The sequence below is a fragment of the Theropithecus gelada genome, chromosome 16 (genome assembly GCF_003255815.1).
Source record: "Theropithecus gelada isolate Dixy chromosome 16, Tgel_1.0, whole genome shotgun sequence".
Classification (NCBI taxonomy): Eukaryota; Metazoa; Chordata; class Mammalia; order Primates; family Cercopithecidae; genus Theropithecus; species Theropithecus gelada.
The window spans coordinates 62,668,427-62,802,546 of record NC_037684.1 but is presented as its reverse complement, the minus strand read 5'-3'; the positions used below and the strand labels follow the sequence as shown (position 1 = coordinate 62,802,546).

General features: G+C 52.1%; 3 protein-coding genes across 13 annotated transcripts; 2 read left to right on the top strand and 1 right to left on the bottom strand.

The window, feature by feature from the left end:
• Nucleotides 1-13,564: 13,564 nt before the first annotated feature.
• PITPNM3 (PITPNM family member 3) lies at nucleotides 13,565-98,523 on the top strand. The gene is made up of 19 exons (XM_025362595.1): nucleotides 13,565-13,657; nucleotides 26,701-26,808; nucleotides 47,637-47,684; nucleotides 67,928-68,004; nucleotides 68,502-68,737; nucleotides 73,604-73,793; nucleotides 74,240-74,362; nucleotides 75,120-75,304; nucleotides 78,296-78,468; nucleotides 80,081-80,251; nucleotides 81,548-81,742; nucleotides 82,492-82,640; nucleotides 84,553-84,669; nucleotides 88,122-88,238; nucleotides 88,576-88,724; nucleotides 89,302-89,451; nucleotides 91,612-91,795; nucleotides 95,453-95,581; nucleotides 97,733-98,523. Exons 2-19 carry the CDS (start codon nucleotides 26,706-26,708, stop codon nucleotides 98,036-98,038), a joined length of 2,802 nt encoding a protein of 933 aa, XP_025218380.1. The 5' UTR covers nucleotides 13,565-13,657; nucleotides 26,701-26,705; the 3' UTR covers nucleotides 98,039-98,523.
• Nucleotides 98,524-100,999: 2,476 nt separating this feature from the next.
• PIMREG (PICALM interacting mitotic regulator) lies at nucleotides 101,000-108,722 on the bottom strand. Of its 4 annotated transcripts, none has more exons than XM_025363591.1 (6): nucleotides 108,649-108,722; nucleotides 107,745-108,073; nucleotides 105,375-105,670; nucleotides 103,767-103,862; nucleotides 103,101-103,145; nucleotides 102,115-102,815 (listed from the first exon to the last, which is right to left on the bottom strand). In XM_025363591.1, exons 2-5 carry the CDS (start codon nucleotides 108,036-108,038, stop codon nucleotides 103,115-103,117), a joined length of 717 nt encoding a protein of 238 aa, XP_025219376.1. In that variant the 5' UTR covers nucleotides 108,039-108,073; nucleotides 108,649-108,722; the 3' UTR covers nucleotides 102,115-102,815; nucleotides 103,101-103,114. The 4 variants fall into 4 exon arrangements, with proteins under 4 accessions (XP_025219373.1, XP_025219376.1, XP_025219374.1 ...); XM_025363592.1 differs by lacking the exon at nucleotides 102,115-102,815 and adding an exon at nucleotides 103,396-103,470 and having other exon boundaries at nucleotides 103,097-103,145; XM_025363588.1 differs by lacking the exon at nucleotides 103,101-103,145 and having other exon boundaries at nucleotides 101,000-102,815.
• An 8,568-nt stretch (nucleotides 108,723-117,290) lies between these two features.
• On the top strand, nucleotides 117,291-128,929 carry AIPL1 (aryl hydrocarbon receptor interacting protein like 1). 8 transcript variants are annotated; one of them, XM_025361767.1, is made up of 6 exons: nucleotides 117,291-117,539; nucleotides 118,540-118,653; nucleotides 123,785-123,973; nucleotides 125,564-125,740; nucleotides 125,865-126,006; nucleotides 126,786-128,929. In XM_025361767.1, exons 1-6 carry the CDS (start codon nucleotides 117,444-117,446, stop codon nucleotides 127,178-127,180), a joined length of 1,113 nt encoding a protein of 370 aa, XP_025217552.1. In that variant the 5' UTR covers nucleotides 117,291-117,443; the 3' UTR covers nucleotides 127,181-128,929. The 8 variants fall into 8 exon arrangements, with proteins under 8 accessions (XP_025217552.1, XP_025217551.1, XP_025217553.1 ...); XM_025361766.1 differs by having other exon boundaries at nucleotides 118,510-118,653; XM_025361768.1 differs by having other exon boundaries at nucleotides 118,474-118,653; nucleotides 125,937-126,006.
• The last annotated feature ends 5,191 nt before the right edge of the window (nucleotides 128,930-134,120 follow it).

Here is a 134,120-nt window from a genome sequence, read left to right as displayed (position 1 = left end):
GCGCCCGCCACCTCGCCTGGCTAGTTTTTTTGTATTTAATAGAGACGGGGTTTCACCGTGTTAGCCAGGATGGTCTCGATCTCCTGACCTCGTGATCCGCCCGTCTCGGCCTCCCAAAGTGCTGGGATTACAGGCTTGAGCCACCGCGCCCGGCCTTAAACAGTTTTTAATCCTTTTTTTTTTTTTTTCGTAGAAACGGGGGTCTCATCATGTTGCCCAGGCTGGTCTCAAACTCTGGGCCTCAAGTAATCCTTCCTGCTTTGACTTCCCAAAATGCTGGGATTACAGGCATGAGCCATCACAACTGGACAACGCTGGGATTCTTAAATCTTTGGGAAGGTGCCAGGGGATTTGAGGCATGACTCTGAGAAACTCCCAGGCCTAAGGCAGTGATTGCTTTACTGTGTATCTTGGGACGGGCATTGCATTCTACAAGGAGATGGTAAACTCACTTTCTCTGGTCCCCAGTGGGAAGGCTATGGTCAAACCATACGCCACTGTCCAGACTCCAGGCTTTTCAAAAGCTTTCTTTTGCAGTCTGGTGTGTACTAGAGCTTCGACGTGCCTCATGTTCCTGTGCAAATACGCCGGCCTCTGTGAAGTCACCTGTCACAGCAGCAGACCCGGCAGGTCCTAGCCTGAGATGTTTGTTGCCTCAGTTCTGGCTGTGGTGTCCTTGTTTGAGCCAAGAATGGTGCAGCTCAAACGGAGAGGTTCCACCTCAAGCCTGTGACCCTGGGCCTGGAACCCCTTATCTCCCATTTGAGGCCTCTATGACTTGACCTGTGTTTGGAAGTCCAGTGTGGCAGGACACAGGATATGAGGACATGGCTGGACGGTGTCCCTGCCCCCGCCACTTGCCTGGGCCATGTCTGGGTCAGACTGGCCAGAAGCTCTGATGTTTTCTCACGTACATCTTCATAGGAGACTTCATGGCTGGAGGTGGCCTGGTGATCTCTCCGTTCTACCTGTTAAGCAGGTTGGGAGACAGAGACCAGACCCTTTTGTTCAAGGGTCCTTCTCTGAGGTCTGACATCCTTTCCCCTTCAAGGACAGAGAGAGTGAACTTTCAGAGACCACGGAGGCTTTAGGGATTGGGGACTTCCTGGTAGGACCCAGCTGCCTTCCAGGAATTCTGAGATCCTAGGATCGGGAGCTTGCATCCTGGGACCGATGTGGCTCAGATCTTATAGCAGCTCTCAGCATGCTTTTCTGTCCAATGGCTCAACAGCATCTCTGAGGTAGAGCCAATGTTATTCTCATTTTATGAATGAGAAACTGAGGCCCAGAAGGGTTCACTGTCTAGTTCTGGAATCACACATAAAGTGAGAGGCAAAGCTGGAATTAGAGCTTGTGTCTCTTCTACTGTTGGAGTCAGTACTCCTGGGAGCTAACTTGTCTAACAAAGCAGAGCCCTGGCTCTGGCACTGGTTGACCTTGAACTGCCCTCTTTGGGCCTCAGTTTCCTTATCTGTAAAAGTGAAAGGGAAGAGTTTGGGGGTCAGGATGAGCTTCAGGCTGTTTCCAGCTCCATCCCTGCTCTCTCCTTTTTGGTGGCCTCCCTGGCTGTGGGTTTTACTGTGCCCTGAAGAGGCCTTGCCCCTTCTCAACTCTGACCTTGCATTGATCCTCCCAGACTTGAGGGTCAGTGAATCAATGGGGAGCTGAGGACGTGGACGTGGAGAGCACGTGCCTCCTGGCAGGCCATCACCAGGTCTGCAGCCAGGAGCCTGGAAGGGGGTGGCCAGGGTCCCCAGGGGAAGGACTTGGTGTGGGAGGGGGGAGGAGAGAATGCATAACAAATGAGTTTGGAAATCAAATGAGATCTGAGCTCCCCACCCACTCCCTCAAATCTCTCTCTACTCTCTCTCTCTTTTAAAATTCCTGTTTTCTAAAGAGAAAGAAAATGCTAAATTGCACCCCCTTTTGCAAACGGAATAGAGGCTTAGTGAGTCACTCCGGAGGTAAATACCACCTCCAGGGTCCCACGTGTGCCTGTGGAGGCCTGCACAGCTGTGTGGCCACCAGCCCCCACCGGGTACGTGTGTGGCGAGGGTACACAGGGGGCAGGAGCCTCTTGTCTGTCCACGACTCTGGAGTGGGAGCTGGGTCCCAGCACTGGGGCCCCACCCAGCCAACCTGCTTCCTCCAGGCTCTCCCAGGGCTGGATTTGTGAGGCTCACACGTTCATGGGGCCACAGCTCAGACTGGGCCAGGCTGGAAGCCTCTGTGGTCACTGTCAGTGCTCGATTTGAGGCTAGAGATGGGGTGCAGGGTGTGGCATGTTGGGGTTCAGTCTGTGGCTGGAGTTGGCACAGTGTGAGTGAATTTGGGGCTCCATGGGGTGTAGTCTGTGTGGCCAGGGCTGCGGGGGTTCGCATCTGCCTCTGGAAAGCAGGCGTCTCGGGTTTTGTGAAGCTGCTCTCTCTAGGTGTCTTGGTGAAACTCTTCTCCAGGGCTGGTGAGCAAGACAGCTTGGAGTGAACCACCTACCAGGGGAAGGTTCCTGGGGGCGTTGGGAGCCTCGTCTCTCTCTGGGAGGGTCAGCCTGTTTGTCAGAAGACCTGGGACATGGGAGGCGAGCGAGGAGGTGTTCCTCTTCGCAGATGACCCATTCTTCTGGAAGGAGGGGAAGTAGCCGTCTGTTAGCTGGTAGCAGGGATGCCAAACAAGGGTTGAAAGCAAAAATAGAAACGCGTTGGGCTCTGTCTGGGAGGGGCGTTGAGTTCTGGTGGATCCGAGAGGCCTCTTCTGAGCTGTCTGCTGCTGACACCGTGTTTGCTTGGCTCTGGGTGTTTGCAGAGCACGTCACGTCCTGCACTCCTGCCCTCCTCGGGGAGAGACCTAGGTGTGCAGGATGTGGGACTGTGAGCTCTCGGGGCTGGCAGCTGGAAGGCTTTTACTTGTTCTAGAGTCTGTCTTTCAGAGATTCTGAGTGTCTGTGGCCGCACCTCACTCATGCGCCACTGACCTTTTCTGATTGTTCTGGGTCGGTCCAGATGACCACCCTCCACAGAACTCCTTTTGGCCCTGATGTCACCCCTGTGGGTTCCTTCTCTTCCCCTTGCTCCTACTTCCTGCCCCCCATGAGGCTAGTCCCAGCCGAGCAACTCTGGAATCATCCCTTGTGGTAAAAAGAGCTATTTTCAGCTTTCCCATTACTGCCCAGTTCGAGTGTGTGTGTGTGTTTATCCCTCGCAGCCTCTGTGTTTCCTTCTTGCATAGTATAATCTGGAGCAGCGATGAGAGCTCCGCCTCTGGGGCTCTGGCTGGCAATTCCTGGCACTGTGCTTTGGCACCAAATGGAGGGGCCTGGGGGCAGAGGCAACCTTGGGCTCCATCTTTGCTCAGTTGCAGTTCAGGAGTGGCAGGTGGTATGAGTCGAATCACCTGCAGGGGGGTCACGTTGGCTCTTACTGGCATGGGTGGGGAGCTGCTACCTTCCTACTGTTTGCTCCAGGCTAATGGCAGCCTCTGATGTGCTTCTCAAAAAGCTGGCCATTTCATTGAGGTGGTGGTCTTTGAAAGAGACCCCAGACGGGCGCGGTGGCTCACGCCTGTAATCCCAGCACTTTGGGAGGCCGAGGCGCGCACATCTCCTGAGGTCGGGAGTTTGAGACCAATCTGACCAACATGGAGAAACCCTGTCTCTACTAAAAATACAAAATTAGCCGAGCGTGGTGGCGGGCACCTGTAATCCCAGCTACTCAGGAGGCTGAGGCAGGAGAATTGCTTGAACCCGGGAGGCGGAGGTTGCGGTGAGCCAAGATCACGCCATTGCACTCCTGGGCAACAGGAGTGAAACTCAGTTAAAAAGAAAAAAAAAACAAAGAGACCCCAGCATCCTTTGAGGAGTCTGATTCCAACCTGGCCTCCCGTTGCCTGGGTAGGTGCCTGGACCTTGAGTCCCTGTTCTCAGCTCTCTGCATGGGGGTCCTGGGATGAGCAGAAGGAATGCCTCCCGCTGTCCTGTCTTTCGGGCTGCCTTCCTGGGGAGCCTGCAGGTGGCAGAGCCTGTCGTGGCACAGTGGCAGGTGCTATGGGGAACTCGTTTTAGAGGGAGGAGAGAGCCTCCTCCTTATGGAACAAGAGTCTGGCGGGACATAGGGGGGACAGCTGGGCCTTGAGAGAATTGTTCCAAATAATTCAGAACTGTTGGGAGCCTAATTGGCAGAGCAAATGAAAGTACAATAGATAGCCAAAGCTATTAATCACTAATTATCTCCTAAATAAGGTAATTAATGGGTATTTAAGTGGCATATTTATGACATACCAGCAGGTCTTCAAAAAGCACATTTTCCCCAGAGCAACTGGTTTGGCCAACTGTGCCCTGCTTGGAGACCCCCCCTTACCCCTAGAAACAGGCGGCGTGACAGGAGGCACATCAGTTTTCTTCTCTGAGCTTCAGTTTTCTCATCTGTCCACAAGAATCCTGAGTCCTTTCTTACTGACCTCCCTGGGCTATCATGATGACAACAGGCAGCGGAGGCTGTGGAAATCCCAGGCAACCGTTTGCAATGCCGTACAGAATTATTCTTTTTTTTTATTTTTTGAGACGGAGTCTTGCTCTGTCACCCAGGCTGGAGTGCAATGGCGCGATCTCAGCTCACTGCAACCTCCACCTCCCTGGTTCAAGCAATTCTCCCTGACTCAGCCTCCCGAATAGCTAGGATTATAGGCATGCGCCACCATGCCTGGCTAATTTTGGTATTTTTTTAGTAGAGACGGGGTTTCGCCCTGTTGGCCAGGTTGGTCTCCAACTCCTGACTTAAGGTGATCCACCTGCCTCTGCCTCCCAAAGTGCTGGGATTACAGGCATGAGCCGCCGCGGCCGCCCTGTACAGACTTTAGAGTGAACATATCTTTCACGTTATTTGATACAAGTCCGTGATTGTGCTGGGGGCTGTTCTGTGGCCGGGGTCAGGGCTTGGTCTGTGGCTAGTAGTGTTGTTGGTCTGTGACTGAGTCAAGCTGGGTCTGTGGTCAGGTTCGTGGTGTGGTTTGAGACAGGAGTTGTGGCACGGCCTGTGGCCATGGTCTATGGCCGAACCGAAAGTCGAGGCTGTGGTTGAGGTTGAGGTTTGGGCCACGGCTAGTCTCAGACCTGAGCTGCCCTCAGGACAATTCTACAACCTGAAGTCAGCCTCAGTCTTTAAGCGCGTTCCTGGTGGATGGCTGGACCCGCCAGGTTGCCCTGGAAGCTGGATTTCTTCCTGGCTCCTCCAGGATGTTGGCTCCAGATGCTGCGTACTCGGGCGGATAGGCCCTTCCAGGGCTCCTGGCGTGTCCCCTGAAACAGACGAGCACATGAGCTCATCAGTGGCACATATAGCAGTTTGGGAGATAGTTAGGACATGTTTCTATAGCAACCAACCCCCAACCAGCACTGGTTTCCTTCAATAATGCCTTTTTCTGGAAGCAGCTTCTCCTGGCCTCTCATCTCTCCCTGGACAGCCCTACTTCAAGGCTGAGGATGGGCTGGCTGGCCCTGGACTGGTCTGGTCTCCAAATTCACCCTGATCCAGAGAGGAAGCCTGAGGACATTCCCTCAGGGATGCTCCCCTGAGAGGGGGCCTTGCTAAGATCTCCCCTGTGCCGGGCCACACTGAGCTTGACCAGAGCCTTCCCCGTGCCCAGCCCTGACCTGGCGGAGGATAGGAGCCTAGAGAGGATTCCTACCAGGTGTCTGCCCAGGGGAAACCCACAGCCCAGTGGAGCAGGCAGGCCTGGACCCAGTCTGTAAATAGGGACTCTGAGGGACACAGATGCTGGACATGAAGGACACACAAGGAGACAGGCGCCCGGGCTGGCCTCAGGAGCCAAGAAGGACTTCCAGCTGATGCTTCAAGCATCAATAGGAATTCGGGGTGGGATGGGGAGATAGAAGACGTTTCAGGCTTCAGGACCTGCAGGAGGAAAGGCCTGGGGACGAAGAGGAGCATGGCGTGAAGGCCCTCCTGGTGGCAATGTGCTGCTGAAGCCCAGGATGCTGGAAGGAGAGGCTGGGAGGGGAGAGCAAGTCCTGGCCAGCAGTAGTTCAAGTTTAGGGGGCAGACAAGGCAAGCCCCAGGGAGCTGCGATGGGAGGGAGGAGAGAGGGACTGGCCCCATGAGTGTGGGCAGGGGCAAGCATTTCCAGCCTTTGGGGAGTGGAGAGGCTCCCATTCCAGGGGCCTGAGAAGAAGGAGGGGGGCCTGTCCTTGGAAGCTACCGCGGATGAAAGAACCAAAGAAAAGCTCTTGGAGAATCACGATTTATTATTTTGTTTAACACACCCTTTTCTAGCACTGATGGAGTCTCAGGCACTCTGCTGAACCTTTTAAAGTGTTTGTTCATGTAATCCTCACTGCGACACTATGTAAGCATGATTATCCTCCCCATTTTACAGAGCAGGAAACTGAGGCACAGAAGGTTTCCTGTCATTTAGTAAGATCACGAATTGGTAAGTGGCAGAACTGGGGCTGGAAGCAGTCAGGTGGCAGCGGGACAGTGGTTCCCTCGAGGGAGGAGGAGGCAGACGGGAGGTGGGGCTTGACAGTCACCTGCCTGTCCGCGGGAGCCTCGGCCAGGCTGTAGGAAGCACTGCACTCCACGTTCTGCGTTTGGACCCCAGGGACCCCAGGGCAGAGCTGAGAGCACTGAAGTGTGATTCTAAGTGCGTGTGTGTGTGTCTGTGTGTGTGTGTCTGTGTGTGTGTCTGTGTGTCTGTGTGTGTGTCTGTGTGTGTCTGTGTGTGTGTCTGTGTGTGTGTGTCTGTGTGTGTCTGTGTGTGTGCGTGTGTCTGTGTGTGTCTGTGTGTGTGTGCCTGTGTGCGTGTGTGTATGTGCCTGTGTGTGTGTGTGTCTGTGTGTGTATCTGTGTGTGTATCTGTGTGTGTGTGTGTCCGTGTCTCTGTGTGTGTCTGTGTGTGCACGCACGCGTGTGTGTGTCTGTGTGTGTGTCCGTGTGTGTGTGTCCGTGTGTGTGTGTGTGTGTGTGTGTGTGAGAGAGAGAGAGACCATTCAAATGAGCCTCAGCCCTGCCACCAGGCACTGCTGTCACTCTTGGCTCCTCTCCTTTTCTGTTTTTTATTTTATTTTTATTTTTTTGAAACAGAGGCTCATTCTGTGCCCCAGCCTGGAGGGCAGTGGCATGATGATGGCTCAATGCAGCCTCCACCTCCTGGGCTCAAGTGATCCTCCCACGTCAGCCTCCTGAGTACCTGGGACTATAGGCACATGCCACCCTGCCAGGCTTATTTTTTTATTTTGATTTTTTTGTACAGATGGGGTCTCACTTTGTTGACCTGGCTGGTCTCAAACTCCTGGGCTCAAGCAATCCTCTTGCCTTGGCCTCCCAAAGTGCTGGGATTACAAGTGTGTGGCACCATGCCTGGCCTCCCTCTCCTCTTCTGAGGCACAGATTGCTTCAGTCCATCCAGCATTGGCAGGCTGCAGCTTCTGATATAGCCATAGGCAGGGCTGGGCCTGGAAGCTGTGGCCACAGGCCAATAGGTACAGGTGCCGGCCCAGTGCTGTGCACCCACCAGGGCCTCGCTCAGGGGCACCTGTTCCTCCCTGGAGGTCTGGAAATTGCACGTGTTATCTGAATGTCCCTGGAGTCACAACTGCCAGCAGACACCCGTGTGCCCTCCTTTGCCCTGATGCTCCTTACCCTTGAGGAGAAAGTTCTAGATCCAGCTTTACCTGGAAAGGGCTCAGTTGTTTTGGCCTATGTCTCTCCCTTCCTCCCACCTGCCCCAGCCTGGCCAACCCTGCCAACCCCTTCCCTGGAGGCTCGTCTTGTCTTCCCCTCCCCCAGAAACCCTCTGGCCACCCTAGCCGGTCCCTGCTTCGGGGAGGTGCAGTTCCCACTTGCCACGGGACAGACACTGCGGGTGTGGAATTTCGCACGGGCCAGGCCGCCTGCTCCTCTGTTCCTCCTGTGCTCTGTGCAGGGAGCAGTATAGGTCTGTGCCCCCAGGGCTGGCACTTCTGAGGGCAGGGACTGTTCCAGTTCAGCTCTGTCCCCTACTCCTTCCTCCTGGGCACCATCTGGCCCAAGGTCTGGCCCAGGAAGCATCGGCCAATACCTTTGTTCTGCATCTTACGGTCAGGGCGTTCCTCACTGTGAACCGTCTTCCCCTCAGACAGAGTTCCTGAGTACGGGGGTGGCATCTTCTTTCACCTGAGGACTCTGCCCCTGGGCTGGGGCTGCCTTGGGGTCCCTGATATAGAGGAGAACACACATAGGAGATGCCTGTCCGTCTGTCTGCCTGTATGTCTCTCTGTCTGCCTATTCCTACGTCCCTGTGTGGGAAAGATGGTCAGGAGGAGCTGTCGACCTGAGCGGGGTCTTTGGCTGCACCCATGCTAGGGAGATCCAGACCCATGACAAGCTCCCGGAGACCACTCTGGACCTGAGTTGGGGGGTATCGGGGCCAGGAGAGGGAGTGGGGGTGGCTTCTAGCAGCCCCTCCCACTGAGCGGCCCAGCTCGGAGCTGTGCTGGCATTGCTGGGGTGAAGGGTCATTTGTTTCTCTCTAAATTGCTAGAGGAAGAGTTGGGATATTCCCCTTCTCTTTAATCCTGACTTCACATTTTAAATAAATGTGGGGCTGGGTGCAGTGGCTCACACCTGTAACCCCAGCACTTTGGGAGACCGAGGTGAGCAGATCGCTTGAGCTCGGGAGTCCAAGACCAACCTGGGCAACGTGGCAAGACCCTGTCTCAATTAAAAAACAAAAAGTAAAAATAAATCAATGTGGTCGTGAAGGTGGATGGAAGGAGGGTCTTCAGGAGGAGGTGGGCTGGGCCTTGGAGGACACAGATAGAGCTCTGAGGCCTTGGGGAGGGCCCCTGGCAGCTGCCTGGAAGCCCCTCAGGTGGACTTACCTTGCCTCAATCCTTGGTCCTGTAGCTGTTAAGGCCACCATTTCCAAATGACATCTGGGGGCTGATGTCATTTAAATCTCCTAACAGTGGGGTGAGGATTATGATGCTCGTTTTCCAGATGAGAAAAGCGAGGCTCAGTGAAGTTAACTTACTTCAGGTCCTAGATTAGCAAGTGGTAACACTGCACCAGATTTGTGTCGTTCCAAAGCCCGTGTTCTAACCTCTACTAAATTTTCACCCGTGGCTGGAGCTGGTGTACTTTGTGTGTGAGGGAGAGAGGGAGAGAATTCTGGGACTGGGCATGCATGCATGATTCTTAGGAACAGTATTAGGAACGGGGGTGGCAGGTAGGTAGGCTCACACTCTCCAAGGAATGCAGGCAGACACACACACAACAGCCACGCAGACACAGGGACAGATGCTCGTGTAACACTAGACACCTCTACGTAGGAATGTAGACATCCATTTAGATTTTCCCACAGACACAAGGATACCCAGATACTGATTTGTAGAGCTGATGTGCAGATGGTTCTAGAACTGGGACAGCTGAGTCCCCCAGGACTGGGGCCCCCATGAGGAGCCAAGGGCAGGCCTCTGGCCTCTTGCCCAGCTGGCCAGCAGCAGGTAGAAGGGTTGCTATTTCCAAGAGAGCAGGCAATGGAGAGAGGAGGAGACTGAGGTCCCCCACCCTGAGCTTTTCCGCAGAGGAAACGCCTTCCTGAAACATCGCTGAGGCTCCGTTTCCTTAGCCGTAAGGTGGGGATTCATTATATCTACTTTGCTAGGCTTGGTTAGGATGACTTTAGCTAATGTCTGAAAAGCAGCTAGCAGACTGCCTGGCACGCTGTACTCACCAAGCAAATCATTTTTATTCATTTACTTGTTTGTCAAACACTTCCTGGCCCTCTTCTGTGTGGGAGCTTTGTGCTGGACCCAGAAAATGCAGAGAAGCGTAGGGCAAGGACCTGCCTCAAGGACGCTGCTTCTGAGCCTTTCCCTGTTCCGGGGTCATCATGCCCATCTGCTCTGACTCTCAGGAACCTGCGTGGCCTCTAGCACATCTGACTTGTGGTCCTCTCCCCCAGGAGACTTTGTGACCGTCTTTGGCAACTATATTCCCTTCCTCTTGAAGTTTGCAGGTGATAGAGATTGGGCAGTGGGAGGAGCCTTAAAACTCACCGGTTCCAAGCTTCCATCCATGACAGGTCCTACCCTACCTGGTCAGGCTCCATTTCCCCTATTCCCATCCCCCTTCAATCATTGGCCCCAGCCACATGGATTTCTTTCTGCTCCTTGGACACACCAAGCTCATGTAGGAATTTCTTTACCCTTGCAGTTCTTTCATCCAAGAAGGCTCTTATCCATGGATTCTGCACGGTCCATCCCACACATGTGTGTGCATGAGCAGATGTGCATACACACAGACACACAGACACACACAGACATACACATGCTTAGCATGTCTGGGTTTTCTCATTATTCAGGCCTCTGCTTGCCTGACACCTTTCCACAAAGGTCTTTCCCTCTAACCCCTCCTGAGACACTGCCCATTGCTCTTCTCCTTGTTGGAAATATGACCTTTGTTGTTTGCCAAAAAATCTGCATGCTGGAGGAAGAGATGCAGGGAACAGTTCCCATGTTCCATCTTAACATATCTGTTTTTACAGGTTCTTTTTATACAAGTGTGTATAACTGAGGTTCCCCGCACCCCATCACCTTTCCAGGAGTTTGTGGGGCAGCCCCTGCTGGTGGGGGAAGATTTGTATCCAGTATACATTTAAAAACCAAGGCGGGGCGGGGCACAGGGGCTCACACCTGTAATCCCAGCACTTTGGGAAGCCAAGGTGGGTGGATCACGTGAGGTCAGGAGTTCGAGACCAGCCTGACCAACATGGTGAAACCCTGTCTCTACTAAAAATACAAAAATTAGCCGGGCATGGTGGCAGGCACCTGTAATCCCAGCTACTTGGGAGGCTGAGGCAGAAGAATCTCTTGAACCTGGGAAGTGGAGGGTGCAGTAAGCCGAGATCGCACCATTGCATTCCAGCCTGGGCGAAAAGAGCAAAACTCTGTTTCAAAAACAAAATAAAACAAAACACCAAGGCAGGTATGCGTTTTGAAAGCAAGTAGAATAATAGTAAACAAGATAAAATATGCATTTGAAAAGAAATCTAAATGTATATTTTAACCACAAAAGAGAGTCACAATAATAAACGGGAGACATCGCGTTAGTTCAGCATTTATAACTACAATAGGTGACAAAGTTCTTTTGATGTCCGAGGCTGAGTTTCCCCACTATTTTCTCTGCGTGGATGTAGAGATCCACACGCTCAAGCCTGTCTATTCTTTAGGCTGTAATTACCACATAAGAGACACTTGAGGAAGGAGGACGTAGTGTAGGAAGGGAGAGGTTTTAGGTTGAAATTATCTGGGTTGTTTATTTGACCCAGGCTAGCTTTTCCTTCCCCGCCTGCAGAATGTAAACTTTGTGAGCGTCCAATCCTGTCCTTTCATTCCCCACAGTGTTCCCGTACCCAACACAGTGTCTGTGGAATGAGAGGCCCCCTTTGATGCCCACCAGCCCCTTCCTTCTCTGCTCACCTGCAGCTGGGAGAACTTTCTCCCTCAAATGGAGTTAACTGGCCTCCCTGTAGCTTTTCCCTCTGCCCCAGACCTCCCCCTGGGACCCCTGCACATGTCGTCAGAGAGAATGCCTCTGTCTCTGTTCTCAGATGGGTCCAAATCGTGCATGTATAAGGCCACGGCATACAGGAGCCTCTCACTGGGCTCTTGCTGTTCAAACTCAGGAACCAAATGGATCCAGATAAATCCTCAGTTGACTCCGTTGCTACTTAAACTCTTGCTTCTTACTATCTAAAACTCAGGAGCTGAACAGATGAGGATAATAGGACTTTCCTGACTATCCAAATTCTTTCTTCTTAGGAACGGAAAAGATTTGGATAGCAAGGGAGATTTGTATATTAATATAGCATGTTCACATAGTATGCAAATATAGTAGATATGATAGATTTTATACCTTTAGTATCTGTTGATTGAGAAAATATACCGTTAATATAATTCAGGAATAATTTTAAGTGATTGTAGTTTTTGAATCACAGAAATTTTTACATACATTTGCTTTATACCTAAGTATTTTGTGTGTGCTATTTTAAATGGCATTATCATTTTCAAATTTCAGTTCATTTCTTGTATCTAGGAATGCAATTGGCGTTTGCATGTCGATCTTGTATCCTACAATCCTGCTATACTCAGTTGTTGGTTCTGGTGGTTTTTATTAACATAGATTTTGTAGGCTTTTTGTTTTCTGCGTAGACAACAATCATGTCATCTGCAAATAAAGACAATTTTATTTCTTCCTTTCCAATCTATATCCCTTTTGTATCTTTTTTCTTGTCTTATTGCAATAGCTAGAATGTCCTCCACATGCATTTGGAAAATAGTCCCGGATCCATGTTAGGAACACACAGTTGTGGTACATCTGGACTCTTGCAGTAAATCCAGGGCCCGAGGGTGGGACATCGGCTCACACTGGTGGAGGCAGAGGATCAGAAGCTTAGGGAATCAGCCTTGTACCTAGAGGTGACCACTGAGTTGGTGCTCACTATAACCTCTGTCCTTTTGATGTCTCAGAATGTGCTTCTCACTGGGCTCCAAGCCATGAAGCACAAACTGGGTGTGTGTTTGGAAGTTTGTGGTGGGCCAGGCAGGAATGACAGGCAGGAGGGCTGTGTCCCTGGACGGCCTGGGCTGGCCCTCTCCCTTCAGGAACAGTTTATGCTCTGGAGTCTGGACTCAGGGCAAGGAGCAGTGCCAGCATCCTGCAGGGTAGGGGGTGTGGTGAACTGGGACTGTAGCAGGTATCTGTAAGGACTGCACCATCAGGCTCACCTGGCAGTGGCTGGGGAGGATGTCTACCCCCTGCTTGTTTATTGACAGCTACTGCTGGCTGGGTGGACTCCTCCAATATCAGTCAGAGTAGAAGAGTTTCAAAGGACAGTCTCTGCCAGGATTTTCACTGTACAGATGGAAAAACTGAGGCAGGGGCATTGCTGATACAAGAACGCAGGTCTCTGAGGGACAGGATGTGTGTGCCTGGTAGCCAGGGCCAGTGAAATGTGAGCAGAAGTGTGTGATTTCTGGGCAGAAGCATTTAAGACTGGTGAGATTTTCTGAGCCCTTCTGCCCTGCTTGGCTAGAACCTGATGTCTCCTTTTGGGCTGGTGACATTACAAAGTGGTGGCACCTTTGAGTGACCACGACGAGCAGAGCTCCCTTCCAGCCTGTGTGTGAGTGAGAAATGAACCACTGCTGTTTAAACGTCTGAGCTCATTTGTTAATGCAGCAGAGCTTCCCCTGTGCTGACTGAGACACTGCTTGGCAAAGTCACCTTGGCAAAGGCTCTTAATTACCACCAGCCTCGGTGTTAGGACTTGCAAAATGGGCACACTCATTCCTGCTCTGCTGTGCTTACTCAGAGAAGCTTTTGAGCTTCAATGACAGCACAGGAGAGGGAGGTCTCTATGAGGCCTGAGGCCTCGGAAGGAGAGGGCACAGATGTGCAGGATGCTAACTGGCCTTTAGTCCGGTTGGGGTGGGGGGTCCTGGGTCACCTCCCTCGTACTGGGGCACCATCTCAGGCTTAGTTAACAGATGTGTTCCCTTTAACAGGTGGCCCTCCCCCGGGCGGCGGTGCCCCCTGGCACCTTCGAAATGTCCTCAGCGACTCCGTGGAGAGCTCAGATGATGAATTCTTTGATGCCAGAGGTGAGTGAACCCCAATCTCACATCACTGGCTGAGTGACCTTCCTAGAAGCCTCAAGAAGAGGATCCCGTTTAGGGGTTCGCATCCCTCCCCACTCAGACATGGTGTCTGCAGCTCCACACTCCATACTTACCCATCTTGTGCGTGTGCCGAGAGCAGGGGCTCAGCCTTCACCTGTTCGCTGTTTGAAATATTTGCTGAACCTCTACCATGTGCCGGGAACTCTGCTAGGTGCCAGGGATCCTGTGGCAATCAGTTGCCATGTTGCTGCTCTCATCAAACTTATAGCCTCGCAGGAGAGGCAGACATCCAAGAACAGGACAGGAAAATACAATGACGAATGGGGAGCATCGCCACTAAGTAGAAGTGCCACCGCTAAGTAGAAGTGCCAGCTGTTGTAAGAGAGAACAGTCAGGCCAGGCGCAGTGGCTCATGCCTGTAATCGCAGCGCTTTGGGAGGCCAAGGCAGGTGGATCACCTGAGGTCAGGAGTTCAAGACCAGCCTGGCCAACATGTGTGTTCCCTTAACAGGTGGCCCTGTGAAACCCCGTCTCTACTAAACACATTTTAAAAATTAGCTGGGTGTAGTGGTGGGCACCTGTAGCCCCAGCTACTTGGGAGACTGAGGCAGGACAATTGCTTGAACCCAGGAGACAGAGGTTGTAGTGAGCCAACACGGTGCCACTGAACTCCAGCCTGGGTGACAGAGTAAGACTCTGTCTCAAAAAAAAAAAGAGAAGAGAAAAGAGACGTCAGAGAGGCACCTAATTTAACATGGTGAGAAGGTTGTTAACACTCTCTCTGCAGAGCTAAGGAGGAAGACATTGACAAGGTGAAGAGAGGAAGAAAGAACCTTCCAGACAAAGGGCACAGCAGATGTGATGGCCCTGAAGTAGGAGAGACAGGAACATTCCAGGAACTGGAGGAAGGCCGAGTGTCTAGGAGGTGGCAGGCAGTGGGGAGGGGTCTGAGAGGAGATGCTGCATGCACCTGTGAGCTGGTGCAACTTAAGATCAGCCTCGGCTGGGGGTCGGTGGCTCACGCCTATAATCCTAACACTTTGGGAGGCTGAGGCAGGCGGATCACTTGAAGTCAGGAGTTCAAAACCAGCCTGGCCAACATGGTGAAACCCCATCTCTACTAAAAATACAAAACATTAGCCAGGTGTGGTGGTAGGTTCCTGTAATCCCAGCTAGTGGGGAGGCTGAGGGGGGAGAATCGCTTGAACCCAAGACGCAGGGGTTGCAGTGAGCTGAGATCGCGCCACTCTACTCCAGTCTAGGGGACAGAGCAAGACTCTGTCTCAGAAAAAAAAAATGAGCCTCATATATGCAGGGAGGGTCAGAGTGTTCGAAAGACTGTTGCCAGTGTTCAGGTGAGAGACAAGGAAGGTGGGGAAATGACCTCTGCATCTCATCATGGCCAATCCACGACATAGCAAGGGGCATTGTTGACACTGGGATTGAAAAAAAGGGGCATCCGATGGGGTGGGCATTTCAGGCAGAGATCAGCCTGAGCGAAGGCTCAGAGGCATGAGCACCCAGGCAGGTGCACGGGCACGGGAAGGTGGACTCGGTCTGGAATTGAGCAGAGAAGACCCTCCCTAGCCATGCTTGGCTGGGCTGTGTAGGAGTCTAGGAGAAGCACCAGGGTCCTGCTCCACAGCCCAGGAAGGTCTCTTGCTTGGCCTGCGTGGCCCCACTCTGGGAAGTCACTGTCTTTAGGGTGTTGACTTACTCCTGAGATGGGTCCGGCTTTGAAATGCCTGGCAAACGGGGTCTTGGAAGAGAAGCAGACTACGTGCTGGGAAGACATCTATAACCAGAGCAGGCACTTGGGATGTGGTCTCAGCCATGCTGTTGACTAGTTCTGTGACCTTGGCGGGTCTTTCACCTTCTCTGGGCCTCAGTTTCCCTATCAGCTCTGTGCCTCCAACAATGGAGAAGACTCAGTTTGGGTGACTTTTAGGAAGCGTGGCTGGGAGGTGGGGAGCTGTTCTGACTTGAGCCCCCACGATTCTTGGCTCTGGGCGGGGAACCCCTTCCCTGATGCCAGCCCTAAACCAGCCCATTTGGGCCCTGTCTCCCATGGGCGTCTGATTAGAGTGGCTGCCGGGGCTGAATTTCTCCATAGCAACTAACCCACAGTGAGACAACAACGGCTTCAATATTTTGATGCTTGGAAGACTTTCATTTAAAACATTTCTGCAGTTCATCAGGGCTCTGCGTTCCCAGCTGACGACAGAGGCATCTGTGGGTGGCGCAAGGGTCAGCTCCATCCCTTCGGGCCCTGCTCACCTGCCGTCCATCCGTGAGAGCAGCTGCAGTGCTTCTCACGCTGACGGCTGTCTCCCTGGCCCCTCAGTTGTCTCCGTCCTCTCCCTCCCATCTCACAGCTCATTCTGCTGTGACACTGGCCCCACTTCTCACTCCTCCCGTGTTGGTGGCCCTGCGTTTTCTTTCTCATCATCGCCTTTGTGTGTGTGTGTGTGTGTTTCTTTTGTTTTTTTGTTTTTTTTGAGATGGAGTCTTGCTTTGTAGCCCAGGCGGGAGTGCAATGGAGCGATCTTGGCTCACTACAACCTCCGCCTCCCGGGTTCCAGCCTGCCTCAGCCTCCCAAGTAGCTGGATTACAGGCGTGTGCCACCACGTCCAGCTAATTTTTTTTTTTTTTTTTTGTATTTTCAGTAGAGACGGGGTTTCACTACGTTGGCCAGGCTGGTCTCAAACTCCTGACCTCAAGTGATCTGCCCGCCTCAGCCTCCCAAAGTGCTGGGATTACAGGCATGTGCCACCACGCCTGGCTAATTTTTTTTTTTTTTTTTAGTAGAGATTGGGTTTCACCATGTTGGCCAGGCTGGTCTCGAATTCCTGACCTCAAGTGATCTGCCTGCCTTGGTCTCCCAAAGTGCTGGGATTACAGGTGTGAGCCACTGCGCCCGGCCACTTCCTTCTTTTCTTCTCCCTTTCTTTCAGGATATCAGACTCTCCCCTGTCTTTCCCATCTTCTGCCTCTCCACACACCCTACAGGACCTCGTGTATCTCTGCAGCCTCCCTCCCATCTGCCCTCTTCCAGAGCATCTGCATTCCTAAGCCACAGGATCCGCCCCACAGGCTGCTGGGATCCTCTTTAGTTCTGATTTGCCGACTCCTGACCTCCTTTCCATTCTTCCCTGGACCAACGCCTTTGTGTGTTTCCTTGGCACAAGGCAGTGAGAGGTGAAGCCATCCTTTCTCTCTCTCCCAGGGGTCTGGTCCAGCACAGCCCAGCTCAGCCAGTGCTCTGTGTCTGGGGCCAGGTCATGGGCTTCTGAGCATCCCTTGAGGGGCTGCTTCCCTGCCCTCTGCTCTCCAGCCCAGGCTGCACTCTGACCCTGACCCTGGGTGTGGTCTCTGTCTTCCACATGAGCAGGGCCTGGCACCCTGTGGCCTCAACATTTCCAACTCTATAGTTGTGGTGAGGCCAACACCATTAAACCCAGCCCGACTCAGTCATCCTGCACCAAAGCCTTCAAAGCTCTCTGGGTTTCCCCCATGAATCCCTCAGATGACTCCTTGGCTGCCATGGATGTCTAGTCCAGTGGTTCCTGCATGCGTGGAGGTCTTCACAGGTGACCTTCTCTGTGCCTCCCTGCAGAGACCAGCTGGGCAGTGGGTGTCACAGTCTCATTGCTGCCTGGGCAGCCTTCTGTCCCTGAGAGCTCCTGCATTTGTACTCCCTCCTCTGCCCATAACCCCCGTCATGATCCCCCACCCCAGCCCACCTCACCTGATACAAAAATGACCAGCGGAATGAGAAACCCAACGGCGTCTACACTGGAAGAAACTGCATTGCTAGGTACCAGCACTGACCGGGCCTGGGAACATTGTATCTCCCTCCTCAGTGCACTAATGGGGAAACTGAGGCCACAGCACAGAAGGGCCTCCCCCCCTCAGATCACACATCAAGGTGGGAGTGCAGGGGCTGGAACCAGGGGTTTAGTGTCCAGGTCAGCCCTTTCCCTTTGACGTGTTACGGATATTGGGACCATCCTACTTCCCTTGTGGCCATCAGCCCAACCCATTGGCCCAGCACTGGGGTTCACTTGGAGAGGTCCTTGGAGCTCATGGTCCGGGAGCAGAGGGGAGTTCTGGGTTCTGGGGGTCTCTGGTTGTGTATGGAAGGCGTGGGAGGGATTAGGGAACAGTCAGGCAGGAGTATTGAGCTCTCTGGATCCATAACAACTCCTCGGCAGGGTGCCAGCTCCTCTGGCTAAGGTGGCAGGTCTGGGGCTCAGGAGTGATTAGGTGCTGCAGGGTGGGCTATGGCGTCCAGGCTCCCAGATTCAAAAGAAGTGTCACTCCCTCTGCTGCCAAGACAGGATATCTGGGGGACCATGGCCCAGCGGTGCCGAGGTTGGAAGATGTAGAGTAAGGGAAAACCCGGAGCGGCCAGAAGGGGATGTGGCCCCCAACCCATTACAAGCCAGAGCTGGGAGGCTCCTCAAGGTTTCTGAATCCAACACCTCTGACTCACTTTACAAGCTGGGAAATGGAGACTGGGGAACCTTGTTCAGGGCCACACAAGGAGGCAGAGCGGGAGCTAGAATTCAGCCTCATTCATTTACTCTTCCAACAGTATTCATGGCGCGTCTGTCCATCAAGTGCCAGGTGCTCTTTTGGGTGTGGGGGATACAGGAGCAACCTAGTCCTGCCCCAGTCAGTGGAGCTTATAGCCCAGTAGTGGTGGTAGGTGACAAATAGAAGACAATACACAAGCAAATACATTCTATTAAGAATTACCATAGGCTGGACACAATGGCTCAGGCCTGTAATCCCAGCACTTTGGGAGGCCAAGGCAGGTGGATCACGAGTTCAGGAGTTCGAGACCAGCCTGGCCAACATGGTGAAAGACCCCCTCTACTAAAGATACAAAAAAGTAGCTGGGCGTGGTGGCACACACCTATAATCCCAGTTACTCGGGAGACTGAGGCAGGAGAATCGCTTGAACCCAGGAGGCAGAGGTTGCAGTGAGCCAAGATCATGACATTGCACTCCAGCCTGGGTGACAGGGCAAGACTCCGTCTGGAAAAAAAAAAGAATTACCATAAATAAAATAACACAAAGGAATAAATGCTGCACCATATCAGATATATACATGGCAAGTAAGCGCGTGAAAAGATGCTCCATGTCATTCATCATTAGGGAATGATGTCATTATTGTAAATCACAACTGCAATGAGATACCACTACCTACTTATTAGAATGACTGATTAAAATAACTTACAAGGGGCCAGCTCATGCCTGTAATCCCAGAACTTTGGGAGGCTGAGGCGGGAGGATCACCTGAGGTCAGGAGTTCGAGACCAGCTCGATCAACATGGAGAAACCCTGTCTCTACTGAAAATACAAAATGAACTGGGCATGGTGGAGCATGCCTGTAATCCCAGCTACTCGGGAGGCTGAGGCAGGAGAATCACTTGAACCTGGGAGGCAGAGGTTGTGATGAGCTGAGATAGTGCCATTGTACTCCAGCCTGGGCAACAAGAGCGAAACTCCATCTCAAAATAATAATAATAATAACTTACCAAGATGCGGAGGCACTGGGACTTTCAAACTCGGCTGGTGGGAATGTACGATGATACAATCATTTGGGAAAATCTATTGCAGCTGCTTAAGAAGCGAATCATACTTCGCTACCATGTGACCCAAACCTTCTGCTCCTTGGCATTTCCCCAAGAAAAAGAAAGCATTTTTCCACCTGAGGACTTGCTCATGAATGTTCCCAGCAGCTTGATGGATTATAGCCCCACACTGAAAATGCCCAAATGGGCATCAGTGAGTGAACAAATTGTGGTACAGTTGAGAAGGAATGGACCACGGATATATGCAACAATATGGATAAATCTCAGAATAATCATGCCAAGTGAAAGAAGTCAGAGTGAAGCAGAGTACATCCTGTATGGTTCCATTTATACACCAGTCTAGGACATGAAAACCAATCTGTGGTGCCAGGAGCAGATCAGTGGTCGCCTGGGGATGGGGAGTTGGGGGAGGAGGGATAAACAGGGGCAGGAGAGAACTTCTAGAGGGGATGGGTCCTTGTTCCCTAGCTTGGTTGGGGTGACGGTTTGACAGGTATGTACATAGGTCAAAACTTACCCAGCCTTGTGCTTTAAAGGTGTGTAGTTGATGGAATGTCAATTATGCCTCGGTAATGCTGTTTAAAAAATGGAGACTGTCCCCACCATATAACATAAAAGGACGCAATAGAGTGGCTGGCTGCTGGAGGCTCCCTGGGGTGTGGCCCTGAGATGAGAGCTGAGTAATGAGAAATGCAGCACCTGTGAGTCTCGGGGAAAGACTGTTCTGGACAGTGGGAACAGCCAGCGCAAAGTGATGGGAGGAATGAGCGTGGCATCTTTTTTTTTTTGAGACGGAGTTTCATTCTTGTCGCCCAGGTTGGACTGCAGTGGCTCAGTCTCGGCTCACTGCAATCTCCACCTCTCAGGTTCAAGCAATTCTCCTGCCTCAGCCTCCCAAGTAGCTGGGATTACAGGCATGTACAACCAGGCCCGGCTAATTTTTAAAAAAATATTTTTAGTAGAGATGGGGTTTCACCGTGCTGGCCCGGCTGGTCTTGAACTCCTGACCTCAGGTGATCTGCCCGCCTCAGCCTCCCAGCGTGCTGGGATGACAGGCATGAGCCACTGCGCTCAAGCTTGGTGTCTTTGAGCAACAGCAGGAAGGCTGGTGTGGCCGGAGTGAGCCAGGGAGGCACTGGCTCAGTGTTCACTGTGGGTTCACAGCCCCAGCAAGGAGAGAGAGGGCAGACTAGACCCAGTAACCCGTATTGTGGAAGGCAGTGGGTGTCCTGTGGACATGCTTTCCTGGCCAGGCTCAGGGTTGGCCCTGGGTACCTCTGTCCCATTCCCAGAGAAAGCCAGAGATGCAGAACTCAAAATCTGTAGTGCAGGATGGATCCTCAAAATGGAACCATGCCTGGACTTTGACTGGGCTCCTTATTGTGAGGGATGAAGATTGCTGGGTGACAGGTAGTCCGGCCAGAAGCCATGGGTAAGAAAAGCTTCGTGGACCAAGGAGGATGGGTTGACCTGTTAGAGCAGCTCAGGTTTGCCAGGGTTCCTGGCTATGAAACGCTAAGTTCTAGAGAGAAAATGAAACTGTCTTTTGAGGTCTTCATCCCTGAAGGGACGCAAGGTTGGGGCTAGAGCAGTCACTGTGGCATTGGGTGAGTTTATTTGGGATTTGGCTGGATATACCAAGCCCAGTTCACTTTATGTTCTGTTTTTATAGCAAAATGTATGTCTTCATTTAGAAAATATCAGCTGCATCCTTCACTTTAACCTTCTGCTTAGATGGAAAGAACGCTCCAATTAGAGCCAGCAAACATCTAGGTACAAACAGAGGTGTCTTCATGAAATTAACTGCCAGGAGATAGTGTTACTGGAAGTCCCTTTAATTGGCAGGATGTGGATTCTTAGCCCAGCCCTTCCTCTGAGGTTCTGCATGGCCGTGGGCCAGTGGCACAGCTCTGCACCTGTGAAATGAGGATGCTGGGCTTCACCTCGAAGGATCTGTCAGTGAGGCTCCCCATGGCCTTGCAAGACTCTGTTGGCTATGGTGTCCAGGTCCGTTCCCTCACTTGAATGGGAAATACTTCTTTTCTTTTGGTTTCCCCACCCCCTCCAGCATCTAAATAGCCCTCCCTCCATGACTACGCATAAGCAGGCCAGGCCCTGACAGTTGCAGAGACAAAAGTGCCATCAGGGCCAGGAATGGGGTGGGTATGGTGGTGGTGGTGGTGGTGGTGCTGGTGGAGCTAGGGTTTACTGTCAGTGCACATCTGGCACTGGGTAGCTGGATCAAGAGCAAAGCACAAGACTGTCTCCCTCGGCAGGGCTAAGGGAACTGTCTGAGCTAGAAGCTGGAGGAGTCCTCCTTTCTGCATTTACCCCCCTGTCCGTTGTGTCCTTGGTTTCTTGCGGGGCACTGAGGTGCCCAGCCTGGCTGGTCCTCCCCTCCCCCACTCCCCAAAGTGGGAGGCTGGGGGCCTGAGAAGCTGGGCTTTGTGTTGCGGAATCTGCTTGTGCCTCCAACTCCTGGTTTCCCATAGCAACTGGCAGAGGAAGGTAATGCAGGGCTAAATCATCCCATTTTACAGACAAAGTCTCCAAGTCAGGGTCAGGTCTCACAGAGAATGGGGGGCACATGCCAAGCCTTTGATCTGAGCTTTCCCTGTGATCACTTAGCCTCCCGGGGGTTTCCAACCCCAAGGGTGAGAGAGGGGGGAGTGGAAGAAAATGCTATGCGTCCTCTGGGCGTAGAGGACCAGACTTCCGTGATGCTTGTGTCACTGACTGGCTGCCGTCTGATCTCAGGCAAGTCTTGGGTCTCTGAGCCTCAGGTTCCTCATCTACAGAAAGGCAGAGGTAGAAGTGTTGTCTCCTGGAGGGAGTGGAAGGATGTCACTGTGGGAAGCTGCATGATTATTCCTGGGCCGAGGAGCCACCACAGAAGCAAACCACAGGTGTGCCGTGGGCCCCCACTCTCCCCCTACCTTTCCCCCAATTAGGGGAGGGGAAGTGGGAATCAAAACGCCATGGAACCAGGCCCAACGCGTCTGGGGATGAGCTGTGCGGGGACTGCCCCTCACAAGGAAGAGGGAGTTATGGTATTGACTATGGGGGGCTATGGCGGCACGTGATGGGCAGTGCAAGGTGAATGTGAGCAATCTTGTGGCCCAGAGCTCCAAGCAATGCGTATCTAGGTCCTTGGAAATATCCATGTTGTGGGCCTGATGATGGGCGATACTGGATGGGCCATCTGCAGAATGTGACCAAGCCCTCGGCTCCATGAGCTGGAGGTGAAGCCTTCCTGACATGAGAAAAGGAGATTTTTTTTTTTTTTTGAGATGGGGTCTCACTCTGTCACCAGGCTGGAATGCAGTGGCGCGATCTCAGCTCACGGCAACCTCTGCCACCCGGGTTCAAGTGATTCTTCCACCTCAGCTTCCCGAGTTGCTGGGATTATAAGCGCCCACCACTATGCCCAGCTAATTTTTTGTATTTTTAGTAGAGATGGGGTTTTACCATGTTGGTCAGGCTGGTCTCGAACTCCTGACCTCGTGATTCGCCTGCCTCGGCCTCACAAGTCCTGGGATTACAGGTGTGAGTCACTGCACCCGGCGAAGACAAGGAGATTTTTTACTCTGGAGTCCTGTCAACAGCAGAAACAGAAGCTCCGGGGTAAGAAGAAAGGCTTTCCTTATAGCATTGGAGGTTGTGCTTACAGGAGTATAACCAGGTTTTGGCCAGGGTCAGAGTCAATCTGTGGTCAAGGCCAGGGCTATGGTAACAGTGGATGAGGCTCAGCCTGGAGCTTAGTCAGAGCTGGGTCAGGTCTCAGCAGGGTGAAGTACATGTTAAAACCATGTCCGCAGCAGAGATCACCAGGACAAGAATTAGCATGCAAGAGACAGTCACCAGAAGGTGAGAAGCAAAATCAACCAGGGCGTTTATACAAATGAGCACGGCGTGGCTCCACAGGTCCTGTTGGAGGCTTGTCCTACAATGTGGGAAGCAGAGCAAAGCCTTCAAGCTGAGCCCTGCAACTCCCCTCTTTGCCTGAATGGCTCCAAAAGGAGATGTTGCTGCTGCTGCTTCCGTGTGTGTGTGTGTGTGTGTGTGCGTGTGTGTGTTCTTATTGCTTCTCAGGGGACAAGCCCATTGTTGCCGGAGTGAAGACGTAAAGGTTGAGTGTGGGAGAGAAAGCATGTTGGGGAGTTGGGAGGGTGCACAGAGCAGCAGAGAGACAGGGATGGGCGGAGGGGCAGGGAGTGTGAGAATGCCAGAGAAGGTACGAGAAAGCAGAGAGTGAGAGGGAGCAGGAGGGAGAGAGGGCCACACACACATGCATACACATGCATATATGCACACATTCACACATGCATGTACACAGTCACACATGCATGTACACACATGCACACAGTGTACATATGCACTCACACATGCACACACATGCACACATGCATGTGCTCACACATGCACATATGCACACACTCACACATGCACATGCACACATGCACACACACATAGCAAGAGAGAACAGGGAGGGGAGGGAGAATACCCTTAGGGAGCAGGGGGCTGGAGAGATCCTGAGGACAGGGACCCAGGGAGACAAAAGAGAAATCCATAGAGAATGAGAGAGATCAAGAAAGAAACATACCCAGTCCAATAAAGTGAGACCCAGAGAAAGGAAAGAGAGAAAGGTGCTGGGGTGAGAAGAGAGCAAGGCTATGCATTCGTGTTCCACCCAGAGAGAGATACAGATGTGGCAGGCAGCACGGGAGAGCTTGGGAGAGGCCAAGAGAACTACAAGGACCAAGAGAGACACAGACCCATAGAAAGGGGTCCAGAGAGCTCAGATCTGAGTGAGTCAGGGCCAGATGTAAAGCATGAGAGAAGCATGCTGAGACTCTGGGAGAGAAAGACATATTTGATCAGAAACAGACAAAAGCCCAAGAGCCAAGGATGGAGCAGGGTTATACTGGTGATTAGGAAAAAAGGGGAAAGAGGCTCAGGCCGTGCAGGAGTAGGCATGCTCAGACCTCAGAGCCCTGGGAGACCCCACAGGGTTCCACTAGCCTTGCATGCACCACTGGGACAGGACTTACGGCACCGTAGAAGAAATGGGAGCTAGGATATGCTGAGCGCCTGCTGCATACCTGCCGCTCCCAGCTCATGTCGGAGGTATTTCTATCATGTTTTTCACAAAACTGGATTCCAGCAGGGGGGAGGTCGTGTCTCACCCTGCACACAGTAGGTGCTCAGAAATCTATTCACCATAGATTGAATGCTAGAATGAACAAACGGATAGCTCCATGTGTGAGTAACTGAACCAGGAGACAAAGAACTCAAGGTGGTCATCAGGCTGATCCTGATTACCTGACTGTGGAGCTGGGCTAGCATGTCACAGGGGCTGACAACAGCAGGAGTGGAACCAAGAGTGAGCGTAGGGCATGACACCCATGCTCCTGCTGCTGCTGGTGGTGATGGTGGCGATGACACCATCGTGCAATAGCATCTCAGCCTGTGCTTTTATGGTGTGGGGGGCACTCTTATAAACACCTTACCTGCATCATCTCACTTAATCCTCACCACAATCCGATGACATAGGGACTACGATGATATCATTTTTTAGATGAGGAAACTGTAGTTGTATTGCTAGCAGATGGTGGGTCCAGGATTGACAGCAATCTGTCTACCACCAGAATTGAGCTCTTAACCTCTTCATAATTCTGCTTCCCGAAGAATAATATGACCTTATATTTGTTTACAGCACCTCAAATTGTGTTGTGTTTTCAAATTTGTTGTATTATTTGTCCTCACAGCAGCTTGCTAGACAGAGCTATAGAGCCAGAGGCGTTATTGTTATTGTTGTTTAAAAGATAGGAAAACAGACACAGTGGTGGAGGGTGTGGAAAAGCACAAAGCTCACATGCAGCAGGATCTGCACTGGAACCTGGTCAGGGCTCTGCCCAGTACGGAATAAACCATTTCCCAGATGGAACACGCCAGGCTCAGGAAATTGTCCGAATGTGTGTGGTGCCTGGCTGGAGTGTGGGCAGCCAATACAGGATGTCCAGGGCAGGCTATCAGGATGGCAGGATTTCAGGACTCTTGAAACAGTATACCTGGTTTTGAATCCTGACTCTAGCCAGTGACCTTGGGCAAGAATTCCTCAGCTACTCTGTTCCTCAGTTTCCTTGCCTATAAAATGGGGATAACAATAATTGTACCTTTTTTGTATTGTTATGAGAATTGAGTTAATATTTGTAAAGCACTTATACTAATCTCAGTGTGTGGTAACGGTTAGATAATTGTTGTTAAGTCAATCAAATAGATACATAAAATAAGACAGGAGGAGATGTCCTAACAAGAACTGGGGGTCTGGTCAACTGAGCTCTAGAGTGAATCAGAACTCTGGACAGCTCCCAAAGCTTCAGATCCACCATATTGATTCCTTCTGTTAGTAAAGTTCTTTGGCAGTGAAATGGATCTCAACCCTTTGTTCTTAGTTATCATAAGGTTGGAGATTGTCCTCAACACCCTTTGATGTCTGTTCTGTGAGGGAGGGCACAAAGCTCTTCACCAGAACGGCACATCTGTTTTTGGGCAAAGTGTGGGGAGGACAGCACATGTGCCTAAGGGATTGTCTTTGAAGAAATGTCCCTTTGTAGGACGAGGGATGGTACTAGATGTGTGTATGCGATGTGTGGGACCCAGGGCCTTCTTTTCAGTGTGGTTATGGAATCTTGCCCCACTGGTTTCTCCCAGAGGAATCACTATGCTCAGACAAGGAAAGAACGAGGATAGAGACAGGGTTGAGGGGAGGAGTGCGAGAGAACGGAGGCTTTAAGAGGGTCATAAAGTTCAGATGGGGGCTAAAGGTTCCATACAGCTCAAAGCTTCCTTAGAACCAGAAGGTTTCTTCTCCTCCAGTTACTCATCCACTCAACTCCTGGTGGTGAGTTACTTCTCATGTGATGACATCACCATCATGGCTGTCATCTGTGAGCACCTGCTCTGCACCAAGACCTTTACATCCATTATCTCATTTAATCCTCACAACACCTCTGTGGCCAGATCCATTTTACTGGCGGGAAAATCGAGGGTCAGAGAAGTCAGTAATTTAAGGAAAAACTGCTTGCAAATGACAAGGTTTTGCTCTTTCTTCCCAAACACACTGACTTTCAAGAGATACTGCCCTCAGTGCTAGGAATGGTACTTTTTATGGGGTTTCAGGCTTTTTGTTACTTTCTTTTGCTGTAGCACGTGGAGGTCCAGTAGGGTACAACAGTACCTTCTTGCAATGACAAATCTCTGAAAGTCTTGTAACTGTCTAGCTACAGTACCTAGTCGAGGTACACCTCAACTCAAGGAAGAAAGAGCATAAGAGAAAATGTCTCTCAGACGTAAGCTCCTGATCAGGCTACCTGTCCCTAGCTGCACCTGCTCATGCTCACCACTGCTTCTTCCCACAGAGGAGATGGCTGAAGGGAAGAATGCCATCCTCATTGGGATGAGCCAGTGGAACTCCAATGACCTTGTGGAGCAGATCGAGACCATGGGGAAACTGGACGAGCATCAAGGTGAGATTCTGCTTCTCTCATGACCAGGATGTGCACATAGGTGTGTTGCAGGGTGGGGTGTAGGGCTGGCAACTGGGGCTGGGACTTGGGTCTTCTTTGAAGAGTCCATCTGCCTTGGTTCCTCCTTCATAGCATCCCTGATATTCTGACACCTACAGGAACTCTCATGGGGACTTCTGTAGGGTTTTCTGTGGCAGAACAGCTCCAGAGTACTTCAAAAGATCTTCCTTTGTCCATAGAATGACCACACCAGTGGCACGGGTGATAAATGGCAGGTGCCTGGGTCCAAGCTCCTTGGACTGCCAGGTCTTTGGTACTGGAATCTGAATAAGGAGGGTGACAGTTGGAGAAGCCTTTGAGCAGGACAGGAGCTGAGGTCTAAGGGGAAAGAGAAGGACAGCAGTGAGAATCAGGATTTCCTTGGGCTGAGCTGTTGAAGAAGGAGTATATGGCTGGGGATTAATCCAGGAGGCTTTCTTTGGAGAAGAGTTTTGACCAGGAGTTTGATCAGCCTACAAAGCAGGCTGATTCTTTTTGGCATCCATCTATCCATCTGCTTGGCTATTGTTCATCACTAACAGGCTCGTTGAGCACCTACTGTGTATAAGTGCTTGGCAGGAGCAACCAAAGGTGATTCATCTGAGACCTCTGTCTTGTGATGTGTGACACTGTATAAATCAAGATATATGCATCAGGCTTAAGCTGAGGGCTGTTAGCTCAGAAGGGAGAGGCATGACTTTCAGGAGGCAGGAGAGGGGATCCAGGAAGGGCTCCTGACAGTGAAGCAATGGGGCAAGGCTTTAAAATGCAAATGGACAGCGTGGCTGAAGAAGTCATAAAATCTGAGCTAATATATGGAAAACTGAACCTCAGAGATCTTCAGCTGAGGGCTGTATTTGATTAACGTTACAATGGAGTGAGAAGCAGAGCCAGGGCTAGAACCACATCTGGGATGCAGTGTGCTAACCTCTGTACCTGTTACCCTCAGGTTGGTTTCTTCCATCCCTCGTTCCCCACCCCACATACCACTCCTCCTACTTTATTTCTTCCTCATCGTCTCTTCTCCTTCCTCTCTGGCTCCTGTCATTCGCAGTTGTGCTCTGGCCCAGAGTTGCCAAGTGGGCAAGGCCATGCTCTTAGGAGGTGTTCAGTGAGATGGTCCTGGCCCAGCTCACAAGAACGGCTGCCTTGGTGGCAGCTGTCTTGGTGGTGACCATCTTGTCCTGTCTCTGTTCCTTTTCTCATCCCCATCCCTGCCCCCTTGGTTCAGAGCTCTCCTCATGCCAAAGCACCCATCCTGAGAAATGGGCAGGCTTGGTGTGGTCATCATCCCATCTAACCAACAAAGAACCCAGGCTCAGAGGAGCCACGTCTTGTCCGAGGTCCCCCAAATTGGTGGCAACTTTAGGCTCAGATTCCTGGTCTTCTGATTCCCAGTCCAGGGCTTCACCTCCCTGACTGGACTAAGGCTTGGCACAGTTCTGGGCCCTAACAAAGTCAGGCTCAAGGAACCATGAGTCTGAAAGGAAAGGTGCCCTGTACCACTGTCCCATCCATGAGAAGGGGTGGGGGGCTCTGAGTCTGGCCCCCAAGGGCAATCCAGAGACAACGTACCAGTCTTCATAGCCATGTATCTGCCAGTGGGTCCTTTGCTGCTCTTTCCTTCATCCCGAGAACCCAGCGGGGGCCTAGAAGGGGTCATGGATTCTAGGTCCTGCCCCACAACAGTGCTTGTAGCCTCTAAAAGACAAATCTGGATTGGTACCACCCATTTGGCCATCCCCTTCCCATCCCCCACCCCCACTTGTCTGCTAAAGAGTATATGACTCAGACCCAGTGTGAACTAAGGGCTTTCGGGTGAGCAAGAGGCAGAGTGAGTTGGGAGCGCACGGGAGGGCAGGGGATGAGGAAGCATAGTGGGAAGTCCAGGAGAGAGGCAGAAGCTGCAGTGTTGGAGTTAGAGAAGCCTGGGTTTGAACTTCAGCCATGCCACTCCATGACTTTGTGGTCAGGAAAAGTCACATCACCTCTCTGGGCTTCTGTTTCTTCATCTGCAGAGTGGAGGACTAGTAAAAAAGCTGCGATGATTAAATGAGATGATATTTGCAAAGTGCTTTCGATAGCAGGTCATTCTTATAATGATGGAAGGGGGAGAAGCATGGCCAGTCTTGCACAAGTGGCAGCCCTCACAGATGCTTCCTGGTGCTCAGGCACGATTGAATGAAGGGCAGTGCTTGCCTGAGTCCGAGGGTTGGTGGTGTTTCTTCCCAGTACAGAATGGGGAGCAGGAAGAAGAGAGGAAAGACGGTAAGCGGAAGAGGAAGCCAGCTGGATTTCCAGCTCCTTCCGAGTCCCGTTCTCATGTGGATTCATAACGTGAAGTCCCACAACACGACAGAACACACACATTCATTTCAATAGTCATTTATGGAGCCATCACAGGGGCTCGACCCTGTGCCCAGTGTAGGGGGAACAGAGACAAGCAGGATGGCCTTGTCACTCCTTAGAAGCTTACAGCAGAGTGGAAGCGACAGATCAGAGCCAGGGGTTACTATACAGTAAGACAGGCTGGGTCCAGGCTCTGAGAGGCTCTGGGAAGTGTCTTGGGGAAATGAAGATCCATGAACGCTTCCTGGAAAGGAATGCAATCGAAATTGGTGGCATAGACAGAGCGGATCCTCCTGTCTTCTTCAAGTTTCCTGCCCTTAGACACAGGGCTCATTCCAGGCACCCCCCGCCCTCATGCTGGACACTCTGGTCAGTCACACTGCCTCCATGGTGCTCCAGCCACCTCGATGGCAACTCCCTGCTGTATCTCCAGCCAGGACCTTTCTTCTGGGCCCCACCCTCACATTTTCGGTAACCTCCTGCTAACCTCTACCCGGATCTCCTAAAGACTCCTTATGCTCCACACATTCCAAAGGGAGCCGACCTTCTTCCGTTTAAGCCTGAATTCTGTTTTGTATTTCACCTTCTCTCTCCCTCACCATTTAAGTCATATATTTCATCAGCACTTTCAGACTGCTCTCATCCCTCCAGTTCTCAAGGGTGCTAATTCTGCTGTGTGTGTGTGTGTGCGCGCGCGCACGCGTGTGCGTGTACACTAATGTACCTCATGGGTTTTGTTTCTCGTTTGTGATTGTGAACTCATCTTGGTCACACTTACCTCTCTCTTGTTTTTAGGGGGAGTCTTGTGTGCCCTAGGTTGGGAAAATGTCCTCATAAAGACCGGCCTTATTTTCTTTCCTGCTGGGCCTGAGTGTTTCACTAATCTGGAATATTTTATAGGCTAAATTTATAGTTTAGAGTTTCCATTCTACATGGGTGGTGTAAATTTAGACCCTACACCCAGAAGTGGCACAGGCTTAGGGTTTTAATTACTCATGTGTGAATTTTCTCTCTCACTGTCTGTGAATGGTTTCTTTGCCGCTTCCGCTAGGAAGGTTCTTTTTTTAAGTTCCTGTAAGGATGCAATGGCCCTTCAAGGGTCCCTGCTGTAAAGTGGGTGCCACATCAGCTCCTTGCCATCCATAGGCTGAGGTCAGGTTGGTGAGGTTCACAGTGTGGTTTTTAGGCTCTGATCCCGGAGCCTCTTTCTTTATTTGTCTGACTCATGGGATTCACGGATCTCCTCTATCTCAGCTTCTGCTTTCGTCTCTGGATTCCTTTTTTTGTTTCTGGCACTGTGTATCATACATTTTTTATTTTAAGCTTGGTTATATATTTATCTTTTTGGCAATATATGGCCCAGTATATATGTATATATGTATGTGTGTGTGTATATATATATATATATTTTTTTTTTTTATGGAAAGGGATCCTTTAGCATGAGCTGAACACCCAGAAGCATGTTGTTATTACTATTATTTTACAATTGTTCAAATATTATTATTATTATACTGTTATTATTTTTGCAATTGTTTGTCTTATTTTTGTGTAACATTTCTTATTGTAGTAAAATATGCATAACATAAAATTTACCATTTTAACAATTTTTTTTTTTTTTGAGATGGAGTCTTGCTTTGTTGCCCAGGCTAGAGTGCAATGGCACAATCTCGACTCACTGCAACCTCCACCTCCCGAGTTCAAGTGATTCTCCTGCCTCAGCCTCCTGAGTAGCTGGGATTACAGGCATGCACCACCACGCCCAGCTAATTTTTGTATTTTTAGTAGATACAGGGTTTTGCCATGTTGGCCAGGCTGGTCTTAAACTCCTCACCTCAAGTGATCCACCTGCCTCGGCCTCCCAAAGTGCTGGGATTACAGGCGTGAGCCACCACGCCCGGCCCATGTTAGCAATTCTTAAGTGTACAGGTCAGTGGCATTAAGTCCATTCACATTGCCCTGCAACCATCACCACCAACCATCGCCAGAACTTGGTCATCCTCCACAACTGAAACTCTGTGGGGGTCAAAGACCAACTCCCCATTCTCCTTTCCCCAGCCCTTGGTAAACACCATTCTACTTTCTGTCTCCATGAATTTGACTTCTCTAGGTACCCTACATATGTGGGATCATTCAGTATTTGTCCTTTTGTGTCTGGCCTATTTCACTTAGCATAATGCTGTCAAGGTTCATTCATGTTGCAACAGGAATCAGTACTTTATTCCATTTTGGGGCTGAGTAACTTTCCCTTGTATGGATATACCACATTTTGTTTATCCATTCATCTGATGATGGACGTTTAGGTTGCTTCCACGTTTTAGCTACCATGAATAATGCTTCTACAAACATAATAAATATCCATCTGATTTCTTAAATGTATCCTTACTGGAAAAAATCAAACGCAACAAATAAAACCAAAGTCTCTCCTTTAGTTATTCCTTCAATTACAGACCTCCTTGCAGAGTTGAACAATGTGGAGGGTATCTCTCTAGAGGTCGATGGTATTAGACATTAGTGCTGCAACTTACCTCTTCCCTCACATTTAACAGAAGATCTTGGGAGAGCTTTTCATATGAATATATATAGATTCACTTCATTATCTTTACCTATACTATAGTATTCTCTACCATAGTTGTACCATAATTTATTTAACCATTCTGCAGTGATAGACATTGGAGTCTTTCATTATTGTAAGAATGCTTTATGGGTTTAAAGTATAAGCATTCAAAATTGCAATAGGTACTGTCAAACGGTTTTCCAAAAAAGGGTGCAAATGTATATTTGCACACCAACCATGGATTAAGTTAGCCATTTCCCCACAATGTGTTACCAGATTTGATATTATCAAACTTCAACATTTTATCTAACGGCTGAGTGAAAATGTTTTCTTGTCTTGCTTTGTCTTTACCCGGTTTCCAGTGAGATTGAACATCTTTTCATAAATGTGTTGACCGATCCTATTTTCTTTTCTCTGAATTTCTTAAACACCATTTTTGCCCATATGCTATTGGATTGTTTATCCTTTTTACTGGATTTTAGGAGATCTTCATATATATTCTGGATGTAAATTACTAGTCTGCTATGTCTTTGAAATATTGCTACTTCGCTGGCATTTCTTGTTGGTTTTAATAGTTTGTCAGTTGATTCTCTTGGGTTTTTCCTAGTTAGAGCATCACATCATTTAGAAATCTTTTCTTTCTTTCTTTCTTTTTTTTGGAGACAGAGTCTTGCTCTGTCACCCAGGTTGGAGTGCAGTGGTGTGATCTTGGCTCACTGCAACCTCTGCCTCCTGGGTTCAAGCGATTCTCCTACCTCAGCCTCCCAAATAGCTGGGATTGCAGGCGCCCGCCACCATGCCCGGCTACTTTTTGTGTTTTTAGTAGAGATGGGGTTTCACCATGTTGGCCAGGCTGGTGTCAAACTCCTGACCTCAAGTGATCTGCCCGCCTCGGCCTCCCAAAATGCTAGGACGACAGGTGTGAGCCACTGCACCCAGCCTTGTTTACAAATCTTAACAGTTATATTTTTGCCAGCATTTACTCTCCCTTCTTATTTTTCCTTTTAAACTGCATTGCATGGGATCTCCAGGTCAATGTAGAATGACAGAAGTGGTCGCAGGCTTTCTGATTGGACTCAGTACTTCCTGACTGAAGTGCTGTGATGGAAACATCCCAGTGTTTCACCAGTAAGCATGACCCTCGCGCTAGGATTCCAGAAATACCCCTCATCAAGTTGAAAGCAATTAACTTCTGAAAGTTGTGACTTCTTTCTCATTCCCCTCATTGTTCCTTTGTACTTTGTGTTTTTCCCCTTCCCTCCATCCTTCTCTTTCTCTCTCTCTCTCTCTCTCATTCTTAGTAAGTTTTGCCAAAGGCTTACCTATTTCAAAGGTCTTTTCAAAGAAATAGCTCTTACTTTTATTAATCAGTTCTATTGTCTACCGTTTTCTCTAGTTTTGTAAATTAACATTGCTTTTATTTCATTAATTTTTTTCTCCAGATTTGTGTGATTTGTGCTTTTCTAATTCTAGAGATAGGAGCATTTTAATCCTGTTTTTAAAATGACACACGCACAGTTCCCTTCCAAGAGAGAGGGTCCTAGCAAGGTTACTTTTTTTTTTTTTTTTTTGCTTTTTTACCCATTACTTTTTTTTGGTAAAATTTACAAGAGTAAGCTTTTTCGGGGGGATAATCTTTTCCTTAAAAGGGGACCCCAAAATTGTATAACCTTCAGTCCCCAGAAAAGCTGCATCCAGCCATATTGGCCACATTCCACAGGGTTAGGATAAGTCGCCCTCTCACTGTCCGTCATGTCTACAGAGTTCAAAACCTCCATGTTTCTCCTCTTTACACAAAGAACTGTTGAGAGCCGTGTACAAGAATCCTGACAAATAGATTTTTTTTCTTGTTAATTAGCAATTTTATTCCACTATGATCAGACCATGTGACCCCAAAGTGATATCTTTTTGAAATTCTTTCTTGTCTAAACCACGGTCTTGCGTGTGTGTGTGTGAACATTCCTTATGAGTTAAAAAATAGATACATTATCTACACCATATATGTTGGGTTACAAATTCTCTGTAAAATTTAAGCTATTATCAATACAGTTTTCTCCTTCCCTTTTTCCTGTTTTTTATTGACACAATCAAATTTCTTATATATCTCCTTTTTCTGCAGTTCTAGAAACGTACAGTTTTAACACACATTTGAAAACTGGTATTTTTGGCCAGGCGCAGTGGCTCATGCCGGTAATCCCAATACTTTGGGAGGTCGAGGTGGGAGGATCGCTTGAGCCCAGGAGTTTGGGACCAGCCTGGGTAAGATAGTGACCCCCGCCTCTGCAAAGAATTAAACAATTAGCTGGGGGTGGTGGCATGCGCCTGTGTTCCTAGCTCTTCTGGAGGCTGAGGTGAGAGGGTCGCTTGAACCCAGGAGGTTGAGGCTGCAGTGAGCCATGCTTGCTCTACTGCAACACAGCCTGGGTGATAGAATGAGCCCCTGTCTCGGAAAAGAAAACAAAAATTAAAAATAAAAACTGTCATTTTCTACCAGAGTTTGGATTAAGTCAGTAGCTCTATCTATCCTATCCCCTGAACAGGGAAGGACGTTGGTACCTTTCTTCTTCCTTCTCTTCCTAACTCCCCAGCTCCCATGGCCCCTGTCCGTTTGGTTTCATGTTGTCAATTCTTATTTCAACTTAATGATAAGTTTTGCTGTTTTACTTTTGGGGAGGGTTTTGTTTTCTCATCATGGCGGCTTTGGCAGTGACAACTCCTCCCCCACCACCTCCTCCTTCTCCTTCTTTTTGGGTTAAGTATTTTGAGCTATGATTTATATTCAGTAAAATTCGCCCTTTATAGCATGTAGCTCTCACTGCTACTTCCTCAATTCCCTGACCTCCTCTTGGATTTACTTTCTTTTTTCACCAGCATGTCTCTGCTAGTAATTCTTTCAGGTAGGAACTGTGGATAGCAGTTTTCTAGGTCCTTGCATTGCTAAACGTGTCTTTATTTGGCTTGCTCATTTGAATGCAAGCTTATCTGCCTCCATAATCACATTCCCAACTATCTCCGCAGCTATTCCTCCATGGCCTTCTTGAATTTAGTGATGTTGCTGAGAAGTTTGAGATCAATTTGATTCTCATTCCTTTGTGAGTAATACAGTTTTTACTCTTCCTGAAGATTTAAGTTTTTAAAATTGTTTTCTTTCCTGCTTTTTAAATAGAGACAGGGTTTCACCATGTTGCCCAGGCTGGTCTCGAACTCCTGGCCTCAAGTGATCAGCCCACCTCAGCCTCCCAAAGTGCTGGGATTACTGGCGTTCGCCACCATGCCCAGCCTTTAGGTTTTTAAGTCTTTATTCCTTGTATTCTGAAATTTCAAGCCATGTTTCTGAGTAGGTGTTTGTTGTGGGGGTGTTTGTTGGTCATGTCGCACCTGGTTGTACGCTTTCCCTACTGTGAAGCCTTCTTTTCATTGTTTCTTTAAGTATCTCTTTCTCTGTTTTATCCTTCCAGAGACTTTTCTAACCACATGTCACCTTGTTCTTCTTATTCATATTTCTTGGTCCTTGGTGCATTCTGAGAATAGGCCTTGGCTCTAACCAACAACTCACCCATTTTCTCTTCATCAGTCTCCATTCTGCAGGTCAGCTCTTCTGTATTGCATTTCGTTTTTAGAGATTGGGTCTCATTCTCCTGCCTCAGCCTTCCGAGTAGTTGGGACCACAGGCTTGCACTACCACACCTGCCTAATTTTTTGTAGAGATAGGCTCTCGCTGTGTTGTCCTGGTTGGTCTTGCTCAAGCGATCCTCCCGCCTCAGCCTCTCAAAGTGCTAGGATTACAGGCGTATGTCACTGTGCCAGGCCTGGGGTTTGTTTGTTTATTTTTAAAAATCATCTTTTCATTTTCATGTGCTCTGATTGATTCTTTTGACTAGCAATCTGATCTTAATTCATGGAAGCATGGGCTGATGCTACATTTTTAAAAGTCTCGGTCTGCATGTTTTAGAACATTTCGGAGTTTTCTGGTCGGTTAGAGATGGGTGGGAATAACTGCACACTTACGACTGGATTAGTCAGCCAAAGATCATAGGTGAGATTCTAACACAGAGCAGGAGACATCTTCATTCGAAGGATCTAAGGAGGCACACCGCTGCCATTACCACGATTCAAGTGAAGCAGGTCTTGCCAAAATCTTCTTTAAAAATTGAGATATAAATCCCATACCATAAAACCCACCTTTTTGTAAAATGTACAATTCAGCGGTTTTAGTATATTCATGAAGGGATGCAACCATCACCATTATCTAGCTCAATAATATTTTTTCTTTTCTTTCTTTTTGTTTTTATGAGATGGAGTCTCGCTCTGTTGCTCAGGCTGGAGTGCAGTGGCACGACCTCGGCTCACTGCAACCTCTGCCAGCCGGATTCAAGCGATTCTCCGTCCTCAGCCTCCCAAGTAGCTGGGATTACAGGTGCCCGCCATCAGGTCTGGCTAATTTTTGTTATTTTTTTAGTAGAGACGGGGTTTCATTATGTTGGCCAGGCTGGTCTTGAACTCCTGACCTCAAGTGATCTGCCCACCTTGGTCTCACAAAGTGCTGGGATTACAGGCGTGAGACACCGTGCCCGACCCAAGAACATTTTCATTTCTGAAAAAAGAAGCCCCATACCCATTAGTGGTCACTCACCATTCCCCTTCCCCCAGCCCTTGGTATTTCATATAAATGGAATCAAACAATATGTAGCGTTTTGTGTGTGACTACTTTCCCTTAGCGTAATGTTTTTGAGATTCATCCATGTTGTAGCATCATGAGTCAGTGCTTCATTGCATTTTATGGCTGAGTATGACTCCATTGTATGGATAAGCCATGTCTCATTTATCCCAGTTGATGGACATGTGAGTTGTTTCTACTTTTTGGCTATTACGAATAATGCTGCTGTAAGTATTCATATGCAAGTTTTTGTGTGGATATGTTTTCGATTATCTTGCTGATATACATAGGAGTGGAATTGCCATATCATATGGCAATTCTGTTTAACTTTTTGAAGAACTGCCAAATTCGTTTCCAAAGTAGCTGCCCCACTTTACATTTCCACCAGTAATGTAAAAAGGTTCCAATTTCTCTGCATCCTTGCCAACCCTTGATACTGGCTGCCTTTTTGGATATGGCCATCCTAGTAGGTGTGAAGTGATGTCTCATTGTGGTTTTGATCTTCATTTCTCTAATGACTAATGATGTTGAGTATCTTTTCATGTGCTTATTCATCGTTTGTTTATCTCCTTTGGGGAAATGTCTGCTGAAATCTTTTGCCAATTTAAAATTTGGGTTATTTGTCTTTTTATTGTTGAGTTGTAAGGGTTCTTTAATGAATTCTGGACACCAGACCCTTTTCAGATATGCTTTCTCCCATTTTGTGGGTTATCTTTATACTTTTTTTTTTGATAATGTCTTTTGGAGTATAAAATCTTAAAATTTTGATGAAGTTCAGTTTATCTATTTTTTCTTTTATTGTCTGTGCTTTTGGTGCCATATCTAAGAAACCATTGCCCAATCCAAGGTCATGAAGATTTACCCCCATGTTTTCTTTGTAAAGTTTTATAGTTTTAACTCTTATATTTAGGTCTTTGATCCACTTTGGATTAATTTTTGTGTATGGTGTGAGGTAGGAGTTCTTTTGAGCATGATTAACTAGTTTTCCCAGCACCATTTATTGAAAAGACTATCTCTCATCCATTGAATTGTTTAGGCAGGTTTGTCAAAAGTTAATTGATCATAGACATATGGGTTTATTTCTGGACTCTGAGTGCTATTCCACTCATGTGTATATGTTAGTATGCCACACAGTCTTGATTACTGTACACCTGCGGTAAGTTTGAAATCAGGAAGTGGGGGTCCACTAGCTTTGTTCTTCTTTTGCAAGATTATTTAGCTATTCTGTGTTTCTTGCACTTCCATATGAATTTTAGGTCAATTTCTGCAAAAATGCCAGTGGGGATTTTGATAGGGATTGTGTTGACTCTGTAGATCAATTTGAGGAGTATTGTCATCTTAACAATATCAGTTCCAATCCATGAACATGAGAAGTCTTTACATTTATGTAAGTCTTCTTTAATTTCTTTCAATGATGTTTTAAAGTTTTCAGTGTACAAGTCTTGCACTTGTTTTGTTAAATTTATTCCTAAGTATTTTAGTCTTTTTGATGCTAATGTAACTGGAATTGTTTTCTTAATTTCATTTTCAGACCGTTTATTGCAAGTGTATGGAAATATAATTGAGTTTTGTATATTGATCCTCTATCTTGCAACCTTGCTGAACTCATTTATTAGTTTTATTTTGGAGGGGATTCTTTAGTATTTTCTATGCATAGGATTACATCATCTTTGAATAGGTAGTTGAACTTTTCCCTTTCCAATCTGGATAGCTTTTATTTCCTTTTCTTATCTAATTTCCCTAACTAGAGTCTCCAACATAATATTGAACAGAAGTAATGACAGCAGACATCTTGTTTTATTCCTGATCTTAGGGGGAAGGTTTTCAGTCTTTTACCGTTAAATATGATGTTAACTATGAATCTTTTGTTGTTGTCCTTCATCTAGTTGATGAAGTTCCCTCCTATTTCTAGTTTGTTGAATGTATTTTTTACCATAAAAAGGTGTTGGATTTTGCTGGATTTTCTTTTTTTTTTTTTTTTTTTGCAGACATGTATTGAGATGCTTATATGGTTTTTGTCTTTTAGTCTGTCAACATGGTATGTTACATTGATTGATTTTCAAATCCTGAATAACTTTGCATTCCTGTGATAAATTCCGCTCAGTCCTTGAGAAATCTTGTTATCTCACTATTCTTTTACACTTGGGGTTTATATATCTCTTCCAGGATAATGTATACTAACAATCTATGAGCTGTTATTTAAGGAATGATTTACAATCTAGGTTCTTCTTGTTCTTAAGACAACCTTAGTGTCAGCAAGGCCACGTTCTTGTTGACAGGAAGGAAGCAGTCACTGCCTGGGTATCCCTGATCAATTTCTCTGCCTCTAGCTTTCCAGAGAGCTATTTTTTCCTACCATTCACCCCCTGACTCTGGTTTATGACCTTGTATCTAGGTACATGCTTCTCAAAGAGTGGCCCCTGGACCAACAGCATTAACATCTCTTGGCAACTGGTTGGAAATGTGACTTTGGGGGTCACATTTCTAGACCCCTAGACCTACTGAATCAGTCAAATTCTAGGAACAGGGCTCAGAATCCACATTTTAACTAGTCCTGTGATTTTGATGCATACTAAAATTTGAGAGCCACTAATGACTGTGACACTAAGTGGGTTTAAGGACTCCACAGGTCCAATTCCCTCTTCCCTTCAGTCACTGAGTTGGATATCTTCCTTCCACGTTGTTGGTTTTTATCTAATATTTAGTAATATTTGTGCATAAGCCAGTTTGTGTTTGCAGTTCCCTGTCAGCCCATCTCTGAGTGATAGGAATATATGTGTTTAATGAAACCTGCTGTCGTCGAATTATTGGGGAAGGTAGAAAATGTCGCTGGTGTGAGTTGAACCAGTTGCTTCTGCTTTATTCCTCTTGGGTATTTTCAGCTTTCCATGGTGTCCTGTCCTTCAAACAGTCATCCTTTCTCACACTTGGGGACAGATGCTTTGCTTGGCATAAGCAGGGGTTGGGGGAGGACCAAGACACCTGGCTCCTCTACTATGGAAGCCCAGATGATCGATCACAAGAGGTTTCTTTGCTTCTGTATATTTCACCCATGAGCCTGCTGTTCCTTCTGTGCTGCCTCCATCACTGGCCACAGATCTTGCTTTTTTGAGATGGAGTCTTGCTCTGTTGCCCAGGCTGGAGTGCAGTGGTGTGATAATTCCTTGCAACCTCCGCCTCCTGGGTTCAAGTGATTCTCCTGCCTCCCATGGCTAATTTTTTAAATATTTTTATTAGAGACAGTGTTTCACTATGTTGGCCAGGCTGGTCTCAAACTCCTGACCTCATGATCCACCCACCTCGGCCTAAGTGCTGGGATTACAGGTGTGAGCCACCGCACCCCGCCAAGCCACAGCCCTTTCTTTGCAGGCTTGAGCTTATGGGTTTTCTTTCTCCTGGGCTAGCGTTATGGGCATTTGTCCTTTGCAGTCACACAGGGCTCCACACACTTGATTTTCTACTCTACTGTTGCCATCTTGAAATTTTTAATTAGGTTGAACAAAGGGACCCATATTGTCATTTTATACTGGACCCTGAAAATTATGTAACCAGTCCTGCCTCCTTCCTTAGATCTCTCTGCCTTTTAACTTTTGCGGATGCCACACAGTTTCTGGTCTGCTAAGGACACTTCTTATTTTACAGTGCTACTAAAGATTAATTCACATAAAAATGCTTGATGTCATTTTCTAGGGATCTGGAGGAGGAGAAAAAGACTAGATCATGTAGTCAGTTTACCATCTTTATCCAATCCTACCACGATGCTTCTAAAATAGAAATCCAGTCCTATCATTCTGCCACGAAATTGGCAAGTAGGTCTTTGTTGCCTGCAGTATGAAGTATAGATCCCCCAGCCTGGCACAGAAGGCCATCCACAATGTGGTTCCAGCCTTCCTTCTAACAATCATAAATTTCCAGAGTTAGTGAGTTTCCTATCACTACAGGAATCTAACAGCCCTGGAAGAGCTACCATGAGAGACATAAAGGGGCTGTCAAATTGTTGCTGAACCCAATAATTCCAAGGTTATCTCTGATTCTGATATTCATGGCTTCCTGGCCATCCCTCCCCTCCTCTTCTATCTCCTACTGTATCCTAGTCAAATGGCCGGGGGGCTGCTTGCAGAGAGATCCCTGAACTCACGTGGAGCTCGTCAGCTTCCTGCCTTTGCCCCAGCTCTTCCCCTGACTTCATCTCTAGCTCCCACAATCCCAGGCACTGCCTCTGGGAAGCCTCCTTGATACTCCAGCCTCTCCCAGACCACTGTCCTCATGCCTAGCAGAGCTGAGTTGATCTCTTATCTGTAGCACGGACCATTCTGCTGACAGCTGTGCTTTTCTGGTTGTGTCCCTTTCCTCCCTGTCTGAGCCCCAAGCGGTGAGGGGCTCATTGTGCACTCATACGTTCCCTCCCTCACTTATGCATGCAGTGCACAGGAATGGACACTTACTCTGTGTCAGACCCTGTGCTGGTCACCGCAGGGGACACACAGATGACTCAGAAGTAGACTCAGAATTGACTGGCTCCCAGACGGGGGTGGGTCAGTGACAGTCCAGTGAGCTAATTGCTCTAACAAGATGGGGAACAAGGCACAGAGGGCTCAAAGAGGAGGTAGCGCTGGAGCTGCTGCATAAGGAACTAAGGAGGCTTTGCTGGGGTTGGGACAGACCATTGAGGGCAGAGGGAGCTGCAGGGACAAAGGTGCAGAGGGAGGTGAGGGAAGCAGGGAGAGTTGGAGAATTTGTCCTGACTGAGGTTGGACAAACTATGAGGTTGTCATTCCTTAAATGACAGCTCATAGATTGTTAGTATAAATTGTCCTGGAAGAGATATAAAAACCCCAAGCATAAAAGAACAGTGAAATACAAGATCTGTCAAGGACTAAGTGGAATTTAGCCCAGGTATGCAAAGTTATTATGTGAAAATCAATCGATGCAACATAACATATTGATGAAATAAAAGACATGGAAAAGATGTAGAATAAAAGGTATGGGAAGCAGGGAGATTTAGGGGAGTTTGTCCTGACTGAGGTTGGGGTGTGAAGCATTGGGCTGGGGGTGAGGTGTGGAGCTAGGGGATGGTAAAAAGGGGTGGGAGGTCTTGGAGAAGAGACAGGGGTGGAAAAGCTGGAAATGAAGACCTCGAATGCCAGGCTGAGGAGTTGGGGGCCTTCTTGGGAGTGTCCCTGTGGATCGACTGAATGGTTTAAGCAGGGGGGAGCGAAGAGCCACTTTTTGGAAAGATTATTCCAGAAGCCAATGTGGAGGAGAACAGGAGGGGCCAGGGAATGAGTGTAAGGGCTTATGCTGGGCCAGGTGAGGGGTAATGAGCGTGAGTCTCAACCTGCAGCTCACGGGAGGCTCCATGCTGGGAGTGGTCTGAGCAGGGAGGAGCGTGCAGGTCTTCCCTCCTCAGCCAGCCTTCATGAGCAAAGTCACCAGTCTGGCCCGGAGCCTGGCCAGGGCTCCCAGTGCTGAGTAAGGGGAGAGCCCAGGGCAAATTGTGGCTTTAGCGGCTCCTGTCCCTGCTCCACAGGGGCTGTCCCTGACACTTTCTGGTTTATCAGGAGGAGAATTCCCAGTTCTTTATTCTCCAAGGCCCCATCTGTCTGAACCACTCCCCCCGCAGCCACCAACTCTCCAGTTTGATGCAGGAAGGCTCTCCTGTTTCAGAAGTTTGCCGAAAGGGCTTCTGTTCTTGGCCACACATTTTGCTTCTCTTGCTCTTGGGGAACTCACGATTTGTTGGAAGGGAATTGGAAGAAGAGATATAAAATTACTCAGGAAACCATTCGCGGGACTTGGGAGTCTCTTCTCAGAAGAGATGATGTGGCTCAGCCTTCCAGGGCTGTGTGAGTTCAAGACAGGCAAGATTCCTGGGGCCCAGAGCTTGGGGTGCGCGACAAAACCCCGGCCTTCCCGGCCCGTAGCCCTCTCCACGTAGCCCATCCTGTCTGCGGGAGTTTCTGGCAGCTCCTCCGCTGGAAACAAGCTCCAGCAGAGGCAAAGCTGTCGGGCCCATGAGCCCTGCAAAGCTCCAGGCTAAGTGGGGTCTCATTTAGGCGGCAGCTGAGCCAGCTGCACAGTTGGTTAATCACCCTCGTCCTGGGAGCCTGCTAAATCAGGAAGCCAGGTTCAAGCCGGCTCCTCCCTCGCTGGCGGTTTCCAGGGAAGATGGAGCCGGCTTGGACTGGGTAGGCAAGGCCGGCTTCCTGCTGTCCGGGCCCCACACTTACCTCGTCAAACAGCAGGGCTTGTTCCGGACCCCGTCGGTGTCTTCACCAGCCCTGGGATCCCCAGGATGCCTGGCTCAGGCTGCGCTGCAGGAAAGATGAAGCCCAAAGCAAACATCAGCCAGTCCCCAAGCCTCTGGACGCATCCTCTCTGCGCCCCTTGTAAATGTCCCCTTCTCTGCTCCCCACCTCCCCACCCCTCAGCCCCTGACTGTGGCAGCCTTCCCCTGTCCCATGCCTTCCTCCTCTAGGAAGCACTACCCAGGCTGCCTGAGCCGCCCTGGGAAGCCCCTGCTCTAGGAAGCCCCCCACCAATAGAGGGCACGGTGAAATTGTGGGAATAGCCCTTGCCAGTATTGGGGTGTCCGAGGGACCAGATCCCAACGTTGGGGAAGTGATTTTATCTTGCTGAGGCTCAGCAGCCTTACTGCACAGGCGTGGAATCCAACGATTTTGTGTGCGGGAAAGTACTAGGCAAGCCAGAAAGCACCTGCGTGTCCAGGCATAGCCTTCACGGCGGGCTTTGAGGAGACCCAGAGCTTGGCCCCGACCTCCTTTCTGACATTTTCCCTCTTCTTACCCACGTGCAGCCTGTGCACTGGCGATTCTAGGACACTCACCTCATGGCCTCTTCTCACCTGGGTCCTTGAGCTTCTTCCGGCCTCTGAACTCTGCATTCCCAGCAACCCCAGCTGCATCCTCAGTATCCCCAGCAACCCCAACTCTCATCCTTGCCCACCTCCCCAGCTTGCCCACCTCCCCACCTCTGGACATCCTGCCCAGGCTAAAGTCATATTTCCACCCTGGTAATGAAAGTATTGGATGGTCTGGAGAACTCGTAAATTGTTTCTGTGAGTACCAGCTCCGGGCCTGGCGTGAGAATGTGGAGGTAATGACTCAGGCCTGGCCCCTCCCTGCGCTGGAGTCCTCCCCTCCTCCAGGGCCTGACACATAGTAGATGCCCGAGAAATGCCAGAAGCATCTGTGTAACAGTCAGGGCTCAGGGCCAGCGCTCCAGAGGGCTGCAGGTATTGGATTTGCTGTTCTGAAGTCTGAATAGTGTTATCTTCAAGTTTGTTTGTTTGTTTGTTTGAAACGGAGTCTTGCTCTGTTGCCCAGGCTGGAGTGCAGTCGCACTATCTCGGCTCACTGCTACCTCTGCCTCCTGGGTTCAAGTGATTCTCCTGCCTCAGCCTCCCGAGTAGCTGAGATTACAGGCGTGCGCCACCACACTCAGCTAATTTTTGTATTTTTAGTAGAGACAGGGTTTCACCATGTTGGCTAGGCTGGTATCAAACTCCTGACCTCAGGTGATCCGCCCACCTTGGCCTCCCAAAGTGCTAGGATTACAGTCGTGAACCACCGTGCCTGGCCAAGTTTGTGTTTTGTAAGTGAAGTCTAATGGGACAGTGCATACGTGCGGGGGTACTTGGTGGGCAATTCTCACATGGTTCTGCCTCCTGCTGCCTTGAAGCCTCCTGGGATCTTGGCCTCCGACTCTTCTGACCTCTGGCTTCTCAGCCCCACCCCCACCCAGCTTTCTTTTCCCTACCCCTGCCCATAAACAGCCGCTGGCCTCCCTGCATGCCAGAGCCTGGGTGTAGGCAGGGCTGAGGTTAGGTGCTCATACTCCACCATGTCTTGGGGCGAGGCAGCTATCCCCACCCTGGGCTGGCAGTGCCATAGAGCATTCCAAGGGTGATTCAGAGGGGAATAAACCTCTCACTCACCTAGTGCATTTCAGCGTGGAGGTTGCAAGACTCTTGTCTACCCTGGATGGGGCCAGGAGGCCTGTGGGAGGGGCACATACTTGGCTCAACTTTCCAACTGTCACTCACAGCATGGTTTGTTGGCCCAGTGGCTGGCAGGAGGGGGATCCTGGGTGCTGGTGGGGCCTGTGTGTGTATGCCAAGCTAAGGAGCGAGGGCCCTGGGGCCTGGGAGGGCCTGCACTCATCCCTCGAGTATCCCTGGGCATGAGAAAATAATAGTAGCAAATAGAAAACACTGACTGGGCACAGTGGCTCACGCCTGTAATCCCAGCCCTTTGGGAGGCTGGAGTGGGCGGATCACCAGGTCAAGAGACTGAGACCATCTTGGCCAACATGGTGAAACCCCATCTCTACTAAAAATACAAAAATTAGCTGGGCGTGGTGGTGAGTGTCTGTTGTCCCAGCTACTCAGGAGGCTGAGGCAGGAGAATCGCTTGAACCAGGAGGCGGAGGTTGCAGTGAGCCGAGATGGCGCCACTGCACTCCAGCCTGGTGACAGAGCGAGACTGCGTCAAAAAAAAAAAAAAAAGAGAGAGAGAGAAAGAGAGAAAGAAAGAAAACACCATAATAGGTTTTAGAGCATCCTCAGGGAAAAGGAAAAATGTTATATTTTAGTACCTTTAGCAACATTTTTTTTTCTGTTTGAAAAAGGGACCTTGCATTTCCTTTTTGCATGGGGCCTCCCTCATTCTGCAGCTGCCTTTAGGTGGAGTGTGATAGAAAAAGCAGAAGGTTTGGATTTGGAAGAGTCTGCAAGCCCCTTCACCTCTTCAGGCCTTGGTTTTCTTATCTGTGAATGGTCTTCCTTCCCAGGGCCGCGCTCTCTCACACCCCCGCTTTGCCTTGAACTTGGCATTCCATAAACGTGATCTTGCTGGCTGGTTTGGAACGCCAAGCCCTTTCCTCTACTGTCAGAACTGAAATCTCTGCTCTGGCACAGGCTTCCTTGGGGTCCTCAGTCAGAATGACTCTTTCCCTGTCCCTCTGTCTCCGCCGGTCTTGCCTGTCACTGCAGTCAGCGATGCGCTGCCCTGCACCGTGGTGTGCTTGCTCCTTCCTCACCCTGACTTCCTCATCTCTGCATCCCCCACGGCCCCTAGTAGGGGGCTCGGCCCATAGGAGGTGTTTTTTCGAATGCATGTCTCCATTTCTCTGCTAGGCCCCAGTTCTGCTGGGTGCTCAAAGCTGACTTTCTTTAGGGGCAGCAAAGTGTGATGGGCCTTAACTGGCGCTCAGACATGGTGCGGGCCTTCGCTCCCTGACCTGTGTATCGGCCACTGGGTCATTCCTTGTTCCCGTCCACATCTGTGCTGCTCTTGCACCTGGGAAACAGTCTGTTCCCATCCTGTTGTGCTGTGTGGGGACTGCTTTATGATGGCATCCAGGTCTCTGTTCTCTATCTGGGCCCTTCTTGGGCCTAGGTTTCGTCACGGCCCCTGGGTCTGGGGAGTGCTGTGAGCTGGCATCTAGCATTAACCATTGATTCTCTCTGTCTGGCTCCACCTGGGATCATGATGAAGACAAAAGGGACAAGGTCTTGAATCAATTGTTAGAGGTAAACAAGTAAAAAACCAAGAATCAGAATCATCCTCACTAATTGAACACCTGTTATGTGTCTGACTGTGTTCTGAAGGCTTTACACACACACATATATATATATATATATATTTTATTTGTCTTCTTTTTTGGAAACAGAGTCTCATTCTGTCACCCAGGCTGGAGTGCAGAGGCGTGATTTCGGCTCACTGCAACCTCCACCTCCTGAGTTCAAGTGATTCTCCTGCCTCAGCCTCCCGAGTAGCTTCGGGATTATAGACATGCGCCACCACGCCCGGCTAATTTTTGTATTTTAGTAGAGACAGGGTTCCACCATGTTGCCGGGCTGGTCTCAAACCCCTGACCTCTAGGTGATCTGCCCACCTCCGTCTCCCAAAGTGCTGGGATTACAGGCATGAACCACCGTGCCCAGCAGGCTTTACGTATATTAATCATTTAATATCCACAGTAACCCTCTGAGGCAAGTACCAGTACTATCCCCATTCTATAGATTGGAAGACTGAGGCATATACAGGTTGCGTAACTTGCCCAAGGGTGCATGGTTCGTAAGTGAAGAAGCTGGCATTTGAATCCAGGTATCCAGTCATAATTCAGTGTCACTCAAGGGCATTCAGGACTTGGAGATTCTTAGCGAGTACTGGATCCCTGCTATCTTGTAGGAATGAACCCAGAGAGGGAGAGTGCTGGACCCTATGAGACACAGTGGGCCAGAGGGAGCCTAAAACGGAGTCAGCCTCCAGATTCCAGCTGGACGCTCTTCCCACTGTTTACCCCTGCCTGCTTTCAAGAGGGCCCGGGGGCCATGATCCCAGGATTCAGGGGACATGGGCCATGAAGGCGGCCCTGGCAGGCAGAGGGCTGCAGAAACAGGGTGATGGATTCCGATGGACACACCTGGAGAAGTTTCATGTGAGAGGCAGGCACAGGGTCAGGAGAGGAGTCACCCACTGCAGGCCCTGGAGTGTGGGCTGCGGAGATGGAGTAGGTTCGTAGACTGGAGTTGCCCTTCAGTTCTGCAGGGGAGGAAATGAGGTAGCTTTGCATGGGGCAGGGTTCTCGAGTCCCTTGGGGAGACCAGGAGGTGACTTCACTTTGTGCCTTGGAACCCTTCCTCAGAGAACTGGGGCCCTAGAGGAAGCCACAGACACATTTTGGGAGGGGCCGCAGGCTTCTAGGGAAGCTTTGGTCATGGGCAGTGTGCAGTGTTTGGGAGTGGCCACAGAAGACATCTGGGGGGCAGTGGGATACGCAGATCTAGAGCTAAGGAGAGAGGCCTGGGCCAGAGGCAGAGCCCTGGCAGTGGTTTGTGGGCTTGGAGTTCAGTGTGGACCCTCAGAGGAGACAGTGAGTATAGAGAGGCAGGCGGCTCCTGGGAAGCCGCTGCTTTGTAGAGGAGGGAGGAGAGGAGGGGCTGGAGGACAAGACAGAGGTGGAAAGGCCTGAGGAGGCAGAGGAGCCAGGCTGTGCTCTCCCCAGAAATGGCATCAGGTGTGGCATGAAGGGCCAAGGGCTAGGTCAGGGCATGGCAGAGCAGGGCATAAAGTGGTGGGAGATACCTCTGCCCATCCCAAGCTGTCAAGTGAGGGCCAGAGGCAGCTCCAAGCAGCCTCCCTGGGAAACAGTGCCTGGCAACAGTGACAAGGATCTGCTCACGTTTCTTTTCTTTTTCTGCAGGAGAAGGGACCGCGCCGTGCACATCCAGCATCCTCCAGGAGAAGCAGCGTGAGTCAAGCCTGACCCCGTGGGGTCATTACTTCCCCTTGGATGGGTCCAAGCTCGTTGAGCCTGGGTCCCCTGTCATCCATTCAGAGCCGGGTAGGGTGGCAGGATCCCTACCATCTTGCCTGCAGGCAGGACCAGAGGGCCTGAGGTCACTCAGCCTGAGTTTGGGCCACTCTCTAACCCATGAACTGAGCCCCTCGGGTTCCTGAGTTCCTGTCGCTGGGCAGCTCAGGCCAGCTCATATCTCCCTTTCTGGGGAATCCACAGGGCCAGAGGAAGGGGTGGGAGGCTGGTGGGTTGGGAGCATGAGCTCAGCAGAGCAGATGAGATCATGGCATGAGGACAGAGAGGAGGATGGGAATGGGGAACATGGCCCCTGTGTCCATCACCTTTGGGTGACACAACTTCCAGGAACCTCGGATGGTGTCATGGTGACTGACATGACTGAGTGAGGTTCAGAGACACCTCATTCCTGGATGTGCCCGGAGTGATGATCCTCAGTATTGCTCCGTGAAGAGGCCACCACTCTGCAGAGCCCGTGGCCCTGTGGCTGAGTCCCTGTCCCCTGTGTTATACAGGCGTCTCCAGGTTTCCTTCCCCCTGTGTTTTCCCAGAGAGATGAGCACAGCATTGGACCCAGGAAAGACTTGGTCGAGACGTGGCCATTTGCTGACATAGTGACCTCAGGACGTCTTCCTTGGACATTCTGGGAGGACTCAGTGGCCAATGTCTGGGCCAAATGTCTTTGCTGTTGGCATTATTGACTTCCACATGCGGCTGGGTCAGGAGAAGAGTCCATGTGTGTTTGGGGTGGCGTTGTACTCAGAACTTTCCTGACTTCTCTCTCCTGCTCCTTTGATCTATAGTTGCAGCTTTGGAGGGGCTCAGTCCACTCTGCCCACCACTTCCTCGGGCTCAGGCCTGCGGCCGCTCTGCAAACTCTTCCATCCTTCAGTTGCTGTCCTGAGGTGGAGGCGCCTATGACACCAGCCTTCCTATGGCCTGGAACCCAGCCTTGAGCGGGTACACAGGCATCCCCTGCCAGAGAAACTTTCTCTTACTGTTTTTGAGACAGAGTCTTGCTCTGCTTAGGCTGGAGTGCAGTGGCATGATCTCGGCTCACCACAGCCTCTGCCTCCTAGGTTCAAGCGATTATCCTGCCTCAGCCTCTTGAGTAGCTGGGATTATAGGCGCCCGCCACCATGGCCAGCTAATTTTTGTATTTTTAGTAGAGACGGGGTTTTGCCATGTTGGCCAGGCTGGTCTTGAACTCCTGACCTCAGGTGATCTGTCTGCCTCAGCCTCCCAAAGTGCTGGGATTACAGACATGAGCCATTGCACCTTACCTGGAGAATCTTTTTCTGCTTCAAACAATCAATGGCAATTTCATAGACAAAGCCCTTCAGGGGCTGGTAGGTGTGAATATCTTTGTCAGGGGCACCCCAAAGCCCAGGCCATAAGGGCATCAGGCCATGGAAAGGACAGGGCAGAGAGATGGCAGTTCTCTTTCCCGAGCCCTTGTAGGGGTGTAAGGAACTGAGCTCAGCACAAGGGAACTGTGTTAAAATGTACCTGCGGGGCCGGGCGCGGTGGCTCACGCCTGTAATCCCAGCACTTTGGGAGGCCGAGGCGGGCGGATCACAAGGTCAGGAGATCGAGACCATGGTGAAACCCCGTCTCTACTAAAAATAGAAAAAATTAGCCGGGCACAGTGGCGGGCGCCTGTAGTCCCAGCTACTCGGGAGGCTGAGGCAGGAGAATGGCGTGAACCCGGGAGGCGGAGCTTGCAGTGAGCCGAGATTGCGCCACTGCACTCCAGCCTGGGCGACAGAGCAAGACTCCGTCTCAAAAAAAAAAAAAAAAAAAAAACAAACAAACAAACAAAATGTACCTGCGGGTCTTTAATGTATAGAGGTGAAAAAGATGTTCAGCACAGGTTTTGAGAGATGGGGCCATGCCACGCCGCGCAAGGCCATGGGGGAAGCACTGGGTTTGGTCAGGAGACAGAAGGGCCAGGAAGCCCACTCAAGGCTGGGTTCCAGGCCATAGAAAGGCTGATGTCATAGGCGCCTCCACCTCAGAACAGCAACTGAGGTATGGAAGAGCTTGCAGAGTGGCTGCAGGCCTGAGCCTGGGGAGGTGGTGGGCAGGGTGGACTGAGCCTCCCAAAGTTGCAAGGCCCAGAGCCCTTGTTGGGTTTTCTGCTGGAAGGACAGGGCAGAGCAGGAGAACTACCTAGGGCTGGCTGATTTGCATGTCGAGGGCTCTGGGCTCTGGGCTCTAGGGCTGGTGTCCCGTTGTCTGGTAGCTGGCCCTGGGTTGATTTAGGGCCAGGGAAGTATTGGTTTGGCGGGTGAGAGTTAGACAGAGAAGGTGGTTGGGGATATGGGTTTGGGACTGGTCCGTTTGCCTATGAAAGGCGCCCTCAAAGGGAGTGGTTATTACCTCTAGGAATTAGCCAGCCCTGGGAGGGGCAGTCTCTTCCTGGCCAGCAAGGCCCCTGAGATGCCAAAACATTGTAAAATAACAAGCATGCTGAACACAGGGGTGTCACCACATTCCCCAGGAATGCAGGAGAGGAAAGGAACCCATCATCTCGCCTTCTGAGCACCTGGCCAGAGGAGACAGCGGCAGCCCCGAAGCACAAGCAGCCGCCCGACGCGGGGCTTGTCTCCGGGATGCCAAACCACAGCTCTGTTTTCCACAGACACAATTGAATTGACGAGATGTTTAGTGACCTCTGGACCTGACTGAAGAAAAATGTGTGTTTAAATAGTTAGAATTCTATTGCTGAAGGCTGTCATCAAATTCTGCTCCTTCAGAATGTTCTTCTCGGGCCGGGCGCGGTGGCTCACACCTGTAATCCCAACACTTTGGGAGGCTGAGGTGGGTGGATCACCTGAGGTCGGGAGATCGAGACCTGCCTGGCCAATATAGCGAAACCCCATCTCTACTAAAAATACAAAAGTTAGCCAAGTGTGATGGTGCATGCCCGAAATCCCAGCTACTGGGGAGGCTGAGGCAGGAAAATCGTTTGAACCCAGGAGGCGGAGGTTGCAGTGAGCCAGGATCGTGCCATTGAATTCCAGCCTGGGTGACACAGCAACACTGCATCTCAAAAAAAAAAAAAAAAAGTGTTCTTATTTAGCAAAGAATGACAGCGTGTGTGCAGATGCATTTGTGGAGCTCAAATGATACCTTGGAGGTCGTCTAGGTTGGGGATGCCCAAAAGAGCCTAAGATTTTCAGCAGAGAGAAAAACAATAATACTGAACTGTGTTTTTCTATCGCGTTGAGCGTATACCATTGAGAGGACTCCTTTTCACAGAATTCTACAATTACGTCCTGCCTAGTTTTGGCATTAAAATGCTTTTTCTTTTATGAAATGATGGTGATGATCGATGGTAAGGTGTTTGTTTATTTTTAAGGCAAAATTGGCAGAAGAAAAATCTGTGACCTGAATTAAACAAAGAAGAATCGCAATGGCTTGCATTTATAATGGTGCTTTTCCACGTAAAACGTACTTGCATGCAAATTATCTTCTTTAGTAGTTCCACTGGGTTTTTGAAAACTCACTAAAAACAAGTTGCGAGGTGGTGGAAGTTGCCCTGGCACCAGGAGTCAGAGCATCCTGGGACTAGTGTGATGGTGTCTGGGGTTGCAGGGTGGTAAGGCCTGGGTTTGACACTCAGCTTCTCTCATTTAGTAGCTGTGACATTTTGGATAAGTTACTTGATGTCTCTGAGCCTCAGTTTACTCAGTTGTGGAAAGATGAACATACTGTCATGCTGGGCGCAGTGGCTCATGCCTGTAATCCCAACACTTCGGGAGACCAAGGCGGGCGGATTGCCTGAGCTCAGGAGTTCGAGACCAGCCTGGGCAACATGGTGAAGCCCCATCTCTACTAAAATACAAAGAATTAGCCGGGCATGGTGGCGTGTGCCTTTAATCCCAGCTACTTGGGAGGCTGAGGCAGGAGAATCGCTTGAACCCAGGAGGTGGAAGTTGCAGTGAGCCGAGATTGTGCCACTGCACTCCAGCCTGGCAACAGAGCGAGACTGCGTCTCAAAAATAAAATAAAATAAAATAAAAATAAACAAAGAAAAGAAAAGATGGCCATACCATCTACTTCTTAGAGTTGCTGAGGGCACCAGAGATGATATCTGTGAGATACTAGGATCCGCGCAGGGTGGATAGAAAGTACTGATGGTTCTCACTTGTTACTGGACAGATGTGCCTTGGAAGCTGGAACACCTGGTGCCCATGTGATGATGAATCTTATCAAGTGGGGCTCATTCTTGCTGGCGCTCTGCTGGTCCTGCGGCTGCCTCAGTTGCCATTGTCGCAGCAGTGTTTCCCCAAGCGTTGGAGTCCCCAGAGAGGAGGACATGAGCCGGCCAGAGAGCATGGGGCCTCTTGGGTTGCGAGCGTGGGGAGGGAGGCTGCCATGGGCCTCTCGGGGCAGGCGCAGGTATAAGGTTGCAAGGGCTTGTCTGCAGTGGCTATGCAGGGAGGGATGTCCTGGACACTTTCTCCTTTGCGGCTGCCAGGCAGCCCCAGCCTTCACTGTGCAGTTGGACAGGCGGCCTGGCAGCCTGCTGTCACTGGCGCGAGTCTGCTATTTGAAACCAAACTAGAGGAAGCCAAGGGAGCCATTGTGTGTGGGGGCTCGGTGGGGGCGCAGAGAAGAGAGAGGGCCTTGGACTTGGGGGAGGAGACCTGAGTGACCTTCTGCCGAGTTGCTGTGCAGTCTCAGCTCCTGCCTGGGGCCTGTCTGTCTGTACATGGAGTCCCTCCTGGGTCTGACGTTCTCAGCGTCTTCTGTTGCCGCTTCTCTGTCCCCTGGCTTCCTCTGTCTGTGCCTCTTTGTGTTTCTGCATTGTTCGTGCTGCTCCATTAGTTAACACAGTGACCATTTCCAGGGTGCTTCCACCACACCTGCCATGGTGCTGGCTGTAGGGACTCAGAGATCTTACGTGTCTCCATCGAACCTCACTCCTTCTGTGCTCCCATCCAGTGTGCATGGCACCATCCTCCATGAGTCCAAGCCAGAAGCCTTCTAGACTTCTCTCTCTCTGTCACCATCCACTGTCAAATCAGCCGCTCCTAGTGTCATTCAACCTCCAGCAGTGCTATGAGACCCACCCACTCCGCTCTATCCCCATCCCTTCTCTAGTTGAGGCCCTATCTTCTCTCTCCTGGACTATTGCATCCTCCTGTGCACTGGCCTCCCTGCCTCCTTACCTGCCTGCCTCCCTGCCTCCCTGCTTCCCATCTCACCCACTCTGGTCCTCCCTTCAGAGTGTCAGAGAGACCTTTGGAGGAGGAAAGCCTGGTCCTCACAGCCCCTGCTTCCCCTCCTGTGGCTCCTCTCCAATGAAGCGTGAATCTTGCGCCCATACGACCTTACCTGCCCATTTTCTCCTCTTCCTGTCAGCTCTCCCCCTTCCCTTCCACCCCGACTCTGGGAGGAGCATGGACTCTCTAAGCACAGTTTTCTTGTGGGCTAATTGGGAAGCCTGAGCATCCCATCCATCTCTGTAGAGGAGACAGAGGCAGTTCCTCTGCATCAAATGGTGGGAAGGATCAGGGTCCCTCTGTACCCCTCACTGTTGGCCTCTGCCCTGTGGCCCCATTCATGGCAGCCGGGGTCGCTCATGCTGAATCCAGCAAGCCCAGCCCACCCCTCCTGCTGCCATATGCTGCCACCATAGAAGAGGCAGAGGGCAGGGCTGTTGTCTCAAAGGGGCAGTAACTCGCCTTCCTCTGTCCGCACCCCCATCCAGGAGTGTCTGGTGGGAGGAGGCGTGACATTCTCCCAGGAGACCTGCCGCTGCCTCACCCTCTCCATGCCTCTCCCTTCCAGTCTGAGCAGCTCCACGAGGTGCAGGGCTCTGCAGTGCACAGGGCGGGAAAAGTGCGAGTGGAGAGGAGGCTCCCTCTGTCCCACCCCCACGCAGGATGGGTTGGGGGGCAGATTCTACAGCAGGAAGACCTGTCCATTGTGGCCCTCGAAGTTGGACCCGGCCTGTGTGGATGACAACAGCCACCTGACACATGGGACCCAAAGCCATGCTGTTGCCTCATGGCTTTTCCAGGGCCAGTGCCTGGCGTTAGCTGCAGGGGTGGGGACAGCAGGCAGCTGTCCCACGTGCAGGCAGGGTCTTCCCACAGCCACGTCCACACATTAGAGCAGATGCTCTGTGGGGCTGTGAACTTCCTCTCATCGCCAGAAAAAAGACCTGACAATGGTCACCGAGTCCCAACTTTCCTCTCATTTGCAGAAAAAGACCTGGCAATGGTCACTGAGTCCCAACCTTCCTCTCGTCCCCAGAAAAGGAAGTAGCAGTGGTCACCAACTCCCAACCTTCCTCTCATCCCCAGAAAAGGACCTGGCAATGGTCACCGAGTCCCAACCTTCCTCTCATCCCCAGAAAAGGAACTGGCAATGGTTCACAGAGTCCCAACCTTCTTCTCATCCCCAGAAAAGGACGTGGCAATGGTCACCGCGTCCCAACCTTCTTCTCGTCCCCAGAAAAGGACCTGGCAATGGTCACCGAGTCCCAACCCTAGCCCCAGTCTGACCCTTTATCTTCATCCTCTGCTGAGCCTCTCTCCTGGCCACCACCTTAGCCCCAGTGTATCCCCAGCTGGGTCCTAACTCCAGCCCCTGGTCCTGGACTGAGCTTGGGTCCTCAGCTCAGACACAGAGAGATGTAGATGGCTCAGCTCACCTCTCCCCATCGTGGGCATGTGGTTTGATGTCACACCCCGCTGCCTAGGGTCAGTGACCAGAGGAACAGCTCTGAATGCCCTGACCAGCCACCAAAGAGCTTCCCTTCCCAGATACCCTCAGCCCCTGGCCTCCCCAGGAAGACTCCCCACCACAGACAAGGACGCGTGAAGCCCCTTGCCCATGACTGGCCTCTTCACTCCTCTGCCTGGTAACTGGTGTCTTTTCCTGGCCTGTGTGGGCAGCTTGCTGAGCACAGCTGCAGACAGGCTATATTTAGCCAGCTTTAATGAGCTCAGGGTGGCAGACGTCCGCCTTGGGAGCACTTTTCGTGCATGTGCGTGTATGTCTCTGCTTGGCATGGTTCCTTCTCATTGTGTGTGTGTGCGCGCCCTTGCACTTGTATGTGTGCATTAGCCTCTGCCAATGCATTGGTGCATTCACTTTCATGAGGATGTGCATTAGCCTCTATGCCAGTGCATTGGTGCATTCACTTTCATGAGGGTGAGTGTGCATCTCTGTGCGTATATGCAAGTCTATCTACGTAGCATCTGGGTTTTGCTGGGGCACGTGCAGCTTCCGACACTTATAGGGGTGCAAAATGGGAACAAATGATTAGTTCATTCACCCATTTGTTTAAAAAATATTTAATGAGCACTTTTGTATGCCAGCATCGTGATAGTCTTTGGGGATAAAATAGAGCAAAATCAAACCCAGTCCCAGCCCTTAAGGATCTCATCATCTGGGAGATGGAAGAGGGGAAGATAATAATCAAAAGTCATAAAATGAAAAGCATGAGGATTAACCTCAGGAAAGAGAGGACCGCGGTGCTTTTGCGGAGAGGACAGAAAGAGTGGAAGTCCTCCGGAAGGAAGGAACACTAAATTTCCTGTGGGAAGTATCTGGGCACGGGGCAGTGTAGAGAAGAGCCCAGGCCTGGGGAACATTTGCAGGGACCTGCGGTGAGAGGGAAAGGAGATGTGCGAAAACTGGCTGAGTTCAGAGAGGGAGGGGTGAGTGTGGGAGAGCGGAGCAGAAGGCAGGGGCTTGGTCAGGATATGGGAAGCCTGGAGAGGGGTGGTGTGGGAGGAGGTGATGGGATTTGCATAGAGTACTTAGGATCCAGCCCGTGATGCAGTCAGGGTTCTAGCAGGAAACAGAAGTCTCACACAAACCACAGGTGGAGGAGGGCTTAGCAGAGAGACTTTATTCACAGGTGAGTGAGGCTTCAAGGAAACCAAGAAGGCGTCAGCAGTACCCTGGGGCTGTTCCCACCCCTGAAAGAGAAGAGCCCAGAGAGGCTCCTGCATGAGCAGCAGCCTCCAGCCGAGATCACCTTACGATGACCCGATGACCCGGCATGGAGGGGGCTCCCTTGTCCCAGTTCTCCTACTGGTGCTTTCCATCGGCTACACCCAACCAGTAGCAAGAGGGCCTTGGCCTCAGGCTGAGTCAGGCAGAGATGGGGCACTGTGGCTCTGGAGGGGCAAAGGGAGACCTCACTGCACAGTCTACTTACTTCCACGTGGAAGAATCACCCTTTCTTTTGTTTTTCTGTAAACCACTTTGATTTGGACTGTGCATTCCCACGCAGCTGTGCCGGTGAAGGACTCCTCCTCCTTTGTGTGTCCAGGGGCTTCTCTTTCTTCCTTCTCCTGCCATTGCCCCAAAACTCCAGGGGTCTTCCCAGCACTCTGGTTGGGGAAGGGTGAGTGCAGCATGCACACATGTGCAAGGAGTCCTCCATCCACAACAGTGAGGACAAGGACCCCGGAACCCAGCCTAGTGATCCCTTTTGTCCTGGGCTTGCAGCTCCTGGCCTAGGGTTCAGGCTCCCTAGAGCATGGGATGGCCAGGTCTTCTTATGTGGATCTCCTTCTTCCTGGAGCTGCCAAGGGACCGGTAGAGAGGACTCTCTCCTCTACTCAGGGCCAGGGCGTGAGGATCTCTTTTCACCCTGAAGCATTCTCTGTCTCCTTAAATCCTTTCCTCTTGGGAACAAAAGAGCTTTTGGAAACAAAAGCCAGGAAGCTCTGCCACAAACCTTCCCAGAGGCAAAGGAGCCAGAGCTGGGAGAAAATATAAATTGGTATCTAAAAAAAACCCACCCTGCTACATGCACTTTAAACAAATTCTTATTTTTAATCTATCTTTTGAGTAGGTAGCACATGTACATGGTATAAAATGCCTCCCTCTCCGGTCTTCCAGCGCACACAATTCTCCCTAGAAGAAAAGATGATAACCGATTTCTTAGATTCCATTTCAGAGATAATCTCTGCATACGTGAGTCTATCCATAAATATGCATTTATATATATTTTTATATCTGTATCCTCACGCAGAAGGGAGCACACAGTTCCTTTCATCATGCACCTTGCTTTTCTCAGATGTTGGTACTAGATCAAGATTGTCTCCTTAGCTCGGTACACTTAGAGCTGAGTTGTTTTTTGCAATGGGCGTGTGCGATTTCACTGTGGTACAATGTATTCAATCTGTCCCCTGCTGGTGGACGTATAGGTGCTTCCTGTCTTTTGCTATTGTGAAAGCACTGTGGCAATGGTGAGCATTGTGCATATGTCCTTTTGCACGTGGGCTTGGAATTGCTGGGTCAAAGGCATTTTGCATTTTGAATGACGTTGCCAGAGGGCCCTTCACAGAGGCTGTTTTACTCTCACCAGCAATGAATGCACAGGGTGTCACAACTGCCAATCCGACAGGTGAGGGGGAAAAGAAAGTTGTCTCAGGGTAATTTCAATGAGCCTTCCTCTAGTTTAGGGTTCTGAGGTTGAGCACCTTTTTCCTATGTGTAAGAGCGATTCCCAGGCCCTGTGCTGGACGCCGCACACACTCGGCGGGGGTTACTGCAGGTGCGCGTGGGCTGGAGCGTGCCACTGCATTCCTTTGTGTTTGTGCTGTTCCTGGCAAGGCCAGGGTGGACTTGACAGGGGATCATTAGGGCGTCAGGCCTAACAACCTAAGAAGTCCCTGCTCCCCATAGTAACCTCTCCCTGCTCTTTCTTCCCTGCCAAGAGTCTCCCTGAGGAGGCAGGGCTGTGGCGTGAAGGCATTAGTAAGAGCAAAGAGACCATCCCTTTCTTACTCCCCTCCTTCAGGACGATGAAGAGCGGGGAAGAGCCCTGACCTGGTGACCTGGGTTCTAGTCCCCAGCCCTCCACTTACATCCTGAGAGAAATCACTTCACCTTTCCAATCCTTGGTTTTCTCATCTTTAAGATGGGGAGGGTACTCCTGGCCTCACAGGATGAATGTGAAGATTGCCTGAGACACCGGGTGAGGACTAGAAACTCAGGACCAATCTAAGGAGGGCTGTGGTTGTTGCAGAGGAGTCTGCAGGGGAATACCAGGGTTTGGATGTCGTGTCCCTCTAGCATCCCTGTGTCGTGGTAGCAGAGTTTTCTCATGGTTGTATACCTGGAAATTTCACTGGGCCCGATTCAAGATGGCACCTCTGATCTGAACTGGGATTCCCCATGAGAACTGATCCTCTGAACTAACCCCGTGTTCACGTGGGGTATCTAACAACATGTTCTCAAGGGGCAGGGTTTGGGGCATAGGCCCTCGCAAGGGCCAGGCCCTGGTCTGGGGTAGTGTCTCTGTGAAAGGCTCACTGGGCCACTGAAGGTTTGAACACATCACCTTAGCCTGGTTAGTCAGATGAATCCAGGCGGACGTGATTAGATTCTGACACTGAAAGGGTTAAGGAGTCACGGAGGGACCTCAGCCGCCAGCTCCCCACCACACTGGATGAAACTTCCCTCCCCAGCACCCTGCTACGTGGCCACTTATATAACTTGCTTGTCTAACCTCAGTGAAGGAGAACAGCCTGTCTGCAGGTCAGCACAGGTCACTCTTGAACTGTTGTAAACATTTCCTAGGTTGTGCTAAAACTTGGAATGACTCTCCAGAAACCACCTCAACCCTTATTCATCCTGAGTCTGCCCTCTGCTCCCTTGACCCACACATGCTCAGCATAGATTGCAGGCAGCCGCTGTATCCCTCTGAGCCTGCTCTTCTCCAGGCTGGGTCTCTCAACCTCCTGAGCCCCTTTCTATAGCTTTCCTGCCCTGTTATTGGGCATCAGACATACCCTCGGCAGGGCCTGAGCTGCAGGGGCAGGGCAGGGATGTCCCCCTCTCATTTTGAACTGAGATCTCTGGTTTGTGCAGCCTTAGAGGTTGAGAAGTAACAGTGGCAGCCCCATGACCCTGACTCAGGCTGTTTGTAGCCTTTGGTCGTGTGACTGATCTGAAGCACATGACCTAGGTCTTTGTCATATGACCTGACCTTGGTCACATGACCTATTCTTGGTCATGTGATCCCAGGGGCTTGAGAGCTATTTGAAGGCAGGTGCTGTGTCTGATTGGTCTTGGTGTTTTCAACCCTGACACAAGTTTGGGCAATAACCAATAGGGTAGGAATAGGCAAGTGGTATCGAGGTCTTTTTTTTTTAAGTCCTTGGAAGGCTTTATTTTAATTTTATTTTATTATTTTATTTTTTCAAGATGGGGTTTTGCTCTTGTTGCCCAGGCTGGAGTGCAATAGTGGGATCTCTGCTTACTGCAACCTCCACCTGCTGGGTTCAAGTGATCCTCCTGCCTCAGCTTCCCAAGTAGCTGAGATTACAGGCACCTGCCACCATGCCTAATTTTTGTATTTTTAGTAGAGACGGGGTTTCACCATGTTGGCCAGGCTGGTCTCGAACTCCTGACCTCAACTGATCCACCCACCTTGGCCTCCAAAGTGCTGTGATTACAGGTGTGAGCCACCATGCCTAGCCTCGAGTTCGTTTTTAACCCAAACACACGATCTTAATTCACTCATCACGTTCCACATTTATTCTTTCCTTCCACAAGTATTTCTTGTCCTTTTATACTCCCTCATTAGCCTGTCAGCTCTCAGAGGGGAGGACATGTCACACCTTTTTCTTTGGAGTGTTTATATTGACTAAAATAGGAGGTTGTGGCTGGTTTTAAAATGTTCCTCGCATAGGCCGGGCACAGTGGCTCATGTCTGTAATCCCAGCCCTTTGGGAGGCCAAGGCGGGCAGATCATGAGGTCAAGAGCTCAAGACCATCCTGGCCAACACTGTGAAACCCCGTCTTTACTAAAAATACAAAAATTAGCTGGACGTGGTGGCGCATGCCTGTAGTCCCAGCTACTCAGGAGGCTGAGGCAGGAGAATTGCTGGAACCCGGGAGGCAGAGGTTGCAGTGAGCTGAGACTGCACCACTGCATTCCAGCCTGGCGACAGAGTGAGACTCCGTCTCGAAAAAAAAAAAAAAAAGTTCCTCGCATAAACATGACCATACTTGTATTATCTATCCAATAAACATTCACAAATAGTTTTAAACTAAAAGAAATATGGACTCCTTAGAGAAAAATTGGAAAATAGATGAAAGTAGAAAGTTATATATATATATATATATATATATATATAAATAAAATCCATTGTCCCAGCATCTAGAGAAAACCACTGTAAACATTTTGGTGTGTTTTCTTCTAATACGAGGCCCCAAGCTCCTTCCCGCACCTCCCCCACCATTATTTAGATTGCCGTTTTTCCCTTTCTGCAAAGCTAGGGGCTGGGAACCTGCAGAGGAGGGTGGCCTGCAGTCTGGCTGCTGAACAAACTCAGTGGCTTTTAAGTTTCACTCTCTTGGAGCCATCAGGAACTGCCTAGGGACAGGGATGTGCTGGAGTGAGGAAGGTGGGCTCTGGGTCCCCCAACCTGCTTCAGCCAGAGCCAATCCACTTTTATCTTTGCAAATTGGGCTCCTAAGGAAACTTTCATTGGCTAAAATTTTCCCCTGTTTTTTTTTTGTTTGTTTTTTTTTTTTTCCCGAGACAGAGTCTTGCTCTGTGCCCCAGGCTGGAGTGCAGTGGCGTGATCTCGGCTCACTGCAAGCTCCGCCCCCCCGGGTTGACGCCATTCTCCTGCCTCAGCCTCCCGAGTAGCTGGGACTACAGGTGCCTGCCACGGCGCCCGGCTAATTTTCTTGTATTTTTAGTAGAGACGGGGTTTCACCGTGTTAGCCAGGATGGTCTCGAACTCCTGACCTCGTGATCCACCGGCCTCGGCCTCCCAAAGTGCTGGGATTACAGGCTTGAGCCACCGCGCCCGGCCAATTTTCCCCTGTTTTTAAAAAAGTTTAAAAACCTTCAGAAGAGGGCCCATCATTTCCTCAGCTTCGTGCTGCTCCATCCACACAGTTACTGGCTGTTGGTCCCCACACCTTCTGTGTGGCCGCAGGTTCCCATTCATGAGCACACATTCCTTGAGCTCCTGTGGTGAGAGCTGTGGGTTCCTTAGACAGTTTGTTATTCTGCCAGTGTGTTCTCCTCCCCAGATGCCCCTAAGCCCTTGGCATTCCCTTGAGCTGCTGGTCCAGTGACCCTATCTATGCCACATGCTATGATGCAGGGTCAGCGAGCTGGTTCCAGGCGAACTTATTAGAGCTGTGGGAGCCACTGCTCCCCTCCCCTCCCCGCACTTCCCCTCCCTTCCCGCGCCCCCCGCCCCCTCCCCGCCTTTTTGTTTTTTTTTTTTTTTTTGAGACAGAGTCTCACTCTGTATCCCAGGCTGGAGTGCACGATCTGGGCTCACTGCAACCTCCGCCTCCCAGGTTTAAGCGATTCTCCTGCCTCAACCTCCCAGATAGCTAGGATTACAGGTGCCCACCACCACGCCTGGCTACTTTTTGTATTTTTAGTAGAGACAGGGTTTCACCATGTTGGCCAGGCTGGTCTCGAACTCCTGACCTCAAGTGATCCGCCCACCTCAGCCTCCCTCGGTGCTGGGATTACAGGGGTGAGCCACCACGCCCGGCCCCACTGCTCCCTTTTCGAAGGATCCTCAAAGCATTTGTTTATTAATTTGCCCCAGGACTTGCCTAGGAATGAACACCGAGCTCCCTAGTTGGAATCAACCACTTTGAAAAGCAAAGCGAAATGTGCTGCCTGCAGCTTTTTGGTTATTCTTCCTTTCTCCATAGCCTCTCAAAGCGGCTCCATCCTTGTGACTGTGGGTCCCCTTCAAGGTCCTAGTGCCGAATTCTGCCGGTCTGGAGGCTAGCACTCCCAGAGGGCACTCACGCTTGGACTCATAGAATCTCAGACTGCCTGACTCTTACCAGGGAATGTAGGCAAACCCCTCATTTTGCGGTGGTTTGCAGAGCGTGTCTGAGGTCACCCTCTGAGTAGGGGGTTAGTTTCCCATCCGAGGACTCTATCTGTGTCCTATCTTCCCTGTAAGTCTGTGTGTGTCCTTCTCTCCGCCTGTGTGTGTCACGTGGGCTCACCTGGGGAGTTGGGGCTGTGGGCTGAGCCCCCGAGATGCTACTGAATGAGGCTATAGTTCTTCCCAGATGTCACCTAGCTATATGGATGAATCCCACATGGCAGCAAAATAGCAAAGCCTTTGACTTCCAAGCAGGGCCAGGGTAGACTTGACAGGGGATCCTCAGAGCGTAACATGTCTTTATTTATTTATTTATTTGGAGATGGAGTCTTGCTCTGTCACCAGGCTGGAGTGCAGTGGCGTGATCTCGGCTCACTGCAACCTCCGCCTCCCAGGTTCAAGCGATTCTCCTGCCTCAGCCTCCTGAGTAGCTGGGATTACAGGTGTGCGCTACCACGCCCAGCTAATTTTTGTGTTTTTAGTGGAGATGGGGTTTCACCATGTTGGCCAGGCTGGTCTCGAACTCCTGACCTTGTGATCTGCCCACCTTGGTCCCCCAAAAAGTACTGGGACTACAGATGTGAGCCACAGTGCCCGGTGAGTAATGTGTCTTTTTATTTATTATTTATTATCATTATTATTATTATTTTTTGAGACGGAGTCTTGCTCTGTCGCCCAGGCTGGAGTGCAGTGGCACGATCGCGGCTCACCCCAACCTTCGCCTCCCAGGTTCATGCCATTCTCCTGCCTCAGTCTCCCGAATAGCTGGGACTATAGGCACCCGCCACCATGTCCGGCTAACTTTTTGTATTTTTACCAGTGACGGGGTTTTACTGTGTTAGCCAGGTTAGTCTCGATCTCCTGACCTCATGATCCACGCACCTCAGCACCTCGGCCTCCCAAAGTGTTGGGATTACAGGCGTGAGCCACTGCGCCCGGCTAACGTGTCCTTTTAAATGGGGGAGGAGCTCGACTGAAAGGGCCTAACAGTCTGAGCAGTTCCTGCCCCTCATAGTAGCCTCTCCTCACTTTTTCCTCCCTGCCAAGAGTGCCCCTGAGGAGGCAGGGCTGAGGCGTGAAGGCATTAGTAAGAACAAAGAGACAATCCCTCTTTTACTCCCCTCCTTCAGGACGGTGAAGAGCCCTGGCCTGGTGACCTGGGCTGGTTTATGCAAAAAAAAAAAAAAAAAAAAAAAAATTGTGTTTCTACCCATGCATGAGCTTCCACTAGCTCATAGAGGATTAGATACCTTTGTAGCTACTTCTCAGCATGTGTCACGTGATCTCAAGGTGGGCCCAGCTCTGCTCGGTTGACTCCAGGGGTGGCTAACGGAGGGGTAGGAGTGACTGCCGAGGATGGAGGAGGAGACTGTTCGGCTTTAGCCAGGGGGCCCCTCAGCATCCACCCCTGTGGACCCCAGAGGCTGGTAGCAAGAGAGAGGGAGACAGCCACGCTCTCCAGCCGAGCTGTGGTGAGGCTTTGCTTGGGGTGCTGAGTGTGTGGGTGATGACCTTGGCTTTCGTCTCAAGAGCAGTGTGGCTCATTGGCAATTAGAGGGGATGATCACAATTGGTACCTCACCAAGGCTGTGATTAAGCAAAAATAGGCTCCATTCTTCAGGCATCAAGAGCAGCCATGGTGAGCTGGGTGGACCACCTCTCCTGATGTGGGGCTAGCAGGGTACTAGGAGCTGGCACTGTGGTAGCTGGCCTGTCTCAAAGCCTGTCAAAAAACACTGTCACAAAAACAGCTGTGGGCTCACCCACCCCACACCTGGGCCCTGCAGGGACCCAGCCTGAATAGGGACGTGCAAACAGAAATGAACAGGAAGTGGGAAGAAACAGGCAGCCCAATGATGAGGTCCTGGGGTCCCCTGTATGTGGCTCTCCACCCCTGAGGACCCCCTGCCAGCTGCTTTTATCACCAGAGTCCCTGAGGAAGCCTCTAGGGGTGGAATTATAGAGCCCAGACCAGACTCTTCTAGAATCCCTAGAGGTTCCTACATACCAGTTCCCATGAGTACTTTCACGAAATGTGCTTCTCAGTGGATGATGCTTCCCTGAACCTGATTTCTCCTGAGGGTTTAATGGCACAGAGATGTCTCACAGGCTGTGTGCATCCTGGGATCTTCCAAAAGGTTTTCATAAAAATGCCATCCTAGGCCCTGAAAGCTGATGAACTCTATTCTCAAGGGGCCTACAGTCTGATGGGGAAATAGACAAGTGAGCCAGCACCAGCGGCGCCTACTGTGGGATAACCATCTTTGCCTAGATAGATCAAAGATGGCTTTCTGGAGGTGACAGCAATTGAGCAGGGTTTTGCAGGATGAGTAGAAGTTTGCCAGTCTGCAAAGGCAGGAAGGGCTTACAGGCAGGCAGAGGGCTCACGTGAGCAAAGGCAAGGACGAGTGAAAGGGTTATGTCTTAGGGGTGAGTCAGAGCCAATGGCCTCAATCATCATGGTAGGAATATCTGGCTTTTAGAAGAGCAGAGACCTGTGGGGAAGGTACAGGGAAGGTGGCCTACGGCTGCCCCTGCTTGTCTACAGGGGCCTCTGCTAAGACGAAGACGGGGGATGTGCCTTTCTGTGGGGAAGCTCTGGTCCTGTTAGTCACCTCTCAAGGGGCCAGAATCTAAATCTGGCAGGCTAGATCTCCCTTCCTCCATCTCCCAGAGCAAAGCATTCCTGGCTTTTGTGCATGGAAAGGAAGCAAGGCTCTGTCCCCAAACAGCGTAGGAGGCGAGACTCTTCCCTGCTGCTAGGGAGGAGTGAGGGATAGTGAGGATAATCCTGCCCAGTCTCTGGCCTGTGGCTCCCATCCCCACGGAACCAGGCATGGCCTCAACATCGTTGGTGGCCAGGATGCAGCAGTCATCCATCGATTTGATGCCCAGAGCATCACATGGGTCCCGAGGGGGCTGGCTCCAGACAGATCAAAGATGTAGGCGCTCCTTGGCTTTCGTAATGGGTGAGGGTGCAGGGTCCAGCCCCCACCTAACAGAGGGCATCGTGCCCAGGAGACAGCAGGACCCTCATGTCTTCCCTGCAATGTATTTATAGCCTTGCCATAGTAATTTGTGGCAATCACAGCATTTAATCCTGTAATCACACTGCAAACAGGCACCCAGCCCAGCAAGGCCGAGGAGCCTGCCAGGGCTCAGGGAGGGACTTGGCACAAGGGAAGGCAAGTGTGGAGGCGGCAATGTCCCCAGCAGCCCATCTTGTCAGCTGTGGCCCTGGCTCTGTGCCCTGGATGTCCCCTGGATAGTGATAATAATAACAATAGCAGCTAACCCATGTGACACTTCCTGTGTTCCGCACCCTGCTCTAAGCCCTTTATGCATACGAACTCATCTATCCTCATCACCACCCCATGGGGTAGCTGCTTTTATTATCCCCGTATTCCAGATGAAGAAACTGAGGCACAGGTCACACAGCTGATAAAAGCCAAGATGTGAACTCAGGTGAACTCAGATGTGATCCAGGGTCCCTGGCTTTAACCACGCTCCTCCCAGCCCTAGAGCCAACCTCAGCCCTGCCGTCACTCCTTGTTCTTCTTGACTCACAGCCTGCCCCAGAGTCGCACACACAGCTGCACACACCATGAAGCATGAGCGCTTTGTCTCAGGGAAGCCACACTCAGACCATCTCCCTCCTGGTGCTAGTTCATGGGGTGGAAACGGGCCTGGCAGCGGCAGGCCTGGGCTTGAACCTTTAAGGTACTTGGGGCAGGTGACGTAGGTTGAGTCTTGGTTTGCTCATCTGTAAAATGGGCTAATTACAAGACCATTCAGACTCAGAGAGAAATTGCGGGGACCAGACAGGATGAATCATGTAAAGCACATAGCGCCCAGGACATAATAAGTGCTTAATAAAGCTGAGCCATTACTGTTGTCTTGTGTTATCATCCTGTCCTGAGGGGAGAGCCTGGGTCTCCTCTAGCCAAGCCCAGGGCAACGTCTTTAGTAAGTTAGAAATTAGGCAGGAGAGCTGAGCCAGTGGGAAGAACTAGGAAGTGCTGGGCACAGCCGGGCCCCAGGATGGGTTTTCCCTCCTGCATTTAGGAAACGATTTCCTGTCTGTGTGGGCAGCTCGGAGCTCATAAAGCAGTTACCCTTTGACTGGGATTGTGTCTGGGAGGACTGGATATTTCAGAAATGCTCTTCCCTGCTGAGAAAAGCTTCTCATGTGCAGTTCCTTGTAGAGGTACCCTCCCCTGGGGCTGGTCGTGGTGAGGGGATGTTGACAGGGTGCCTAGCGTTGCCCACAAAACCCCCGGAAGTACCCTCCCCAGACGTGACTCCTAGAGGGGAGCAGCAGGCTGTGGTGGGGGTGTGGGGGGTGTGAAGAAGGCAAGGACCATCTTTATCTAGAACCTGCGACTTTAAGAGAGAGATGAGCCAGTTCCTCCTCCCTGAAGACAAACAGGTGGTTCAGCTTGGCTGTAGGTTTTAGCCACACACGGGAAGTAGCATCCATCTCACGGGAGAGGAAGGAGAGGAGCTGAAGGCAGCCTGGAGGCAGGAAGGAGTCCTCAGAGCGGCAGGTATCATTTGGGTGGGGGCTCGGGGGTGGCCGTTGGATGCTTTGAAGTGTCTCCACCCAGGAGTCCAATGTCATGACATTCAGGGGCATAGGTGTTAGATCAGGGGTTGACAAGTGTTTCTGGAAAGGGCCAGATAATAAATATTTCCAGCTTTGTAAGCTGTAAGGTGTCTGCTGTGACTGCTCCGCTCCTATGGCACAAAAGCTGCCTGCCATAGACAATCTGTAAATGAAGGAGCCTGAGTGTGTTCCAATAAAACTTTATTTACAAAAAACAGGCAGTGGGGCAGATTTGGTCCATGGCTGTGGTTTACTGAATTCTGTGTGAGGGAAATGAGAGCTCAGGGAGGGCTGGGAGCGAAGAAGGACTTCTTGAAGGAGGAGCTGTTGAGCCCAGGCTGCTGAGAGGAGCAAGGAGAGATTTCTGACAAAGGCCAGCTTTACCCTAAAGCTCATGGGGGATACCAAGAGTGTTTCAAATGCTGACCTTACCTCTCTGGGAGTCTGCCTTCCCTAGAAAGTGGTCCCGTAATTCAAGGCTCTATTATCTCTCTGATAACTTCAAATATATATATACACACACACACACACACACACATATTTTGAAAGTATTTATCCAGCTGTGTTAGGGTTCTCTAGAGAAACCGACTGAAAGGATATATACACAGATGTATAAAAAGAGACTTATTGGCCAGGCACGGTGGCTCATGCCTGTAATCCCAGCCTTTTGGGAGGCCGAGGCAGGCAGATCACTTGAGGTCAGGAGTTTGAGACCAGCCTGACCAACATGGAGAAACCCCGTCTCTTCTAAAAATAAAATTAGCCAGGTGTGGTGGCGCATACCTGTAATCCCAGCTACTTGGGAGGCTGAGGCAGGAGAATCGCTTGAACCTCGGAGGAGGAGGTTGCGGTGACCTGAGATTGCACCATTGCACTCCAGCCTGGGCAACAAGAGTGAACCTCCGTCAAAAAAAAAAAAAAAAAAAAAAAAGAAAGAAAGAAAGAGAAAAAAGAGACTTATTATGAGGGACTGTCTCTTGTGATGATGGAGGCTGAGAGGTTCCCTGATCTGCTGTCTGGAAGTTGGGAGGCTCAGGAAAGCCTGTGGTGTAGTTCCAGCCTAAGCCCAAAGGCCGGAGAACCAGGCGAGACAATGGCATGAATCCCAGTTCAAGTCCCAAGGCCGGAGAAGCGGATGTGCTGATGTGTGAGGCAGGAGATGGAAGTCTGAGCTTGAGAAGAGTGAATCCTCCCTCCCTGCACCTCTTTGTTCTACTCAGACCCTCACGGACTGCACGGTGCCCACCCGCCTTGGCAGGACAGATCGCCTTCGTTCACTGCTTCAAATGCCAACCTCTTCCCCAAACGCCTCACAGATAGACCCAGAGAGTGTGTTTTACCAGCTCTCTGGGCACCTCTCAGCCCCGTCAAGAGAGGGTGCATACAATTTGCCATCACACCAGCAATTCGAGTTGTTCTCAGCGGGAGGCTTGGCTCAAATCGCCGTCCGTAACTGGCAGTGGAAGTCGTCAGGCGGCACTCAGCCTTGCGGCCTCACTCTGCCACCCTCCCTTTCCTTGTGAGGAGAAAGGGTTTCATGTTGTGTGGGTCTCAGAGGCAGGGCCTGGATGGGGTGACTCTTCCTAGCTCCAGACTCTAACTAACTTGAGCTCACCTATGATGTAAGCCAAGGCCTCACCTTTAGGGCCAGCTGGGCCCAGGGAGTGTCTGATCACCTGAGGATGCTGAGCCCTCCTTTCCCTCTGCAGGAGAACTGTACCGGGTTTCCTTGAGAAGACAGAGGTTCCCGGCCCAGGGAAGCATCGAGATCCACGAAGACAGCGAGGTGGGCTGGGTTTCGGAGGGCGTCTGGGCCCGCCTCGGAGGCTGGGATTTTAGGAAGAGCCCTTGGATACTAGGCGGCCTCATTTTCTTCCAGCTCTTCATCTGACTTGCTGTGTGACCCTGGGTGGGTCCGTGTCCTTCCCTGGGCTTTGGGTTCCCGTATGAACAGGAGGCGTCTCTTGGGACTCTTCCTGCCCTGCCACCCCTCCTGGCAGCCCGTGTCCTTCCCTCGCTCTGAATGCCCCCGAGGTTCTGTCACACAGCGGGGGGTATTCGAGCTGAGCCTACTCCTCAGATTGCAGTTAAAACAGGCTGGACATAGTGCCTGCTTCTCTGGCCTCAGTCTCCCCGTGTGTGTGAGCATGCGCGTGTGTGTCCCTGTGTGCGTCCCTGTGTGTGTGTGTCCCTGTGTGCATCCCTGTGTGTGTGTGTCCCTGTGTGCCTCCCCCTACCCCAGCCGCCTTTCTCTCTCTGTATCCCAACCGCCTTGGCTCTCAGGAAGGCTGCCCACAGCGCTCCTGCAAGACGCATGTCCTCCTGCTGGTCCTGCACGGGGGAAACATCCTGGACACGGGCGCCGGGGACCCGTCCTGCAAGGCAGCCGACATCCACACCTTCAGCTCCGTGCTGGAGAAGGTCACACGAGCCCACTTCCCTGCTGCCCTGGGCCACATCCTCATCAAGTTCGTCCCCTGTCCTGCCATCTGCTCTGAGGCTTTCTCGCTCGTCTCTCAGTGAGTCCATTTCTGCTTGTTTGGACTGGTTGGGGTTAGTGGGGGGACTACGTGGAGGGGCTTCCCCCACAACATGGACCCCATGGGCAGATGAGTACCTGCAGGGACTCTCCAGGATGTCAGATCCTGATGAAACACAAGCATCCCTGGTGGAAGGTGTTGGGAAGAGTCCTCCGCCTTGCCTGGGTGTGCTGGGGTCCTGTGAAATCTTGAGCCACTTCCTGTGTTCAACAAGCCTGCTCTGTTTGGCCCAGATAAAGACACTGAGTGTCGAGAGGTTGAGCAGTTTCCCCCAGGGTTGCCCAGCCCATGGAGACAGGAGTCAAACTCGGCCACACAGTTGCAGCCAAGTAGGAATCTGAAAAACACGAATGGTGTTTCTCCTGTGCTCTCACACCGTAACAGTCAACACAGGAGACTTCCGGGGCCACATGTGAGGGGCTGTTTCCGTACACAGCAGTCAGTTCTGCTGTGGGCACCAGCTGGGTGCCCTGCAATTCAATTCCGCCACTGTCTACTTGCAGATAGCATCAGATCCACGGGGTGAGAGCTTGGTCCCACAAGACTGCCCCAAACTTCCGACACCGATACCGTGCCCCAGTTTGTTTTACCTGCACTGCTGACAGCGCAGCTTCCAGCTGGGGTTCTCGCAACCCTGTCACCAGGTTCAATTAATTGCTAGATGGGCTCACAGAACTCAGGAAAATGCTGAATCACATTTACTGGTTTATTATAAAGGATACAGATGAAGAGAGGCATAAGGTGAGGTATGGGAGAAGGGGCGTGGAGCTTCCCTAGGTGTGCCGGCCTCTAGAAACCTCCACACGTTCAGTTCTCTGGAAGCTCTCCTGTCCTTTTGTCTCTGGAATGGAGGTGTCATTGGCCAGGCATGACTGACAACGTAGATATGTGGTTAGACAAAAAGGGTCTGACATTCAGACCGAGTGGGGAAACCCCGCAGGGCCTGTCTGCTCAGATGCTTCTTGGCCTCTCCACAGCATTCCTTCCTCCTCGGTATGGGGCAGGACCCCTTCTGAAACGAGGGTCTCATGACCTCAATCCGACAAGGGAGGTCAGAGAATTTCTTCACAGCCAGCTCCAAGACAGAAAGGTGGGGGCAAGTTCCTGCCTGGGGAGAGAATTAAAGGAGGGCAGGAGAATGTCAGAGAGAGAGACAGAGAGAGACTGATTCTGTTTTCCAAGGCCTAAACGCCCCAACATTATAACAACGGCTACGGGAGCCAGGAACTTTGGACAAACCTATCTATCTATTCTCTCTCTCTCTCTCTCTCTCTCTCTATTCTATTTATCTAGGTATTCATCCATCCATCCATCCATCCATCTATCCATCCATCCTCATCACTCTATCCATCCATCTATCCATCCATCCATTATCTCTGTCTGTCTGTCTGTCTATCTATCTATCTATCTATCTATCTATCTATCTATCTATCTATCTGATCTATCTGTCTACCTCATGATATCACAGTGCTGTGATGGAGGAGGAACAGGGCACTGTGGGCTCTCCGAGAAAGGCCAGAGAGGACTTCCTGGAGCAGTGACTTTTGGGTTTGCATACCATGGCTAAGTGTGTGGGCTCTCAGGCCGCATGGATCTGAATCCTGGCTGTGTGATCAGGGGAACGTGTTGAACCTCTCCTTATCTCAGTTTCCTAATCTATACAATGAAGGTAGCCTTAGTAAATAACCTCTCAGGGTGGTTTTGAAGAGTCTGTGTGCTAATGTGTGTGAAGCACTCAACACAGTGTCCAAAACGTAGAAAGTGCATAGGGATGCCAGTCTTGGGGATGCCAGCCTTGGGGATGCCAACCTTAGGGATGCCAGCTGTGGGGATCCAGCCATGGGGATACTAGCCTTGAGGATGCCAGCCTTGGGGATGCTAGCCATGGGGATGCCAGCCTTAGGGATGCCAGCTGTGGGTATCCAGCCATGGGGATACTAGCCTCGGGGATACTAGCTATGGGGATGCCAAGCTTGGGGATACTAGCCATAGGGATGCCAGCCTTAGAGATCCAGCCATGGGGATGCCAGCCTTGGGGATACTAGTCTTGGGAATACTAGCCATGGGGATGCCAGCCTTAGGGATGCCGGCTGTGGGGATCCAGCCATGGGGATACTAGCCTCAGGGATACTAGCTATGGGGATGCCAGCCTTGGGGATGCTAACCTTGGGGATGCCAGCCTTGGGGATGCTAACCTTGGGGATGCCAGCCTTGGTGATGCCAGCTGTGGGGATCTAGCCATGGGGATACTAGCCTCGGGGATACTAGCTATGGGGATGCCAAGCTTGGGGATACTAGCCATAGGGATGCCAGCCTTAGAGATCCAGCGATGGGGATGCCAGCCTTGGGGATACTAGCTGTAGGGATCTAGCCATGGGGATGCCAGCCTTGGACATGTGATGCTAGCCTCAGGGATACTAGCCATGCGGATGCCAGCCTCGGAGATGCTAACCATGGGGATGCCAGCCTCGGGGATGCTAGCTGTCACTCACATCATCTTCCTCCTGGCTGGAAGAGGGGCTCTCTCTGCAGGTGGAGAGTGGGCTGGGGAGGGAGACTTCCAGCTCGCAGTAGGGAACCCAGCTGGTGGGGAGAAAGGAGGGAAGGATGTGTGCACAGAAGGGCTGGCTGAGCGCCGGGTAGCTTGCTCACTGCTGACGCTGGCATATCCTTGCCCACTGTGGGCCCTGGTACCTGTGGGGGACAAACTGAGGGGACCTCCAGGGTGTGGGGCCTCTGGGAGCTCCACCCACTGCTCCAGGCCCTGAGGACTGCAGTGCTCCCCGTCTACCTGTCCTGTTGAACTAGCTAAAAGTAAGTGCCTGGGGCCGGGTGGATACCTGGACTCTCAGCAGTCATATGTGTAAAAAATGACCCAAATGCCTGCAGGGCCCAAATCCTGTAGGTATTTGGCAGATCGCTGGGGCTGGCAGCTGGGAACTTTCAGTCGGGGGCAGGAGGGAGGCCTCTGCACCTCCATTCTGCCTCTCCCCCTCACAGGACCCTGCCAGAGACTTGGGGCCACTGCAGAGCCCAGCCCTCAGGCAGGGCCCTCATACCCTGGGGCTCCGGAGCTGGGGAAGGTGCGAAGAGGCCCCTAGCAGAGTGCCAGGTGTGTGGGGCACACCGCACCCCCAATTCCCCAGGAGAATGGGAGCCACTGTTCTCAGTCAGATGTGGCTCTGAGGAGGGCTCCGTGCGGGGAGGGCCAGAGTCCCCTGCCCTGGAGCTTCCAGCTGGTCGGGAGAGAGCATGGGCAAGCCCCTTCCCTTCCCTGGGCCTTCCTTTTCCCCCTCTGGATAGGGGGAAAGTCAGAGACTCTGATTTATCTGCATTCCTTGGACACCACCAGGAATTGCGGGCAGATCTCCATCAGAGTTGGAAGGAAGGAAGATTAGGTCCGTAATTCCGCAACCTGGTTAATTGCCCACATCCCTGGCGTGATTCTTGTTAAACTGCGAGATGTCCAGGCCTCCCCCGGGCGGTGGCTGATTCAGGAGGGAGGTGCCCCGGAATCTGCATCTCTGACACCTGCTCACTGCCTAGCTGGTGGCATAGCATGTTCCGTTGTCCCTCTGCCAGTCCAGGACTTCACTGTGCAAGTTCATCATCCATCTCAGGAACCCCTGTACCTGTCCCCAGGACATCTGACCTCCAGAGCTGGGTCACCTCTATCTCCAGGAAGACGGATGGCCCAGCCATTCGCAGGCCGGCAGGAGGGAGCTTAGTTCTCCCCCAGGCAGCTCCTTGCCAGGGCCATTCATCACCCCGTAATCACGGCTGGGAGGGAGCTCTTTCTCCGCTAATTAAAATCTCTCCGCTGCAATCGAGGCCTGTTTCCTCTAATTTGTGTTCTTTGGAGATGAGGAATGGCTGACAGGGCCAACCTTGTACACCACGAGGACTCTGCCACCTGCTGAGAGTGCTCGAGCCCTGTCACCTGCCCCAGATTCTGTCGAGTGCCAGTGGGATCTGCATTGGGCTCCATCAGCCTGAGCTTGGGCTAAGGGGGAAGGGCAGGCTCTGGACAGGGGTGGAGAGTTCCCAGCCTCCCGCTATGGTCCTTCCTAACCAGCCAGGTCCGACAGTGCACCTGGGTCGGAAGCCCCAGGGAACAGAAGCAGAGGTTGGGGCAGAGGCAGGGGCAGGTGACTCGGAGGCACTGGTCTCAAGTGAGTCTGAGCTGCCCAGAGAGGGAGGCATTTCCTAGTGGGAAGGTAGGGAGTTGAGGGCACCAATGCAAAGTCTGGACCATCTGCTGACTGGACACTGTTGGGCAGGCTCTCAGCCCCCTCTGGGGTCACAGAACTTTCTGCAAAGCTAATGAAAGCTCTGATCTTCTCCCAGTGACACAGTGAACACATCATGTCTGTAGCCATGTGCCCAGCTCCAAGCTGTGGCCAACATGTGAACCCCAAGCCTGGCATGCCCTGTCTTCTCCTTTCCCAGCTTCTTCAAAGCCTTCCATGAGGCCTAGTTCCAGCCCCACCTCCTCCAGGAAGTCTGCCATGATGATATGTTCCACACTAGCTGACTGCTCAGCTGACTTCTTCCTCTATGATTGGGGTGTCCTTTGGGGCCATGCAGAAGAGGGCAATAGAGACCACAGTCACAGGGACCCCAGGACCCACACCCATGGCCAACACAGGAAGGACACACAGGGAGTCAGTGTAGGCTTGAATCCTCTTCCCCTCTCCTCCCCACACGGCTCCCGCCTGGGTCTTCCTGAAGGGTCCCGGGAGCCCAATTCCGGGCCAGTATGCGCTCTCTTCTGCCTGATTCTCAGCCCCAAACCTGCCAACCTGCCCGATCCTGGCTGGGCTCACCTTGGGCCCCTGTCTGCAGCCTGAACCCCTACAGCCACGATGAGGGCTGCCTCAGCAGCAGCCAGGACCACGTCCCTCTGGCCGCCCTTCCCCTGTTGGCCATCTCCTCCCCGCAGTACCAGGACGCTGTCGCCACCGTCATCGAGCGAGCCAACCAGGTCTACAGAGAGTTCCTGAAGTCCTCCGATGGGATCGGCTTCAGTGGGCAGGTAGGACAGCCCGTCCTCCCCTCCTCTCCCCTCCCCCTGTTCCGGCCCCTGCCTGGGAGAGAGGCTGGAATCTACTGAAAGGACCAAGGCCAGGCTGTTCTCGAATCAGCCTCTGAGCTCAAAGTCGGCTTTTGAGATCTCTGAGTTTGCCCTCATTTTACAGATGGAAAAACGGAGGCCAACAGTCTGAGTTCTGATTCTGAGCCCATGCTGCTCTCCAGCCCAAGTCCGACCCCTGAGAATAGCCTTCTCCCCGTCCCTGGGCTGACCTGGGCCGACGTCAACCCTGACCCCCCAGTTTGCACACTGTTTCCCAATTGGGCTCTCTCAACGCCTCCCAAGGACGAGTTCTCATTCTCCTGTGAGGAGGCAGCACTGCTCTGGCCGGGTGTGGGGTGAGGGGCCAGCAATGGGCAGGCCTGCAGTCCCAGCTGCATCTCTTCCAGGTATGTCTCATCGGGGACTGTGTGGGGGGCCTCCTGGCCTTCGATGCCATCTGCTACAGTGCGGGGCCCTCAGGGGACAGCCCTGCCAGCAGCAGCCGGAAGGGGAGCATCAGCAGCACCCAGGTACGGCTGGGGGGCAGGACTGCGGGAGGGCTGTGCCCACAGAGGTAGGGCCCGCCCCTCAGGGAGACAGTGCTGGTTCTTCACGTTGGCACCATGACATCCAGGTTACAAAGAAGTGTATCATAATCCAGCTGGGCGCAGTGGCTCATGCCTGTAATCCCAGCACTTTGGGAGGCCGAGTTGGGCAGATCACTTGAGGTCAGGAGTTTGAGACCAGCCTGGCCAACATGGTGAAACCCCGTCTCTACTAAATGCAAAAATTAGCCGGGCGTGGTGGTGCGCGCCTGTAATCCCAGCTACTCGGGAGGCTGAGGCACGAGAATCACTTAAACCCAGGAGGCGGAGTTTGCAGTGAGCCAAGATCGTACCACTGTACTCCAGCCTGGGTGACAGAGGGAGGCTCTGTTTCAAAAAAGAAAAAAAAAAAAGAAAAAGAAGAAGTGTATTCCTAATCCCATAAGAGTAGCAGGGGATTATTATGACAGGTGTGGAAACTGAGGCCCGGAGAGCTGGATTTGGCTCCTTCGACAGCCGTCCAGCGTCCCAGCGGGAATGTCAATCCTGTGGATGCGGGAGAGAGCCTATGCCTAAAATCCTACCATGATTATGACGTGGCTTCCTGTGTCTTTTGGAAGAAGGGTAGCCCCTCACATCTTAGGATGAAGGGGTTGGTTTGTGCTTGAGGGGAGGAGACAGGGCCCCAGAGTCTCCCGTGACAACAGTCCTTTTTTCTCCTGTCCCCTGTTCGGTCCCAAAGGACACCCCAGTTGCGGTGGAGGAAGATTGCAGTCTGGCCAGCAGCAAGCGTCTCAGCAAAAGCAACATTGACATCTCCAGTGGGTTGGAGGATGAGGAGCCCAAGAGGCCGTTGCCACGGAAACAGAGCGACTCCTCCACCTATGACTGCGAGGCCATCACCCAGCATCATGCCTTCCTCTCAAGGTAGCCCCTCCCTGTCCCCTGCTTGCATTCTGTCAAAGCACCCAGAGCAAGAAGACCTTGGCTCAGAGTCAACTGGGAGGGCTGTGACCAGTCATATGTCCCAGGCCCTTCCGTGGGGGCCCACAGATAAGCATTGAAATGCTGGGACCGAGGCCACTGGCCATCCGCCCTGCACTGAGGGACCGAGGCCACTGGCCATCCGCCCTGCACTGAGGGACCGAGGCCACTGGCCATCCGCCCTGCACTGAGGGACCGAGGCCACTGGCCGTCCGCCCTGCACGGAGGGACCGAGGCCCCTCGCCGTCGGCCCTGCACTGAGGGACCGAGGCCACTGGCCGTCCGCCCTGCACTCAGGGACCGAGGCCACTCGTCGTCCGCCCTGCACTGAGGGACCGAGGCCACTCGCCGTCGGCCCTGCACTGAGGGACCGAGGCCACTGGCCGTCCGCCCTGAACTGAGGGACCGAGGCCACTGGCCGTCCGCCCTGCACTGAGGGACCGAGGCCACTGGCCGTCCGCCCTGCACTGAGGGACCGAGGCCACTGGCCATCCGCCCTGCACTGAGGGACCGAGGCCACTGGCCATCCGCCCTGCACTGAGGGACCGAGGCCACTGGCCGTCCGCCCTGCACTGAGGGACCGAGGCCACTCGTCGTCCGCCCTGCACTGAGGGACCGAGGCCACTCGCCGTCGGCCCTGCACTGAGGGACCGAGGCCACTTGCCGTCGGCCCTGCACTGAGGGACCGAGGCTACTTGCCATCGGCCCTGTACTGAGACTCTGGAACCTGGTCCCTGTCCCTGCCTTGCTCGGACTTGCAGAGAGACTGGGAACAGTCGTCTTTTTCTGAGCCTCGGCTTTTCTTCTGCAAAAAGATAAATGCTGCCCAGCCTGCTTCACTGCATGGTTTTAAGAACCTGGTGGAATAACAGCTGTGACTATTTTTTGTGAGTCACCCTAGGTGTGCGTTGTTATTTCTCACAGGGAAAGAAAGGGCCAAGTAGGGGTCATGCGGCCAGTAACGGAAGAGCTGGGATCGTCATTCTGGTCTCCCTATCCCACGTTCAGTGCTTTCTAATCCAACACACTTTTGTTTGTGGGCCAGGCAGGTTCCTCTACAGAACTGCCTACCCTTTAACTTTCTAGAAGAGACATGTTCATCAACATGGGCTAAACACATTATCTGCACATTAATTCAGCTTACAAATTAATTGAACTTGGACCCCAATTGGAAGGAAAGCCTCTTTCTTTTTCCTTTGCGCCTCGGCGCTCTTCTACCTTTCTTTCTCCTTCCTCCTTACCCAAGTGGTACCTTGAGGTCATTACAACATTTGGAAAACGTATCATCTCACCACCCAGAGGAAGCCAATCGTCTCACTGTTAACATTGAGACTATTTCCTTCTACATGCTTTTAAGATCGTTTTACTTAAAAAAAAAAAAAAAAAAAAACCCTTTATATTGTGATCTTTTCCTGATATAATTAAAAATACTTGATAAATATTCTTAATGGCAATATAATATCGAGTGAATGGAGATCAGTTTACTTAATCCCTATAATTAGGCATTTTGGCTATTTCCAATTCCTTAGCAGTATAAATAGCCCTACAGTGAACATTTTTGTGCATAAACATTAGCGTGTATATTAGGGTGATTATATTTGGATGGACTCCTGGAGGAAGAGTTACTAGGTCAAAGGCTCTGCCCATTGAAATCTCTGAATGTTTAAAGCCCTGCTGACAGATGATCCTTCAGAAAAGCAGCTACCTTCTAGTGAGGCTTGCAAGGTGAAAAAAAATCTCAACATTCCTGGTTCATCCTTGAAGAATCCTTTAGGAGAGCCCCAAATTGGGAGAGTGACGAGAAGTTGGAGGCTTCCAGGAGCTGGTCTGACACAGCCAGCTTTCCCCTCTGGTGCAGGGACAGATGGTGGTTTCTCTGGCAATTAAGTAGTTGGCGTGTGTTTAGGGACCACGCTGTACATGAAATATGTATTGTTAAACATCAGAGTCATCGTCTCACTGTGAGATGCTCACACTGCGAGAGGCAGGAGGGAGCGTGGGGACTGAGGATTCAACTTTGCCGACTCGCTCACTCCCAAGGGTAGGGCCCTTGTCCCCACGATTTCAATGGCTCTTTCTAAAGTTTGTTCTCCTCTAACTCAAGTAGTTTAGTTGCTTTGCATTCAGTTAATCGATTCACTTTAAGCTGTAGCTAACACTGGCTGGAAGATAAGGAAGGTGCCCAGGTTTCCTTCTGATTCTCAGCGCCCTACTCTGGGTCTGTGGCTGAACGTAACTCGGATTCTTCCCGCGGCAGTGGGCACCTGGGTTGGAATTCTGTGTGTCTCACATTTTTCTCCTTAAGCTCTACTTCATCTGTGGGCTGGGGCTGGGGGTGGGGAGACCAAGCTGTCTGCATCTGTGTCTGCGGGTTGCCTGGAACGGGAGTTAGGATGAAAGCCCTGGTGCCAGCAGAACAGAACTGACGTTAGCCAGCTGGGTGCTGGGCAGGCTGGGCTTGTCTGATACACAGTGCAGGAATCCTCAGCATGGCCATCACAAAGCCAGCGTGATGAGGCAGGCCTGCCGGTGTGTAGGATGCTCGGGCGCCCCAGGTGCTCATCCTGTTTTTGTAAGTAACATTTTATTGGATCCAAGCCATGCATATTTAATCACCGTCCATGGGCGCGTTCGTGCTGCAACAGCAGAGTTAACTAGATGCAATGGAGACCACACGGTTCACAAAGTCTGAAATACTGACTCTGGCCCTTTGCAGAAAAAGTTTGTTGATTCCTTTTCTAGTCAAATATCAGCCAGGCCTTGGTGGCCAGTGCTGACTGTGGGTGGTGTGCAGTAGGTGGACTCTCAGCCCGTCCCAGAGATGGAGGGTTGGGCACTCCGTGCTCAGAATTCAGGCTGTGCTGCTGAGTGAACACTCCCGCATTCTCGGTCCTTCCCTGACCTGCCCTGCCCCGCATCCTCCTCCCTCCACAGCATCCACTCCAGCGTGCTAAAGGATGAGTCTGAGACCCCGGCGGCGGCAGGGCCACAGCTCCCCGAGGTCAGCCTGGGCCGCTTTGACTTCGATGTGTCCGACTTCTTCCTCTTTGGCTCGCCACTGGGCCTGGTCCTGGCCATGCGGAGGACGGTGCTGCCTGGGCTGGACGGTAGGGATGGTGTGGGCGGGGGCCTGAGGTGCCCGTGTGTCACTGGGGCCACCGTGTCAGGGCCTCGGAATGAGGGGAGTGGAGTCGGGGATGGGGACAGGAGGGTCACAGAGTTGGGATAGGTGGAAAGAGAGGAGAGAGGGTAGAGGGAGAGAGGAGCCGCTTCCCTCCCGACACAGGACCACAGGACGAAGGTGAGGCAGCTTCAGATGGATTTCACTCTCCACATCAAGTGCCCCTGGCTCTTTGTGGCCCCATTGTCCAGTGGTCATGCCCTATGGGGAAGAGAAGACAGAATATTCACCCTCTTGCCTCCCACCCTCTCTTTCTCCTGTACTGAGGCAGACAGACTGCCAGGTTGGTCTCACCACCCACCCCCGCATAGCCCCAAGCCCACCGCAAGTGCCTTTGCTCTACACAATACCTGCAACCTTTTTTTTTTTTTTTTTGAAATGGAGTCTCACTCTATCGCCCAGGCTGGAGTGCAGTGGCATGATCTCAGCTCACTGCAACCTCTGCCTCCTGGGTTAAAGCAATTTTCCTGCCTCAGCTTCCTTAGTAGCTGGGATTACAGGTGCCCACCATGACACCTGGCTAATTTTTGTATTTTTGGTAGAGATGGAGTTTCACCGTGTTGGCCAGGGTGGTCTCAAACTCCTGACCTCAAGTGATCCGCCTGCCTCAGCCTCCCAAATTGCTGGGATTACAGGCGTGAGCCACTGTGCCCGGCTAAGCTAATACCTGCAACCTTGAATGCCTTTTCCTGCTCCTCTAAAATGTACACACCAGGTGATTGGCACCAGCAGGCATGGGGGTGGGGAGGGTAGCCGTGACTCTTAAGGACTGAAGCACAGACCGTCTGAGGCTGCAGGGCACCTTGGGTATCCACAGATCCATGCTTTTGGCCAGAGTTTACTGATGAACTACGATATGGAACAGATAAAGTGGGAAGGGTTCTGGTAGAAATGGAGGCGCGGAGGCAGAACTCCATGGTTGCCCTCAATGTCACTAGTGAACCCTAGGGCTTCCGGGATGCTGAAGGGTCCAGTCCCTGTTCTAGAAGGACAGGGAGGCCCGCCGATGAGGTGGAGGCCTCAGTGGAGACACCTGCTGGTCAGCGAGAGACGTGTTCCACCAACTCTGGCAAACCTGGAACTCCGCAGCAGCAGGCCTGGGAACGGAGCGTTTACAGCCGTGAGGCCTGCGGAAGGGGCAGCTGACCTGCCTGAAGGAACCTGGGTTGGCTTCCTAGGTCAGGTGGTAACTGAGTGAAAACCGGAAGAATCTAAAGGAGCTGCCCCATGGAAATGGTGGAGGGAAGGCCCGCAAGGAGAAGGGATGGTTTGAGCAAAGGCACAGAGAAAGGAAAGCTGCGAGCCTGATTGAGGAAGGGCAGCTGTGCACCACGGCTGCAGTGCTGAGTGCCTATCACTGCACTCTTGGGTGGGGAGACAAACTGAACGTAACGGCTTTGTTCCCGTGGGGAGCAGGGAGCCCGGGGAGGCTCTTGAGAGGGGAGTAGGCTACTCCAGGCGACACTCCAGGGAGCCTCCTAGGGCCCAGGGAGCAGGTACTAGAAAGGGGCTTCCCTCTGTCTTCCCACTCACCCCAGGCTTCCAGGTGCGTCCTGCCTGCAGCCAGGTCTACAGCTTCTTCCATTGCGCAGACCCCTCTGCCTCACGGCTTGAGCCACTGCTGGAGCCTAAGTTCCACCTGGTGCCGCCTGTCAGCGTGCCTCGCTACCAGAGGTTCCCACTGGGCGATGGGCAGTCCCTCCTCCTCGGTAGGTTCTTGGGGGTGGGAGAGAGTGTGCTGAGCTGGAGGTGGGGCCCCAGCCCGTTCAGCCCCTCTAAGCTCTCAGCGAGCTCACCTGAGCAGGGGCTGTGAGAACAGAAGGTTAGCTGACTCCCCTGTCTTCAGAGTCGCCCACCTGTGCTAAGCACCTGCTCCGTCTGAGGCATATTGGGGCTCAGAGACCCAGGCTCTGTCCCCCAACAGGCTCCCGGATGCACTCCTGTGGCCAGGGCTGGTGTAACACTTGAGCTTTCAGACCTGATGGCAGGTCCAGGGATCCGTGCTCTAAGCTATTTGTGAGTGCCCAGCCTGGACTCTGGAGGGGTAGGGCAGAAAGTGTGCCATCCTGGTGGGCTTGATGGAAGAGGTGGCCTTTGATTAGGGTCCAGACAGGGGAGGTGCATTTGGACAGGTGGAGAAGAGCTAGAGGATGAGGACTGAGATCTTCTAGGTGGGGAGAACAGAAGGAGTGAGGGCAGGTGGTTTGGCGAAGAGCCAGTGGCCTCCAGGGTCAAGTGGGGTGATCCGGGCATGGATCGAGTGTGTCATCGATGGGAGGCCTGTAATGGACAGTCAGCAGCTTAGAAATCAGAGCCTTGGCTCCACGCCCTACTTGAGGATGTTTAGCCTAAGCCTGCTCAGAGGTTTATGTCAGGGATGGGGGAGCTGTGCTTGGGGCTGATTCAGGATTAAAAACCATGCCTTCCTCACCCCTAATTCAATGGAGCCTTTGTTTCCAAATCCCTGCCTTCCTGGAGCTTCACTAGGTCTAGGTCGGCTAGGCTGGAAACCCCCTCCCCCATGGGTCCCTCTTTGGTCAGGGGACTCCCCTCCCTCCCCTGAGGCTATCCTAGCTCTCCGGCAGGAGTCCCCATTCCCTTCCAGAGGCAGCCTCAATCCTTTGTGGCGCAGGGGAGGAGTTGGATAAGAGAGGACATGGCTGTGAGTCACTCCTGGGACCTCAGCTGGTGCTTTTGGGGCAATGTCCCAGACGCTCCCTCTGCAGCTTTATTGGGGGTAGAGGTGATGGCTGGGACTCTGCGTAACTCACAGCTGCAGGGAGGTAAATGCGGCGATGTGCTGTGGCAACGGGGTCCCTTCAGGCCCAGGGGGCTGGTGGGGTGGGCACAGTGAGAGGGGCAGGTGCCTGCTGGGCTGGCAAGTGAGCAGGGCCAGGGCTGGCTCTTCCAAGTGCCCAGCCTCCCACCTAGCACAGGGCTGGCACTGAGTGGGCAGCTCTGCTGGAGACACGTGACTCAGCCTGACCTTGAAACTCCCCCTCCAGCTGATGCCCTACACACGCACAGCCCCCTCTTCCTGGAGGGCGGCTCCCGGGACAGCCCGCCACTTCCGGACGCCCCTGCCTCGCCCCGCCAGGCCTTGAGGTTCCGGCGCCCAGGACGGAGGATGAGCGAGGGAAGCTCCCACAGCGAAAGCTCGGAGTCCTCGGACAGCATGGCACCCGTGGGGGCCTCCCGCAGTGAGTGAGGTCCTTTTGGGGCCCTGCCTGGACTCGGGGGAGGGGAACCTTCCTCTGGGTGGTTGCTGGGTCACTGCTAGAGCTGCTGAGGGCAGGTCCTTGGGTAGGAAGAGGGTGAAGGAAGTCCTGGGGGCTGCTTCTGCCTTTAGAGAGCCGGGCGTCTGCTGGTAGAGATCCAGCATCGGTCCACATCCTCACTCTGGCCCCAGACTGAGCTCTGACCTTGGAGGAACCTTGACCTCTGACCCTGGACAGAGCCCTGAACGCTGACCCTGCCTCAAATCAGAGCTCTGACCTTGAAGAGAGCAGTGACCCCTGATTCCTGACGGGGTCTGAGCTTTGACCTCAAACAGAGCCCTGACCTCTGAACCTGGGCAGGGCTCTGACCTCTGACCATTAAGGAAGTCCTGAACCCTCCAGACATAGTCTCCACCCCGACTTCAGGCAGAGCCCACTGGGAACTGCCACTGAGCGGTAGCCCTGGGTGAGACTGTGGACGTCTCTGTGGGTCTGGCCCTCCTTCCTGGGCACAGGCTTGGTGCGTACATCTTAGCGGAGGGCTGGAGGGTTTTGAGAAGGAAAGAGGAAGAGCAGCGCATTCCCCAGGCCTCCTTCAGGCCAGGGTACCAGCCCAAACCTGTGCCCCACGTGACGCATCCACCACTGGTCTGGGCAATGGGAGACCCCACTGCCCCTCGAGGGAGGCCCTGGGCTGGCCACACACCCTCACCTTCCTCTCCGACCCACAGTCACAGCCAAGTGGTGGGGAAGCAAGAGGATCGACTACGCCCTGTACTGCCCTGATGTCCTCACGGCCTTCCCCACCGTGGCCCTGCCCCACCTCTTCCACGCCAGCTACTGGGAGTCCACGGACGTGGTGGCCTTCATCCTGAGACAGGTACCACTGCGCAGTCGCGGGCCTGCCCACAGCCACCGGGAGGGGGTACCGCCCTTCTCCAGCTGGAGAGGAAGCTATTCCTGCAGACCCTGTTCAGCTTTTGGCCTTGATCCTAAGAGCATGGGGAAGGCATTGCAGCACCTACGTGAGTGGGGAGTGACATGACCAGAGAATGGGCTTCATAAAGACGTTGGCTCCTGGGTGACTGATGGTATGGTACATTCTCGAAAATTAAATATAAACGACATAGGAGAATGTCCCAGTGTTTCAACTTGGAGGCTGGAGTAGTCAGTTCCCACTCCCCACTGGGTCTCAGTGGTCTCATCTGCAGAACAGAAGGTATAGCAGAAAGGCCGGTGCCCAAAGGACAGCCTGGTCGGGAGGGAGTCTGGGGAGCTGGTAGGGGTCATGACGTTCATGAACAGCTGCGATGGCCAAGGTTGGGGGTATGGTTTTATATTGAGTTCAATGGGAAGCCGTTACAGGGCTGTGCGCAAGGGAAAAGTAGCAACAGGCTTGTGTTTTTTGAAGGAAACCCTGAGGCTGAGGTTGCTGTTTTCAGGGCAGGAGAGGAACCATGAGGCCTGTTGTGAGGCCAGTGCGGGGGTCCAGCTTAGAGAGGAGGCTTGGACTAGGACAGGGAGTGAAGGCAAGATTTCCACAGAGTGGCAAGATTTTCGTTACGGTGCGAGCACTTGCGGATGACCGCATTGTAGGAGAAAGGGGAGCCCAGAACGTCCTGTTTCTCGCTTGAGTGACCATTCCTGTACTTGGGGAAGAGCAGCGCTGGGCAGGGGACGGAGGAAAGTGAGTTTTATTTGTAGGTTCTTGGGGGTGGGAGAGAGTGTGCTAGGCTGGAAGTGGGTCCCCCGCTGGTGGCACCCAGGCCAGGGTGCTCCAGCCCAAACCTGTGCCCCACGTGGCACATCCACCACTGGTCTGCATATGTGAAGTGTGAGATGCCTCTGAGGTGCTGGGATGGAAGGGGAGTAGAGGAGTCTGGAACTTAGAGAAGACATCAGGATTCCAGAGAAAAATGTGGGTGTCATCAGAGCTTGGATGGCATTTAAAACTGGTGATGGGTGCCAGACCAAGGGAGCTCCTACAGAGAGGGCAGTTCAGAGATGAGTCCTGGAGCTCCCCCGGGAAGAGGAGGAGAAGCCACTGAAGGAGAGAAGAGGACATCCGTGAGGTTGGAGCACCCAGAGAGTGCAGGGAGAGGACCCCGGAAATAGGTGGGGTGGGAGTCACTGGGGCCTTGGCAAGAATGGCTTCCGTATAATGATTGAGAAGAAGCCTGACTGGAGTGGGTGGAGGAGGGATCAGGTGAGGAAGGAGCTGACAGTGTATGGGCTAAGTCCTCTGTGAATGCTGCTGTGAAGGACAGCAGGGACGTGGCGGTCACTGGAGAGGCATGAGGAGTCCAAGAGAGCATTTTTTTAAGATGGGCAATATTGTGCGTATTTGAATGCTAAGGAGAGTGATCTAGCAGAGGGAGTCTTATCAGCGCTGCGGGATTGACAGGGGAGCATGGCTGGAGCAATGTCCTCAAGAAGCGAGGAGGGGCTGGGATCAGGACTCGAGCCGGCCTTAAGGAAGGGCCACCTGTTGTAACAGAGGGAGGGCAGAGAGTGGGGACAGATAGAGGTGGCTGCCAGGTTTGGGCACAGGGGGGCAGAGATTTCTCTCAGGAAGAGAGCCAACTGGGAGACTGCTCTGGCCCCAGCTGTCAGGACACGAATGCAGGGACACAGGTGCTGGGGTCTGCAGCCTCCTGATGGTTCCAGGCTGTGAGGTTGGGGGGTGGCAGGGGCAGGGCTCAGCTGGCCACAAGCTGGTGGGCGCTGACACCCTGGGAGGGAAGCAGAGGAGCCAGAAGACCTGACCGGGGCCTTGCTCGGCTCTTGGCCAGGTGATGCGCTACGAGAGTGTGAACATCAAGGAGAGCGCCCGCCTGGACCCTGCAGCGCTGAGCCCCGCCAACCCTCGGGAGAAGTGGCTTCGTAAGCGGACTCAGGTCAAGCTGAGGGTGCGTGCGTGCTCAGTTCGCATGCGGCTGGGACTGCGTCCTCTGGGAGGTGGGGCTGGCCTGGGGGTTGGGGCGTCCGCATGGCAGGTAAGCACTTCGGCTTGGGAGCTCAGCACCCAGACAGGCCAGGGCTCACACTCAGATGAGGCCCAGGCGCTGCAGCTGCAAGGGGTGTGAGTTGCTTCCCCAAGGCCTGGTTCCACAGGAGCCCTGAGGGCAGGGGTCCAAGATACTAGGGTTGGTGAGGAGATACCAGTTATGGGGCAATTGCTATATGCCAGGCTACAGTAGATGTGGACTTGAATCAGAAAGAGTCCTGGATCTCAGTCTCAGTTACCATTGAGTATGGCCTGGTGTGATATTTGATAGAGGAAGGCACAGATTAAGACAATTATGGAAAGAAGGATTGTCAGGGCAAATCATTCAGGGATTCTCTGAAGAGGCTTCTCTGTGGGGTATTGAAGGATGAATAGGAGTTTGAGGTACATACATTTATTTATTCACCCAGCAAACGATCATCAGTGCCTGCTCTGTCTCAGTCATTCTGGTAGAGAGTGGAGCATAGGGTTGTACAGACACAATCATTGCTATGGTAGGTACCTCCAGTCTGGCGAAAAGGCCAGACATGGACCCCAAGAACAGTCCTAAAAGGTAGAAGGAGATCAATCCTTCATGAACCAACTCTTTTTCGGTAAACATATTTATTGAGATAAAATCCACATATCCTATAATTTACCCATTTAGATAGTACAATTCAGTGGATTTTAGTATAGTCACAGATGTGTGCAACAATTACCATGGTCAGTTTTAGAGCTTTTTCATAACCTCCAAAAAGAAGCTCTGTACCCTTTAGCTGACACTCCCTCACTTGCCCCAGGCACTCAGTAACTGACTTTCTGTGCCTGCAGATTTGCTTATTCTGGACATTTCATTTCAATGAAATGATGTAATATGTGACCATTTGTGTCTGACTGTTTCACTTAGCACACTGTCTTCAAGGTTCATCCACGTGGTCGCTGTGTCAGAAATTCCTTTCTGAGGCTGAATAATATCCCGTTGTATGGAGATGCTATGTTTTGTTTATCCATTCACTACCTGATGGACATTTGGGTTGTTTTAACCTGTTTGTTTTTTGTTTGTTTGCTTGCTTGCTTTTGTTTTTGTTTTTGTTTTTTTTTTTTTTGAGAGGGAGTCTTGCTCTGTTGCCCAGGCTGGAGTGCAATGGTGCAATCTCAACTTACTGTAACCTCCCCTCCCGGGTTCAAGTGATTCTTCTGCCTCAGCCTCCTGAGTAGCTGGGATTACAGGTGTTCACCACCATGTCCGGCTAATTTTTATTTTTTATGTTTTGTATTTTTAGTATAGATGGGGTTTCGCCATGTCGGCCACGCTGGTGTTTTCACCTTTTGGCTGCTATGAATAATGCTGCTAGGAACGTCCGTGTATAAGTTTTTGTGTCTTTCATTTCTCCTATGTTTTCATTTCTCTCGCATATATGCCTAGAAGTGCAATTTCTGGATCAAATGGTAACTATGTTTAATCGTATAGGGAACTGCCAGACTGTTTTCCACAGTCACTGTACCATTTCACATTCCCACTGGCAATATATGAGGATTCTGATTTCTCCGCATCTTCAGCAACCCCTGTTATTATCTGTCTGTTTGATTCTAGTCATTCTGGTGGGTGTGACGGGGTATTTCATTGTGGTTTTGATTGCATTTCCCTAATGACTAGTGATGCCAGATCTTTTCAGGTGCTTATATTCATGAACCAGCTGCTCCCTCTCCCCTGACAGTGCACCTGTAAGGGGGCCTGTGTCCCCTACCTGGCTGAGTGTCTCCAGTTTATCTCAGGGACCCCGTGCAGATGAGGTGTCTGCAGATATTTGTTGGATTGAATTAAAATGCGTGGGAATCGAAAGGAGGTTGAGAACATGTCTTTGAGGAGTCCGAGGAGTGTTTCTTGGCGATGATGACGCTGAGTCTAGTCATAGTGAATGGGCTGGAATGTGGGGGAAGAGGGCCAGGGATGGCACCTAGAGCCAGTGTGGGGGGCGGGGTGGCGGTGTGAGCAAAGGTCTGGAGGCTGCTGCAGAGCCTGGCAGAAAGGACCAGAAGGTGTGGATGGGGAGCAGCAGGAGATAGACTGAAGAGGTCATTCAGGCAAGGCTTAGAAAGCTAAGCTCAGGATCTGGACTCTACCCAGAGGGCACTGGGGAGCCCGGGAGGGTGTTAATAGATCTGTGCTTTATAAAGACAGAGGATCTGTTGCATGGACTGCGTTTGAGTAAGGAGCTCCATTAGGAAGCTGTTAGCAGCATCCAGGCGATGTCGTTGTGGGAGAGACGACAATGTGGCCAACACAGTAAAGGAATGGTCACTAGATTGAGAGACTAGGGTCTTAGAGGCCAGGCTGGGAGTGGGGGCTGGTCGGGGCCAACACAGGCTGCAGAATGAACTGAAACCAGAAGTGAAGAAGAATAGGGAGGTTGAGACAGTCACAGATAAAATGATGCAGCATCCAGGATTGCTCCAGGATAATCCCGGCGAGGCTGGGGCCAAGGCTGGAGAATTGGGCAAGGGAAGAATGAAACCAGGATGGCCATGAGTTCATTGCTAAGTGGTGGAGCAGGTGTCGGGAATACGAGGCTTTGTTACACTCTTCTCTCTCTCTCTACGCTTGTGCATTTGAAATTTTATCTTTAAAAAAAAAAAAAAAGACAGATAGTAAATATCCGTTGGATGTGCGCCGTGATGTAGAAGAAAGAACCAAAGAAAGGCAGTTTCCAGCTCAGGGATCTAGAAGAGAAGGACAGGCTGTGAGGCCAGTTGTCCCCTCAGGGCCAAGCAGAGTCAAAAGCAGAGAACAGGCCAGGCGCGGTGCCTCACACCTATAATCTCAGCACTGTGGGAGGCCGAGGCAGGCAGATCACCTGAGATCAGGAGTTCGAGACCAGCATGATCAACATGGAGAAACCCTGTCTCTATTAAAAATATGAAATTAGTCAGGCGTGGAGGCACATGCCTGTAATCTCAGCTACTCGGGAGGCTGAGGCAGGAGAATTGCTTGAACCCGGGAGGCGGAGGTTGCGGTGAGCCGAGATCGCGCCATGGCACTCCAGCCTGGGCAACAAGAGCAAAACTCCGTCTCAAAAACACAAAAAAACAAAAAACAAAACAAAACAAACAAAAAAACAAAAGCAGAGAACATACAATGGCAGGAAGCCCTGGGCGCCTTTGGAGGACCCATGTCAGACAGCGTTTGGGGGACTCACGGTCTGTTTTTCTCCCACGTTCCCTGGGAACACATCTGTCAAACTCTAGCAGAAGTTAGTAGGGAGACATGATTCAGCAGGTTGATATGCCTCCAGCCAGTCTGAGGCACACTGCAATGATAAAGCAAGGTTGAGCCTCCCTTGCAAGGACTGAGCCAGCTTCTTTCTGTCCTTCCAGAATGTCACGGCTAATCACCGGGCCAACGATGTGATTGCTGCTGAAGATGGCCCCCAGGTTCTGGTGGGGCGGTTCATGTACGGTCCCCTCGACATGGTGGCTCTGACTGGAGAGAAGGTACCCAGGGCTGGGCCTCCCCTCCTCAGCCAGTCCACCTGCACCAGGTGCCTCGTGGAGCCACATGGCATGTGGGGTGAGGGTATCAGGAGGGCCGAGCTACCTGGGGTGGAAGCACAGGGCCAGGAGTCACTCACCTGCTTGGGCGGGCCGGGAAGGGCGAGCAAGGAGGAAAGGATGGGCTCAGAGTATCCAAGGATGAATGAGGAGCCAGGGTGGCAGGAGCCAGGGAATGTCAGGCAGGGACCTCAGCCCAGATTTTCCCTGCCCAGCCCCTCTGCCAAGCCTGTAGCCCCTCAGCCTTCAGGGAATCCCCTGACCCCCTTCACTGCCACAGGTGGACATCCTGGTAATGGCAGAGCCGTCCTCAGGCCGCTGGGTACACCTGGACACAGAGATCACCAACAGTAGCGGTCGAATCACATACAACGTGCCACGGCCCCGGCGCCTGGGGGTCGGCGTCTATCCTGTGAAGATGGTCGTCAGGTAAGACCCAGGGGCCATTCTCAGGGGGGTTTCTCTCATTTCCATGGCCCTTCCAGCCAGGCCTGTCTAGAATTTAGGGTCCTTGGGGTTCTTTTTTTTTTGAGGCGGAGTCTCGCTCTGTCGCCCGGGCTGGAGTGCAGTGGTGCGATCTCAGCTCACTGCAAGCTCCGCCTCCCGGGTTCCCGCATTCTCCTGCCTCAGCCTCCTGAGTAGCTGGGACTACAAGCGCCCACCACCGCGCCCGGCTAATTTTTTGTATTTTTAGTAGAGACGGGGTTTCACCGTAGTCTCGATCTCCTGACCTTGTGATCCGCCCGCCTCGGCCTCCCAAAGTGCTGGGATTACAGGTGTGAGCCACCGGGCCCGGCCCCTTGGGGTTCTTTTTGGGCCCCCATCTCTGTCTGCGTGGACAGAAGTGGATGGGAGAGGTCACCAGCCGTGGCATCAGGAGATGCCACCCAGGTGCTCTCTGACCTTGACCCAGACTGAGCTCTGACTGCAGCTACAGGCTGACCTCTGGCTTCCGGCTAACGTCTGACCCTGACCTCACGGCTGACCATAGGCAGGTTTCTTTCAGGGGCGACCAGACCTGTGCCATGAGCTACCTCACGGTGTTGCCCCGGGGCATGGAGTGCGTCGTGTTCAGCATTGACGGGTCCTTTGCGGCCAGCGTGTCTATCATGGGAAGCGACCCCAAGGTCCGGCCGGGTGCAGTGGACGTTGTCCGGTGAGTGCCACCTTCCACGAGGGATGTGTCTCCCTAGGGGGCAGGAGCCAGCAGCCCTGGGGAAATATGTTGTTTTTCTGATTTGCTCTGGGAATTCTACTGGTCTCTGGGGCTGCGAGCTGGGAAGCCCTGGCTTTACCTCCAATAGTAATTTATTGAGTGTCCTTGGGAAAATTTCTCCTGCTTTCTAGACCTCAGCTTGTCTGTTTCTTCCTCTCTCCCTCCCTCACTTCCTTCTTCCCCCTCCCAATTCCTTCCTTTTTTCCTTCTTCCCTCCCTCCCTCTCTCTCTCCCTCCTTCCTTCTCTCCCTGCCTCCCTCCCTCCACTCATGCACGCATCCATCCCTTTCTGAGGCCCACTGTGGCCAGGCTGTGTGCTGGGCACTGATGCAGAGTGAGCTCTTAAGTTGGAGGAAACTCAGGGTCTGGTGGGGAAAATGAGTCACAGGCATGAGAAAGTGTAACCCAGGACTCCAAGTGATCAGAACCTCAAGAGTAGGACAGATGCCAGGCACTGGAAGTTCTTGGGGGCTGGAGACTGCCCTGCCTCACTCCAGTAACAGTGATGGCTTTGGGGAGAGAAGACGGGCCTGGCTCCTGGCTCCCGGGAGACTGCTGCCCTCGAGATGCCCAGCAGCTCCATAGGAACAGGCCTAGTCAGGCTCAAGCCCATTTCAGGGGGCCAACCTTCCCCTTGTAGGGCTAGGTCGTTTGTTGCCCTTACAACAAATCCCTCCAGCATCACGGTCCCCCTCCCACTGCAGGAAACGGGAGGCTGTGGTCCTTCCTCTCTGGGGGTCCGTGGTCCTCCCACTGCCTTCCACGGGCTCCAGGGGCCACATGGTGCTGACCAAACCTCGACAGTCGTCAGGAACTCCCCTTTTCGTAAACATATCACTGGGCCCCACGTCAGAACTAACCAGAATCCCTGAGGTGACCCCTGTACCCCTGCATTAGCGTAAAGCATCCCCAGATCCCTCAGACCATCACCCAGGTTTAGAACTCCCCATCTCTGTTAGACTGTTCTGGTGGCAGGTGCCATATAGGTGCCCAACCAGGTCTGGGCTTATCTGACATCTTGCAGCCAGGATTCTGCGTGAAGTCAGCCAAGAGAGCTATCCCACAGTGCTGTGAGAGCATAGAGGAAAGAGGCTGATTCTGCCTGGGAAGCAGGGAAGGCTTCCTGGAGGAAGGGGGGTCTTGAAAGATGGAAGATGTGAATATCAGGAGATGGAGCCATGAGGGCTGTCTAGGGGAGAGCTATGTAGCAGAAAAGCCCAGGGTTTGTCCAGCGGCCGCAAAGCAGCTCTGGGTGGGCTGGGGGGATCCCATATGCAAGGGCAGAGCAGGGGCATGGCCACAGAGGCAGAGAGAGGCCTTGAGGCTCTACCTCAGGGTGCTGGGGAGCTGGAGATGCTGTTCAGCAAAGGAGTGCTGGGGTTAGATTTGTGATGTACAGAAATCACCATGGAAACACTGTGGAGGATAATAATAAAGCCAGCCACACAAGCACACCACCTTGCTACGCATGTTTGGGATTAATTCCTTTTATCTTTAGGACAACCTTATGAGGTAGTTCATATTATTATGCCCGTTTTACAGAGGGGGCAACTGAAACCCTGGGAGGTTGGGCAGGGTTGAGTCATCTGCCCAGGGTTACAGGGCTCAGGTTACATATGGGTAGGAGCGGGGGTGCAGGGAAAGAGGCCGACCAGGAGGCTTTTGTAATGGCCCAGGAGAGAGATGGGGCCCGGGCTGAGGATGAGAAGCAGGGCTTAAGTGAGAGGGCTGGGGGATGGGGGTGTAAAGAGTCTGGCCTGGTGAAACGGAAAGGCTTTCTTCCTGGAGGAGGAGGGAGGGAGGCACAGGGAATAGGGGGGAATGAAAGGCGCCTGTCTCTGGCTCTGAAGTGGCTGTGAGCAGAGGGGTCAGGGGTGAGGAGATGAGTTTGGATGTGGGCCTGCAGCACCTGGAGGCCATCCAGGGAGATGTCCAGGGCTCAACCGGGAGAGGGGATTCGGGATCCCCCTTGTTCTCCCTAGCATGCCTCAGACTCGTCCCTCTGACGTCTCAGAAGGGCAGCTATGGTCAGGGCAGGCTTCTGGGCATTGGGTGACCTGCACTGGGCAGGGCTGGACCCTTCTAATGCCGTCTCGCCAGGCACTGGCAGGACCTGGGCTACATGATCCTTTACATCACGGGGCGGCCGGACATGCAGAAGCAGCGGGTGGTGTCGTGGCTGTCCCAGCACAACTTCCCACAGGGCATGATCTTCTTCTCGGACGGGCTGGTGCATGACCCGCTGCGGCAGAAGGCCATCTTCCTGCGCAACCTCATGCAGGAGGTGAGTGGCCAGCTCGGGGCAGGGGCGGGGCCTCCACAACTTGAGAGCCCAACCCTCCTCTTCACCACTCCCTGCCTCCCTCCCCCGGGGTGGGGCCTCATGATGTGCAGTCTACAAATCCCATTCCCGTGGATCTGGTGGGTCCTCTAGCAACCCTGTGAGGTAGGTTATTAGTCTCGTCATTGACAGAGGAGAAAGGTGAGGCTGCAGCGACTTGCCCTAGATCTGAGTCAGACTTTCGTCCTTTATCTCCTGACTCTTGTCTCTACATCTGGCCATTCATCCAGTAGACATTTAAATGGCGATTGTGTTCCTTACTCTGTGCTTGTTGGGGCTGCACAGAGACAAACAGAACCAGGGGGGCAGAGGATGTGCTTTCCGTGACCCAGATGTGCTTTCCATGACCCGGATGTGCTTTCTGTGACCCGGATGTGCTTTCCGTGACCAAAGCTGTGGTTCCCACTAGCAGCACCAGGGAACTCAGGAGAAGTGCAAATTCTCTGCCCCGCCTCGCCCCCCACCCTCTTAGACCTACTCAATCAGAAACTCTGGGGAGGGGCTCAGAAACCTTTTCACAAGCCCTCCAGGGGATTCTGATGCACAGAAAAATAAATCAAGAATCCCTGACCTAGAGCAGAGCAGGAGTTGATATATAATGACCAAATCAAGCCTACAGCCTGTTTTGTTGTGACTGGTCAGCTAAGGATGGTTTTTACACTTTCAAATGGATGGAGAGAATAATCAAAGGAATAATATTTCATGACATGAAAATTACATGAATTTCAATGTCTCTAAATAAAAAACGTTTGATTGGAACACAGCCAAGCTCATCTGTGTACGTATTGTCTATGGCTGCTTTTGCAGTACAAGAGCAGAATTGAGTAGTGGTAACACAATGCGAAGCCTGAGATCGTTACTATCTGGTCTTTCAAAGAAAAAGTCTGCAAATCCCTGATCTAGAGGAGGAAGGACATGTCAATTGACAACTACTGGTGTGTGGCTGAAAAAGGCCCTTTTAGCAAACAGAGGAGAAAGGACTTCAGTTTGTCCAGGGAGGGCAGGGAAGGCTGCTAGGAGGGTGGTAAATTTTGAGTTGAGTCTTGAAGCATGAGTTTTTGTCAGGTAGACAGTGAAACGGCATGTGCAAAGGCATGGAGGCAGGAGAGAGCTTGGGACGTTCTCAGAGCTGCGGGCATCCAGGCTTGGGGTAAGTGCAGGCAGGGTTAGACCCAGGGCAAGTGGGAGCTGAGCCCTCAGAGGTCATCAGGGGCCCAAACCTGGCAGATCTTGAAAACGGTGGAAACCAGGCCAAGATCACAAATTCTCTGCTGGGAGTCATGGAGAGCCACGGAACAGTTTAAAGCAGGGAAGTGGTCCTGTCTAACTTGGAGTGTACAAAGATCCCATTGGTGGCTGTGTGGAGAACAGACTGGCAGGAGAAACCAGAGGCAGGGAGGCCAGTTAGGGGGCTGTCGCCCAAGCAAAACACAGGAAGACCATAATCCAGGCGATGATGAGCACGGGATGGAGAGAAAAGCATGGACAGGATTAGAAGGTGGAATAGTCAGGACTCAGGGATGGCTGGACGCAGAGAGCGAGGAGTTCTAAGATGCCCGTGCTGGGTGACCAGGAGGGATCCAGGTGCTACACACCTGACCAAGGTCTCCATGGAGGCAGAGCCTGTCCGTTCTGCTCACCAATATAGCTTCTGGATTGGGGGTGATGATGCTGCGTGGTAGGGACTCAATAAATGTTGGTAGAATTAATGAATGAATGAGTGAGTGAATGAGAGGGGACACGAGAGGAGGACCAGGCTGGAGGGAGATGAGCTCAGCTGTGGACACGTCAAGGCTGATACGACCATGGGACCTGATATGGCTTAGGGGAGGTCTGGGCTGCAGGTGGAGACTGGGAAGCAGACGCACAGGACGGATCAGCGGAGCCACGAGAGGGGAGGCCAGGCATGAGAAGAGGCTGTGCTGGGCCCCTGAGAGCAGCACAAGGAGCGGCTGAGGAACCAGGAGGAGAGTGAGGGGGAGGAGGGCCAGGAGACAGAGGCTACAGTTATCGGTAGGAGAGGGGTTCAAGGAGATAGTGCCCCTCTTGCCAAGGGTGTGGGGTGCTGAGAACTGTCCACTAGACAAAGGTTGGCCACCAGATGACCTTGTGAGGAAAAGACAATTCGGAAGGATAAGGGGGCAAAAGTAGTAGGGAGAGGAGCAGAGAAGGTGGGTGTCAGCTGGGAGGGTCATGAGGCAGCCAGGCAGGGTCCCCAGAGCTAGAGGATCCCAGTTATAGGAGTGATCTCAGGTGAATGAGAAGGTGGAAGGGCCAGACGAAGAGGCGCTGCTCCACCCTCTGAGTCAGCTGGGAATACACCAACCACTGAGGTGAGGGGCAGCGGGCTGAGGAAGCCGTCTCCTTGGTCCAGCGTCGAAGGCAGCCACCTGCAGGACGGGGTAGGGCTCAGGGAAGGACAGGAAGAAGATGGAGGGTGAGAGCTGTGTGGCTCTGTGTTTCTTTAGCAGCTCTCAGTGAGCAGCGTATACAAATACACAAAGTGGATAGTGGAAAATTTCCAGGGCTGAGATTTGGCTGGGCGGGTGTGGGAGGAGGATGAAGAGGTGAGAGAATCTGGGGTGGAGGCAGAGGACACAGGGATGCTGCGGGTCACTCAGGCAGGATGAGGAAGGGGTGAGGCAGCAGGGCTGGTGCAGAAAGCACAAGTGTCGGTGAGGCTGAGAGCAGCCAGGTGGCGGCTGGCGGAGACGTGGCAGGGAGGGGGCAGAAACCCTGGGCGCAGCGGACTTGTGGAAGTTCACAGTTAGAGGGGCAGGTTCTGAGTTCGGTTCCGGAAGTGACGGCCACTGACGTGAAAGAAGGTGCAAAGCTGCGAGGCGGGGTGGGAGGTGGTAGATCCCTCACGTCACTCTGACTGTGGCTCATTCCAGCGATGGTGGGGATTGGGAGGAAGGAAAGCTGTGACCCAGGACCAAAGTCTCCAGTGGCTTCAGAGGAGCGTGAGTGGGAGGAAAAGAGGATGACAGGGACAGGAGGCAGCTGGGTGGCCAGCACCTCACAGGAGGAGGCAGTTTGATCCGGTGTATCCCAGGGAGAGGAGGGAACGGTGATGGTCTGGAAGTGCTCTGGAGCAAGGCAGACCTTGTGCAGTTCTCTGAATTGAACTGGGCATTCTGGGGGGCGGGGGGTGGGACAGTCATTACACCAGCCAGCGGGAGGCAGTGGGCGCACGGCGAGCTGCAGCGTGGAGCGGTGTGGATGATACAGGATCAGAAGCCAGGCAGAACTGGCCTCCAGTCTTGGCCCTGTGAGCCAGAAACCTGGAGCTCAATTTCCTTATCCACAAAGGAACGTTTGGCTTCATCATTACTTAACCTGAGCGTACTGCTGGAGGCGGGACCGGTAAATGGTGTGGTCACGACTGTTTACCGGGCAGAGTCCTGGGATGGGCCTGGGGTGCAGGGAGGGGCAGCCACTCTGGGGGTTCATTCCTGACACAGGGTGGCCCCATGGCTTGGAGTCTACCAGAGTGCCCATAGAGGGTACCCAAGCGGGGGCTCCCTGGGGTTGGCCTGGGAAGGCTTTCCAGGAGGTAGGCTGGCCTCACTCTCCCTCCGTGCCTGCCCTGTGTTTCAGTGCTTCATCAAAATCAGTGCGGCCTACGGCTCCACAAAGGACATCTCTGTGTACAGCGTGCTGGGCCTGCCTGCCTCCCAGATCTTCATCGTGGGCAGGTCCACCAAGAAGTACCAAACCCAGTGCCAGGTGGGTGGAGGCGGGGGCTGGAGGCGGGGAGTTGTGAGGGAGGTCAGGGAAATGGATGGAGGGAGTGGGCACTTCATTCATTCATTTGTTCATTCCCACATTGACTCATTCATTTATTCAGCAAACACTTCGGGGTGCCTTCCTCGGGCCAGGGCCTGTGTTGGGTGCAGGGAGAGAATCCCAAGTGGAGTCAGATGCAATGAACTTCAGTGTAGTGGGGAGATGGCACACGTGCAGTTGGTAACAGTGGAGTGTAGCACGTGCCATGATGTATGATGGGGGGCTCAGGGAATTGCGGGGCCCTGGAGAGGGACCCAGACTCCAGGGCAAGGTTGGGTTTCTGGAATTTGAAGGAATGGTCCAGGAAGGGCCTGAGACTGAGAAGAGCATTTGTGGCAGAGGCAGCAGCAAAAGCCAAGGTCAGGAGGTGACAAAGAACATGTATATTCTGGGACTGCCAGTGACTCAGCTTGGCCGCGTGGGACATGAGCCGGGAGGGGAGAGAGGGGGCTGGAACGGTCAGTGCAGCCACGATGGCCTGTGTGGGGACTCTGCGAGAGTGGATGAGCAGGTGTGTGATTCAGGAAGCTCCCTCAGGCTGTCAGTGGAAGGTGGTTCAGAGGAAGGAAAGAAAAGCCGAGAGGGAGCTGAAGGGAAAGTGGAGGGTCTGAGAGGCATTTTTTGGTAGGAGATGGATTGGGTTTGGTAATGCCCAGATGGATGTGCAGGAGGAGAGAAAGGGAAGGCAGAGGACAGTGCCTTGGTTTGTGGCTTGGGTGACCACGTAGGAGGTGCCACTACTGGAATTGCACAGCAGGCGGAAGGGAAGGAGGTGACCTCCCTCTGGGGCATGTCAAGTATGCAGTGCCTAAGAGTGACCCGCGGGTAGAGGGTCCGGAGATGGTGGCGTTTCCAAGTTGGGAACTCAGGACCCGCTCCTCAAACTCTAAAGTGCCCAGGCATCACCTGGAGATCTTGTTGCCATGCACATTCTGATTCCATAGGCCTGGGGCGGGGGGAGGGCCCGAGGCTCTGCCTAACAAGCGGCCAGGTGGTGGTGATGCTGCCAGAGTCCATGGACCACATATCGAGTAGCCAGGTTCTGGGCACAGCCGAAAGGACCGGCAAGGAGGGCAGCCGTGGGGCTCAGAAAAGTGACAAGAGGCATGGAGAGGCAGGTGGCATGATGGGAGGGACTTTGCAGAATTCTAGTGAGCCAAGTGACAAGGATGGGTGCTTCCCCACCCTCAAGAACCCATAGGCCAAGTGACCTGGCTCATGCCTGTAATCCCGGTGCTTTGATACGCAGGATTGCTTGAGCCCAGGGTTCAAGGCCAGTCCTGGCAACACGGCAAGATGCTGTTTCTACAAAAAATTTAAAAAATGAGCTGGGCGTGGTGGCATGTACCCGTGGTCCCAGTCACTTGGGAGGCTGAGGCTGGAGGATTGCTTGAGCTGGCGAGGTTGAGACTGCAGTGAGCTGAGACTGGGCTACTGCAACTCCAGCCTGGGCGACACAGTAAGACCCTGTCTCAAATAAATAAACTAATACATTAATTAAAATAAAATAGGAATGAAAATCCAGAGAACTCTGGTGTGACCCACGGGTACAGGTAGAGATGCATGGTTGTTCAAAGTGGGATGGGGACTCTGGAACACTAAAGAGCTCCTGGCTTCCCCGGGCTTCCTGGGAGAAGCTGGAGGTGTCTCCATAGAGTGTTCCTGGGAAATGATGGGGACAGGATCAGGATCAGGGGCCTGCCCCGCCCCTCCACCTGACGCCTGTCCCCTCCCCTCCCCTCCCTTCTTCCCCCTCCCTTCTTCCCCCTCCCCTCTTCTCCCTCCCCTCCTTCTCCTTCCCTCCTCTCACCTCTTCTCCCCTCCCCTCCCCTCTTCCCCTTCCCCTCTTCCCCCTCCCCTCCTTCTCCTCCCCTCCTCTTCCCTCCCCTTCCCTCCCCTCACCTCTTCTTCTCTCCCCTCTTCCCCCTCCCCTCCCCCTCCCCTCTTCCCCCTCTCCTCCCCTTTCCCCCTCCTTTCCCTTCCCCTCTTCCCCCTCCCCTTCCCTCTTCCGCCTCTCCTCCCCTCTTCCCCCTCCCTTCTTCTCTTCCCCCTCCCCTCCCCTCTTCCCCTGCCCTGCCCTGCCCTCCGCAGTTCCTGAGCGAGGGCTACGCTGCACACCTGGCCGCGCTGGAGGCCAGCCACCGCTCACGCCCAAAGAAGAACAACTCGCGCATGATCCTGCGCAAGGGCAGCTTCGGGCTACACGCGCAGCCGGAGTTCCTGCGGAAGCGCAACCACCTGCGCAGAACCATGTCGGTGCAGCAGCCCGACCCGCCCGCCGTCAACCCCAAGCCCGAGCGGGCCCAGAGCCAGCCCGAGTCCGACAAGGACCACGAGCGGCCGCTGCCCGCGCTCAGCTGGGCACGTGGGCCCCCCAAGTTCGAGTCGGTGCCCTGAGGGGTGGGCTGTGCTCAGAGCAGGGGTGGGGGCCCAATCAGGCTGCCTGCAGGGACGGGAGGGGGCTGCCCTCTCCCCGACACAGGCGTTTTCCTGCTTTTTCCCTCCCGTGTCTGTCCAGCAGTGTCCGACCAGAGCGGGGAGGGATCCTGCCCCACCCCGGGGGGGCTCCCTGAGCTGCCACAAGGTGAGATCCGGGGGTCTCGGTGCAGCCGCTGCTGCCTCCCACGTGCCTGCGACTGCAAGCCCAAGTCAGGGTTCATGTTTGTGTCATCCTGGGGGCAGGCTTGCCCGGAGCTGGAGCGTTTGGGCAAACTCGACCACCCCCCTGCGTCCCCAGGCTTCACAGCGAGCTAGGCAGGCCCTCAAGGGGGCAGCCCCAGCCTCGGGACCAAACGCCGCTGGCAGGCACAGCCTCTCGACTGTCTTGTGGAGGCGTGAGTGGCATTTGTGCCCGCCCTCCCTGTGGTCCTGGATCACCATTTTGGGGTTGGCGCTCTTACAGCAAGATGGCCACTTTCTGGGAGTGAGAGCACATCCCTGGTCTCTGTCCACAGCCCTCGGGGGGTGGGGTCTGGTGCTGACGGTCTGTCCTGCAGCTGTCCATTGTCCCCAGCCCCCCCTTGTCCTCAGTGTCCTCACCATTTCCCTGTGGCCCTGGAGGCCAGGGGTTCCTCTTCCCGGAGCCCTGCCTCATGCCCTCCCTTGGGAGGCTGTAGCCTTGGGCTCTGGCTCAGCTGGGCTGGCTGTGAGCCCCTGAGCTGGTTGCTTGCCCTCTCTGGGCCCCGTCTTCCTTCTGTTATTGGAGAAGTCCCCCTAGCTGAGATTGGTCTGAGTCTTTGACTCGCAAGATGTCCTGCAGTTTGGCCCATTGAGGCTTTTCAGGCCTAGGTCCCTCCGCGTGTCCTGTGACCCATACCTTTCACACAGCCTGCGAGAGGGCGTCTGGGTGGGCTGGAAAGGAGGGACTCTTAAAGGAGCCTCTCTGGGTGGGCTGGGAAGGGACCCCTACTCCACGGAGAGGCGCAGCTGGTTTGCCTTGCACTGATGCTCACACCGGGTGTCCCAGGGACAACCCACCTCCATCTCCTGCCAAAAGGTTAGTGATCTGGCTCCCCATAACCCCAGCTCTGCCAGGACCCTTCTATCTTTTTTGGCTCCTGGAGGCATAGAGCTGAGATTCCAGGGTTCTAGGGGTTCCTGGAAGTTTGGCTCCAACTGTTGTATTCTCTTCCCTTTCCCCTGCTGCTCAGTTTGTGCCCATAACCTCCTCCTCGGTAGTCCCCTGAGGTTGGCAGGACTTGGCCCTTCTGGGGCCCCTAAAGCCTGCTCAGGCCCTCCTGCTGCTGAACCTTGGCCTGGGCACTGGTTTCCTGCATCCTGGAAAACCCCGACTCCCTGGCCCAGGCCCACACCTGCTGTGTGGGGCTGCCCAGGTGGCCGCTGAGCCTCCATGGGCTGCCACTGAGGCCGGTCCCAGCAATTTCAGCCAGGCTGCCCCAGGGCCCAGACGTGTGTATACACAGCAGGCACCTGTGTCAGCTCAGTGTCGCTTCTGCTCAATGTCTACCTCTCGCGGCTCCCATGCAGCCCATGACGCTGCTGACGGGGGCGGCTGGCACCACCATTGTGAATTGCCTGGCAAATTGGGTGCCCTCCTGGGGCTGGAGGGGTCTGGGCTCCTAGCGTCCATCCCTGCTCTCTCCCCTAGAAATGTGTCTTCAGTCTGCCAGCTCTTCTGCTCTACTTCCAGTGCCGCATCCTGCACTCAAGCCCAGGGCTGCTGGCGAGTCTGTGGGGAGGAGTGCGGATCAGCCTCAGCCTCAGCCTCAGCCTCCTCTATGATCCTGTCTCCTGGCGGTTCACAGGTGTCCATCCCCCCGTTAACATTTCACAGTTCCTGGCTTTCCAAAGGCACCAGCTCATATGGCATAACCACCTCAACCCTAATCCTTCCCAAAAATATCCTGATTTAAACTTGGGCAGATTTAGTCTGATTCTTGAAAACTCTACCATTTCGTTTTTGCAGAAGGCACCGATTAAACTGAAATGATAAAATAATTAGTATGAGGTACTTTGCTCCCAGTTAGATTCCCTCTTCCCTGAGAACCCCAGGCTAGGCGAGAGAGGGAGAGAGAAAGAGTGAGAGAGAGAAAGCGAGAAAGGAAGGCAGAGAGAGAGAGGAAGACAGAGAGAAAGAGAAAGGAAGACAGAGAGAGAGTACATGAGCCAGGATCCCTGGGGAATTTGAAGTCAGTGTGACCAGGATTCTGTGGCTCTGGGGTCAGAGCTGGGACACAGGACCCAGCAGGACGGCCACCTGTTTTGGCCGTTTGTTTTGGAAGCAGCTCTGGGTCCAGGCAGCAAGCAGGTAGGAAGATTGGGGCTTTGGCTGACGATGCACACATGAGATGCTGATGGTGTACAGTGAGAGGTTGTGAACACAACTGGAGCTGTAGTTGGTGTGTGTGAATGTGTGTAGATGCGGTTCTGTTTAGTGGCGAGACAACATATGTTTCAGTACTGCTTTCACAGCAACTGTGTAATGCATATGCACTTTCTATACTAGTGGTTTCTTCAGTTTTGTCCGTCCAGTTAAGTTGGAGAAAGAACCAAGTGGTGTTGTTCTCGGGAGCGGGTGCCGCTGCCTCTCCTTGAGTAGTTCTGTGACCCCCCCAGTCCAGCTGTTTTCTAGAGAGTTCTTCTAGCTTCTGGTATGCCTGCCCTCCAGCAGCTGGAGACAGATCTTCCCGCCTGACCAAAGCTCCTTGTTTCTTGCGTGGCATGTTTGTTCTTCCCGATCCGGCGGCTGTCGTGACCGAGGGCCTGCCTGCCACCCTCCTGTATCATTTGCCCTGTTAGGGTTCAGGGTGCGTCCTTAGCCCAGGACCTGCTCTTCCAGCGTCGTGGGTTTTTTTCCAAAAGAGTTCAACGGCTCCCTTGAGCTCCGTAAAATATTTCTTTTTTAAAAAAACAGACTCCTTTCACGCACTGGGATGAATGGTCCTCTTGTCTGGGTGCTGGGTTACAGCAAACAAATGTGTTTGAATCCCAGTATTCCAGAGTTTTCCGGCGGTGGGCTCTCTGGAAGAGACGAGGCTGGAGTTCACGGTTTTTAAACTGTATTTTTACCCCTTTGGGACCCATTCCTGTGTCCTGGAGTCTTTCATGAGGCACATGGGTCCCCTGCATCCTCACACTCCCCCCCAGCCCAGGTGCAGCCCCGGGAGGGGTGCCCTGACCCCGCCTTAATCAACCACCTTTCCCACCGAATCCCATCTTGGGGGGGTTTGGGTGCCAAGTGCCCTGGAAACCTATTGTAACATTCCCTCCTTCCTTTCCTTCCGGGCTTGGGGGAACCTTCTTAAAAATCATAGTTAGGGTGAAGTCCAAGCACTGAGGCCTGATCTGGGCTCTGCTCTCCTTGTTGAGAAACTAACAGGCAGTTGGGAGGAAAATCCGAATTTGACTCCACCCTCTTTAGGGCAAAGGAGAAGCAGGTGACCCAAGGAGGGGCAGGCCAGAGGAGGGTGACTCCTGCACAGGGACCCCCGCCCTCGGACCCCGCTGTCCTTTTCTATTTGTTTACTTGGCGGTGGCAGCCAGTCTGACCCTGTCTGTGGTCTGACTGTTCCTAAGTGTGTAACTTTCAGTATTATCTGTGACAGACGGTTCTGTGGTGAAAAAGGTTTATTATATTCCTTATGGCTGCCTTGTACAAAATCCGTTAGAAACGCTAATGTAAGATATCAGATTTCTAACAAGACAAAAACAGCATTATGGAGTTAAAAGATTTTTACAACTGGTCTTGATTTTGATGTGAGCTGGTTTTTAGCTCTCAAATGTTGTCACTTAAATAAAAACCTTATTTGCCTTTACGGTGTGTTTGCTTCTGAACTAAGCTGAGAAGCCTTTCCCTTTATACATGTTCTCCCTGAGATGGGTTTTGGGGGCAGACTGGCTCAGAGCAGAGGTGGATGAGGGCCACAAATGAGACCACAAATGACAGATCTATGGCCCAGAGTGGTGTGGGAGGGTGGGGAAGGTTGGAGGTGGCCGGTGAAACAGAACAGATGTCAAATGCAAACAGTCTTTATTATGAGAAAGCAGTGTTATCTAGGAAAGTCACACGCTGGTTTCTTATACAACGACAAAGCAGGTTTTCTTAAATAATTTACAAAGGGCAGAAATTGCTTTTGAACAGGGCTACCCCTCCCGGCACACCCACAGTACTCCGCCTTGAGCGTATAAATAGAAACCCGTGAGCCCAGGGTCGGAAGCCTGGAAATATCTCCTATGCCTTCCTCCGAGTCCCTGGTAGGGAAAGCAGGGATGACAGTGGGGCCCCCAAGAGCCTTGACACCAGAAACACGGTGGGTGAGTGACTCTGCGGATGACTCCCCAAAAACCAGACACCTGGGTACACAGCTAAGAGCTCTCAAACATCTGAGGCTAGCACTTCACATTATAGATGAGGCAAATAGAAGGCTCAAGGTCAAGTGTACAATGAGTTTCTAAGCTCAAGAGTCCCCTGGGAAAGCAGAAGGAACAATTCTCCACCTCTGCAAGGTCTCCCCAAGACACTCTCAGGCTATGGCAGGCAGTCACTGATGGGTCCAGATGTGGCCGGAGCAGGGGGCTCTGGGCCCCTTGTTAGGTGCTTGTTAGCAGTGGCCCGGGGGTACTGACAACTCCTGGGGGTTTCCTCCGGGAAGCTCACGGGGAAGCATAGACATCCTTGAGTACGAAGACTTGGCGGTCAGACAGGGCTTGTTTCCTGCAAGACAGCTGCCTTTGTCACTGTGCTCAAGGTAGGAGAAGTAGGGATACCTTTCCCTGCTCACTGCGGGGTGGGGGCTGCTGGAAGGTGGCTGTAGCTACTCGGGGCCCCCAGCATGCTGTTAATGATGGAGTCCGTGAGGTTAGCAGCTCTGGCTCCAAGCAGCAGGCGGGTCCTACCTACTCTGCTGTGCCCATCAGCTCTGTGGGTTTTTCTTTAACTTGCTCATGCATGAGGTGGAGGAGGAGGAGGACAGAAAGACGCTTGGGAGGTGGGCATTACCTGCAGGCACTTCCTCAGTCATGAATGAGAGAGACGATGTCACCACTAGAGAGAAGGGGAGGGATTGATGACACTGGGTGTGGTGGGCTCTGAGAGGGCCCCTCTCAGCCTGAGTTAGACAAGATCAGACCCGGAAACGTGGTAGGAATATGGCCCCCCAGCACATAGAGCTGGCAGGGCTCAGCCTTAGAGCCCATCATGGCCATTATACAAGTGGAATGGAGAAATAGCCCCAAGTTAGGGGAGATCCACAACCGAGGCCCTGCCCCTAGGATGGGGCCGTGAGCAGAGAGACCAGGAGCTCCATAGCAGTCAGGTTGCTTTTCCCTATTCCACAGGCAGGCAGGGCACAGAGGAGCCACGGACAGTTCTGGAGGAAGGGCAGGCTTTTTGGGAACCAGCCACGTGTGAGGTTCCAAATGATGGACAAACGTGGGGGCCCAAGGCCCAGAAGACCACGCACATTCAGGCTGCATCCTTTACCATCAACCCAGTCCAGGTTTTTGTCCCTTCTCATGTTTGAGATGAGGGAGACTGAGGCCCAGAGAGGGGCAAAGACTGGCCAGGGTCACACAGCAGATCAGCGCAGAACCAGCGCCTGCCTACAAAGATGGCCGGAGGGGCCCTGCCGGCCACTTCACTTTGAAGTATGGAATGCCAACTCACCTCTCTTCCGCCATAATGGCTTCCTCTAGCTCTTGGGACAGCTTCTGGAGATGCTGAATTCCCGCCCCCACAGGCTCTGGGTCACTGTCAGACTCGCTGAATGAAAGAAAAAGCCACACCAGTGACTAGCTGGAAACTCCTGGCAGGAGCCCCTTGCAACCCAGTACCGGGGTCTGGTCTGTGGGCCCAGATGACCCTGGCGGGTGGAAGTGACCTCAGAGCGACAAACAGAGAGAAGATCAAGATCCACAAGGCCAAGGTCATGGGCAAGTGATTTTGCAGTGTCCCCACTTGGAAACTGAGCCTCAGCCCTCCAGGTGGCTTCACAACTTGCTTGTGGGCTCACTAGGAGGCTTGGGTGAGTGGGATTGTGTCAGAGCTAAGCTCAGCTCTTTCTTTACAGAGAAACTAAGGTCCTGAAGGATTTTCTCAGGTCCTCTGCTAGCTCTGGGGGCAGAACCAGGTCAGAACACAGATGTGGAGAGTATTTTTGAAGTGTACACAAGCCTTATTTTAGCTTCCAGGTTTGCAAAGAGCCACCTGGTCACTTACATGCATCCTGGTGACCACCTGCCATGACAGAGGGGCAGCCGCTAGGCAGCCTTCCCTGAGAGCCCCGAGATGGGAATAGGAAGCTGCGAGGGACTGTGGACTGGGATGAGCTTCACTCTCTCCCCTGAGCCAGGCCACTTGCTGGGCCTGTCTGAGAACTAGAAGATTCTGCAGGGCAGGCCAGCTTGATCAGTGGGGCAGAACATCCAGATGATCTGGACCCCAGCCTTTACTCCTCTGTTTCCTACGGGATGGCCCTCGTGCTAATCACCAAAAGCCTCCGGACCTCCGTTTCATTACCTGTCAAACGGGACAAACAGAGCCTACCTTAATTACAGCTCAAGGTTCCTATGAGACTGAAGAAAGATGCTAGCCCTCAAAGAAATTTGGGGGAAAATTCAACAGCCCAAAGCCACTATACAGCCTTAACTAACACACTCCATTTCCCCCTGGAACTCAGCCGGAAAGTTGAAATACAATCCTTAGGAATCTAGTTGTTGTTTTGTTTTCTTTTTTTTTTTTTTTTTTTTGAGACAGAGTCTCGCTGCGTCACCCAGGATGGAGTGCAGTGGCGCGATCTCGGCTCACTGCAACCTCCACCCCCTGAGTTCAAGCAATTCTCCTGCCTCAGCCTCCCAAGGAGCTGGGATTAGAGGCATGTACCACCACGCCCGGCCAATTTTGTATTTTTAGTAGAGATGAGGTTTCACCATGTTGGCCAGGCTGGGGTCTCCAACTCCTGACCTCAGGGGATCCACCCGTCTCAGCCTCCCGAAGTGCTGGGATTACAGGTGTAAGCCACCGTGCCCGGCCAGTTTTCTCATTTTCTAATGAACAAATACACACACTGGATATCTGCTAAAGCAGGACACACATTTAACAGTAAGAATAATTATAACATGATAGGACGCTGCTCAGGGTGCCCCTGGCTCCAGGTAGCCACAGGAGGTGCCAAGAAGCCCCTGGGACCCAGCTGGTGTCTGGGAGGTCAGAGAGCAGGGACTGTGCCCAGGCTAAAAGGTCACCAGTGCCATGGTGAGGCACTATCCCACTTGCCTGGGAGAGCAGAGGGGCTCTGTTGAGGAGTAGGGGCTCCGGAAGGCAGCCTCCCGCCTTGACCGCCGTGATGGGTGGGCACGTGAGCCCATCTGGGCGGAGAGGTGGTGATGCTCCTTCTCCCGGGGCTCTGTGGCTGAGTGGGCAGGGGTGGCTCCAGACAGCCGAGTGCTCTTCTGGCTCAGGCTGTGAGCTGGGGATCCACTGCCCTTCTGCGCTCCTCTCTTCCGCCTCCTGGCCTTCACGTGCGTCTCCACCAGCCACTTGGTGCCACTTTGGCAGGACTCCTGGATTCTCTGGAACAGGCAAATGGAAAGGTTAGCACAGACACAACCAAAAGTGAGGCCGGGCACAGTGGCTCACGCCTATAATCCCAGTACTTTGGGAGGCCGAGGCAGGTGGATCACCTGACGTAAGGAGTTCGAGACCAGCCTGGCCAACATGCTGAAACCCCATCTCTACTAAAAATACAAAAAAAAAAAAAAAAAAGCCGGCACAGGGGCGGGCGCCTGTAGTCCCAGCTACTTGGGTGACTGAGGCATGAGAATCACTTGAACCCGGGAGGTGGAGGTTGCAGTGAGCCGAGATCGTGCCACTGCACTCCAGCCTGGGTGACTGAGTGAGACACTGTCTCAAAAACAAACAAGCAACAACAAAAAGCCCAAGGGTGAACTACCCTGGTCTCCAGACCCTACCAGCGATCCCTAGACCCACCAAGTGTCCTGTAAATACAGGCTAGTTTAGTCTCCAGGGTGAAGGATGTGAATGACTGCTCGTGGAATGAGTCCACGGCAGGGACCCAGCTCAGAGCTCCTGGACATGACAGCAGCAGTCAGCAACAGGAGGACCCCTCCTGGTGCCTGGAGCCTGTTTGTCTAAGTCCAAACTCTCTTTCCAGATGCAGATTGACCCCAGGACTGAAGGAGAGGGTTCAGAGTAGAGCAGGCTCCCCCGCCCAGCACCCCCTGCATACCAGGAGAGCGCCTGTCTTCCTGCCTCGGGTCTCACTCACTCTATCCACCCTCCACAGTGGTCCATAGTGATCCTTCTAAAGGGCAGTTCTGACTGTGACACTCAACTGCTCAAAACCCTTCTATGGCTTCTTGTTGCACATAGGACCAAGCCCCAACTCTTGGGCCTTTCACACCAGCTGGGTGACGGCTGTGAAGGCTCTTCTTCATCAGCTCGATTGTCTTTGCCTTGGCAAGCCAGAGCCCAGGGGTTGGAGCCCAGCCCAGGTTAAATCTGATGAGTTACGTGACCTTGGACAAATTCATTTCATTTCTCTGATCCCTGAGGGTGGCAAAAACAATCAAAAAATTCTTCCAAATAAGGACTAACATTTGGCTCAGAGAACTCTCTGCAGAGGGTCCAGAAAGAGCCACCCTCTTTCTGGAGAATTCTCTCGTCTTCAGAATTCCCAATGAGACACTGAGGAGAAACCTCTGCAGCCCCCAGTCCTCTCTCTGGAGGTCCGTTCATCCTAATGGCTTCTGTCCTTTCTAAGTGACACGTCTACACCTCCAGCTCTGGGTTTAAAGATGCATCGGTTGAAGGGCCCATAGACGCTTACATCCAATATAAGGACATCTTCCTGCCAGCACCTCTCATTTGACAGCAAATCCCCTCTAACTGACCTTCTCAGCAGCTCCTGAAGTTTATCCCCTGCAAGTCCAGATCCTTAGTCTCCTTCAGGAGCACCTCTGCTTCTATTCCGTTCTCCATCACGTAGATAAAGGACAAATTCTAATATGCTAATGAGACCAGACTTTCCACTGTTTAGAATCCTCCAGACTCCTGATCATTCCTGGGAGAGTCTAAGCTCCTTCGTGTCCTTTCTCCCGGCTCTACCTTGCTCTCTGTCCTCTGCTCATACCCAGACTACAATTCTGGCTCTCCTCAGGGGTACACGGCTGAGTTGGCAGTACACCTTGCTTTCCCTCAGCTCTAGGCTTGGACCGGAGGGTCTGTGGACTTGCACTATTTCTCCTACCCTAAATACCCCTTGACCTTTGCTTCCCTGGGTGAACTCTGGAATCATCTCCTCTAGGAAGCCTTCACCGGCTAAGTTTGTGTTTGGCGAGCACTCACTATTGGCCACTTGCTTGCAATTTCCTATCACGTACAGCTCTTATCACCTGGTATTGTGAGCATCTGTTTCCTCCAAGACATGTTTTCTTTAACTCATTCAACTATTTGTTGAGCGCCTATATGTGCCAGGAACTATTTGGGGTGCAGGGGAAACAGCAGTGAACGAACCAAAATCCCTGTCTTCTTGGAGTCTATATTGTTGAGGCTCTTTGAGGGCAGGAACTGTCTGGCACCAAGGAAACACTCCATAAACAAGATGATTAGTATTGTCAGTATTACCTGGGACATGGCACCCAAGGCACTCTTAGCTGAGCGAGCCGCAGCCTGGAGGCCCTGCTGACCTGGCTCTGGGGTTTCCAGGCGTTTCCAGGAGGGGCCTGCGCAGAGATTGAGGTTGACGGCTCTCAGGGGCAGCCTCCTTTGGAACTGCCTGCACAGAGACCCCAGGGCCCCTGCAGAGGTCTCCTGATGGCTGGCCACAGGCTGCAGCTCCTTGCTGTCCTCCAGCTGCTCCTGGTGCCGGAGAGATCTCCGGCGCACAGAGGTCCCCATGCTCTGCCACCGAGAAGCCATTTGCCTGGCCAAGAGTCTTCTCTGTCCACTAGACCCTGGGGAGGAGGGCAAAAAAGCAGGTCAGCAAGGCACTCCCCATCCCCATTTCCAGGCCCCGCAGAGACCCTGGACACAGGGGAAGAGATGGGATGCAGCGGGGTGGCGAGGGCGAGCGGGGAGCGGACGAGATGGCAAGTGTGGGTGCAGGAAGGAGGATGCTTCCTGGAAGAGAGGTCTCGGGTCAGCAGCATTTCTGCTGTCCCGCACTTCAAGTTTCCAAAACAGCTGTCTTTTCATCCCAACCTCCTTCCTCTCTCTGGCTCAGGCGAGGAGGGGAGGCGGGGTCAAGACACGCCGTAGCCGAGCTTCAGCGCTGGGCCCAGGACACGATCACCATCTCCTTCACCAGCTCGCCCAGACCAAACGCGCCCCCACGCAGATCCCGGCCTTCCCACCAGAAGCCCCGATTTTGATCCGACGCTTGTAGTACCCAGACGCCTCCACAGGCCGTGCGCGTCCGAACCCGATGCCCTCCCCTCTGAACAAAAAAAATTGTTTTGAGCCGAGATCGCGCCATTGCACCCAGCCTGGGGAACAAGAACGAAATTTGTTGTGCCCCGCCCGCACTCACCCGACAGCACCAACGCGGCTCACACCCCGAGCACAGCTGCTCCTCGCCCACCACAGCCGGTTTGAAACTCTGCGCGACTCCGCCCCAGGCCCCGTCCTCACAGCTGATTGGTTCTGTCCCCGCCCCCGTCCCCGCCCCAGGGATCCGATTGGCTTTCTCTGTCGCGGCTGTAAATGCTGCGCTCGGATTGGCCCGGCCGTCCCCATTCATCTCTCCGGCCCCCTCCCGGCCGCCAGCCTCGTGGCTCCGGGCTTTGTATTATGCGTCCCGCCCGGGCCACCGCCCTTGCCCGCCCAGCCCCCGCGCGCATCGCACGCCGGGTCCCCTCCCTGGAGCGCGCACAGGGTTGAGGCTGCTCTGATCCATGGGGTGGAGGCGGAGGTCCTGGGATCTAGGCCTCCTGGCTCAGGCCCCAGGCCCCGCAGTGGGCAGGGATCCTGTCCATCCTGCCAAGGGGTCTGGCTTTTCTTTCTTGCTCAGTGGTTTTGTCCGAAGGAGCCAGGGGCTGGCAGTGAGGAGCCCTGGGTTCCCAGAGACGTTTTCTTTCAAATTTCCCTCCTGACCCTCCCTTCCTGTGACAAGACACTGTCCCTCTCTGAGTTCCCCATACTCGCCATCCATGCTCCGCCCCGCCCCCCCCCCAGAAGATGCGTCCTGGAAGCGGGGATAGACCAGAGTACCCGTCTGCCCTCCTCCCGCCTACACCAGCTCCCCGTCCCCGCCTTGCCCCACGCATCCCTCCCTCTCTCTGCGAAATGCCTGCCTCTCCTCTCCTTAGCATCCAAACCCAATCAGCCATTATAGAAGCTCATCCTTCTCCTTTCGGTGACCTCAGAGCTGTGCTGCCCAGCCCCCCGGCTGGTTTCTTTGTTACCTCTCCCGCACAAGAGCCTGAGATGCTGACTTCTTGAAAGTCTGTCTTCAGCCCTCTTCGTTTCTTTGGCCTCAATGATTTCCATCGAAACGATGATGATAATGATTAACGTGTATATGGCCCTTAGTATGCACAGGTACTGGTGTTGCAGTGTATTAACTGATTTGACCCTCTGCTATGGTTTGAATGTGTCCCTCAAATTTCACATGTTGGAAATGTAATGCCCAAATTCGTATATTGGTGGCATTTCTTTGTTTGTTTTTGAGACGGAATTTCGCTCTTGTTGCCCAGGTTGGAGTGCAGCCCGGCGATCTCGGCTCACTGCAACCTCCGCCTCCCGGGTTCAAGCGATTCTCCTACCTCAGCCTCCTGAGTAGCTGGGATTACAGGCGCCCGCCACCACACCCAGCTAATTTTTTGTATTTTTAGTAGAGATGGGGTTTCACTATGTTGGCCAGACTGGTCTCGAACTCCTGACCTTAGGCAATCCACCAGCCTCAGCTTTCCAAAGTGCTGGGATTACAGGCAAGAGCCACCACGCCTGGCTATCGGTGGCATTTTTTTTAGACATATAAATTGTTATTTATTCAAATTATAGAATATTATACAGTATTGAAAAATAAGTGAATTGTAACCAGATGGTGTAACTTAAGTGAATGTCAGAAATATAATGGTAGATTTAAAAAAAAGCAATATGCAGACAAACATAAAGTATGACAACCATATAAGTTCAAACACACAAAAAACTAAACAATATGGTTTAGGAATATGCACACACATTTGTGGACAAAGCTATTATGGAAAGCAAAGGAATTGTAAACACCAAAATAAAATAGGTAGTCATTTTTTGGAAGGGTGGCAGGAGAAGAGGATGTAATGAGGAAAGGGCTCAAAGGACTTCAAAGGTAATGTTCCATTTTGTAGGCTGGGTGGTGACCACGTGAATGTTTACTTTCCTCTTTATTATTTTTTTCCTTTTAGACAGGATCTTGCTCTGTTGTCCAGGCTGAGATGCAGTGGTACAATCATGGCTCACTGCAGTCTCAACCTCCTGGGCTCAAGCAGTCCTCCTGCCTTGACCTCCCAGAGTTCTGGGATTACAAGCGTGAGCCACCTTGCCCGGCCTTTATTATTCTTTAAACCCTATATGTATGTAATTTTATATGTATCAGTTTATATTTGTGTGTGTATACACACACCTGTACATATATTATTTTGTAAGTATGAGCTACTTTGTAATTTTTTTTAAAAAGTTTTTAAAAATTGACAAGTAATAATTAAACATTTATGGGGCACACAGTGATGTTTTGATACATATAATGTAGAGTGATCAGCTCTGGGTAATTGGCATATTCATCATCTCAAATATTATCGTTTCTCTGTGTTGGGAACAGTCAATATCTTCCTTTTAGTTATTTGAAACTGTATATTATTGTTCACTCTAGTCATCCCACAGTGCTATAGAGTACTAAGCTTATTACTCCTATTTAGCTGTAACTTTGTGTCTTTTAACAAATCTCTCCTATTCCTTCCTTCCACCTACCATTCCCAGCATCCAGTATTTTGATGAGGTAAGGCCTTTGGGAGGTAATTAGCATTAGATAAAATAAAACAGGGTAGGCCCCATGATGGTACTGGTGGCTAAAAAAGAACGGGAAGAGAGACCTGAGCTGACAGGCACGATTTTGCCCTCTCACCATGTGATGCCTTCTGCCATGTTACCACACAGCAAGAAGGCCCTTACCAGATGCCAACCAGATGCCAGTGCTATGCTCTTGAACTTCCCATCCTCCAGACCATGAGCTAAATAAATGTCTTTTCTTTATAAATTATGCAGTCTGTGGTATTCAGATATAGCAGCAGAAAATGGACTGACACCTTCATTGTACCTACACTTGATGAGGAAACTGAGAATAGAGAATTTGGTTGGGCCCAAATTTCACTCAGTTAGTCTACACCAGGGCCAAGGATTCAAACTCCAAGGTTCAAGTTTGAAGTTTGAACCCACTATATTCATTTTACAAGAGTCACTAATGGGGTATGGGTTGTGGTTTGCAAAATATTGCTCTAGTTTGCCTGTCCTTCATTTTTTAGTGGATACAGGGTTTCATCACATTGGCCAGGCTGGTCTCGAACCCTGGAGTTCCTCCAGTCATCAGAGCCGTATCAAAACTACAAAGGAAAATAAAAGTGTTTATCATAAAAGTCTAAGGAGAGAGGGAGAGCACACTATCACTTGCAGGTGGCAAGTGTCTGCTTCTGGGATGCTGGCAATGCTCGCCCTTGACCTAGGTGATGCTGTTTATCAATCTAGTGAAGTTGTTTATCAACAGTCAGAAATGCTTGTTTTCAAACCTGTTTATAACAGTGGCATTTGTTACTGTAATTAAGGAATTTAATTGATGTCTTTTACCAATGAAATCCAAGGGGGAAAAGAAAGGGTTGTTGTTTCTATGAAAACTAAGTTGAAAGTATGGGAAACAGTCCATGAAGGGGAAATACTTAGAAACAAGCAAAGTCTCTCAAACTGGAGTGTCTTATCACAATTTGCCTCCCCAGTGCCTGCCATGTCACAGGCATCCGTAATAATAGTTTATATTTTTTGAGCCCTCACCATGTGTCAGACGCTCTGCTAAGTGCATTTGCTTTCTTTATTCTTTCTTAATCCTCAAGCAATTCTATGAAGTAGGTACTATTTTTATTTCCATTACAGATGACAAAAGTGAGACGCAGACAGGTGAAATATCTGGTCCAAGATCGTGTGGAATGTCGGAACTGGAGCTTAAATCCAGTGACTGACTTCAAAGCCTGAATTCTTACCCTCAGATTACACAGCTTTGTTAAGTATCAGGGGTGAAACAATGAATGCATGCATGCATAAAGAGGCCCCCCCTGCTTGGAGCTTTCCATCCTCTTCCCTCACTCAGAATGGTAACTGGCAGGTCAGGTTAATGAAGAACAGTCTCCATGGCAACAAGTAAAGGAGGAAGAAACATTTTCTTCTGAATGAGAAGCCTTTCCCTTCTGCCTTGCATGGAGTGGTGGCTGGAGGGAGGGAAGGAGGCTGTACTCAGAGGAAACAGGCTCCTAGTCCAGAGGTCAGTACAGGGGCTTCTGTTCTTGGTAAGGAGGAGAAACCAGTCACTTGTTCCTAGTGGAGGCTTTTGGAGGGGGAGGGAATCCCAGCATCACCCTTGCCTCTGTTGGGGAGGGGGATAAAGGAGAAGCTCCAGCCCTGCTATTCAGGGGCTCTTTGTCCAAGAGCAAACATTCCACTAGTTTCCTTGACCTCCTGAAACTGTCAATCTGATGGAAGACATAGACATTAAACACATAATTGTAAACAATTACAATTAGGCAAAGTAGCATGAATGTGCAGTGCTAGGGAGAAGTGACAGGGGGTACAAGGGGGATGGGGAGATTGACTGGAGCTGGAGGTCAGGGTAGTCTTCCCTGAATGTGTGGTGTTTGAAGTGAGGAGCTAGTGGGCCAATGGTTGGGAGTCTGGAGCATTGCCAAGTGTTAGGACTGGGGAAAGCCTGGACAAAAAGGGTAGGGCTGAGATCAGGGGCTGAGGGTAGGGGATGGGGTGGCAAGAGACAGGGTCTGTAGGTCAGAGAAGGAGCTTAAAATTTGTCCTGAAAGTGGTGGCAACTCTTTGCTGAATGTTAAGAGGGCAGTAGGTTATTAGAGCGGCATTTTAATGAAGTCCATGACGAGACTGGTTTGGGAGCGGCTATAGTTTTAATGTGTCCCCCAAATTTCATTTGTTGGAAACTGAATCCTCAAATTCATATGTTGATGATATTTATGGGTGGGGCCTTTGGAGGGTAATTAGGATTAGATAACATCATCAGGGTAGGACCCTGTGATAGGATTGGAGGCTTTACAAGAAGAGGAACGGAGACCTGAGCTGATGTGCATGCTCTTGTCCTCTTACCATGTGATGCCTTCCACCATGTTATGATGTAGCAAGAAGGCCCTCACAAGATGCCAACACCATGCTCTTGGGTTTCCCAGCCTCCACAACTATGAGCTAAACAAATGTCTTTTAAAAAAAAAAATAAATTATGCATTCCGTGGTGTTCAGTTACAATCACAGAGAATGAACTAAGACAGCAGGCAAAGGGTTTCTGGGGCATCAGTCTGTAGCCTGTGGCCCAAGCCCAGGCACAGACCAGGAACGATCATCATTCTTCTCAGCAGGGAAACCAACACCCCTGGCATCAGCTTCAACATCCCCTTTTCTTCTTGCCCCCACCTCCCCCAATCAACCACAGGCTACATCTATCAGTTTTGCTGTTTAAACGTCTCTGCAATGTGTGTGTGCCCTTTGACCCTCTACAAAGGGAAGCAATGGAAACAGTGGGAGAGTTTTAAGAAGTGTGAGAAGAGACACAATTGGATCTTTTTCATTGTGAATTATATCACTGATAGAAAACTGCCTAAGACATAAAATCTAGTGTCATGAATACAGTGAGTCCTTACTTAATGCTGTCAATAGGTGTTTGAAAACTGACTTTGGCCTGGGTGTGGTGGCTCACACCTGTAATCCCAGCACTTTGGGAGGCCAAGAAGGCAGGTGGATCACCTGAGGTCAGGAGTTCGAGACCAGCCTGGCCAACGTGATGAAACCCTGTATCCACTAAAAAAAAAAAAAAAATAGCTTGGCGAGGTGGCAGTCACCTGTAATCCCAGCTACTCGGGAGGCCGAGGCAGGAGAATCACTTGAGCCCAGGAGGCAGAGGTTGCAGTGAGTCAAGATCACTCCATTGCACTCCAGCCTGGGCAACAAGAGCAAAATTCCATCTCAAGAAAAAAAAAAAAAAAAAAAAAATTGACTTTCAGTGAAATGACATATAAGGAAACCACCTTTTTTTCTCATCAACATTATAACAAAATGATGACATTGATTGAAAGGATGTTATTTGAGGACCTGATGTATGTCCTTTCATTTCAGACTGCAGTTTCCAAGAACCTAAAAGGACATTAAGTGAGGACTTACTGTACTTATAAAGCCAACACCCATGTAAGCATCACCTAGGTCAAGGGTGAGCATTGCCAGCATCCCAGAAGCAGACACTTGCCACCTGTGAGGGATGCGTGTGCTCTCCCTCTCTCCTTAGACTTTTATGATAAACACTTTTATTTTCCTTTGTAGTTTTGATACAGCTCTGATGACTGGAGGAACTCCAGGGTTCTTGGTCTTGCGCCGATAGGATTAACGACTCGGACACACGTGGAGTGGTTTTAAGGAGCAAAAAGTTTAATAGGCAAGAAAGAAGGAAGGAAGAAGAGAATAGCTCCCCCATACAGAGAGAGAGGGAAGAGGGGGATTTGAACAAAGAGAAAACCCCTTGCTCAGGGTGGAGTGGTGGGAAGTGGCTGCTTACACGAAGAGGCTCAGGAGGCGGTGTCTGATTTCCATAGGGCCCAGGGGATTGGTTTGACCAGGTATAATTTACATAGCCCGCAAAAACCCTGGCCCTCCCACCTTAGCCCTCTAATATGCAAATGCGGGTTGCCATGATGTTCTGAACACATGCTGTTATCTGGAGGTGACCACGACACTGGGTACACCTGGTGACAGGGAAAAGACAGCAGGAATCGCCATATGAGTGAACCCAGTTTCTAATTGCCAGCATTTGCATATTGAGGCTTGCCAGCCTGGCCCTTTAAGCGGCCTTTTCTGTTAGAAAAGAGATGGTTTCGGGGGTTGTTTTTTATTGCAGGAAAATTTCCACCGAGAACCTTTACCCTTACTATCTGCCTAAAAATTATTTCTTAAGAACTCCTGTATTAGTTTTACTAAGTATCCATTTTACCTATGCGTGCGGACCTCTCTAGGCTGCCGCGTGGCTGGAGAAAGGATGGAAGGCAGGAGGGCAAGGTTTTCTGCGGCCTTCCACCTTCCAGGGATGGAAGATTTTCCGGGGTGCTAGATTTCAGGGTGCCATTCACTGCTGCAGCCCTCCCAACTTCCCCTGAGAGGGAGGAAGGAGACGTCAGTCTTCCCATTTCAATTGGGAAAATGCAGTGAGAGAGAACGAGAGACCTCCAAGGCCATAAGGTCAGTATATAGGAAAGGGTCAGCCCTTTGAACTCAGCTGTGTCTGGCTTACCCCAGTGTTCTTCTTTTTCTTTTCTTTTCTTTTTTCTTTTCTTTTTTTGTTTTGATACACAGTCTCACTCTATGGCCCAGGCTGGAGTGCAGCCGCATGATCTCAGTGCACAGCAACCTTCATCTCCTGGGTTCAAGTGATTCTCCTGCCTCAGCCTCCTGAGTAGCTGGAATTACAGGCGCCTGCCACCATGCCCAGCTAAGTTTTGTAATTTGAGTAGAGATGGGGAGTTATTATGTTGGCCAGGCTGGTCTCTAACTCCTGACCTCAGGTGATCAACCTGCCTTAGCTCCCAAAGTCCTGGGATTACAGACATGAGCCACCGCGTCCGGCCTAGTCTAGTTTTTTTTTCGAGATGGAGTGTCGCTCTGTCACCCAGGCTGGAGTGCAGTGGTGTGATCTCGGCTCACTGCAACCTCTGCCTCCTGGATTCAAGCGATTCTTCTGCCTCAGCCTCCTGAGTAGCTGGGATTACAGGCACGCACCACCACACCCAGGTAATTTTTGTATTTTTAGTAGAGACGGGGTTTCAGCATGTTGTCCAGGCTGGTCTCGAACTCCTGACCTCAGGTGATCCACCTACCTCAGCCTCCTTAGTGCAGTGTTTTCATCTCTCCCTGTAGCAGAGTCCTGCACCCCTTCCCTCTGCAACCAATGAGCCTGGTGTCAGGAAGAGAACGGTTTTGTGGCGGTGAGTCCAGTGCCCTCAGGGTGCGGAGGTGTAGGAGCTTGAACTGGCCACGCGGTGGTGCCAAACACCAGGTCTTCGCATTTGTGTTTCCCAGCCCGGAAGGGCGTCCCTGAGGTCCTGAATAAACTCTGCCTGCTTCCCAGAGCACAGGGCTAAGGCGCTCCAAAGGGGACGGGATACCCACCCTGCCCCCAGCCAGACCTGGCAGGAGAGGCAGGAGCGGGGCTGGGGAGGGCGCCTCAACTTTGCCCAAACCCACCACGCCTTTCGTTGTCCATCTTCCTTCCCTCCCAAGCCAGAAATCTGTCCCCTCTTCCCTTGGGCCACCATCGCAGGGCCTCCTGAAGGCAGATCCTGGGGAAGGGACGGGGAACAGGGAAAGTAGGAAGGTGGCTGGATGGCAAAGGGCAGCTGCCACCCCGGCTGGCCTGGAGTCCTCGGGGGCTTAGAGTCTGGGCCCAGCCCAGGTCTCCCCACCTTTTCCCCTTCAGTGGCCTCCAGGCCTCTCTCCACATCGCCAGGCTGGAGTGCAGTGGTGCAATCTTGGCTCACTGCAACTTCCGCCTCCCGGGTTCAAGTGATTCTCCTGCTTCAGCCTCCCAAGTAGCTGGAACTATAGGCGCCTGCCACCACGCCTGGCTAATTTTTGTATTTTTCGTAGAGACGAGGTTTCACGATGTTGGCCAGGATGGTCTCGATCTCTTGACCTCGTGATCCGCCCGCTCGGTCTCCCAAAGTGCTGGGAATACAGGCGTGAGCCACCGCGCCCGGCCCCCTGTCTTCTTTAAGAAAGCTCAGCGGACCTTTTTCCTTCTTGGGGTGGAAGAAAATCCAAGCCTAGCACAGCCCTGGCATGTGTCGGGCAGGGGCCCAGAATCACTGGACGGGGCGGTGGATGGGATAGGAGGCGAGGCTGCCTGCGGACCACAGGCCTGGCCCGAGTGGCTCTGATGAGAAGCCGGGGCGTCTGGGGCAGGGCCCCCACCGTCTGCCCTTCCCCCACACTCCTCCTGGCTGGGCAAATCCCAGAGTCTCAGCCGCCTAAGTGTCTTCCCGGGAGGTGAGATTATCCCCGCCTGTGCCAGACACCGCCTTTCCTCCTGCAGCCATGGATGCCGCTCTGCTCCTGAACGTGGAAGGGGTCAAGAAAACCATTCTGCACGGAGGCACGGGCGAGCTCCCAAACTTCATCACCGGATCCCGAGTGAGTGGGGCCCCTCCGGAGCGGACAGGGTTCCCTACAGCCGCCTTCCACATTCCAGGTGTGCCGCAAGGCACTGTCAACAGCTTTCAGCTTTGCCAAAAAACAGCCAGGCATCCCCAGCCCTGGGCCTCCGGGGAGCTCCCAGCGTCTACCCAGTCACGGGGCATTTCTGGTACTTTGCAGATTCAACTTTAGCATGGGCCGAGGGGCAGGGCTTTGGGGAATTTTCTGGAGCCCTAAATGTTGAGAAGAAAGGGGGTCCCAGAGGTCTTGGTATTTGTCCCCAAATGTCTGTTGGGCTTCCCTGGACTGAAGGGTGCGTCTGTGGCTACAAAACTCTGGCTTTGGCCAGGCGAGGTGGCTCACGTCTGTAATCCCAGCACTTTGGGAGGCCAAGATGGGCAGATCACGAGGTCAGGAGTTTGAGACCAGCCTGACCAACATGTGAAACTCCGTCTCTACTAAAATACAAAAATTAGCTGGATGTGCTGGGCGCTTGTAATCCCAGCTCAGCTACTCAGGAGACTGAGGCAGGAGAATCACTTGAACCCGGGAGGCGGAGCTTGAAGTGAGCCGAGATCACACCACTGCACTCCGGCCTGGGCAACAGAGTGAGACTCTGTCTCAAAAAAACAAAAAACAAAAAACAAAAAAACAAACAAACGAAAACAAAAAAACTCGGGGCTGATTTGAGGAAGGACTTCCGGACACACAGGACTGTGGGGAGTGGAATGGGGTCCGTAGGGAGGGGGTGGGTCCCTACTCCCTGGCAGGTGCAGGCAGGGTGGAGGTGCTCAGGGGGTCTGAGGCATCTGATGGGGTGAACTGAGTGAGCTGACCCTGGGGACAGCCCTGAGTGTCGGTGGCAAGGGGGTGGCTTCTGCCGGGCCTTGAGCGGTGTGTCTAGAGCGGAGTGCACTGTCTCGGTGACCAGGTGATCTTTCATTTCCGCACCATGAAATGTGATGAGGAGCGCACGGTCATCGACGACAGCCGGCAGGTGGACCAGCCCATGCACATCATCATTGGGAACATGTTCAAGCTCGAGGTCTGGGAGATCCTGCTCACCTCCATGAGGGTGCACGAGGTGGCCGAGTTCTGGTGCGACACCATCGTAAGTCGGCCCTGCGCGCCTGTCCCCTGGGACTAGTCTCTTCTGGCTCACCCACCCGCTTTGCAGGGCTGCTGTGTTTCAGGAAAGCTGGGACTCAAGCGAAGCTCTGCAAAGGCAATCTTGCTACCTTATTCCCCACCACTGTGCATGTGAAGATGGAGGGGACAGGGCTGGAAGGGGTGACCCATGCTGTGGCTGGCTAGTGGGGAGCAGGGCTATCCTCAGCAGGAGTGAGCCGGTCCACTTCACAGTCCTCACATGTGTGTGTGTGTGTGTGTGTGTGTGTGTGAGAGAGAGAGAGAGAGAGAGATAAGGTCTCGCTTTGTCACCCACGCTGGAGTGCAGTAGCGTAATTATGGCTCACTGCAGCCTCAACTTCCCGGGCTCAGGTGATCCTCCCACTTCAGCCTTCCAAGTAGTTGGGACTAAGGTGCGCCACCACACCTCATTTTTGTATTTTTTGTAGAGACAGAGTTTCGCCATGTTGGCCAGGCTGGTCCTAAACTCCTGGGCTTAAGCAATCCTCGGACTGTCTCAGCCTCCCAAAGTGCTGGAATTATAGGCATGAGCATGCCGGGCCAACTCCTTGCTTTTTATACAGCATGATTAGACCTGGAGATTTTAGACAGCATGATTGGACCTGGAGATTTTATACAGCATGATTAGACCAGCCTTGGTCTAATCCCTCCTCCTCACATTGCACGGTTTTTTTTGCCCTCCTCCTCACATTACAAGTTTCCCCTCCTATTTATAGCACTCCGTAAATTACCCTCATAAGTTAGCTTCCTTGCCTTGTGGCAAAACTCACTGACTCTTAGGCAACGTTTCTTGTGGGAACTTTCAAACATATACAAAAGTCAACAGAAAGAAAAATGAACTCACAAGCATCCATCACCCCGTGCCGGCCACCATCAACCCGTGGCTGGTCTTGCTTCATCTCCCAACCCATCCACTTCCCTTCCTTGTCCTGCCTGGTTAAACCAAATGCCAGACACCATATCATTTCACCTGTAAATACTAAAATTTGTATCTCTAAAATATGAGGATATCCTGGCACTTTGGGAGACCGAGGCGGGCAGATCACGAAGTCAGGAGTTCGAGACCAGCCTGACCAACATGGTGAAACCCCGTCTCTACTAAAAATACAAAAATTAGCCGGGTGTGGTGGTGCACGCCTGTAATCCCGCTACTCAGGAGGCTGAGGCAGGATAATCACTTGAACCCGGGAGGCGGAGGTTGCAGTGAGCTGAGATCACGCCACTGAACTCCAGTCTGGTGACAGAGCAAGACTCCATCTAAAAAAGAAAAAAAAAAAGAGGATATTAAAAAACTTAACCATGATATCATTATGAAATCTTTTAAAAACTCCAGTAATTCCTTAAAGCCATCTAATATCCAGTCACTGTTAAATTTTCTTTGGTTGACTCTTTTATTCTTTATAAATGAATGAGTTTGGTTTGTTTAAATCAACAACCAACCAAAGTCCCTGTATAGCGCTTTGTTGATGTGTCCTTCAAGTCCCTTTTCATCTATAGCTCCACCTCCTTTTCTTCTTTTCTTCCTTGACACGGAAATGTTGAAGGAACTGGGTCATTTATCCTGTAGAAGTCCCACATTCTGATTTTCCTGGTTGCTTTGCCATGGAATTGTCTAACATGTTCCTCTATTCCCCACATTTTTGATAAATTGAAAGTGAGGTCAAGAGGACCTGATAAGATTCAGATTCTTCTCTCTCTCTCCCTCTCTCTCTCTCCTGTTTTCGGAAGTCTGCCATGGATGGTACCATATACTTCCCTTTGGGAGAAGTACATCACACTTGGTTGTCTTTCTTACGATGACGTTAAGAGTGATTGGTGGGTTTAGGTGTTGACAGCCTGATCCATCTATTCCAAAGCTCCCTCTAGACTTTCACCATTGGTGGCAGATACCCAGACTCATTATTTCGTCAGAGGCCACTGACCTTTTAAATGAGCATTTTGGGGACGCTTTGAACTCTGTTCTGTCGTTCATTAGTTGCATGACCTGGGGAAGTCCCGTCTTCTGTCTGCTACTCTATTCCTTCATTTATAAATAAACAAAACCCTAAGTTAAGGAGTTGTTTTGGAGATTACATGATATAACATATGAGGGTGAATCATAATACAGAGCAATTAAAAATGAGAGCTATTATTTTGAGCTAGAATTTTTTTTTTTTTCTGAGATGGAGTTTCACTCTGTCACCCAGGCTGTAGTGTAGTGGCACGATCTTGGCTCACTGGAACCCCTGCCTCCCAGGTTCAAATTATTCTCCTGCCTCAGCCTCCTGAGTAGCTGGGGATTACAGGTGCCCACCACCACACCCGTATGTGTGTATGTGTGTGTGTGTGTGTGTGTGTATATATATATATATATATATTTTTTTTTTTGTATTTTTAGTAGAGATGGGGTTTCATCATGTTGGACCAGACTGGTCTTGAACTCTTGACCTCAAGTGATCTGCTTGCCTCGGCCTCCCAAAGTGCTGGGATTACAGGCATGAGCCACCATGCCCAGCCTAGAAAAAATATGAGATTTTTTCTAGGAAAAATGAGGAATTTTTCCTAATGAGGAAACTTAAGACTCCAAAAGGGAAAATAACTTGCAGTGGCTCAAACAAGTTAAGGGAAAAGATCTGGGTGAGATACCTGGTTCCCTCTTCATCCTGCACACGTTTCTCGCAGTGTCTAATATAGCTGGGCTGCAGCACCATCCTCTGCCAGTAGGTGGTCCCACTCAACATGTTATTCATTTATTCATTCATGTAGCAAATATTTGTTGAACATCTTTCCTTTGTAGCAGTCCCTGTGTTTTTCTTCATTTTGATATTTTTATCTTAAATTTTTTTTTTTTTTATCAAGTCAAGGCTTCAGAAAATTGGCTTCTTTGTGATTTCAGTTAGTTTAAAAATATATCTATTGACTTTGCTTAGAGTGAGGGGGTCCTGTACTTTGATTCATGCCATACGTGAGGCAAGGCTTGGCTGCCACTAAGAGTCCCCTCTCCATAGGATACACGTTTGCTAACACATGACAGCTGAGTGCATAGAAGGCTGTCAATAAATTCTTGATCAGTTGATTGATTTGTTTTTTGCAAAACCACAAGCTGCTGTCGTTCCCATGATGTGGGCATGGCTCTTTGTTTCCTGTGGAGTCTGTGTTCCTTTTTCCATGTTGATAGTCACATGAGTGCATTGCCTATATCACAGGCTGGTAACTGTTTTTTTTTTTTTTTTTTCCTTTTTTTTTTCTTTTTTTGAGATGGAATTTCACTGTTGTTGCCCAGGCTGGAGTGCAATGGTGTGGGCTTGGCTCACTGCAACCTCTGCCTCCTGGGTTCAAGTGATTCTCCTGCCTCAGCTTCCTGAATAGCTGGAATTACAGGTGCTCGCCACCACACCGGGCCCATTTTTGTATTTTTAGTAGAGATGTGATTTCACCACGTTGGCCAGGCTGGTCTTGAACTCCTGACCTCAGGTGATCCACCCACCTTGACCTCCCAAAGTGCTGGGATTACAGGCATGAGCCACTGCTCCCACAGTAACTACGGGTTTTCCCAAGTTTTCCATGCCCCCCACATCTCCTCACCCCAGCCCATGGCTGTCGTGATTGTGTGCACATGCACACACACACACCCCTTCTAGAGTTAGTTCTTCACCTGCACATCCACCTCTTATCCATCCACCCACCTGCCCAGGCATCAATTCATCCATTTTTCCCTTCAGCCAATCTTCATGCATAATTCAGGCTTCCATCACTGCATGCATCCATCATCTTCTATCTATCTCCTATCATTCATCTATCTATCTATCTATCTATCTATCTATCTATCTAGTTAGAAAACATTCACTGGGCACCTGATTTGGCCTGTGCTGTATGTTAGGAATGAAATAAGCAAAGCCCCAAGTCCTTAGGGAACTTGAATTCTGGAGGAGGAGCAGACATCTAAACAATTGTAATGCAGAGCAGCCAGTGCCACGACATAAGTAAGTGAGGGCAGTGTGCTTTGGGGCCACAAAAGCTCAGCTTGCTGGGGCCCATGGCGTGCCGAGCTGGGGGCTGCTGAGTCAGAGCCAGAGGTGGCCCCCCTGGCAGCAAGCTGTTTCTGGGGCTTCTCCCTCCCTTGGTCCAGCTCTAATCCCAACAGGCTCAACAGCCATCTGCTCATCTCTTCCACAAAGAGGCAGAAGGCATTTCGGGCTAATCCTGGCCGGTGGGGCGGGCGGGGTGGCCTCTGCCTCTGTGCTGGTGACCTGGAGGCAGAGCTGAACCGCTGCACAGTTTCAGCCCCTTCAAGTCGTATGTTGCATGTGGAGCCAGTGCTGGATCGTCTCAGAAGCCAGTCCAAGGAGATGGGTTCTCAGGGAGCCTAGTCGGGGAAACTGAGGCCCAGCATACATACAGCGGGCCTCGCTGAGGCTGTACGGCTGATTTTCCCAGCCCTCCTTCATCCCAAGGGTGGCAAACTCAGCTCCCGTGCTGGCTGAAGCTGTGATGAGCCAGACCTATATCTGCACCGTCTCATTTAATCCCTACAGCAGCCCTAATACCGGACAGGAGCAACCCAGGGAACTGGGGTTCAGAGAAGTGCGGAGACCTGGGGTCACTGCTAGCCTGCAGCACTGCCAGGAGACCAAAGTGACTCTCTTGGACCCTGGAGTCCTGCTCCTTCCACTGCCCCACACTGCCCTTCCTGCGAGTCATAGGCTTTGCGGAGCTCAGGGCTTCCTTGGGGCAGAGATGTGTTACAGTGGACCACACGGGCCAGAAGAGGCAGCCAGAGGCTAAGAGCATATGGCCTCTGGAGCCAGGTTTGAATCCTGGCTGCGTCATTTCCTAGCTGTGTGACCTTAAGCAAGTTGCTTTGCCTCTCTGGGCTGTAGTTTCCCCATCTGTAAAATGGGGATAATGGTGCTTCTCTTGAATTGTCGTAAGGATTGAAGAGGCTCATAACAGTGTGAAGTGCTTTGCCTGGCACACAGTTAACCACAGTTAGTATTAGTGGCATAGTGAGGGAGCAGGATTCCTGCCAGGAGGGGCTCTGAGTGGAGGCCTTTTGTGGCCCACCTAGCTCTGAGCAGGTAGCCCAGATGCCATCCATCTGTTTCTCCCCACAGCACACGGGGGTCTACCCCATCCTGTCCCGGAGCCTGCGGCAGATGGCCCAGGGCAAGGACCCCACGGAGTGGCACGTGCACACATGCGGGCTGGCCAACATGTTCGCCTACCACACACTGGGCTACGAGGACCTGGATGAGCTGCAGAAGGAGCCTCAGCCTCTGATCTTTGTGATCGAGCTGCTGCAGGTGGGGCTCGGGGTAGGCAGGGCTGGAGGGCTGTGCCAGCACCAGAGAGGGACAGCGGGCATCACAGGCACCCCCACCCCACTGGCCACTGGACAGTGCCCTGTTTCTCTTTAGAGAACAAGAAAGGGTTCATAAGCCAGGGGACAATACCAATGTGAAACGACAGTCCTCTGATTTTTCCACAAGAAAAGGTCCAGTTGGTGCTGGGCGTGGTGGCTCACGCCTGTAATCCCAGCACTTTGGGAGGCCGAGGGGGTTGGATCACCTGAGGTCAGGAGTTCGAGACCAGCCTGGCCAACATGGTAAAACCCCATCTCTACTGAAAACACAAAAATTAACCGGGTGTGGTGGTGCACGCCTGTAATCCCAGCTACTCGGGAATTTGAGGCATGAGAATGGCTTGAACCTGGGAAGCGGAGGTTGCAGTGAGCCAAGATCATGTCAGTGCATTTCAACCTGGGTGACAGAGCGAGACTCCATCTCAAAAAAAAAAAAAAAAAAAAAAAAAAGTCTGCTTGGAACCACTTTTTTTGTTTTGTTTTGTTTGTGAGACGGAGTCTCACTCTGTCGTCCAGGCTGGAGTGCAGTGGCCGGATCTCAGCTCACTGCAAGCTCCGCCTCCCGGGTTCACGCCATTCTCCCGCCTCAGCCTCCGAGTAGGTGGGACTACAGGTGCCAGCCACCTCGCCCGGCTAGCTTTTTGTATTTTTTAGTAGAGACGGGGTTTCACTGTGTTAGCCAGGATGGTCTCGAACTCCTGACCTTGTGATCCGCCCGTCTCGGCCTCCCAAAGTGCTGGGATTACAGGCTTGAGCCACCACGCCCGGCTGAACCACTTTTTAAAAATGTGATTTGTTTTCATTTTGGAGGCATTTTACTTCTATTTGTTATCTACTTCCACTTTCATTTTCGAGAGTTGGAGATTATAACCTCCTCGGTTCCTGTGGTTTGTGGGTTCAGACTTGGTTCTCTAGTAGCGGGAGAGGCTGCATGGAACTCCCCATATCCTCCCACCCAGAGCCCCAGAGTGATTGACAGCGCGTGTTTGCGGGTTGGTGAGAGAGGGTTAGGGCCAGGGTCAAGGTCAGGTCGGGATTCAGCTTATGGCCAAGACTGAGGCTCAGCCTGAGAGCTATGTGAGTGAATAAAAATAAAATAAGAACTGTGTCATCCAAGAGCCTTTACAGGCTTGCTGTCACAGTTGCGTGGTCTGTGCACTGCACGAGGTGCACCGGCATCTCCTCCAAGGTGCTCATTATGCTCATTATAGACATCGTACATCGGTATTTCTATAATGACAAGTTTCCAGCAGATGGCAATAGTGTATTGTTCTAACAAAATGAGTATTCACGACAATTTTCTGAATATTAGAAGTGAAGTGTCTTGATGAACGGGCACCTTTTCCTAGTTTGCACAAAGGCATGGATTTAGGGCAGGGTTTTTGGCATTTTCGCTTCTTTCCCTTGTCTGTATGCACTTGACCAGCAAGCATGACTTCAGGGAGCTGTGCCAGGGTCCAATCTTTCGGGTCCCTGATGGGGTGCAGGCCCCTGGGGTCCCTGCCTCACTGACCTGCAGCTCTGGGGCCAGGTTGACGCCCCGAGTGATTACCAGAGGGAGACCTGGAACCTGAGCAATCATGAGAAGATGAAGGTGGTGCCCGTCCTCCACGGAGAGGGAAATCGGCTCTTCAAGCTGGGCCGCTACGAGGAGGCCTCTTCCAAGTACCAGGAGGCCATCATCTGCCTAAGGAACCTGCAGACCAAGGTCAGAGGCCGCTGGCCATGGGTGGGAAGTGGGGCTGACTCTGGGGGACCCGCCCAGCGCCGGCCAGGGTGGAGCGGGGGTTGGGCAGCCGCCTGAGGTCATGGCTGACCTTCTCCCTGGGCAGGAGAAGCCGTGGGAGGTGCAGTGGCTGAAGCTGGAGAAGATGATCAACACCTTGACCCTCAACTACTGCCAGTGCCTGCTGAAGAAGGAGGAGTATTACGAGGTGCTGGAGCACACCAGTGACATTCTCCGGCACCACCCAGGTGTGTGGGGCTGCAGGGGCGGGCAGCGAGGTGGGGCCCGGCTCAGGGCCACGGAGACACCTGCCATAGCCTTCCTGGACTTTTCTTTCCACCCCACCGGGGCACCGAACCTTGTCTCCAGCCAGCCAGGTTTCCCCGAGTGTGTAATTGAATCGTGGGTGATGGATGGGCAGTGCTTGGCGTGGGGGGCCCTTTATTTTAATGTGTGTTTGAACACTTACCCAGGAAGCTCACCAAGCTTGTGTTTTCAGTGGAACGGTAAACAGGCTTTTAAAAAAGAGGGGCAATCAATATAGAGAAAAATATTATGCCGGTACTAGTACAGGTGTTGCGAGGATATGGCACCTCCAGTACTACTAGTATTGACTTACCGCTCGAATAGTGCTCACGGTAACACCACCCAGGCCCTGGCGCGTGCATCGGGCTCAAGTCCTCTGCGTTTATTATCTCATTTAATCCTTGTAATCCTCATAATCACCATGTGGGGGAGGTGCAGGGAAAGGGACTGAAGGTTATCTCATTTAGGGAGCATCTGTAAGAAAAATAAAAGTTATGAATATAAAATTAGTCACAGGGCCTTGAAAAGGAGAGAAGGAGGTACTGCCATTATGATCATCATCTCCATCTTACAGTTGAGGAAACTGAGGGATCGGGGGTACAGAGAGGTTAAGGATCGTGGCGGGGCTAAGGGTCTTGGAGGCTGGTGAGTCCCAGCTGGGCGGGAGCTGCCTCTGAGGCTGGGCAGGGAGCTGCGGCTGGATGCTCCCTGCTTCCCACAGGCATCGTGAAGGCCTACTATGTGCGTGCCCGGGCTCACGCGGAGGTGTGGAACGAGGCTGAGGCCAAGGCGGACCTCCAGAAAGTGCTGGAGCTGGAGCCATCCATGCAGAAGGCGGTGCGCAGGGAGCTGAGGCTGCTGGAGAACCGCATGGCGGAGAAGCAGGAGGAGGAGCGGCTGCGCTGCCGGAACATGCTGAGCCAGGGAGCCACGCAGCCTCCCGCAGAGCCACCGGCAGAGCCCCCCACAGCACCACCTGCGGAGCTGTCCACAGGGCCACCTGCGGACCCACCGGCAGAGCCCCCCACAGCACCACCTGCGGAGCTGTCCACAGGGCCACCTGCAGAGCCACCCGCAGAGCTCCCCCTGTCCCCAGGGCACTCACTGCAGCACTGACCCCCGAGACCCACAGTCAGCCTGACACCTAGGCAGGGAGCAAGTGGCCTGGTCACTTCTGGTTCCACTGGCCAGGATCGTGGTGTCACTTTTTAAAATTTAAAATTAATTTTTGAAATCAAAGTCAGACACGCCCATGGTAAAAAAAAAAAAAAAAAAAATCTAAAACGCACAGAAGAGCTCATGAATAAAGTGGTTTTCTCCCCTACCCCTTCCATTCCTTCCATGCCATGGTTTTAATTGACCCTGTTTTTAATTCTTCTGGTGGTTTTTTCTATTTCCAAGTAATCTGTTTAAATCAGTTTCTCCACCCATCGATTTTACTCCATGTCAATGACAAATGAGGATTTGATGCTCTGATCCTTTCTCATCCCTGGTACTCCTCCCTGTCTCCCGATTTGTGATAGTTAGATTTGGGGGTCATCTCTTGGTTATTTTTGTTACTTTATGCAGGACACTTAGAACTCTCTAGAATCCCACTGATTTTAGTGGGTCTTGATGTAGGGTGGGCAAGCCCCGAAACTGGAGCTTAGCCTGAGAGGGTCCTTGGCTTCCCCCAGGAAAGATTTCAAAGGCAAGCACCAGTGGTAGGGTAGAAGAAAACAGCTGTGGCCGGGCACAGTGGCTCACGCCTATAATCCCAGCACTTTGGGAGGCCGAGGTGGGTGGATCACCTGAGGTCAGGAGTTCCAGACCAGCCTGGCCAACATGGTGAAATTCCGTCTCTACTAAAAATACAAAAAAACTAGCTGGGTGTGGTGGCAGGCATCTATAATCCCAGCTACTTGGGAGGCTGAGGCAGCAGAATCGCTTGAACCTGGGAGGCGGAGGTTGCAGTGAACTGAGATTGTGCCACCGCACTCCAGCCTGGGCAACGAGAGTAAAACTTCATCTAGAAAAAACAAACAAAAAAACCAACAACGAAACAACAACAACAAACAAAACAAACCAAGGAACAAAACCAAAACAGCTGTATTGAAGCTGCAGTGTTGCAACTCTGTGACTGCCCTGCAGAGCAGGGCTACCCCATAGGCAGGGAGCAGCAGCAGCTCAGGGCAGTTCTGCAGTCAGATTTACACCCACTTTTAATTACATGTAGATTAAGGAGCGGCGCATACAAAACTTTCTAGGGAAGGGGTAGTAACTTCTGGGTCCTGAGGTCTTTGCCATGGAAAAGGGCGGTATGCCAGGGTGTTGCCATGGCAATGGTAAACTGACATGGCACCCTGGGGGGTGTGTCTTAGGAAAAGCTGCTTCCACTCGTCCCTGTTTTAGCTCATCTTCAAGTTAGTACGGTGTCCAAGCCCCACCGCCTACCTCAGTCTGGTGACTTCCTTCTGTGTCTGATGAGCATGGCAGCGTTGGGACCTTCCCCTTCCAACTCTCTCCCTCCTCTTAGTCTTCCCTAAAGAAGGACGAGTACGAGGAGGTGCTATCACACCAGCGACATCCTCTAGCACCACCCAGGTATGCGGGGTAGGGCAGGGGGGCAACGGAGTATCCGGCCCAGGGCCACGTAGTCAACTGCCAGGGCCTTCCTGGGCTTCTCTTCTGCCCCAAAGCTTGTCTCCACCCAGCAGTGGTTCCCTCAGCGCTAACTGTATCCCTAAAGTTCTGATGTACCTTACTTTTCCATCATCCCTGTTGTTAACATCTACCTTCTGTTCTGTAAGCCAAACTAAGTCTTCTGTGCTTTGTCCATAGGTTGACTCTACAATCCGAAAATCAATAAACAGCATTTGCATGATTGTGGCCGTGTAGGCGTGCTTCCCCGCCGGGCCCTGCGCAATGCTTCCACTGCATTGCTTTGTCTGTGGTTCCAATTTCCTGACCCCTGGGACACCAGAATGAGGGTATTTCTGGCATCTGGAGTGATAATGTATATTTTAATATGGCAGTGTTTTATGTTTTTCTTCTCTGCTTCTCCTCTTCCTTTTTTCTTTTTCTTTTTTTTTCTTTTTTTTGAGATGGAGTCTCACTCTGTTGCCCAGGCTGGAGTGCAGTGGCATGATCTCGGCTCACTGCAGCCTTCACCTCCCAGATTCAAGCGATTCTCGTGCCTCAGCCTCCTGAGTAGCTGGGATTACAGGTGTGCACCACTGTGCCTGGCTGATTTTTTGTAGTTTTAGTAGAGACAGGGTTTCACCATGTTGGCCAGCTGCTCTCGAACTCCTGACCTCTGATGATCTGCCCACATTGGCCTCCCAAAGTATTGGGATTACAGGCGTGAGCCACTGTGCCTGGCCTCTTCTTCCTTTTTTCTTGCAGTACTAGAAGGTTTGATGTGTAAGCCTTCCTGCTCTTGAAGAAAAGGGGTTTCAATTTTTGGATGATTAGGCTCAGTGGTCCAGTGGGCCACATGGTAAGAAGGAACCACGTGAGAGAGGAGGTTTCAGAAGAGGTCAGAGGAAGGGGATGTTATGGCCTGCAGAGGGAGAAGGCAGGAGTGTCCTGAGGCCATAGCGAGTCCCTCGAGCTGCAGAAGGTGGAACAGGGAGGGAGGCTGGGGCCAGAGAGCCAAGGGACCTCCACTGCTACCTCCTGGTGGCACTGCCTGTGGGGAAAGGCCTGGATGTTGTCTGGGCAGTCAGAGTCGAGTGTGGCTCAGAAACAGATGAGGGGCCTGGCAAGAGGCATTATTTCGGGGTCAGGGACTGTGGCCCGCAGACTTCCCAGTCTCCCTTGCCCTGTCCATTGTCTAATGTAGCTGTCCTACCAGCTACCCTTTCTCTTGGGGACAACGAGCAGCGAGGCCCCCCCGCCCCCATTGGTGGTGAGAACGTGGCCTGTGGGCTCCCTGGCAGGACGGAGGCCCGGATGCAGCCTACCTTCTGGCTTGGTCCTGTCTGGCTCATCCTGTGTGGACAGCTCCCCTTCTGATGCCTCTGGATGTCTGAAAACAGGAAAAAGGGGATCGGGATTAGGAAACCCATAGCATGTGGTGGGAGATACCCTGGAGAGAGGGTGCCCAGGGACCCTTGTCCTATTGTTACGATCCTCCAAAGGCAGAGGCTGGGCCAGTAGAACCACTGTTCAGAAACTGCCATATCCCATACCCCATCTTCCTAGTGCAGAGGAGGTGGGCGGCAGACACGGGGAGAGGCGCAGACAGCCTCCCACCCAGGGCTCTGGCTGCTGCATGGGTTTCCTTCTGCTCCGTGAAAACCAGCCTAAAGGAAGGGCGTGGCTGGCCAGGTCTGGTCGGGCAGTTGCAATAGGTTTCAGGGCCTCTCTTTCCAGGGGTAGGGGAGAAATCCACTTTTATTCATAAGCTCTTCTGTGCCCTTTGGATTTTTTTTCTTTCTTTTCTTTTTTTTTTTTTTTACCATGGGCATGTCTTTGATTTCAAAAATTAATTTTAAATTTTAAAAAGTGACACCACAATCCTGGTTAATGGAACCAGAAGTGACCAGGCCACTTGTTCCCTGCCTGGGTGTCAAGGACCACGAAAGTCAGTGGGATTCTAGAGAGTTCTAAGTGTCCTGCATAAAGTTACAAAAATAACCAAGAGATGACCCCCAAATCTAACTATCACAAATGGGGAGACAAGGAGGGGTATGTACCAGGGATGAGAAAGGATCAGAGCATCAAATCCTCATTTGTCATTGACTTGGGGTAAAATCGACAGGTGGAGAAACTGATTTAAACATTGCTTAGAAACAGAGAAAACTGCCAGAAGAATTAAAAACAGGGTCAATTAAAACCATGGCATGGAAGGAATGAAAGGACTAGGGGCTTCTTTTCCTGAGATCCAGCGGGAAGGCTTTGTTTTCAAGTTGCCAGCAGGGGGCAGCAGAGAACAAGCAGACGGGTCCCCAGGACAGGAGATGGCCGCTTCGGGCTTCGGATGTGGCGGTTCTCCATCAGCCCCGATCATCCCTGACCCCTGCAGATCACCAGGTCAGGCAAGCTGGTGACAGGGAAGGCGGCATTTAGAACTATGGAATGAGGCTGCCAGCAAACTAGGTCCTTGGAGGCAACTCAGTCCCAACCCCTTGTACAGATGGGGAAACTGAGGCTTAGAGAGGGCCAGTAGCTCCAGAATTAGCATCAGGTTTCCAGGAGTCTGGGCTGGGGCTTTCTTTTCTTTTCTTTTTTTTTTTTTTCCTGCACTGTGCTGCCTCCTTCACTGGATGCTTCATATGTGGGCATGATGCATTTTTTTAAAAAAAGGAGAAAATGTGATACTTATATCAGGCAGCAATCAGGGGCATGCCAATAGCCTTTGTCTGGGGGCAGTTGGAAGGGTCAGCATGAGACAAGCTTGTGTGGGTTCTGCAGCCCCCTTTGGCCTGGCATGTCTTCAGGAATCGTTACTAGTTAATCAAACCAAGGCATTTGCTCCCAGTTGGGAGCCACCATACTGACCTCTGGAGTTGACAGACACCCTGAGACCAGAGAGTCATTTGGGTCGGCAGTAAGGGGCTGAGTGGCCCGAGGGACACCTCCCTCCCTGGGCATTGTGCAGGGGTAATAGTTTCCCATGGTGGCTGCAGCAAATGCCACAGACTTAACGGCTTAAAACAACACACACGTATTCTCTTATAGTTCCAGAGGTCACGGATTCTAAAACGGGTGGGCAGGGCCGTGTTCTTTCCGGAGGCCGGATGGGAGAATCCATTTTCTTTCCCGCCTGTTTAGCTTTTAGAGGCTGCTTGTATTCCTCGCCTTGTGGCCCCTTCAAAGGCAGCAATGGAGCATCTTCCACTCTGCATCCCTCTGCTTCCATCATCACGAGGCTTCTGCCGGTCCCTCACCCTCCCGTCTCCCTCTGATAAGGACCCTTGTGCTTACATTGCCCACACCTGCCGGGTAATCCAGGCTCACCTCCCCACCTCAAGGAGCTTAATGTAATCACAGCTGCAACATTCCTTTGCTTTAGAAAGTAACCTGCTGGGCGTGGTGGCTCACGTCTGTAATCCCAGCACTTTGGGAGACCGAGGCGGGCAGATCACCTGAGGTCAGGAAATCGAGACCAGCCTAACCAACATGGTGAAACCCCATCTCTACTAAAAATAGAAAAATTAGCCGGGGGTGGTGGCACATGCCTGTAATTCCAGCTACTGGGGAGGCTGAGGCAGGGGAATTGCTTGAACCCGGGAAGCGGAGGTTGCAGTGAGTGGAGATTGTGCCATTGCACTCCAGCCTGGGTGAAGAAGCAAGACTGTCTCAAAAAAAAAAAAAAAAAAAGTAACCTATCCACAGGCTCTGGTGATTCAAATGTGGGCGTCTTTCAGAGGGTGCATTATACAGCCCTCCACTGCTGCTTAGTCTCTGTGGGTCTCCGATCTGTCCTCTGCCTTGCTGGTCTGTGCCCTGCAGGCTCAGCCTACAGATGTCCTGGCTCCCATGCCCTCTGCCCTCCCGTTGGGTTTGGCCAGCAGGAGGCAGCAGCAGGAGACCTGCTTGCGAGGGGAGGGTGCTGGGCCATTTGCTTTTCTGATTCCCTCCTTGCTGGGCTGCAGTCTGGCCAGGGTTGTGCTCTTTACCTGTGGTCACAGCAGGTGTCCCGGGCCACGGCTCTCACTGGTCTCCAAGCAGTGCCTGCCCCAGGTCCTGCAGCCTCAGCACAGCAATGGTTTCCCACTCCCGCTCGTCCTCGCTGGCTCCCCCCATTGCTTGCTGGTTCCTCAATCCCTCCCGTATCTTCATTCTGCCTCTGTGGCTACCCCGTTTGCATAAGCCACCCATTGGCTGCCAAGACCCTGCCTGAGCAGGTATGACATCTCCACCAGGATGCAGGGAGTAGAGGAGAGCTGAGGAGACTGAGAACACACACGCTGTCTCCAGCTCCTCAGGGGTGTGGGCAGAATTTGAACTTAAGCCCAGATGCCACAAATGGGTATTAGAGCTGGCATTTTCCAGCCCCTGGGGCACGGCTGCCTCCCACCGCCTCAGTTGATGCCCTCCACGGCAAAGCCACCTGCTGGGAGAAGGTCTAACCGGAAGTGACGTCTAAGGGCCTGCGTCCGGAAGTTGTGTGATCTGGGCTCACTGCAACCTCTGCCTCCTGGGTTCAAGCGATTCTCCTGCCTCAGCCTCCTGAGTAGCTGGGACTACAGGCACCCGCCACCATGCCCAGCTAATTTTTGTATTTTCAGTAGAGACGGGGTTTCACCACGTTAGCCAGGATGGTCTCAATCTCTTGACCTCGTGATCCACCCGCCGTGGCTTCCCAAAGTGCTGGGATTACAGGCGTGAGCCACTGTGCCCGGCCAATGGTGTGTTTTAACAGTGGAGAGGGGAGGTTCCACAGCCACCACAGGGCATGGTGTTTGTGTGGAAGAGCAGCTGGGGACCAGGTGACAAGTTGTCTTTGTGATGGAGTCCACCGTCTGTTGTAGTGCTGCTCTGACCGTCTCTCTAGGACGCCACCTACCTCCACGTCACAGGCCACTCTTGCGCTGCTTGAGCTGCACGGTGAGTAAACTTTCAGTTTCCTGCAAGGCCTTTGTTTCTATAGGATCTGAACAGTAGTTTAGGGTGGAGGGAGCTTAGGATGGAGGGTCTGCCTGAGCCTTACCCGTGTCCCGATTTCCCCCCAATAACAGATTCTCACCATGTCAGCTGCCTGTGAGGACACTGGGGCAGTCTGGGTGTGATGGCCCTGACAGCCGACATCTGCATGCGGGTTTATTTATTTATTTATTTATTTGAGATGGAGTCTCGCTCTTTCCCCCAGGCTGGAGTGCGGTGGCACGATCTCAGCTCACTGCAAGCTCCGCCTCCCGGGTTCACGCCATTCTCCCGCCTCAGCCTCCCGAGTAGCTGGGACTACAGGTGCCTGCCACTACGCCTGGCTCATTTTTTGTATTTTTAGTAGAGACGGGGTTTCACTGTGTTAGCCAGGATGGCCTCAATCTCCCGACCTCATGATCCGCCCGCCTCGGCCTCCCAGAGTGCTGGGATTACAGGCGTGAGCCACTGCGCCCGGCCTGCA

Coding starts and splice junctions, on each gene's coding strand:
- PITPNM3 (XM_025362595.1), top strand. CDS start 26,706: ATGGCTGAAGGGAAGAATGCCATCCTCATTGGGATGAGCCAGTGGAAC. Junction 80,252..81,547: donor TGGGCAGTCCCTCCTCCTCG/GTAGGTTCTTGG, acceptor CTCCCCCTCCAG/CTGATGCCCTACACACGCAC. Junction 91,796..95,452: donor TGCGCAACCTCATGCAGGAG/GTGAGTGGCCAG, acceptor CCTGTGTTTCAG/TGCTTCATCAAAATCAGTGC.
- PIMREG (XM_025363588.1), bottom strand. CDS start 108,038: ATGGCTTCTCGGTGGCAGAGCATGGGGACCTCTGTGCGCCGGAGATCT. Junction 105,671..107,744: donor CCTTGGGTGCCATGTCCCAG/GTAATACTGACA, acceptor TGCCTGTTCCAG/AGAATCCAGGAGTCCTGCCA. Junction 103,863..105,374: donor GAGCCCCTCTGCTCTCCCAG/GCAAGTGGGATA, acceptor TCTTTCATTCAG/CGAGTCTGACAGTGACCCAG.
- AIPL1 (XM_025361765.1), top strand. CDS start 117,444: ATGGATGCCGCTCTGCTCCTGAACGTGGAAGGGGTCAAGAAAACCATT. Junction 123,974..125,563: donor TTGTGATCGAGCTGCTGCAG/GTGGGGCTCGGG, acceptor CTCTGGGGCCAG/GTTGACGCCCCGAGTGATTA. Junction 126,007..126,785: donor CATTCTCCGGCACCACCCAG/GTGTGTGGGGCT, acceptor TGCTTCCCACAG/GCATCGTGAAGGCCTACTAT.